Here is a 136,500-nt window from a genome sequence, read left to right on the forward strand (position 1 = left end):
TCACACACACACACACACACACACTCACACACACATACACACACACACACACACACATACATACATACACTCACACACTCACACACACACTCACACACACACACTCACACACACACACACACACACACACACACACACACACACACACACTAACACACACTAAAGGCCGAGCCAAGTCACACCAAATGAGGAGTAAATACGGGCGTCTCACCAGAATTGCTGAACAAATGTACAAATGTTTAGAATTTCCAGTAAGGGTTCATTTGAAGATGCTCAGTTCTAGAAAGTAATTAACAAACCGTGCTATAAGTTAACACAACACATTATTTATATTAAAGTAGGATGTGAAGAGATTCTATGGGCTGGATTTGACTGGTCAGTAAAGGCAACACACACATCAACACGTTCGACTGAAGACTTTGGAATGTTCTGAGATGTCAGCTCTCAGCCCTCCGTCTGTCCCTGTTGTTCCTCAAGTCTCTTTCCGGTTAGTCTGCTGTCGTGCTTTAGCCCAAAATGATCCGGAGTCATTGTGGTTTTACATGTGAATTATTGTCACTCTACAAGGTAGCCTCCTCGTTTAACAAAAGAAAAACCTTATCAGAACAATTGAAGTATGAAGTTGACAATTAAACAGCTGTTGTTTATGCCAACAGTAATTAAGTCATGTTTCTTAAAGCCCTTGACTCAAGAAGCGACCCCTGTGAAGCCCCTCTGCCCTTCCACAGTCTGACCCTGACCTTTAACCCTGTCTGTGTTCAGATCCTGCCCTACGAGCACATCAAGATGAAGGGACTTCCTGACGACATCTCAGCCAGCCTCAACAAGCTGGCCGTGGTGAAGCTGAACGGGGGTCTGGGGACCAGCATGGGCTGCACGGGCCCCAAGAGTCTGATCAGCGTCCGCAACGAGAACACCTTCCTGGACCTCACCGTGCAGCAGATAGAGGTGAGGACGCTCGAAACAAGCGCCTCCACACCTTTAAGCCAGTCGGAGTCAACTTTATTGACAACCTTTCAGTTTGTGTGTACGGACAGAGATCGAAATACCTGTAGCTCTCTTCACGACACAGACACGGGTCGGTTCTTTGCCACGGGCGTTTATACTCAGTTTTAATGTTCCGTTACGCCGTGAGAATGACACCAACGAACAACACATATACATAGCTCAACACATTAGCATAGTGCGCTACACATACAAATATATGAATGAAAATAGGACATGACGCCCACGTGAAAACATGAAACAAATACCTCGTTGGCCGCTTGTCGTGAAAGGAGATTATTTTAATCTTTAAAGTTCCCTTTCTGAATAACTTTATGTCACGGACTGCAGCAGCGCTTCAATAAGGACATCAAGCCACGTTGAGTTGCCCAGTGCATCACCAACACACGCAGTCCCAGTACAACCATTAGCTCCAAGGCATAAGGAACAACGAACACTTATGGTCATAACACACAGTTATCTGTCTGCATATCGGTGTAACATATAAAACAAACTGTATTAAATCATGCCATATTTTAACAGTTATAATATGACGTGAAATAAAGTCTTTATTTATTGAATTGAACCATGAAATTAATTATGTTATTCTTTTTAAATAAGTCATTTACAATCCTGAATACAAAATCCAAATATATATACAAATATGTATATCCTATATGTACACAATCAACAGACACATTTATACATATGCACACATTAAGACCTAAATAAAAGCACAACAATCAATAAATACAAAATACCAGTCACTTCAGTATCTTTGGGAATGTACATCAGAGCCAGAGTGTCCGTGGCAGCGTGAAGAAGAACCTGGATGAAACCTTCAGACCTCAGAGGCTCAGGATTAAACTGAACTCTCCGTTTTTGTTTTCAGCATCTGAACAAAACGTTTAACGCCGACGTTCCTCTGGTCCTCATGAACTCCTTTAACACGGACGAGGACACGAAGAAGATCCTGCAGAAATACAAACACCACCGCGTCAACATACACACCTTCAACCAGAGCAGGTACCGCACACACACAAAGTGTAACCACAACTGTGTCTGCCATGCAGCTTTTGTCACATATAAATACAATGTGAACAGTCTGTCTTTTGAAAGCTTTTTACACTATCCATGTTTCCCCCCGCAGGTATCCGAGGATCAACAAGGAGTCTCTGCTGCCCATCGCTAAGAACATGTCGACGGGGGGGCAGAACGGGGAGGCGTGGTACCCTCCGGGTCACGGGGACGTCTACGCCAGCTTCAGTAACAGCGGGCTGCTGGACAAGCTGCTCTCCGAGGGGAAGGAGTACATCTTCGTGTCCAACATCGACAACCTGGGCGCCACCGTGGACCTCTTCATCCTCCAGCACCTGATGAGCCAGCCGGCCGACAGGCGCTGCGAGTTCATCATGGAGGTCACCGACAAGACCCGGGCCGACGTCAAGGTGAGGGGAGGGCGGGAGTCTGCTTCCAGCTGAGCTTAAGCAACATATTCTGATGATGTTCAGGTGTATATCAGTTAGTGTCTCTACTTTAAAGAGTCCTCTCCTGATGGTGTTCAGGTGTATATCAGTATGTAGTGTCTCTACTTTAAAGAGTCCTCTCCTGCTGGTGTTCAGGTGTATATCAGTTAGTGTCTCTACTTTAAAGAGTCCTCTCCTGCTGGTGTTCAGGTGTATATCAGTTAGTGTCTCTACTTTAAAGAGTCCTCTCCTGATGGTGTTCAGGTGTATATCAGTATGTAGTGTCTCTACTTTAAAGAGTCCTCTCCTGCTGATGTTCAGGTGTATATCAGTATGTAGTGTCTCTACTTTAAAGAGTCCTCTCCTGCTGATGTTCAGGTGTATATCAGTATGTAGTGTCTCTACTTTAAAGAGTCCTCTCCTGCTGATGTTCAGGTGTATATCAGTATGTAGTGTCTCTACTTTAAAGAGTCCTCTCCTGCTGATGTTCAGGTGTATATCAGTTAGTGTCTCTACTTTAAAGAGTCCTCTCCTGATGGTGTTCAGGTGTATATCAGTATGTAGTGTCTCTACTTTAAAGAGTCCTCTCCTGCTGATGTTCAGGTGTATATCAGTATGTAGTGTCTCTACTTTAAAGAGTCCTCTCCTGCTGATGTTCAGGTGTATATCAGTATGTAGTGTCTCTACTTTAAAGAGTCCTCTCCTGCTGATGTTCAGGTGTATATCAGTATGTAGTGTCTCTACTTTAAAGAGTCCTCTCCTGCTGATGTTCAGGTGTATATCAGTATCTAGTGTCTCTACTTTAAAGAGTCCTCTCCTGCTGATGTTCAGGTGCATATCAGTATGTAGTGTCTCTACTTTAAAGAGTCCTCTCCTGCTGATGTTCAGGTGTATATCAGTATGTAGTGTCTCTACTTTAAAGAGTCCTCTCCTGCTGATGTTCAGGTGTATATCAGTATGTAGTGTCTCTACTTTAAAGAGTCCTCTCCTGCTGATGTTCAGGTGTATATCAGTATGTAGTGTCTCTACTTTAAAGAGTCCTCTCCTGCTGATGTTCAGGTGTATATCAGTATCTAGTGTCTCTACTTTAAAGAGTCCTCTCCTGCTGATGTTCAGGTGCATATCAGTATGTAGTGTCTCTACTTTAAAGAGTCCTCTCCTGCTGATGTTCAGGTGTATATCAGTATGTAGTGTCTCTACTTTAAAGAGTCCTCTCCTGCTGATGTTCAGGTGTATATCAGTATGTAGTGTCTCTACTTTAAAGAGTCCTCTCCTGCTGATGTTCAGGTGTATATCAGTATGTAGTGTCTCTACTTTAAAGAGTCCTCTCCTGCTGATGTTTAGGTTCATATCTGTATGTAGTGTCTCTACTTTAAAGAGTCCTCTCCTGCTGATGTTCAGGTGTATATCAGTATGTAGTGTCTCTACTTTAAAGAGTCCTCTCCTGCTGATGTTCAGGTGTATATCAGTATGTAGTGTCTCTACTTTAAAGAGTCCTCTCCTGCTGATGTTCAGGTGTATATCAGTATGTAGTGTCTCTACTTTAAAGAGTCCTCTCCTGTTGATGTTCAGGTGTATATCAGTATGTAGTGTCTCTACTTTAAAGAGTCCTCTCCTGCTGATGTTCAGGTGTATATCAGTATGTAGTGTCTCTACTTTAAAGAGTCCTCTCCTGCTGATGTCCAGGTGTATATCAGTATGTAGCGTCTCTACTTTAAAGAGTCATCTCCTGCTGATGTTCAGGTGTATATCAGTATGTAGTGTCTCTACTTTAAAGAGTCCTCTCCTGCTGATGTTCAGGTGTATATCAGTATGTAGTGTCTCTACTTTAAAGAGTCCTCTCCTGCTGATGTTCAGGTGTATATCAGTTAGTGTCTCTACTTTAAAGAGTCCTCTCCTGATGGTGTTCAGGTGTATATCAGTATGTAGTGTCTCTACTTTAAAGAGTCCTCTCCTGCTGGTGTTCAGGTGTATATCAGTTAGTGTCTCTACTTTAAAGAGTCCTCTCCTGCTGGTGTTCAGGTGTATATCAGTTAGTGTCTCTACTTTAAAGAGTCCTCTCCTGATGGTGTTCAGGTGTATATCAGTATGTAGTGTCTATACTTTAAAGAGTCCTCTCCTGCTGATGTTCAGGTGTATATCAGTATGTAGTGTCTCTACTTTAAAGAGTCCTCTCCTGCTGATGTTCAGGTGTATATCAGTATGTAGTGTCTCTACTTTAAAGAGTCCTCTCCTGCTGATGTTCAGGTGTATATCAGTATGTAGTGTCTCTACTTTAAAGAGTCCTCTCCTGCTGATGTTCAGGTGTATATCAGTTAGTGTCTCTACTTTAAAGAGTCCTCTCCTGATGGTGTTCAGGTGTATATCAGTATGTAGTGTCTCTACTTTAAAGAGTCCTCTCCTGCTGATGTTCAGGTGTATATCAGTATGTAGTGTCTCTACTTTAAAGAGTCCTCTCCTGCTGATGTTCAGGTGTATATCAGTATGTAGTGTCTCTACTTTAAAGAGTCCTCTCCTGCTGATGTTCAGGTGTATATCAGTATGTAGTGTCTCTACTTTAAAGAGTCCTCTCCTGCTGATGTTCAGGTGTATATCAGTATGTAGTGTCTCTACTTTAAAGAGTCCTCTCCTGCTGATGTTCAGGTGTATATCAGTATGTAGTGTCTCTACTTTAAAGAGTCCTCTCCTGATGGTGTTCAGGTGTATATCAGTATGTAGTGTCTCTACTTTAAAGAGTCCTCTCCTGCTGATGTTCAGGTGTATATCAGTATGTAGTGTCTCTACTTTAAAGAGTCCTCTCCTGCTGATGTTCAGGTGTATATCAGTATGTAGTGTCTCTACTTTAAAGAGTCCTCTCCTGCTGATGTTCAGGTGTATATCAGTATGTAGTGTCTCTACTTTAAAGAGTCCTTCTCCTGCTGATGTTCAGGTGTATATCAGTATCTAGTGTCTCTACTTTAAAGAGTCCTCTCCTGCTGATGTTCAGGTGCATATCAGTATGTAGTGTCTCTACTTTAAAGAGTCCTCTCCTGCTGATGTTCAGGTGTATATCAGTAGTGTCTCTACTTTAAAGAGTCCTCTCCTGCTGATGTTCAGGTGTATATCAGTATGTAGTGTCTCTACTTTAAAGAGTCCTCTCCTGCTGATGTTCAGGTGTATATCAGTAGTGTCTCTACTTTAAAGAGTCCTCTCCTGCTGATGTTCAGGTGTATATCAGTATGTAGTGTCTCTACTTTAAAGAGTCCTCTCCTGCTGATGTTCAGGTGTATATCAGTATGTAGTTTCTCTACTTTAAAGAGTCCTCTCCTGCTGATGTTCAGGTGTATATCAGTATGTAGTGTCTCTACTTTAAAGAGTCCTCTCCTGCTGATGTTCAGGTGTATATCAGTATGTAGTGTCTCTACTTTAAAGAGTCCTCTCCTGCTGATGTTCAGGTGTATATCAGTATGTAGTGTCTCTACTTTAAAGAGTCCTCTCCTGCTGGTGTTCAGGTGTATATCAGTATGTAGAGTCCTCTCCTGCTGGTGTTCAGGTGTATATCAGTATGTAGAGTCTCTACTTTAAAGAGTCCTCTCCTGCTGATGTTCAGGTGTATATCAGTATGTAGTGTCTCTACTTTAAAGAGTCCTCTCCTGCTGGTGTTCAGGTGTATATCAGTATGTAGTGTCTCTACTTTAAAGAGTCCTCTCCTGCTGATGTTCAGGTGTATATCAGTATGTAGTGTCTCTACTTTAAAGAGTCCTCTCCTGCTGATGTTCAGGTGTATATCAGTATGTAGTGTCTCTCCATGCTTTAAAGTTCAAAAAGCTCTTTATTTCTCTCACACTGCCTGTGCTGCAGCACCTCTTTTCACCTTCTGTCTGAAACCAGAGCCCAGTCTGCTCTGATTGGTTAGCTGGACGGCTCTTTTGGGATTGGTCAACCGCTTAGAGATGTCCCGCCCCTTAGCTTACAACGTGTTGGAGCGCTAGCCAACCGGGTCACTGTTGAAAGCAGATATCATCTCTTCTCTTGTCTCAAAGCTGTGCTACTTCCTGTGTGCAGGGCGGGACTCTGATCCAGTACGAGGACCACCTGAGGCTGCTGGAGATCGCTCAGGTCCCCAAGAACCACGTGGACGAGTTCAAGTCCGTCACCAAGTTCAAGATCTTCAACACCAACAACCTGTGGATCTCTCTGCCGGCCATCAAGAGGCTGCAGGACACGAACAAGTTGGACCTGGAGATCATCGTCAACCCCAAGGTGAGGTTCTCACTTTGACATTTTAGGATATTATCTTAAAAGACCTCCTAATTACATTTCATTTAGCTGACAATAAATGCAATCTACCAGGAACACACATAGTGGAAATCCTGCATGTATATTAGCTAATATCTAATTCTCTCGTTATTTCAGGTAGTATCTCCACGATAATGGTTTCGTTTTATTGTAGTTTTATCAACACAACATACAGATGTCAGATAGCAGGGTATATCTTCAGAAGACATCTTTTTATTTCTTCACACCCTCCCTCCCTCCCTCTCCTCTCCTCTCAGACTCTGGACGGCGGTCTGAATGTGATCCAGCTGGAGACGGCGGTGGGCGCGGCCATCAAGAGTTTCAACAACGCTCTGGGAGTGAACGTGCCGCGGAGCCGCTTCCTGCCGGTGAAGACGTCCTCCGACCTGCTGCTGGTGATGTCCAACCTGTACAGCCTGGACGCCGGGTCGCTCACCATGAGCAGGAAGAGGGAGTTCCCCAGCACCCCCCACGTGAAGCTGGGCAGCTCCTTCACCAAGGTGAGACCCAGAGAGAGAGTTATTACTGAAGAGACAGTTAGATACTGCTCTGAGGTCAGTTTGAACTATCCCATCACTTTCTAAACTACATACTGCTCTGAGGTCAGCTTGAACCATCTCATCACTTTCTAAACTACATACTGCTCTGAGGTCAGTTTGAACTATCTCATCACTTTCTAAACTACATACTGCTCTGAGGTCAGCTTGAACCATCTCATCACTTTCTAAACTACATACTGCTCTGGGGTCAGCTTGAACCATCTCATCACTTTCTAAACTACATACTGCTCTGAGGTCAGCTTGAACCATCTCATCACTTTCTAAACTACATACTGCTCTGAGGTCAGTTTGAACTATCTCATCACTTTCTAAACTACATACTGCTCTGAGGTCAGTTTGAACTATCTCATCACTTTCTAAACTACATAGTGCTCTGAGGTCAGTTTGAACTATCCCATCACTTTCTAAACTACATACTGCTCTGAGGTCAGCTTGAACCATCTCATCACTTTCTAAACTACATACTGCTCTGAGGTCAGTTTGAACTATCTAAATTACATACTGCTCTGAGGTCAGCTTGAACTATCTAAACTACATACTGCTCTGAGGTCAGCTTGAACTATCTAATAACTTTCTAAACTACATACTGCTCTGAGGTCAGCTGGAACTATCTCATCACTTTCTAAACTACATACTGCTCTGAGGTCAGCTTGAACTATCTAAACACTTATTTAAAAACTGTAACTTTCTAAACTACATACTGCTCTGAGGTCAGTTTGAACTATCTAGTCACTTATTTAAAAACTGTAACTTTCTAAACTACATACTGCTCTGGGGTCAGCTTTAACTATCTCATCACTTTCTAAACTACATACTGCTCTGAGGTCAGTTTGAACTATCGAATAACTTTCTAAACTACATACTGCTCTGGGGTCAGCTTGAACTATCTCATCACTTTCTAAACTACATACTGCTCTGAGGTCAGTTTGAACTATCTCATCACTTTCTAAACTACATACTGCTCTGAGGTCAGCTTGAACCATCTCATCACTTTCTAAACTACATACTGCTCTGAGGTCAGTTTGAACTATCTCATCACTTTCTAAACTACATACTGCTCTGAGGTCAGCTTGAACCATCTCATCACTTTCTAAACTACATACTGCTCTGGGGTCAGCTTGAACCATCTCATCACTTTCTAAACTACATACTGCTCTGAGGTCAGCTTGAACCATCTCATCACTTTCTAAACTACATACTGCTCTGAGGTCAGTTTGAACTATCTCATCACTTTCTAAACTACATACTGCTCTGAGGTCAGTTTGAACTATCTCATCACTTTCTAAACTACATAGTGCTCTGAGGTCAGTTTGAACTATCCCATCACTTTCTAAACTACATACTGCTCTGAGGTCAGCTTGAACCATCTCATCACTTTCTAAACTACATACTGCTCTGAGGTCAGTTTGAACTATCTAAATTACATACTGCTCTGAGGTCAGCTTGAACTATCTAAACTACATACTGCTCTGAGGTCAGCTTGAACTATCTAATAACTTTCTAAACTACATACTGCTCTGAGGTCAGCTGGAACTATCTCATCACTTTCTAAACTACATACTGCTCTGGGGTCAGCTTGAACTATCTCATCACTTTCTAAACTACATACTGCTCTGAGGTCAGCTTGAACTATCTAAACACTTATTTAAAAACTGTAACTTTCTAAACTACATACTGCTCTGAGGTCAGTTTGAACTATCTAGTCACTTATTTAAAAACTGTAACTTTCTAAACTACATACTGCTCTGGGGTCAGCTTTAACTATCTCATCACTTTCTAAACTACATACTGCTCTGAGGTCAGTTTGAACTATCGAATAACTTTCTAAACTACATACTGCTCTGGGGTCAGCTTGAACTATCTCATCACTTTCTAAACTACATACTGCTCTGAGGTCAGTTTGAACTATCTCATCACTTTCTAAACTACATACTGCTCTGAGGTCAGCTTTAACCATCTCATCACTTTCTAAACTACATACTGCTCTGGGGTCAGTTTGAACTATCTCATCACTTTCTAAACTACATACTGCTCTGAGGTCAGTTTGAACTATCTCATCACTTTCTAAACTACATACTGCTCTGAGGTCAGCTTTAACTATCTCATCACTTTCTAAACTACATACTGCTCTGAGGTCAGCTTTAACTATCTCATCACTTTCTAAACTACATACTGCTCTGAGGTCAGCTTGAACTATCTCATCACTTTCTAAACTACATACTGCTCTGAGGTCAGCTTGAACTATCTCATCACTTTCTAAACTACATACTGCTCTGAGGTCAGCTTGAACTATCTCATCACTTTCTAAACTACATACTGCTCTGGGGTCAGCTTTAACTATCTCATCACTTTCTAAACTACATACTGCTCTGGGGTCAGCTTTAACTATCTCATCACTTTCTAAACTACATACTGCTCTGAGGTCAGCTGGAACTATCTCATCACTTTCTAAACTACATACTGCTCTGGGGTCAGCTTTAACTATCGAATAACTTTCTAAACTACATACTGCTCTGAGGTCAGCTTGAACTATCTAAACACTTATTTAAAAACTGTAACTTTCTAAACTACATACTGCTCTGAGGTCAGTTTGAACTATCTAGTCACTTATTTAAAAACTGTAACTTTCTAAACTACATACTGCTCTGAGGTCAGTTTGAACTATCTAGTCACTTATTTAAAAACTGTAACTTTCTAAACTACATACTGCTCTGAGGTCAGTTTGAACTATCGAATAACTTTCTAAACTACATACTGCTCTGGGGTCAGCTTTAACTATCTCATCACTTTCTAAACTACATACTGCTCTGAGGTCAGTTTGAACTATCGAATAACTTTCTAAACTACATACTGCTCTGGGGTCAGCTTTAACTATCTCATCACTTTCTAAACTACATACTGCTCTGAGGTCAGTTTGAACTATCTCATCACTTTCTAAACTACATACTGCTCTGAGGTCAGCTGGAACTATCTCATCACTTTCTAAACTACATACTGCTCTGGGGTCAGCTTTAACTATCTCATCACTTTCTAAACTACATACTGCTCTGAGGTCAGCTTTAACTATCTCATCACTTTCTAAACTACATACTGCTCTGAGGTCAGCTTGAACCATCTCATCACTTTCTAAACTACATACTGCTCTGAGGTCAGCTTTAACTATCTCATCACTTTCTAAACTACATACTGCTCTGGGGTCAGCTTGAACTATCTCATCACTTTCTAAACTACATACTGCTCTGAGGTCAGTTTGAACTATCGAATAACTTTCTAAACTACATACTGCTCTGGGGTCAGCTTTAACTATCTCATCACTTTCTAAACTACATACTGCTCTGAGGTCAGTTTGAACTATCGAATAACTTTCTAAACTACATACTGCTCTGAGGTCAGCTGGAACTATCTCATCACTTTCTAAACTACATACTGCTCTGGGGTCAGCTTGAACTATCTCATCACTTTCTAAACTACATACTGCTCTGAGGTCAGCTTGAACTATCTAAACACTTATTTAAAAACTGTAACTTTCTAAACTACATACTGCTCTGAGGTCAGTTTGAACTATCTAGTCACTTATTTAAAAACTGTAACTTTCTAAACTACATACTGCTCTGGGGTCAGCTTTAATTATCTCATCACTTTCTAAACTACATACTGCTCTGAGGTCAGTTTGAACTATCGAATAACTTTCTAAACTACATACTGCTCTGGGGTCAGCTTGAACTATCTCATCACTTTCTAAACTACATACTGCTCTGAGGTCAGTTTGAACTATCTCATCACTTTCTAAACTACATACTGCTCTGAGGTCAGCTTTAACCATCTCATCACTTTCTAAACTACATACTGCTCTGGGGTCAGTTTGAACTATCTCATCACTTTCTAAACTACATACTGCTCTGAGGTCAGTTTGAACTATCTCATCACTTTCTAAACTACATACTGCTCTGAGGTCAGCTTTAACTATCTCATCACTTTCTAAACTACATACTGCTCTGAGGTCAGCTTGAACTATCTCATCACTTTCTAAACTACATACTGCTCTGAGGTCAGCTTGAACTATCTCATCACTTTCTAAACTACATACTGCTCTGAGGTCAGCTTGAACTATCTCATCACTTTCTAAACTACATACTGCTCTGAGGTCAGCTTGAACTATCTCATCACTTTCTAAACTACATACTGCTCTGGGGTCAGCTTTAACTATCTCATCACTTTCTAAACTACATACTGCTCTGGGGTCAGCTTTAACTATCTCATCACTTTCTAAACTACATACTGCTCTGAGGTCAGCTGGAACTATCTCATCACTTTCTAAACTACATACTGCTCTGGGGTCAGCTTTAACTATCGAATAACTTTCTAAACTACATACTGCTCTGAGGTCAGCTTGAACTACCTAAACACTTATTTAAAAACTGTAACTTTCTAAACTACATACTGCTCTGAGGTCAGTTTGAACTATCTAGTCACTTATTTAAAAACTGTAACTTTCTAAACTACATACTGCTCTGAGGTCAGTTTGAACTATCTAGTCACTTATTTAAAAACTGTAACTTTCTAAACTACATACTGCTCTGAGGTCAGTTTGAACTATCTAGTCACTTATTTAAAAACTGTAACTTTCTAAACTACATACTGCTCTGAGGTCAGTTTGAACTATCGAATAACTTTCTAAACTACATACTGCTCTGGGGTCAGCTTTAACTATCTCATCACTTTCTAAACTACATACTGCTCTGAGGTCAGTTTGAACTATCTCATCACTTTCTAAACTACATACTGCTCTGAGGTCAGCTGGAACTATCTCATCACTTTCTAAACTACATACTGCTCTGGGGTCAGCTTTAACTATCTCATCACTTTCTAAACTACATACTGCTCTGAGGTCAGCTTGAACCATCTCATCACTTTCTAAACTACATACTGCTCTGAGGTCAGTTTGAACTATCGAATAACTTTCTAAACTACATACTGCTCTGGGGTCAGCTTTAACTATCTCATCACTTTCTAAACTACATACTGCTCTGAGGTCAGCTTTAACTATCTCATCACTTTCTAAACTACATACTGCTCTGAGGTCAGCTTGAACTATCGAATAACTTTCTAAACTACATACTGCTCTGAGGTCAGCTGGAACTATCTCATCACTTTCTAAACTACATACTGCTCTGGGGTCAGCTTGAACTATCTCATCACTTTCTAAACTACATACTGCTCTGAGGTCAGCTTGAACCATCTCATCACTTTCTAAACTACATACTGCTCTGAGGTCAGCTTTAACTATCTCATCACTTTCTAAACTACATACTGCTCTGAGGTCAGCTTGAACCATCTCATCACTTTCTAAACTACATACTGCTCTGAGGTCAGCTTGAACTATCTCATCACTTTCTAAACTACATACTGCTCTGGGGTCAGCTTGAACTATCTCATCACTTTCTAAACTACATACTGCTCTGAGGTCAGCTGGAACTATCTCATCACTTTCTAAACTACATACTGCTCTGAGGTCAGCTTTAACTATCGAATAACTTTCTAAACTACATACTGCTCTGAGGTCAGCTTGAACTATCTAAACACTTATTTAAAAACTGTAACTTTCTAAACTACATACTGCTCTGAGGTCAGTTTGAACTATCTAGTCACTTATTTAAAAACTGTAACTTTCTAAACTACATACTGCTCTGAGGTCAGTTTGAACTATCGAATAACTTTCTAAACTACATACTGCTCTGGGGTCAGCTTTAACTATCTCATCACTTTCTAAACTACATACTGCTCTGAGGTCAGCTTTAACTATCTCATCACTTTCTAAACTACATACTGCTCTGAGGTCAGCTTTAACTATCTCATCACTTTCTAAACTACATACTGCTCTGGGGTCAGCTTTAACTATCTCATCACTTTCTAAACTACATACTGCTCTGAGGTCAGTTTGAACTATCGAATAACTTTCTAAACTACATACTGCTCTGAGGTCAGCTGGAACTATCTCATCACTTTCTAAACTACATACTGCTCTGAGGTCAGCTTGAACTATCTCATCACTTTCTAAACTACATACTGCTCTGAGGTCAGCTTGAACCATCTCATCACTTTCTAAACTACATACTGCTCTGAGGTCAGCTTGAACTATCTCATCACTTTCTAAACTACATACTGCTCTGGGGTCAGCTTGAACTATCTAATAACTTTCTAAACTACATACTGCTCTGAGGTCAGCTGGAACTATCTCATCACTTTCTAAACTACATACTGCTCTGAGGTCAGCTTTAACTATCGAATAACTTTCTAAACTACATACTGCTCTGAGGTCAGCTTGAACTATCTAAACACTTATTTAAAAACTGTAACTTTCTAAACTACATACTGCTCTGAGGTCAGTTTGAACTATCTAGTCACTTATTTAAAAACTGTAACTTTCTAAACTACATACGGCTCTGAGGTCAGTTTGAACTATCGAATAACTTTCTAAACTACATACTGCTCTGGGGTCAGCTTTAACTATCTCATCACTTTCTAAACTACATACTGCTCTGAGGTCAGCTTTAACTATCTCATCACTTTCTAAACTACATACTGCTCTGAGGTCAGTTTGAACTATCTCATCACTTTCTAAACTACATACTGCTCTGAGGTCAGTTTGAACTATCTCATCACTTTCTAAACTACATACTGCTCTGAGGTCAGCTTGAACTATCTCATCACTTTCTAAACTACATACTGCTCTGAGGTCAGCTTGAACTATCGAATAACTTTCTAAACTACATACTGCTCTGAGGTCAGTTTGAACTATCTCATAACTTTCTAAACTACATACTGCTCTGGGGTCAGCTTTAACTATCTCATCACTTTCTAAACTACATACTGCTCTGAGGTCAGCTTGAACTATCTCATCACTTTCTAAACTACATACTGCTCTGAGGTCAGTTTGAACTATCGAATAACTTTCTAAACTACATACTGCTCTGGGGTCAGCTTGAACCATCTCATCACTTTCTAAACTACATACGGCTCTGAGGTCAGTTTGAACTATCTCATCACTTTCTAAACTACATACTGCTCTGAGGTCAGCTTTAACTATCTCATCACTTTCTAAACTACATACTGCTCTGAGGTCAGTTTGAACTATCTCATCACTTTCTAAACTACATACTGCTCTGAGGTCAGCTTTAACTATCTTATCACTTTCTAAACTACATACTGCTCTGAGGTCAGCTTTAACTATCTCATCACTTTCTAAACTACATACTGCTCTGAGGTCAGCTTGAACTATCTCATCACTTTCTAAACTACATACTGCTCTGGGGTCAGTTTGAACTATCTCATCACTTTCTAAACTACATACTGCTCTGGGGTCAGTTTGAACTATCTCATCACTTTCTAAACTACATACTGCTCTGGGGTCAGTTTGAACTATCTAATGACCATGTTCATTACCAGAGAAACCAACACAGCCATGGTCAACCCCATCTTCACGGCTACTGTATATTTTCTACTTTTCAATGCTGCTTTAATTCAATTTTGAGACGTATAAATTCTAGTATTGTTTATTTCTACTCTTCAATTTCTACTTATGTGCAATGCCTTGTTTTGTTGTCTTTTATGCTGCTGCAACACAAACATTTCCCAAATTGGGACCAATAGAGTACCTCTTATCTTATCTTATCTTATCTTATCTTAACTTAACTCAATAAGTCTAGGATTTCATTACTTTATCTAAAGACAATTATTGTTTTGTTATTTTCTGAAGAAGAAAATATGTTTCTTTGGTGACCAGGTGAAACTAAAACATTATGAAACTATTTGATTATTGGTTGAATTCTTCCCGATTGTACCCTGTGTAACATCTATGATGTGTTGTGTTGTGTTCAGGTGCAGCAGTTCCTCTGCAGGTTTGAGAGCATCCCCGACATGTTGGAGCTGGACCATCTCACCGTGTCCGGAGACGTGACCTTCGGGAAGAACGTCTCTCTCAAGGTCAGACACTCAACTCTCACGACAACAGTTTGCCAAAAAGAAAAAAATCATAAAAAGTCATAATTAAAAATAATAATGCAGTATTCCAAAAGAAAAGTGAACTAAAAAGTCATAGAAGTTTGCGATAAGAAGTCATATGTTAAAAAAAAACGTCATGCTTTAACAATAGCATGCAACTGTGATGTACAGTAAGTCCAAAAAGAATTCTTCGAATAACTTTCTAGGATTATTATATAGTTTTACATCCTATGACCTTTTCGTAATCTTACTTGCTTCTTTCTACACCAGTACTTTGGTGTAGTAAGAACAACACCAAAGCACTCTGTTTTCCCAAGGATACAGTCTCTGACTTGGCTGAGAAGATCCTGCATGTTGGGGCTGAACATCCGACTGTGAAGAATGTGGTTCTGCACATTGGAACAGATGATGTTGTGAAACAAGAGTCAGAAGTGCTGAAAGAAGACTTTAAATGTCTGTTGGAAACTGCCAGCTCTCTAAATGCAGAGGTGTTCATCAGTGGCCCTCTACCGCCAGTCAGAGGAGGAGTGGAGAGATTCAGCAGATTGTCTGCACTGAACACCTGGCTTTCAACTGTCTGTACTGACCATTCTGTCCATTTTATTGACAACTTTAACTTTTTCTGGGACCGCAGACATCTTTTCAAGCCGAATGGAGTTTGTCTGAACAAGTCAGGAGTGAAATTGTTTATCTCTAACGCAGGGGTGTCAAACTCAAGGCCCGGGGGCCAAATCCGGCCCGTGACTTCATTTTCTGTGGCCCCACAAGAGCTTGCAAAGAATATAATATGTTTATTATACGGTTACATGTCGCTTTACAGAAGCACGTTGCTCATAAATTACATGTCCCACAATGCATCTCAAATATGTATTTTTTTCAAAATGTCACTTTTTTTTCTCCAGATTTTGGCTTTTCTTTTAAAATCATTTTGTTACATTCTCACTGAAGAGACTTGCAATTATTTTCCCTAGACTTCTGCTTTCAGACGTAGTGAATTATGAAGTTATTACCCTATCCCATAATAATCCAATGCAGAGGCAATCAATATATAATACATTATTTTATATATATTAAACATTTATACATGTATTTTTATATAGTCTTAAAGTTACAACCGGCCCTTTGAGTGCAACAATAATGCTGATGTGGCCCGCGATGAAATTGAGTTTGACACCCCTGCTCTAACGTATTCAACTGCCTACGTCATCAATCTGTTCCCTCTGCCAAGGACAAGCGGCATCAAAACAAGAGAAAGGCACAACACATCGCTCAGAAAACCACTGCACCCGCCTGAGGAATGTCTTGATTATGGGAGACAAATGGAGGAGTCTCCATCGCCCTTCACCCCCCCATCACCTCTGAGGATACTCTTCCTTCACCCCACAGCTCTCTCTACTCTCCGTTCACCCTTTCACCCTCGCCCACCCTCCTGGAGAACACATGAAGGAGATACAGAGGGTTGGCACCGATTCCTTCCTGGAGTTCAAAGACCAAACTAAGGCGATACGCAGGGCTGGCAGCATGTCCTTTACCCCCGCTCCTCAACGACGCCCACCAAAATCACTGCAGAGACGCGCACCATCTCCCCCGTCTCCATCGCTGTGCTTACATCAACCACCTCCCCTCCCTTCAAGAAAGCATCTGCAGTCTCCGAAGCCTGATAAGGATGTGTGTGTACAAAACGAAACAAACTCTGTGCTGGGTCCAGGCTCAAGGGCGTATGGCACTCCCAACTCTTTCCAGGACATGCCGGGCCCTGCCTGCCAGTAGCTTTGCCGATATCTGTGTTGATAGGTAATAGATTAAGAGCGGCGAATCATTTTAGAAACAGGAAGCACTCAAACGTTTGTGTGAGTTTATCTAATTTAGCAGTGATTCCATGTCAGCCACAGCTTGTTACAAAAAACCTGACTGATAGTGTGTTTAACGAACTTAAACTAGCTTTATTAAATGGCAGGTCTTTGGCAGGAAAAACATTTTTAATCAATGATTTTATCACTGAGCACAATCTTGATTTTATGTTTTTAACAGAAACTTGGATTGAACAAAATAACAGTGCAGCTGTTCTTATCGAATCAACCCCTCCCAACTTAGTTTTATGAGTCAGGAAAGAATGCATAAGAAAGGGGGTGGAGTTGCTATTCTGTTCAATGATTCCCTTCAATGCAGGAAGACATCGTATGGAAACTTTGATTCTTTTGAATATGTGGCCCTTCAGCTGAAATGCTCCTCTCGAGCTCTGTTCCTAAATATCTATAGGCCACCCAAATACTGTGCAAGCTTTTTTGATGACCTTACTGAACTGCTGTCTATAGTGTGTATTGACTTTGACCGTCTCGTCATTGTTGGTGATTTTAACAGCCATGTTGACAACCCCCAGGACAGAGGGGCTAAAGAACTGTTTTGTGTTCTTGATAGCTATGGACTGACTCAGCATGTGACGGAGCCCACGCACAATAAGGGGCACATTCTGGACTTAATTATCTCAAAGGGTCTGAATATCTCTAAGGTTGTGGTGACTGATGTTGCACTCTCTGACCATTCCTGTGTTTTCTTTGAGAGCTCTATTTCTGTTCACACAAGTGTTCAAAAAGAGGTAACCACAAAGCGATGTTTAACTGAAAATACTAGGGAAATGTTTACTCCGAATGTTTCTTCCACACTTGCCCCTGCTAACACCTCAGTAGATGAGCTAGTAGATCATTTTAATTCAAAAATTAAAAATGTTATAGATGCCATTGCTCCAATTAAGGTAAAGGAAGTGACTGGGAAGAAAATATCTCCATGGAGAAAGGCCATGACCGTTAAAACAGAAAAAAAGAGAATGTCGAAAAGCTGAACGCAGGTGGCGAAAAACAAATCTCCAGGTTCACTTTGAAATCTATAAAGAGAGACTTGGCCTTTATAATTTGGAATTGAAAAACGCACGACAGACTTTCTTCTCTGACATCATTACCAAAAACAACGCACGTGCCTTGTTTGCTACCGTCGACAGACTAACTAACCCCCCAGTGTCAGTAGCCTCTGAATTTCTATCCACCAGGGCGTGCAATGATTTTGCCTTTTTCACTGACAAAATTCAGGAAATCAGACAAGCAGTCAGTGCCTCTGCATCAGGAACAGCAAATGTGCTGTCTCTGTGTCCACTTAACATCAATTCAGACATCATGACACAATTCCATCAGATTAATGATAAAAACCTAGAGGATATTATTCAACTTCTGAAATCCTCCTCCTGCTGCCTTGATATTATTCCAACAGGATTTTTCAAAGATGTTTTGCCTTGCATGGCCTCAGATCTACTTCATTACTTCATATAGTAAACAAATCTCTTCACTCAGGTATTTTTCCACAGGCCCTGAAAACTGCAGTCATTAAACCGCTCTTAAAAAAGAATAATCTAGATGCTTCAGTAATGAACAATTACAGGCCCATATCAAACCTGCCATTTCTAGGTAAAATCATTGAAAAAGTTGTTTTTCAACGGTTGAGTAATGTCTTGCATTTAAATAACTGTTTCGATGTGTTCCAGTGAGGCTTTCGTCCAAACCACAGCACTGAGACTGCTCTTGTAAAGGTCTTCATTAGGCGCGTTCACACTGCGGTACTTTTCCCACTGCGGTACTTTTCCCACAAAAGGTTCATGCGAACTTAGTTCATGATCGCGTTCACACCAAAAAGAGCCGGTACTAAAATTAGTTCATGCGAACCTTTTTACCGCCTCGAAAGTCCCTGCTAGAGAGCAGGGACTTTCGAGGGGCTCTTTTGTGAGAAAAGAGCTATATTCCTGATTGGCTGGGCGGATTGCAAACCACGCCCCGTAAAACTCCCAAAAAGTTTTGTGAAGCCGCCATTTTATTATCCTCGCATCAGCATTATTAGCATTAGCCCAGCGCAGAGAGACTAACTTATGGCAACACAAAATAAAACATGGGAGCGGTGGAGATGAGGAGGTGTCGGCATTCTGGTGATTTACTGCTGGGACTCCCAGCAGCTTCTACTGAAGCCTTCCTCAACTCCGGGGACTTCCGGCCGGGGACTTTGGGCGGCAGTATACGACGTGAAGTGGTTTGCGGCCTGCCAGTAAACCCAAAGCAGAAGAAGAAGTGACGTCAGCGGCTTCATTTACCTAATCCACCCCTAGGGACTTATTCCGGTGTGAACGCGATCTGTACTTAGTTCATGAGAACTAAAGAGTTCTCATGAACTAAGTTCTCATGAACCTTTGTGGGAAAAGTACCGCAGTGTGAATGCGCCTATTGACATCCACTTAAACACAGACAGTGGCAGAACTTCAGTGTTAGTGTTATTAGATCTCAGTGCTGCGTTTGACACTGTTGACCACAGCATATTACTAGACCGACTGGAAAACTGGGTGGGACTTTCGGAAACAGTTCTCAATTGGTTTGAATCCTACTTAAAGGACGCTATGCGGATGACCCACAAATGTACGTAACAATTTCACCAGGAGACTATGCTCCAATTCAAACACTGAGTAAGTGCATTGAACAAATCAATGACTGGATGTGTCAGAACTTTCTCCAATTAAACAAAGATAAAACTGAGGTAATGGTTTTTGGAGCCAAGGCAGAACGTATAAAAGTTAGCGCTGAGCTTCAGTGTGCAATGTTCAAACCAACAGATAAAGCCAGAAATCTAGGTGTAGTCATGGACTCTGACCTGAGTTTCAACAGTCACATTAAAACAGTTACTAAATCAGCCTACTATCACCTAAAGAATATATCTAGGATTAAAAGACTAATGTCACAGCAGGATTTGGTAAAACTTGTCCATGCCTTTATCTTCAGTAGACTCAACTACTGTAATGGTGTCTTCACAGGTCTCACTAAAAAATCTATTAGAAAGCTGCAGCTGATTCAGAACGCCGCTGCTCGAGTCCTCACTAACACTAAGAAAGTGGATCACATCACTCCTGTTCTGAAGTCTTTACACTGGCTTCCTGTGTGTCAAAGAATAGATTTCAAAATACTGCTGCTGGTTTATAAAGCTCTGAATGGTTTAGGCCCAAAATACATTTCTGACCTCCTGCTAAATTATGAACCATCCAGATCTCTCAGGTCTTCAGGGACTGGTCAGCTTTCTGTCCCCAGAGTCAGAACTAAACATGGAGAAGCAGCGTTCAGTTATTATGCTCCAAATATCTGGAACAAACTCCCAGAAACCTGCCGGTCCGCTGCAACTCTGACTACTTTTAAATCCAGACTAAAGACTTTTCTTTTTGCCGCTGCTTTTAATTGAAATATTCACATCTTACACTGCACTGTAACTTTTATCCATGTATTTTTTCTTTTAATGTTTAATTGAACTATTCACATCTTAAACTGCACTGTAACTTTTATCCATGTATTTTTTCTTTTAATGTTTATTTTATTATCTTTTCTTTTTAATGACTGATTTTAAATGCCATTTTTTTTAATGTCTTTCGTTTTTTGTAAAGCACTTTGAATTGCCTTGTGTTAAAAGGTGCTATATAAATAAACTTGCCTTGCCTTGTCTCATAAATGTTGTTCATACACGGTACCGATCAGGCTTTGATAACCTCTTATAATTAAAAAAATAGAAACAAAATGAAATGGAGACAAGAAGATTTCTGACATCATAGAACAGAGTCGAAGCTTGCCTTTACATCAACGCATGAGTAATACAAATCTAATGACATAATATATATTAGTAAACCGTCAAACGGGACATTTTTCTATTTTAATGCTTTAAATACATGTTCCTTATTTTCCTTATTTTCAAAACAGGACAGAGTATTATTTTTATAGTGAATCAGAATCAGGTTTATCACCAGGTAGGTTGACACGTACGTGGAATTTGACTTGGTGTTGTGGTGAATACATTAAAGTAAAACAAAATGTAAACAAGAACACAGATAGCGAACTATATTAAGAACACTGTAATACAAATATAGTAAAGATAGCAATAAAGTAAAGCAGTAATTTACATCGAAATAGAATGCAATAAGTGCTGTATTAGTTCCAACATACCGACTATACCTCTGCCAACAATAAACCAGTCAAATAACTTCCAACCTCTTTACCTCCTTCAGGGAACCGTCATCATCATAGCCAATCACGGAGACCGGATCGATATCCCCGCCGGCGCGATGCTGGAGAACAAAATCGTTTCTGGAAACCTGCGGATCCTCGATCACTGAGGCATTCTGGGAGAAAGAAAGCGATTTCAAACAAGCCATTTACACCCTGAAGAGACTCAAGATGATGTATTCTGCTCTCATGAACTATCACAAGTTGGTTTCTTTGAATGTAAAGACAACCTGAAGGGTCAAAGGTCAACGTCTTCCTGTCTGCAGACACGAGGGAACTTCCTGTTTCTGTCTGACCCCTGTAGTGGTTCTGCTGTCAAATAAAAAAGTGCAGTACCTTCAACAGAGAGTCATGTGGTGTTTGTATCTGGAGTTTAATACCAGATTTTAGAGTCTTTTTAAGTCATCTCAGTTTGACTTCACCTTCTGGATTGACGAAAATGTACAATATCAAAATAAAAACACGCTCAGATTCAGAGGGACAGACCTTTGAGTTTCTTCTACTGTATGTGTGTATGTATACAGATATGAATATACATAAACAAACTATCCGTATAGTATTATTATAAACCATTACTTATGCATTGATGTTTGATAGACTACAATTTAAGTTTTTTCTTAAATATGAATTACTCTTCCTAATCTCGATTTATCGTTGGTTTAAATGAAATAAAAATATTAAATACCATTACAATTTGCAATACAACATTCTCAGTTTTGTGTCAGTGAAGAGGCATACAAGCCAGAAACTAAATTAAAGAAACTTAAAACAGAATTTAATAAGAAACGTATTTCATTAATTGATTTATGAATGACTATTAAAAACGTTTTGGTAGTTTGAAGATTTTGCATTTGCACATTTTTTGCATGAGAATTTTACATTTTAATTTAACTAAACTACTTGATATTGCTTTTGCTAATATTGGATAATCCATCTTCAACGGTCTTTGTAATAAAGGCCGTTCATAAGCCAGTCGTTTTAAACCCATTAAAATAAAAATTATGCAACGGCAGGAAAACAAACAAAAAACTAAATATTTAAGTATGAATGGAAAACAAACTTTTTAACCATCGTAACTTTAATTTGCCTTAATAGAAAGATAACAATTTATATTTTTTATTTAAAGTATATTTATCTTAGATCAATTGTCTTCACTGTACAATATTATTTTATATTTAATAAAATGTCATTTGGATTTTTAAGGAAAAGTAAAGAATGTGTTGTTGTCAATTATCAGCAAAAAACTGGAAATTGTAATTTGCTAAGAAAACTCCAGTTGGTACATCTCTAATTTGAAGACAATGTTTTTGGACATTAATGACGGATAATATCCTGACACTTTATCAACAGAGCGATTAATTAACCACGCCTTAAATGTTAAAATGTGCAACAGATAGAGAGAATGAAGAAGAACAAGGCGCTCCATCATCCTGTTTTATTCACATCAGGTTTGAAGAATTCAAGACATTTTGGATTCTCAGACATGCAGCCAGACTCATCCACACACACTCACTCACACTCACACACACACACTCACTCTCTCACACACACACACACACACACACTCTCTCACACACACTCTCACACACACACAGTGGTATGGTAGGCACACTGTAGTGGAGCTCCGATGTGTCGTCTGACAGTCAAAAGTAGGCACTTCTGAAGCAGTGAGGAGAATCCCTGTCCGTAGGGAGCTGCAGTCACATCACACTCTTTTGATCTTAAATCTCTGCCAGAACATTTAGGCAGTTAGTTTCTGAGAACAGCTGTTGTAGTTTCATAAATCTCAGGATAACAGGATGTCCCTGTATTAAAGTACTTCAGCAGTTAATGCAGTGACAATAAAGTTCTGTTCTCTCGTCATCTTCAATTATTTTAGAGCTAGACGGTAGTGTTTATATATTAGGAGCCGGATGGTGATGTGAGTGCAGCTGACAGAGGAGTTTCTTTCGCGCAGAACGACTGAATTAGCAGCAGGAAATCAGATCATTGGAGAAAATCGGATTTTTTGTTAATGTTTAAGCGAAGATCTGAAAAGAAAAATCCTAAATTTTGATGAAAATCTGAAAGGACAAAAAAAAAAAATGGAGAAAATCTGAAAAGTCGGAAAATCTTTTACATTTTTTTTGAGTTTTGGAGAATTTCTGAAAAAATCGGTTTGGATTAAATCTGACATTTTGAGAAAACCTGAAGAAAATAATCAAATGTTTGAAGAAAACCTGAAAAAAACTTCTCAAAAATCAGACGAAGACTGACCAAAAGATCCGGATCAGGGATTGGTGAAATGGGGATTCAATTTCATTATTTCTTTTGAAATGTAATACAGAAATGTTCCCTTGTATTGTTAATCCTGTTAAATGTGAAGATCTGATTTACTTAGTTGCTAAAGTACAAGTTATTTTGCAGATATTAAATAACAATTCAGTAAATTCTGGTTTTTTATGTTATATTTAATTAGACACGGTTAGGAAGGCAATGGGTTTGGGTTGCACTAAATCCTGACCCGGGCTCGTTTCAAATAAACATTTAAGTACATTTTGATGTTCCACTTATTGTCGAGTTGATGTTCTGCTGTCTATATTATCTCAACGTTTATATTATGGCCTATATAAAAGGCATAAGCACAGATTTGTTTGATTGTGGGATGAAATTGACCGCCTTATTCTGCTGCAGTAAAACGTTAAAACGTAATTCTTGATGTCCAGTTTTAAAGTTCCAGTGTAGATATTCAAATCGGATTTTCTGCTCCGTTTCGAGTCGTTTGCGCTCCGGAGGAAACAAAGGGCTCCCGCTCTGATCATGCTAAGTAAATAAACCGCAGCACGAGGAGAACAGTGCTTTGAGTCAGCAGCTGATTTTCATGCTTCATGTTCTGCAGTCTCATCGTTCAACAACACGTAGAAAAATCACCCTCGATCATCACAACCGCTGAATATCACTCGGCTGAAGAAAATGCATAATTTAGTAGAAGTGTAATTAAAGGGTTAAATCCCCAGATGAAGTGCTTTACTTTGGTAGGGACAGGATGTCGCTGAGAGTTGTGACGCGTTCACAGTCCTGATGTTTTTCGGGGAGTTAACTCTTCAATTACACATTTTTCAGATTCCTCCAGGTCTCACATCGTCTGGATTTCCAGGTCTTGAAGTCTGCAAAATATTTCTTGAGTATAAAAGTTTAAGAATCCATTTCCACCCGTCACCACAGCCCACAATCATCACATGAATGAGGTGTCGGGATAAAGAAACCTGTCGAGTCCTTCGGAGAACGAGCAGAAGGTGAACCCTGGATCCTCGGCTGTGAAGTCTGCGAAACCAGCGGCAGAAAGAAATCGTTGTGCGTTGGTGATAAAAATCTCTTCAGCCCTCCGGCGTGTGGGGGAAAAGTCCGCCGGAAGGTAGAATGCTTCCAAGACGACAGAAAAATAAATTACCCGTCTTTTCTCAAACGTTATCTACACCGTTCACTCCCACTAAAACCGTCTCTAATAATTTACTATAGCTCCTCCGTTGGATCGCACACAGTGATCAGCAGCTTTTAAGGAGGCTGTGTTACTCGATAACAGTTTCTAAGGTGGAGCTCAGGAAGCCCCCGGCTTTGTGTGTTTTGGTCCCTCCGGGCTTCCTTCCCCCCTGAGGTCGTCTCCACTCTGTGTCCGGGTCGATGCTGGACGTGCCGTCTCCGTCCTCCATCACCTCTTCTGCTCCCAGATCTCCACCATGTTCAGATCCAGCCGGTCCAGGCTCTTTAGCACCTGCACGTTCTCCGTGTAGAACGCAACGTCCACCACCACCAGCCTGCAGACAGCCGGTCACATTTAAAACTGTTAGACTCGAGTTAAAGCCATTTATTGTTATAAAGAATAATTATTATCCTCTTCATGAAATCATTTTAAAAACACTCAAAACGCTCAAACATCTCCTGCTTCCAGATTCTCACTGTGGAAGTCCTCTAGTGCAGCGCTTCTCAAACTGTGGTCTGCGGGGGTACTGCAGGTGGTCCGTGGAAAAAAGCTAAATAACATCCACTTTTTATTATCAAGGCTTTTCGGGGACCACCTCATGTTGAGATGTATACGCTGCTGGAAAGAGGAGATTCCTAGCTTTCTAAGGATATCAGGTAGCGGTCGTTGGATGCGGGGGATCGCCATTTATTTGGAGCCCCCACTTTTTTGAAGCATTATTTGTTTTGAATAGTCTAATAAATATAAAATCTTTGCCAGTGTTATCAGTTGCAAGTGTGTATTTGTTGCAATAATGACGAAAACAGCCTGTGTGTGTGAGGGGCAGCGCTGTGTGTGTGTGTGTGTGGGAGAGAAGCAGCCCTGTCTGCTTATTTGAAACTTGATTTTTAGCCTAATACCGAATACTGCCGACGCGGCGTGCATACAAGATCCGTTTATTCGCCATGCATGTCAGAATCATTTCAAGTCCAGATTCAATGTGGTTTGCATAAGTGGGCTATATTTTTTGTTTCGTTTATTAATTTCAGGACAACTTTGGGAATTTTGTTATGAGTTTTGAATAGATTTTGAAAGTGGAGAGAGAGAGAGAGAGAGAGAGAGAGAGAGAGAGAGAGAGAGAGAGAGAGAGAGAGCGAGAGAGAGAGAGAGCGAGAGAGAGAAGAGAGAGAGCGAGAGAGAGAGAAGAGAGAGAGAGCGAGAGAGAGCGAGAGAGAGCGAGAGAGCGAGAGAGAGCGAGAGAAAGAGCGAGAGAGAAAGAGCGAGAGAGAGAGAGCGAGCGAGAGAGCGAGAGAGAGAGCGAGAGAGAGAGAGCGAGAGAGAGAGAGCGAGAGAGAAAGAGAGAGCGAGAAAGAGAGAGCGAGAGAGCGCGAGAAAGAGAGCGAGAGAGAGAAAGGAGAGAGAGAGAAAGAGAGAGGAGAGAGAGAGAAAGAGAGAGCGAGAGAGAGAAAGAGAGAGCGAGAGAGAGAAAGAGAGAGCGCGAGAAAGAGAGCGAGAGAGAGAAAGCGCGAGAGAGAGAGAGAGAGAGAAAGAGAGAGCGAGAGAGAAAGAGAGAGCGCGAGAAAGAGAGAGCGCGAGAAAGAGAGCGAGAGAGAGAAAGAGAGAGAGAAAGAGAGAGAGCGAGAGAGAGAAAGAGAGCGAGAGCGAGAGAGAGAAAGAGAGAGAGCGAGAGAGAGAGAGAAAGAGAGAGCGAGAGAGAGAAAGAGAGAGAGAAAGAGAGAGCGCGAGAAAGAGAGGGACACCGCTCACTGAAGTATCAGAAAGGCTTCAATTTACTTTCGATTGTCTTTAATTAACTATAAAAAAAGATCGGCGTTTTAACACTACGTTTATATATGTACCTCTTTTCACCCTCTGTCTGAAACCAGAGTCTGCTCTGATTGGTACGCTGGCCGGCTTAGAGATGTCCCGCCCCTTAGCCTATCACGTACAATGTGTTGGAGCGCCATGGTGATGTCACCGTGTGATCTATGTGATGGTTCTTGGAGCTCAACACGCCAAATATATAAAACCAATATATATATAAATACATATATATGTATATAAACCAAATACATGTGTTTTATCTTCAGGCAGGAAATGAGTTGATAGTCATTGAGTGCGTGTTACCCGTTCTGAGGTCCTCCGTCGTTAACGACCCCGAGTCGAGAGAGCTGCCTCTTCAGGTGTAGCTTAAAACTGGCATTAATCCTCAGAAACAACATCTGCACAGAAACACAGAAGCACACATCTGTCTGAGACGCAAACCAACTCACAGAAACGCAGCACATGGTGACACATTGCGTCGTCATGTGAACGGAGACGGCGTCTCACCTGCGTCTGCTCCTCAGGAAGGAGCTCAGAAATGGCTTCGTGCATCTTCGCCATCTGTTTGCAGACGGTTCTGAAAACAGCCGAGGGCATCGGAGCCTTCACTTCATACTGAGGACACACACACACACACACACACACACACACACACACACACACACACACACACACACACACACACACACACACACACACACACACACACACACACACACAGAGATGACTACACACACATATGTAATGCTCACGTCAGAGGATAAGCGTTCAAACCCGCGCTCACCTTCGACAGAACCTTCTCCGACAGGCTGTCCATGATGGCCACCAGCTTGGCAGAGACCTCCGCTATGTGGTCGTTGTAGTCCTGCAGAGCAGAAAGACATTTGAACAAAACGACTTTTAGATCTTAGAATAAAAACACATGGATGGATTGTAGGTCAGTACAAATATGATTTACTTTGAATTGAGTACTTCCTTTTCTACTCTTCTACATTCCCTCCTTCCTGTCCCGTGAACCAATCATATCTCTCTGTGAGCGTTACCTTGGTGATGTGGTCGAAGTGTCTGAGCACGCTGTACTGTTTGGGCTGCAGTTTGGTCTCAAAGTGAGCTCTGATGACGGGAATGTACTGAACCACCAGCTGCAGGCAGCGGGAGGCTAACGCTACACACACACACACACACACACAACAAACACAGCATAAATTAGACAGCAGAATCAACACTTCGCAATAATTAGCACCTCTATTTCCAGTATTGAAAGCTCCTCTACAGGCGGTGATCTGAGTGTGTGTGTGTGTGTGTGTGTGTGTGTGTGTGTGTGTGTGTGTGTGTGTGTGTGTGTGTGTGTGTGTGTGTGTGTGTGTGTGTGTGTGTGTGTGTGTGTGTGTGTGTGTGTGTGTGTGTGTGTGTGTGTGTGTGTGTACCAAGGTTTTTGGTGGTGATGGTCTTCAGGCCGACGACCTGCAGAGCTCCGGCTCCCAGAACCAGCTGGCAGCTCCGAGAGTTGAAGTGCTGCAGAAACCACAGAAGAAGAACTACTTTTAAAACACGATGCTAAGCTAACGGTGTGCAGCTGCTACGGGGCAGGACACATCACTTTTAGAAATAAAAATACAACTTAAGATAAGATAAGACGGATACAATGAATATATCAATTCATTAAAATGATATAAAGCAGTTTAACTTCTAAATAAGGAATGAATGAAATCTTGAGGAGGCTCTGACCTTGAGGAGGTCGGACAGACGGGTCAGCATGTCGGTGGCGATGGATGGGATGTCGTTGACACACTGACAGTATTCCAGAAAGATCCGGATCAGCAGCAGCACCGTCCTGTTGCAACAGTTCACACCGTATGTCAATATCTCAGACTTTAATTCCAGGTCGTCGTTTAAGACGAGGATTGAACGATTAGTTTTAAGTTATGAAACATGAACGCTGCGGTGATCACGAACCCGACGACGGCGTATTTCTGCCCGTTGACGAACAGAAACTCTGTGGGCTTCCTGTCCTCCGCACCTGCACACAGAACACAACGATACCGACATTTATACAATACTGGTAGATCTGAGAAGTGACATCTCTTAGCTGATCAGGTTATTGATAACCTCGTGTTTCCCGTCTGATGGCAAAGTCAGAGGTTAATTGTTCTACACTGAAGACATTTTATTAAATATGTATCCAAGACTTCTTCTGGGTCTTTTCATTCCGAGTCTGTTTGAGAGCAAGCACCCAATCAAGAGTCTACTATTCACTGGTCACATGTGGCACCAGTTTCCTTCTTGGACAGCAATAAGCGGAACCAGAGGGGGTGCAGGGCGCTGAAGTGTGGGGGTTTCGTGGACCTGGGATTTTGCGCTCCGGTAGAGTTATCCTTCCGTCAGCGATGGAGTTCACCAGATCCTGGAACTCAGCGGGAACCTCCGCCTGCTTCCAGCGCTCGTTATCCAGGAGGAGGCTGCAAAACAACAACAGACAACAGACGTCAGACACCAGGCCGTCGTAGCCCCTCGGTCTGGCCGTTTTGCCCCACAAATAATTGTCCGTCCTCCGGCCACCGTGGCCTTTGGGCCCTCGCGCCGTTAACAGGTGCTTTGAAAGCGTCAGAACGGGTTTCTGAACTGCGTTATGCTGCGTTCACAACGGACGCGATGCGAATACTCGTATTGCTCCAACCGCTGGAGTTTCACCGCGGCTGTCAGCTGTGTTTACTCCTCTCCTTCAAACAGGACGAGCTGGAGAGGGGGCGGGGCTTATCTCCATGTAAATACTGTGGTGGAAACCAACTACGACCAAATTAACATATTGTAATACACGTTTCAAAATGATGCCGAAGTAACTACATACTGATACCGGTTAGTAAAAACCATGCTTTAATGCTTTGACAAGTGTGCAGACAGACGGCAGGCGAAACCTTTTAAAATGCGTGTTTTGTGAATGGAGATTTGATCGATCGGGCTAAACTAACGTTGTAGCTGCTCCGTCCAAACTCACAACAACGTCCTAAAGACAGAATTAAAGCAGCGACTGTATTCGTCATGACAGTCTGTGGTTTGTACTTGTTTAACTTTTGTCCAGTTTCTGAACAGATATGAGGAGCTGTGAGGAGTTGATTAAAGAGACACACATGCATCAAAGTATTGCTTGTTCCTACAGTTGGATGTTGGAGCTTCACAGTGCACTGCTGAATGATGTGTGCAGAGTTTGACCCTTGAAGGCGGTTTCTTCTGAAATGGAATATATTTGTTACATATTAATAGAATTTTAGATTTCATTTCAGATTTGTGAATGGGAGAAGTAGTAGATGGAAAACATACCAAACACTAATTATTCAAAGTAAAGTATTTCCTTTTAGATGATAAGGAGGCACACGCCTATATGATGATACGATTATTGATATTAAAAAAGTGATTTGTTTTTTGTCGTTAGAAAGTGAAGTTATTTATTTGTAAGCTCCAAATCCTAATTGTTCCCTCAAAGGCCTTTCCGCCCTGAAAACATGTGTGACACCAAAGGCCAAATGGCCTCGCCCTTAACATGACGAAAATCCAAGCCTGACCAGGGCCCTTTCTTATTTCACTCCTCGGTCCTCCGGTAGTGACCCGGAAATGGATTTCAGCGCGCCATGTTGAAGGACATCTCATTTCTCTAAATGCACACCGAGCATCGAACACCGAGGAGGCTCTCTGGAGGAGCTCTAACCGAATAACTGATGGATCCTCCGTGGATGTATTTCCGGCAACAGTGATGTTTGAAGAGGCGTGACGCACGCCGGACTGATCTCAGCCAATGAGAGCTCGGCATGCATCCCCTGGATATTATTAGTTACGCTATTATGAGAGTGCTCTCATACTTGTTTGAATCTGAAATTGTATATTATTTATATAAATATATATATGTGTGACGAAGGTAACTTATAATGTGTATTATTTCACGTAAATGTCTTATTTAAAAAATGTAAAGCCCCTTTCAAAGAGCTTTACATTAAGAAACATGCAGCATCTCATCGTACCATAGTCACTTTGTGAGTTCTGACACACCGGGGACACATTTATGCATACAAGACATCACAAAGTGCATTTTGGATAATAGGTGACCTTTATAAAAACGTGATAACCGTTTTCTTGCTCAGTAGTTTAAGAAAGCGGAGGTTGTAAATCATATTCTCTCCCGTGTGCTGTAATCTTCCCGTCTGTGTTTCTGCTAACCTGAGTTTGGTCTTGCGCTCCTCGTGGAAGCGGTGCACGAAGCGGTTGGCCTGGCTCTGCAGCGCCCCCCGCAGCGAGGCGATCCTCCGCCCGCTCAGATCCTCCGTGTCCCGCACGAACCCCTCCACCGTCTGAGAGAGCAGCACGAAGTCCGCCGAGCTGAGGCGCTCCAGAGAGCCGTCCTGTGGAGACAGAGGGAAGCTTCACGGACAGTGTTTCCAGAGAGGGCAAAAGTACACATCCTTTCCTCAAGTAGAAGTACAGATACTCGTGTTTAAAAATACTCTGGTGAAAGTAGAAGTACTGACTAAACTTCTTTACTCAAGTCAAAGTAAAGAGGCTTTGAAGTGTACTTCAGTAAAAAGTACCCATAGCTAGCAGCTGCTTTAAAGAGTACCTGACCTCCCTTTATATTAACAGAACAATAATGTCATTGTTAGCTAATGAATGTTTCCATGCCGACCAACGGCAACATGACAACGTTTCCATTGGTCCCTCTTCTTTAGAGAAGACCAGGAAGTGATGGATACACGGATCGTGTTCAACGTACAGGTATTTGAGTTCAACATGTAAGAAGTAGAAAGTACAGGTATTTGTGTTCAACATGTAAGAAGTAGAAAGTACAGGTATTTGAGTTCAACATGTGAGAAGTAGAAAGTACAGGTATTTGAGTTCAACATGTAAGAAGTAGAAAGTACAGGTATTTGAGTTCAACATGTAAGAAGTAGAAAGTACAGGTATTTGTGTTCAACATGTAAGAAGTAGAAAGTACAGGTATTTGAGTTCAACATGTGAGAAGTAGAAAGTACAGGTATTTGTGTTCAACATGTAAGAAGTAGAAAGTACAGGTATTTGAGTTCAACATGTAAGAAGTCGAAAGTACAGGTATTTGTGTTCAAAATGTAAGAAGTCAAAGTAAAAAGTAGTGGAGTAAAGTACTGATACCATAAAAATGCACTTAAGTACAGTAACGAAGTATTTGTACTCCACTACTTCCCACCTCTGGCATTTCCTTATTGCATTATTAACTCCTCCTCAGGTTGTGTACCTTGGCCCTGGCGGTGAGCACTTTGACGCAGCGGTCGTGGCTCACGTCGGAGGCCGTGTGCAGAAGCTCCTGCAGCGTGTTCGTCACTCTGTTCAGCTCCAGGTCGGACGGCATCATGTTCTCACCGGACCTGAACACACACACACACTTACAGTCTGAGACTTTCACACACACCTGAACATCCCCCTGTCATTATAATCGCCACCATCAAACCTTAAATAAGGGCAGACAGCTTAACAGATTTGCACTTGTTGTTCGAGGACACAAAATATGTCAGTAAATACGACTGAGACTACTCAACGCCATCACACCCAACATTAGCCGCCTTCAGCTTAACGACATGAAGTCATGCGACCGCGCTGTCGTTCCTATAGCTTAGCGTTAACTTTTGGACATTTAATTTATGCTTCGTAAATCATAAAAGTGGAGATAATCCTGTGCCTTTGCCAACTTTTTTCTACAATATTTCAAAATAAAATGGAAAAATCTCTTATTTCTTTGTTTCGGAAACCTGGGAAATGCTAACTTGCGGGCCAGCCGACAAACAAACATCATAGCTGCACCACGGTATAAGCACTTAGCATCTCTTAATCAAACTGGACGCCTAGAAGGCTCTTAAATGTCAAAACAGAAATGGAGAACTCTTGAGTATCTTACATGTAGCTCTGCTCGCGGCTGACGGAGGTCTCTGTGTATCCAGAGGCGGAGTCCCTCTGCTGGAGCCTCGCCCCCCCCACCGAGCTCTGGTCCTGGAGCCTCGCCCCCCCCCACCGAGCTCTGGTCCTGGAGCCTCGCCCCCCCCACAGAGCTCTGGTCCTGGAGCCCCTGCTGGGCCTCGTTCAGAGCGTCGCTGATGAACAGCCCCTCGTGGGTGAGGTAGGCCAGCTCCGCCCCCCCCCCCTGAAGAAGCTCCGGGCCGGGGGGGCCCTCCTGAACTAAAGCGGCTTCCTCCAGGAGGCGGAGCTTCTGCGTCGATGCCAGAACCTCCAGAACCACGTTTTTAATCACGGTCTGAGTGGCCTGAAACGCACAGCAAGGGAATAAAAGACACAGACGGGTTTTAAAGGTCTCCTATTATACTAGTTTTAGGCTTATAAAATGGGTCTCGGATATATAAAAAAACATCTCTATGAAGTGTTTTACTCAAGATACCCAACAGATCACCCACACTAGCCCTGCCTCATCCCCCTCTATTTCAGCCCTGTTAGAGAAGTGCTGATTCTGGGTCCGTAGCTTTAAAAAAAAAATGCATGCAGGAGAATTCTACCCAGATACTCAGCTTTTTGACACATACTCTCTCCAGTACAGGTTAGCTCTGAGTGTTAGCGATGCTCGCTAATGTAAACAAAGACCATATTACGTCCAAACCACGTTGTGCATTGTTTCTGATAGCGAATCTATCGTTTCTAATATGGTCTTTTTGAGATATTACGTCGGACGCAAATCTGGATCAGCTGCGTTGTTCCCACGTTTTTAGAGATGTGGGTACGGAGGAAAAGAGAGGGTTTTATTTTCTGACGCTGCGTGAGTTCCCTGACACACCGGGGACACATGTCTATGTATAGAAGACATACAGATAAGTCTGCATGCAAATGTTGCCTGATGGGAGAGCTTTAAAGTCTTTTTCTGAATCGCAGCACATTGTGACTCAGCAGCTGAGATCAGACTCACCTTGATCCGCTGCAGGAAGAGGAGGAAACTCTCAAAGACGCTTTTCAGCAGCTCGAACCACTGAGGGAACGTCATCAGACGGGTCTGGTCCGCAACCCTTCAGACACACACATTTCACATAAAGTTAATAAAGATAATACACCTGTATGTATACTAAGCACATGAACACTCTTTATATACAGCCCTTTACTTGAGAATTCCCCTTATCCAACGTTATACTGAGAGCTTTAGACACCTTTCAGATGCCACTGTGCATCCTCTTCCTGTCCAGCGTAAACCATGCATCTCCAGATGTGTTGATTTTAAAAGTTTGTGATGAACTGCAAGATGAAGTTTGCCTTTATGTGTTGAGAAAAATCTAAAAAAAAAGATCCAATTTCGCTAACTAAATAAACAATCTAAAGTAAAAACTAGTTAAAGGTGGGGTAGGTAAGAATGGAGAAACCTGCTCGAGTGCGCTAGAATTTGAAAGTACACAGCCGGAAAAAATCTGCCCCTTCCTTCAGACTTCCTCACAGAGCCCCTCCTCCAACACACGAACGCGCACATGACCAATGAGGGCACGAGATAAGTGTGTGCCCAGATGGAAGGCTGACAGGCAGGTAGGCCATCCAATCCGTTTAGCCGGGCCGGCTCAGATGATTGGTCGTGCTTTTTACAGCGCCACGGCTTCCACAGATGAGGTTTTTTTTAATGGATTTATTGTCAAAGCACTTCAGATATTCATTGCTATCGGGATGTTAAGAGCATTCCATGGAATATAACAAGTGTTTCTGAAGTGAATTACCTACCCCACCTTTAAGTGTAAAATGTTTAATGTCACAAATGTGAAAGTTGTCTAAAGATTACCCAATAATCAAACTTAAACTCAGATTCAGTGTTTCTCAGTATTCAGGTGTGAAACATGTCGTTTCATCGTGTTCTGCTCATAAAACAGCTCCGTCTTTTACGGTCAAACCAATTCTTCTGCAAGCTATTTAAAGTATCCAAAAGTCGATGCAAAATCTTGTCACAAAGATATATATATAAACTTCTATGCCGTAAAAAACCTCTCTGCTGTTACTCACTTAGTGACCACTTCAGTGTCGATGTCTTCAATTTGCAAAACATTTTCTGCCACACACTGAAAAACACACAGATTACGAGTTTTGAAATCACATAATGACTAAATGTGTGATCAGTGATTTGTAGTTTACAAAATGAAGATGTTAAGTGCCAGCAGGTGGTACCAGAGAGACGATGGCCTTCACCGCCATGATCATCTCCTCGCTGTAAATATCCAGGAAGTCGAGCTTCCTCTGCCGCAGCAGGCCGAACACCAGGGACTCCAGACGCTCCTGACACACACACACAAAGATAACACGCGCACACACAAAGATAACACACACACACACAAAAGTAACACATTTAATATTCAACAATACCAGTGCAGTTCACAAATGACTCGTGTTAATGTGGACAGGCAGCAGCGTTTCAGACGATAGGAAGTGATTTGAGATAAATTAGGATTCCTTCATCAAGCTGAAATCAAACAAATTAAACATCACAGGCAACAAATCAATAATAAGCCCCAAATTAATATAATCTTCAGTTGTGCATGAGCCAGCTGGAGACCACATTTAGACATGTGTATCGACTGATGTATAAATAATAACAGACCCCCTCCCCTTGGGGTCTCTGTGTAATTGCGTTCGGTTTATTTGTGTTTCAGGTATACATGCATCAGCGGTTAATCCACATAAAAGGTCAATTATTATTAATTTAATCCTGTTGAGGCTTTGATTATTTGAAAATATATATCTTTTTGTATTAAACACAATTTTTTTAATCACATTTACACCAAAACAAACGGAATCGCAAAATATATTGAAATTAAAAACGTTTTTTTTAAATCCAAAAATGTATAATCCGTTACGAATGTCCCGGTCTTGATGGTGATTATTTCTGAATACATTTGTTTAACTTCATAAATAAGAGAAGACGTTTTTCTTTAATCATGCTTTTAACAATATGATTTGACTGAGATAAATATTATAAATAATACATTTTAAAACATACCGCCCGGCCCAAACTCAAAGATTAGTTCCCAGCCGTCGTCAAAGCAAAAATGATTTAAATAGTTTTCATGAGTTTCTCATCCTGCTTGGAGACCACGTGGATTAAGTTGTTCCAGTTATCTTTCTGGGGCTCGTCAACGTAGGCGACGCCATAAATCATCAAACAAAATGTAATAACTCCACCCATCTGGCACTGCATGCACGTTAAAACAAGCGCTCACATGATTATCCCCACGCAAGATTTGTTATCGATCCACAAAAGAGCTTAATTCAAGCAGCAGATTTTGATTTGATTTCTTTGCATGTCTGAGTGTGTGTGTGTGTGTGTGTGTGTGTGTGTGTGTGTGTGTGTGTGTGTGTGTGTGTGTGTGTGTCACCTTCTGTGAGGCATCGTTTGGTTCATAGACCTGTGATGGGCACAGCATCCGTTAAATACAAACTACTCACATTAGTGTCTCCACAGTAAGGGCAAACGTCTGCAGCTGCACAAAAATAATGTTTTTGGTTTTCTTAGAGACTTGCGGTTTGCCGCTATGGATCAAGCAGCTGTGGAGACTACAGAGACAGGAAGTGGGATGTCATGCGGCTAAAGGCCACACGTTCTATTTAAATAGGCTTTTTATTGCCTGTGAAAATGAAAAACTAACGAATACAAACAAACACCCGTTTCTTTTCAAATGTCATTTACGAAACACAGTATAACTAAAGGCTTTAAAAGACCCTACTTAATATTTCAATATTTTCTAAATTAATCTTAAACTCCCCTCAACACATTCTGTATTTAAATCAAAACCATACGATTTATTTTGAATTGCAAATGTAATTCCTTATCAAATAGATTCTCATGAGGCCTATTCGTTTGCAACCTCTAAACATTCAATGCTATTCTCTCTCTCTTACAGTCATTTCATGTCCTTCTGTGTTTGAGGCGATAGTCAGCATCTCCGAGAACAGGGTTTTGACACAACAATGAATAAGTGTCTTTGATAGGCATGCTCGTTGATCCGACGCTCGCTCTTCTGCCGATTGGCCGAAGGCATCGCCTCTGCGGACGATCGCTCGCTGCCGATCGGCCGACGCCGCTTCTTATGACGATCGGCCGACGCTCGCTCTCTGGCCGACGGCCGAGCTCGGCTCTCGGCGATCGGCCGACGCTCGCTATTGCCGATCGGCGACGCTCGCTCTCTGCCGATCGGCCGCCGCTCGCTCTCTGACCGATCGGCCGTAACGCTCGCTCTCTGCAGATAGGCCCGACTGCTAGTCTCTGCCGATCGGCCGACGCTCGCTCTCTGGAGATCGGACGCGCTAGCTCTAGCCGATCGGACCGACGCTCGCTCTCTGCCGCTCGGCCGACGCTCGCTCATCTGCCGATCGGCCGACGCTCGCTCTCTGCCGATCGGCCGACGCTCGCTCTTCGCGATCGGCCGACCTGCTCGCTCTCTGAAGATCGGCCGACGCTCGCTCTCTGCCGATCGGCCGACGCTCGCTCTCTGCCGATCGGCCGACGCTCGCTCTCTGCCGATCGACATCGGCCGATACTCGCTCCCTGCCGACCGACAGACGCTCGCTCTCTGCCGATCGACATCGGCCGATACTCGCTCCCTGCCGACCGACAGACGCTCGCTCTCTGCCGATCGACATCGGCCGATACTCGCTCCCTGCCGACCGACAGACGCTCGCTCTCTGCCGATCGACATCGGCCGATACTCGCTCCCTGCCGACCGACATCGGCCGATAGACACTCTCTGCCGACCGATGCTCACTCTCTGCCGATTGATATCGGCCGATAGTGAGTATCGGCCGATCGATATCGGCCGATACTCACTCTCTGCCGATCGATATCGGCCGATACTCACTCACTCACTCTCTCGGTGCTCTCTAAAAATGCCGATCACGAGAGCATGACGTAAAATGATGACGTAAAAGAGAGAGAGAGAGAGAGAGGAAAAGAGAGAGAGAGGAAAAGAGAGGAAAAGAGAGAGGAAAAAGAGAGGAAAAGAGAGAGAGGAAAAAGAGAGGCTTCCGCTCGTTTCTCCCGCGTTATTCTCCAAAGTGAATGTAAACTTGAATAATGAACTTCACTTGAATGTAATAATTATGTTGGTTGTTTTTGGAAGCTCCAGTGAATGAGCATTAACTGAGTTTCAAACATCACTTAAAATGGAAGATCCCCATAGGCCCCGCCCACTCCATCGGATCGGCGATCGGCCGATACTGATTCCGGCGATCGGCCCCAAAACTGGCGATCGGAGCATCCCTAGTGTTTGAGTTTATTTAGGAGTGTTTTGACGGTACCTTGTCCAGGACGTGCGGCTCGTCCCTCAGGCAGCGGTTCAGGTCGCTGCGGGCGTACATGCTGAAGTCCTCCACCATCATCTTATCAATCAGCTTCTCCAGCTCACACAGCTGAGAGCCCAGATGTCTGAGGGACACAGAGAAGACAGACATTTAGCTTCAGTTTGTGAGGTTTCTGACTTTAAGTACACAACTTCCTGTACTTAGGCTTTAAAGGTCACATGACATGGTTTGAGTCATAATGTGACCATGTCAACAGACTAGACCAGTGTTTCTCAAACGTTTTCATACCAAGGACCACTTAACTCCACAAATATCCAAAATCACATTGTACCATTTTCAGGCGATTTGTAATCTGTTCTAGAAAAACAAACGGGTGGCAACATGTGTGATGAAGGTGTTGCGCTGGGCTATATCATGCAATCGAAAGTGAAACTTAAGCTCGCTCCATTGCGGAGATATTCCTGCGAGAGTGCGGAAAACTCAAATGTATTTATTTATTTCAAATGTGAAATGTTACCAATATACTGACGGACCACTAGGGGGCGCTCACGTACCACTAGGGGGCGCGGACCACACTTTGAGAAGCACTGGTCTAGACAGTTTAATCTAGATGTTATTGTTGATAAAAAAAAGTGTTGACATTTTTTTTTTTTTAAATAATTCAGTCACTGCACTTCATTCAATTTGAATCTCATCATGTTCGGGTGCGATGATTCAGCAGTATGTTGTTCTCATTGTGCTCACCTGTCTTTGACTGAAATGTTGGCCAAGAAAGATTAATAACAGACTCAGGAACAGCTTGAGGTATCTTTGCTTCAATTCAAAGGTCATGTCTGAATCTTAATTTCTACATTAGGCTGAAAGGAAATGCTATTGACACGAAACCTGAGTGACATTCACACACATGGGGCTTTTTGTAGGAAACTGCACTTTCAATTTGAATCTCATCATCAACTGCTGTGATGATTCAGCATTATTTCTTTTCATCTGAGCTCACCTGCCTTCAACTAAGAATAGACAAAGAAAGGTGGCCAAAAAGAGACTTTCTGTCAGCAAAAAATGTACTTAAAATAAAGGGGGAACATTTTCGTTCTAAAGCTGTTTTTTTCTTTTTCGCCTGCATACTTTGATGTACCTTTTCATTAATCAATCAATCAGGAAAACTAATAATTTCTCCCCAAAGTAAAGCAGCTTGAGTGGAAGTACGTTTGCCTCAATCAAAGGTAATGTCTGACTGAACCTGAAGGCACTAAAGCCATGCTTCTGAGGTAACGTTAAGCTCTTTTCTGCTGTAACAAAGCCCACCCCCCCCCTCACCTGAAGCTGTGGACCCCCTGCAGCTCCTGCTGGAGGACCTCCTTGGTGGTGGAGATGAGCTCCAGCGCCCCCATGAACTCAGCGGTGGAGAGCAGCAGCTGCACGGTGGGCTGCGTCTGGTGCACCGCCGCCATCAGCTTCAGTTTGTTGTGCAGCTTCACGCAGTTGTTTCGGGTCAGGTTGGTGCGCAGGGCCCTCAGAGGCCCCTGGACCGTGACCCGGTCGATGGCTGCGATGCGGCCCCGCAGCACGGCCACGGCCCGCTGAGTGTCCTGTAGACGGTCCTGGAGGTCGTGCTGAGAGGACATGGCGTGGAAAAACGCATCGGAGCGAAGAGAGATCTGCCGGGCGATGCTCACCTCCACCACGTCCAGGTAGTGGCTCAGCTGACGGGGGACACAGATGGAATCGGAGGATGAACCCCTCAGAGCACACAGCGCATGTTGCTCTCTGCTTTTTACCCATCCTAGTACTAGACAGTTCTAGGCAGCTAAAAATGTACCGTACTTTTCGGACTATAAGCCGCGACTTTTTTCCCCATTTCTTGTGTACAGCTAACGGCCACTAGGGAACCTCCTAGATCTATGGGTTTTACAGGTAGAATTAACCACCTTAAACGCTATGGGCTCTAGGACCGCTCCGCGCCCGCCACCTTTAAGCGGCGGGCTCCAGCAGGAAAAGCTGGAGGCCGGAAAAGAGTGAGACAGGTAGCGCGCCAAAGTAAAAGTGGAACCGAGAGACAGAACGAGAGCAAGACAGACGGACAATGTAGCTGCTGCGGCTCATATGCAGGTGCGCTTTATAGTCCCAAAAGTACGGTACTTAAAATAAAGGAAAATACATTTGTTCTAAAGCCGTTCTTTTTTCTTTTTCGTCTACATACTTTCAATTGTCATGCATCAAACAGCTCAGGAACATGTGTGTAACTTCTCCCACAAAGTAAAGCAGCTTAAGTGGAAGTTTCTTTGCCTCAATTAAAGGTCACGTCTGACACACAAAGCACATTGGGCTTTATGTGGAGACAAACCTCAAATTGGACAAACAATGGACTTGCTCAAGGGCAGCAGGGCAGGGCCCAGGAGGGACCTCTCCAAGTAGCAGTCCTCACTCCATATTTAGGTCTGTTCGGGGACTTGAACCGGCGCCAGCCCGAGCCCCTACTGACTGAGCCTCTGCCGACCACAGATCATTCCCTACTAAAGCCCGTGAGCTGCCGAGAGACAGAGGGAGATCACCTTCTCCTGCAGGAGCTTGGAGGACGCCACGTCTCGGCTGCTCTTCCCCCCGGCGCTGTTGAAGTGCGACCAGGGCAGCACGCTGTTGAAGGTGGAAGGATCCTCCAGAGCGAACTCGGGCTTCATGAAGATCTGCACGTGAAAAACACAACGAGGTCAAATAAAGATTCTGAGCAAAAGTGTCTATGAAAAAATTGAAAAACATTTCTATAGTAGCAATGACTTCCTAGGCAGCGCACACACAGAAGACAATGACTGCTAAGCGGTTTTAACTAAGCACAAATGAAAGGCTAAACTAATTCTGTTCAGGTTATTTTATCAGGAAACATTTTGGTGCTTTACTGACATTGGTAACCTGGGACGCACGCACATAAAATACCCATTTTCACATCTGAATACTGAGACACGGAAATGTCTAGAATAGGAAATATAACGTTTAGATAACTGAAGTCTGTGATCCAATGAAAACAGAGGAAAGCGTTACCTTCGGGACTTGTTCCAGCTCAGCTTTGGATTTGTCTAAAAACAAGGAAAGACTCTTTAGTGAAAGTGGATTAACGATGTCTCCGTCAGCCTGCTGCATGCATCAACAAGTAGACCAATCAGAGGAGTTCAACCGTCTGTTAAAAGTTACAATTCTTAAGATTGTTGTAGGTTTTTTTCAACGTTATCTGTAAAGTGCAGGTCTTGTATCGTCTTGTGACTGCTGAGAAATAAAACATTGAATACGTTTTTGTGTCCAGCTGCAGATAATCACTGTGTTGGTGTGTGTGTGTGTGTGTGTGTGTGTGTGTGTGTGTGTGTGTGTGTGTGTGTGTGTGTGTGTGTGTGTGTGTGTGTGTGTGTGTGTGTGTGTGTGTGTGTGTGTGTGTGTGTGTCATTTAGTGATGTGTGTTTCCACCGGTCATGTGAATGGAGCGGAGGCGTGTGTCGTGCAGCAGCAGCAGATTAATAATTCATACCGTGGTTGGAGTTGTTACTGGAGACCGCTTCCACATCGTCTTTGTTGGGACAGATCGTCTTGCAGCGTTCGTGGATTCTTTCTCTCTAAGAATACAACAAATATTTAGGAGTCTTGTGATGAAGCTCAACATCTAGAGGCATATTAAATCCCTGAGTAATGTGTGGGTGTACATTCTAGCACAGTTTATTGCTCTCACGGTACGTCCACACAGCAGCTTTTCAAAAATCTTGAAAATCTTGGAGCTGGGCGTGTCTGACAGCTTGGGGATTTTTTGCGAGCAACGCGACCAACAACCAATCACATGAATCTCCCACCCCCGACATACAAAGCAAAAAACCCCGGGGGTTTTATGCGAGCAATATGTATATGTATATGTATATATATATATATATATATATATATATATAAACTCCCCAAACAGACGAAAACCAGTTTCCCCCACTGTCTCTGCCACCTCCCTCCATGCCTGGTTCCTCCGGTTTGTATCCCGGTAATAGTTCTGGTCGTAAAGAACCGGGTGATTTGCTACCGTAATTCCTCGTTTGGAATATGAGGAAATGAACTGCGGTCTGGTTCTCCCTGCTTACACGCGGTTTGATTGGCTAGCGCTTCCAGCTCAGCTTCAAAAGTTGAACATTGCTCAACTTTTGAATCCTGGACATCCTGGACATCCTGGAAATCTTCGCTTCGCTCCCCCACAATGCAGTTCGGGGAAAAGCGAGGCAAAGTGACGTCATCCCCATTCAAAGTCAACGGGCAGAGAAGCGATGGAAGTTGCTTCTGAAGCTGCTGTGTGGACGTACCGTAATACCTTGATATTTGCCAACTACGATGCTCAACAGCTCGCTTAACGGAACTTTGACGCTGGTATCAGTTTCCCACCAATCACGGGAGTATTGTGTGTAGAAAGTATTGAGTTATATTTCTCACGCTACCTAACATCCATGAAGGCAACATGACAGAGGGAGGCCTGTCACTCAGGAAGCCAAACTACTCTTTGCTAAGCCCCGCCCCCCCCCCAAGCAACATCAGGGCCAAAAGTCTGAAAGCGAAAAAAAATGATCTGAAGGTGAAAAACGATCTGAAGGTGAAAAACGATCTGAAGGTGAAAAGCGATGTGAAACCTGAAAATACAAGATTTGAAACTGAAAAAATTATTGTTTTGAATCTGAAAAATCTGCAACTGAAAAAAATATGGATTCAAATATCAAAATATGTATAAAAGTGAAATCTGAAAATAAATATTTTATTCAAAAAAAAAATGGCTGAACTGAATCAAAATAATATTCAACCTGAAAAATTATTTCATTAAATACTTATTTTTATTTTGAATACATCATTGTATTTTTCAAAGTTCAGGATAAAAACTTGAACTTTCAAATAAATTGTATTTTTTTGAATGATCAAAACTTATGACCCTGAAATAGCTCCACATGGTTGGGCCTGAGGGTGGCGCTCTACACTTCCTGTTCCAAAGGAGAACACACTTTGAAGGACTAAGGAGGGAACGTCCTGTCCTGTTGTTCCATTGTCTGACAGACGTCATACTGAAACCTGAAGGAGGACATGAACGCACTGAGATAAGTGAGTGGGGACGTCAGGGACATTTCCACAACCTTAAGAGCTCTTACAGAAACCCAAAGGCGTCACGTGGCAACGTCTAAAGTCTGAGGATTTTAATAACCCATTTCTAACTTGTATTTCCGTATACAGCCATGAGGAAGTGAATATAAACAGGTCAGTAATACAGAAAGTACAGAAATAAGGAATCAAAAGCTGCTGCAGTTTTCTGAAAGGGGACATTTCCCCCTTTCAGAAAACTTTTCAGATGCTGAATGCACATGATCAAAGACAGAAACGTGTTCCCCACGAGAAAGCTGTTTCCCCTCAGGTTGACATTCATAAAGATTTATAAAGAAATAAAAGCAGGAATCATATCCAGCCGAGCAGAAGGAACACAGATGCCTCCATGTTTGAGGCTCCTCCTCTCTCTGTGTGTGTGTGTGTGTGTGTGTGTGTGTGTGTGTGTGTGTGTGTGTGTGTGTGGTGTGTGTGTGTGTGTGTGTGTGTGTGTGTGTGTGTGTGTGTGTGTGTGTGGTGTGTGTGTGTGTGTGTGTGTGTGTGTGTGTGTGTGTGTGTGTGTGTGTGTGTGTGTGTGTGTGTGTGTGTGTGTGTGTGTGTGTGTGTGTGTGTGTGTGTGTGTGTGTGTGTGTGTGTGTGTGTGTGTGTGTGTGTGTGTGTGTGTGTGTGTGTGTGTGTGTGTGTGTGTGTGTGTGTGTGTGTGTGTGTGTGTGTGTGTGTGTGTGTGTGTGTGTGACGCCACAGAAGCATCATCAATAATAAAAAGACCAAACTGGGAAACTGCTCCGACAGTTGTTTCAGACATTCGTCACGTATTAAGAAAATGTTAAATCCTTTGTGACTAATTACTGTGAACAAAAAAAAATACATACAAAAATAATAAAGATTAATAAAATATATAAATAAATAATAAAAATATGTTCAAAGATTAATCTGAAAGAAATGAAGTTGGTCCACTTTGTAAGGGGACGTTGGACAAATCAAGTGTATATCTTACAAAGAGGTATTGTTTTTAGTCGCTCTCTTCTTCCCAGGACATTGTTTCCTCGCCTGATGCATGCTGGGGGTTTTAAAACAAAGTTTGTTATCGTCGTTTATTTTGAGGATTCAGGGAGATGTTATATGCTTCTTGTAATCCCATGGCACTTAGATCTGATCAGACATTTTAATTTCCAAAGATATCACAAATAAAAAACGGCCCATTCTGTGTTTTATATATTAACCCTTATATTTAACTTTTGTTGTTGTACATTGTCAATGTTTATTAATACATATTTAACGGGGTTTTTATCCCCAACGACGACTCCTTTCAGTTGTTGTGCATATTAGAATAAATAAATGATTGCAACTTGTCAACAAGAGGGACATGCTACACCCAATCAGGAACGAGTTGCACCACAATTACCGCGGGTCTCCCGGGCAACACATTTGTTGCAATAGGAATTAATGCACAACTACATTACGACAACATTTGAAACATCAGTTCTTCCTAATTTTCCTCAATTGTTCATATTTGGTTTATTAAAATAATTATATTGTGGTCATTGTTAAAAAATGTCTGCTATTATCAGTATCATGAGTATATTATTATTTGTATAATGCGCGTTCTGCCTTCCTGTCATTAGGAGTTGGCATGTCATGGCTATGCAACAGATTAGAACCGTCCTCATCCTAAACTGCTGGGACGTTTACCTTTATATGTTCTGCTCGTCAGCTGGTCGGCATTGACGTACAGAGCCGACAGAAGACCTTGTTTATGTTGGCCTCATATTGAAGCCAACTCCATCGATCAAGCTGAAACTTTCTCTCCCTCTTCTTCTCACGCCCCCCGTCCCTCTCCTTTAACTCCTCCGGTGACTTTCTTTTATTTGAAGATTGTTTTTTGCTCGGCGCTTGGCCGGTTACCCCAGGTATTAAAAAAAAATTGGCGAATGGTTAGGTGGCGCGAAAGCCTGTAGTGAAGGGGAGCCTGCTCCGCACCAAAAACAGCTGTTTGCTTTTCACCCAACAACGAGAACCGCCTCACGAAACGCTATGTTGGAGCGTTAATAAACGAAACAATTTAACTAAATTGCTTGTCAAAATACCTACACCACAGAACCATCTTTTTTTTTAAGCAATATTTTGAGTGGAAAGTACGTTATGCCGGCCCGGGGCGTCTAAATAGTGCTTCCGGGCCAGCGGGCCATTTATAACGTGAACCCTGAAGGACATGGTTTGCTTTTGAATAAAACCTCTGAAGCAAAACAGCTTTCATTTCTGCAATCACACAGCCCAGAATAAAAAGAGGGAAGCTGGAATCAGGAAACGTGTTTCTATAACATCGGTTTCTATATTGAATTTGAAGATCAAAACGTGAACAAAACTTACCAAAAAATACCTCAAACGGTTTCCGTATTGAGCGCATGAAAGCAAACAATAGATTTAAAAAGCGCTTCAGCAGGATTCCTGACACGCCTCCAGGCTGAGGCGAGGCTGAACCAACACCAAGCACAAACATCAGGGAGTCTCCAATGTCTGTCGTCTGTTGTTTTGGCGCTTTTCCACTGCAGGGCCTCGCTCGGCTTAGTACGGTATGGCTAGGTCTCGTTAGGCCTCGTTAGGCCAGGCTCACTTTATGCTGCGTTTCCATTACAGTTTAGGAACTGGGGCAGTAACTATAGTAACGCAGTAACTATAGTAACGCAGTATCTATAGTAACGCAGTATCTATAGTAACGCAGTGTAGGCGGAGCCGTGACGCCATCTTCAATGCGAAACACAAAACCAGCCGTTAGCTCTTAGCACTCAGAGATCACAGCTCCTCATATCTGTTCAGAAACTAGACAGAAGTGAAACAAGTTCAAACCACAGACTGCCTGTGTCATGGAGAATACAGTCGCTGGGTTATTTATGTCTGTAGGCCGTTGTTGTGAGTGTGGACGGTCGGAGCATATACAACGTTAGCTTAGCCGATCTCCATTCAGAAAACACGCATTCTAAAAGGTGTTTCTCTGCCGTCTGTCTGCAGACTAGTCAAAGCGTTAATTCATGGTTGTTACTAACCGGTATCAGTTTGTTGTTACTTCGGCATCATTTTGAAACGATTTAATCACGGTCAGATATGTTCATTGTGTTGTCGTTGCCAGCGATTCTCTCTCTAGTTTAGCATACTCAGCCCGGTTGTTGGCCCGGAAAGAACCTGGATTTTGGAGAGCCAGAAAAACTGTGAAAAAGTACCCGCTAGCCGGAACTACGCCGAGTGGAAACGCAACCAACAACGGGCACGGCTAAACCGCGCTGCAGTGGAAATGCGCCATTAGTCACCCAATACAAACGGGATGAAGTAGACTTTATTGCTTCTGTGGCTCGATAGATGTGGTTTACAGTGCTTTTACTGCTTGGCAATACGTGCTCCTTTTGTTTACCACTAGCGAGACAGCAAACAGTTTTTTGAGTGTAGGGAAAATACTGCTTTTAAAATGCTTAACACCAACAAACACGAATAGAAGCAGAAGACTTTGTTAGAAAAGAAGGTATATACCTAAAATTAAATATAATACAACAACTCAAAGACCATTTAGTCGGTATTGGTTGCATGGCTCGACAAAGCAGATAAATAAAAGAACATTTTGTGATAAACACATTTGAAGTCTGCTTCAAAGTACAGAGTAAATTCAATTTAAAGTATTTCCTATCCGATATCCTCTTTTACTCGTGTGAGTGCGCGTCTGTCTGTCTGTCTGTCTGTCTGTCTGTCTGTCTGTCTGTGTCTGTGTCTGTGTGTGTGTGTGTGTGTGTGTGTGTGTGTGTGTGTGTGTGTGTGTGTGTGTGTGTGTGTGTGTGTGTGTGTGTGTTACCTGGGCCATCTCCTGCAGGTAGGGGGCAAAGTGTTCCTTGGTGATGTTGGGCAGGTAGAAGGAGGGCATCACCTCGGTCTCGGCGAAGTCCAGCCCCCACGTCTTGGTGAAGAAGTCCGACTCCCTCTTGGCGAGCCGCGGGTCGTTCAGCGCCGCCGGGAGGTTCACCTTCGAGCTCAACACGGTCCACCTGTCGAGATCCGCCACCACCGAGGGGCCGTCACACAGGCCCCGCCCCTCACCTGCACAGGGGACGAAGCACAGTCAGACTGAAGACTCTTCTTGCACTATTTCTAGTATGTCCTCTATACATATATATATATACATATATATACATATCATGTTGCAGTGTTTCATTGGCATATCTACGCTGTAGCTAATGTGCACATGTCAATAAAGCCTTGAGTCTTGAATTGACAGATGAATCAGTTAACAGGAGCCTTAAATGATCCCACCTGTGGGCTCCTTGGGGCAGACGTCGGGCAGCGAGCGGAGGCTCCGGCAGCGAGGGGGGGGGGCGCCCCGCTCCTTGAGATACATCCCATCTCGGCCTGGACGAGGCGCGGGGGAGGAGCCGTGGCTGGAGGCCATGGCATCGGGAGGAGCCTCCCAGGAGGCTAGCTGAGAGAGAGGACACAGGACATCTATATAAAGGACACAGCTGGTGAGATGCTGCTCCTTTTTTCAACAGATCCCCAAAAAGAGAAACACGTATGCATCAGAGCAGGATTCATCTTCTTCCTCTGCGCCGTCGAGCTCCATTGTTCAGAACAACTATTAAAAACTCTTCAGTGAGCCTCACTTTCGCACTGGTGACATGTTCCTTCATCACCATGCACACACACACACACACTTATTTTGACTCAATCCCACACACACTCGCCTGCTGCCACACACACTCACTCGAGCAGCAAATGTGGTTTAATGCGGCGATGAAAATAGTCCCAAACAAAGGCAGTTATTCCTCCTGTTCGGTGAAGCAGAAATGACAGAATGTAGTCTCGATATCTTCATAGAATTTGATGACAATAATGAAAATATAGGTTATAGTCAGACCCGTTAAGCTGCCTTGCAATATATATGTTTACATCTCTTAATCTAAATCTTAATAAAAAAACTGTTAATATTAAAAACTAACTACAACTCAGTAAATCATGCGAGCACCTCTCTGAAAGCGTTCCGTGTTCTCACTTGAAGTCCTCTGAAGTGCAGGAAGTCACACTGTTCAGTGCGAGTGCGCTTCATGCAGCTGCAGAAGCTCGAAGCAGGACCGAAAGTGTGTCGTTATCGCTCAGTGCTGCAGGTTCAGGGTGGCGACACCGAGTGACTCAATGACCGTCAGTTACGCCACCTGAACACGACAGTTCAACAAGTACACACTTCTGAAAACTGTGCTGAGCTGTTTTTATGGATAGTAAAACAAAATAAAGAGATTTGAGCACTTAACTTAATTATTTATTAAATGTATTACACTTAATGACTGTGACACTTAAAGGTGGGGTAGGTAAGTTTGAGAAACCGGCTCGAGATACACTTTTTGTTATATTCCATTGAATGCTCTTAACATCCCGATAGCAATGAATATCTGAAGTGCTTTGACAACAAACCCATAAAATAATTTAATCTCTGGAAGCCGTAATACTGTAAAAAGCACGACCAATCATCTGAGCCGGCCCGGCTAAAGTAACTGGATGGCCTACCTGCCTGTCAGCCTTCCATCGGGGCACACACTTATCTCGTGCCCTCATTGGTCATGTGCGCGTTCGTGTGTGTTGGGGGAGGGGCTCTGTGAGGAAGTGGCAGATTTTCTCCGGTTGTGTATTTTCAAATTCTAGCGATCTCAAGCCGGTTTCTCAAACTTACCTTCCCCACCTTTAATAACCCTATCTACAGTATGTGAGGAAATGGCAGCTTATTATTTACAGTAAATAGTCTTTGGAGATATTTTTAGTCTGAGGATCTTGAAAGGGGTCAATAATACATGTTTTAGGGGTTTCATGAAACTGTTGGTATTTAAAAGATGTCACATTCAGATTAAGGAATTTAGTATTTTTTAAATCCATGGTATTTTCTGAGAATCTTATTGACTGAAATTCACAAAGCAAACAACACGGAGGTGAATTACCAACAGCCCCTTAAACTCAGCACTGAGCTGTTGGAGGCCGTCCTGCGACATCCATCTGCTGCGTCCTCCAAAAACATTGATGACAGAGAAGAATAATAATACATTATATGTACATAGAGCTTTCTTGAACTCAAAGGCGCTTTACAGTGCAAGGGAGGGTGGACAAACAAAGACAGTCAACAGGAAAGGGGGGGGGGGCTCATGGATGGTGGTGAAGAGATGAGTTACATTTGATTTGATTATAAAGACCGAGTAGCGGCAGAGGATTTGAAGCGGAGTCTTTTCGTTTCCGCTTTAAAATCTGACTGCTCAGACTGTGGACGAGTCAAATCCGCTTCTTTTAATCCCATCACCCTGATGACAGATCAGAGGAAGGGTCTGCAGCCTCTCTGTTCCCACCACCACTGTTTGATCTCATTCTGTCTATACATCAAAAACTGTCTCGTCGTCACATCCTGAGTAGGGCTGCACGATTTTGGGGGAAAAAATCTAATTGCGATTTTTCTGATAAATATTGCGATTTGCGTTTTTATATCACAATTTTATTTGCAACCCAACGGAAGTTTATTGTAAAAAGCGGCCATAACTCCGGATAGGAAGGTCGTATCAACGTGCTCCCGTCTCAAGCACCCCCGCAGCCCGAGCTACGAGTGAAATGACTAAACTTACATGAAACTTCCGTTGGGTTGCTTTAAAGCCAAGCTTCAGTTTAAGATTCACCCTGTGATAGAAACACGTGATGGAGCATTGCTAACCTGACTCAGATGGTTGATTTCACCAAACCATCTAAAGCTCCACTGGAAGCCATTTGGAAAGGGCAGGCACTTTCAGGTTGGCAGGTGATTGGATCAATCTGTCCATCACCTTCTATCATGGGCCACTTCTGATTAATTAACAATGGCTGGTACATGTGGAGCACAGCACTTCTGATTGGTGTGGATGACTGACACACAAGAAAACAAAATTTTAAAATGTAAAAAAAAAAAAAAAAATTGTAAAATAATAATAATAATAGTAATAATAGTCGCATCATTTCAAATCGCGATTTCGATTTAAAATCTATTAATCGTTCAGCCCTAATCCTGAGGCGACAGAATAAAGAATTTGAAGTGTAAATATTCAGACGCTGTTCACCACCTAACAAGACGTCTGTGAGGTCAAAATAGAAATGATTGGGCAATTTATTTTGTGAAAGCAGACGTGATGCTTAAGAGGGTTGCATAATCAAATAAAACCAGTCTGTCACAGATTCAACTCATTATTTGCTGCTGTACAAACTCTTAAATGTAATTCAAACATATGTTCTTTCCGACAGAAAGACAGAGAAAGAGAATGTGTTGGTTGTTTCTCAGTAATGATGTATGTTGTTCAAACACTCAACATTACACAAGATGTTGTGGACCGTCCATCTGTATGTCGCCATGTGTTTACATACATGCTGATATCTGTATGTTTGTGTGCTTGATCAATATTTGGACGCTTCTGTGTTCTGGCGGTTTAAGTAAATACCTCTGGGACAGGAAATGCAAATATAAAATGTAAGTCATTATAAGAAAGTCACCTTTGACTGTCGACAATCTTATAATGTGTTTACAATTCAACTGGTATGTTAACAGTAATATATGTCAGTGTTGTAATAAAGCTCTAACTCAAACCCTTAATAACGTATTAATATAATAATAACTAAGGGGTTTAAATAGGTACTCCAGCAATGTTGTGTTGCCTGTCCATATCGTTTTGGATGCTCATAAATGATAGAAGAGGGGAAATCGCAGCAGCAAATAATAAACAGAAAATAAAGAAGTGGAGTAAAAAGTACAATATTTAGCTCTGAGAAGTGAAGTGTAGTTACATAAAAGGCAGTGTTGTACTTACTAACTACATTTGCACTACTTTTGGTACTATAAGTATATTTTGAATGTTAACACTTTTACTTGAGTAACATTTTGAATGCAGGACATTTACTTGTGTAGTATTACTACACTCTGTTACTTGTACTTTTCCTTAAGTACATGATCTGATAAAAGTAAATACTTAAGTACAGTACAAACACCTCCAATTTTCCAAAATATAAGTAGAACATGTTTAGTAAATGTACTTACATTCCACCACTGGTGTCTTCAGCAGAACAGGCAGCAGTGACAGAAGCTAGCCTGTTAGCTTTAGCTTAGCTTCCATGCATTGACTGCTGTAGCCTTTAGCGATAAATCCAGTGATCTGATAGTGAGGTCAACACTTAACGGTAACCAAAGACACACAACCCCGCATTAAACAATCGATGACAGGGCTGAGGAGGCTGTGAATATCCGAGGCCTGTGCCAGAAGCTAATGCTAAAGCTAATGTTGTGTGGTTACACCGGGTTACACGTAGACTAATGCTAGCAGCTAACGGCTAACGCTCTGACAGGCGGCGGGATATGAGAGACAAAACCGGGAGAGGTCACACACTGCGGGGATTCGTCCGTACCTGTCGTTAAAAGCACAGCAGCCGGTGTGTGTCCTCTTCACCATCACAGAAACACCGGAGGAACCGGGAGGAAAACATACACATCAGCAGCAGCAGCAGAGACCATCATGCACCACAGGAGGAGGGGCCGCTTCTTCTTCTCTCTTCATAAAACTAGCTGCTGCCCGCTGCTGACCGGGGCCTTTCTCATTTCTCTAATTTCCCTCCTCGACTCCTATCCTCATGTCCCGCCCACAGGAGATGCGAACGGAGGAATCGAGGAGGGGAATCAAGGAGAGAGGAGGGGAAGCAGCAGGCGGTTAGAGAAATTAGAACTCCTCTCCTCTGAGCAGTCATTTTAAAGAGAGGTCCATTAATGATGACAGGAGGCACAGCAGCACTCTGTCTTCTGTCCCTCAGTTTTATTTACAAGTATTAAAAGTAAGCGTAGGACACCAAACCAAACCGGTCTGTCCGCCGCATCTACGCGCGCACACACACTAGCCTACCACACACACCTACACACTGTACCACAGACACCTACAGCTCCTAAAGCATAATCAGGCTACAGCCGTTGTGTATTTTATTATGTGAAGCACTAAATGGTCTTGAAAAATATCGACTCTTTGTTTGTAGATATCTACTAAACTAAAGCAAATACAGAGAGTAATGTAGGTCTGTTATACTGAGTGATATATATTATACACACTGCTCTTCTTTCTGCACGGACCTCACAGCTGTTCTCTCTGTTAACATCGCGTCACGATTCAAGCAGTAAATAAAAATAATATCCAGGGGATGCATGCAGAGCTTTCATTGGCTGAGATAAGTCCGGCCGTGCAGCACGACTCTTTACGTATTAATTAGCATCAAAATATAGTGAAAGTAGCGACAGTAAAAGTAGTCATTGTGCAGATTGGTCCATTTCAGAATAATATATATGATATGTTTTATAATAATAGATCATTAAAGTGTTCTCAAAGCTGGTAAAGGAGCAGCTAGTCTGAAAGACTTTGTATACTGCAGGGTAGCTTGTAAATTTACTCACGTTGGCCTCACGATGGCGCCATTTATGTTTTTATTTCTTGTCTGTATTGCACTTTTATTTGGTTTAAAAACTCAGTCTGAATTTGTGTTTCAAGTCACAAGACCGCAGATTAAAACGTTCCCCAAGAAATATATGTGTGTTATGAAACAAAGCTGGAATTAGGATCATGAGACTCAGCATTTCTGTGCTCAGACAGACAACCACATTGCAGAGGAAGCTCACTCGATTTCCCACACAATAATTAAATACAGAAATATTAGTTTATTCCCCAACATGTTTACATTTCCCTTTTTCCCCATAGAAAAGCCTTAAAAAAACAAATAGACCAAAGACAATAAAACCAAACTGTGATCGTGTCTTAGTGTCCATTTCCGTTTAAGGCCGTTAGATATTGCATTGATTTACAAACACATTACTGAAGAGGTCAAGGAATAAATAAAGAGCGAGGCAAATCATCACAGTGTTGTCCAGGGAAGAACACCACTTAAGAGGAGGACAACAAAGCCTTACACACGTTCCAAAGAGGGCAGGCATCAAACCAATACAAGTTTGTATAATGCTCAAAATTAAGTTAAATTAAGTTATCAAAAGGACTCGGTTATGTTTTTCAGACAAGGCAGGATGATTTTTGCAAAGTGCGACAATTACAGGGAATACATTAACTGCCATTTCCTCAACTTTCGTGGACTTTAAGGCGAGGACAGAGTGTGAGGCAATCAGCACCGTTTAGTCCAGGGGAGAACATTCACCACGTGAACAGGACAACAAAGCCTGAATCAAAAACCCAATATATGTATTTATATTGCTCAACATTAAGTGATCAAACAGACTCATGGCTGTGCCTTCTGTTGTTTCGGTAAGGCGGGATGATTTTGCAAAGTGTGACAATTACAGGGAATACATTAACTGCCATTCACAGTTCAGACCAGGGAGGAACATTCACCGCTTCAGAGGAGGACAACAAAGAAAGCCTGAATCATACCCAATACGTGTATTTCTATTGCTCGGAAATTAAGTTAAATTAAGTTATACAAAATTAAGTTATAGAAAGAACTCGTTTTTCTGTTGTTTAGACAAGCAGTCTGAGGCGTCTCCTTTATTTTACTGTACTGAAAGAAAGCTTGTGGCGGTGTACTGCCTCTTAAGCATCCTCTTGAAGGCAATGGTTGTTATTTAGTTTACTGTTAAACAATAACTCTCTTAAAGTGTGAAGAGACGGATATTCTTTCACTGCTCGTTTACACAACAGTCAAACTACTGTAACTGTATTTATGGGCGACGGTGGCTGTGAGGGCGAGCGGGCGTCTTTCCACCAGAAGGTCGTGGGTTCGATCCCAGCCAGAGCAGTCAACATGTCGATGTATCCTTGGGCAAGATACTGAACCCTGAGTTGTGAGTGTGTACGAATGTTAGTTCCTAGAGTAAGGTACACTGCTCTGTATGAATGGGTGGATGTCGATGAACTTGTAAAGCGCTTCGAGGGGTCGTAAAGACGGGATGAAGCGCTGTATAAGTACAGTCCATTTCTCATTGGTGGTCGAGGACACTCTTTTCTCCAGCCAAGCAGTCTGAGGGGTCTCTAGTCCAGCGGGCTCTGGAAGATGAGTCTGATGCAGCCGGCCTCCCCGCTGAGCGCCTCGATGCAGAAGGGGCACGCAGAGTGGAAGGTGTGTGTGCCGTGCGGCAGCGGGATCTGACTCCAGTACGCCGCCGTCTTCGCCGAGCACACGTGTCCACAGGGGATGAATGTGTGTGTGGGCGGCTCTGCGTCCAGGTAGAAAGCCGCCTCGCAGCCCAGCCACAGGGGCTTGTAGGGGCCCCTCGTGCGGCACATGGGGCACTCTCTCTCCTGGCACTCCGCCTCCACCTCGGGGTTGCGGCGGCCCCCCCAGCCGTGGTATCCGTGCACGTGTCCGCAGCGCAGGTAGGCCCACGGCTGCTTCTCGTCCAGGACGTCTTTGCGCCGCATGCTGGGGAAGGCGAGCGTGTTGAGGCCCACGGGGCACTGCGGCCGCCCCGCGTTCAGCTCCTGCCTCAGGGCCTCCAGGTGTTTGACGGTGGGGGTGTGGGCGAGGCCCTCCGCCGTGCGCCACAGCAGGGTCGCTCCACACAGGTCCACCAGGGAGCCGTCCACCAGCTCGTTACACTCCGGCTCCATCTGGAGAGAGAGGAGCAGATATACAGTATGACGATGAATCCTGTCTTTTATAAGATAAGGACGGAATAAGAGGAGATATGACGCGATACAACGATAGGACATGACAAGACAATACGAAGCAATATGACACAATAAACAACTCGATATGACAAGACACAACAAGATGAGATATGCTACGATACGATAATAATAATAATATATTTAATTTATATAGCGCTTCTCATCTGCCAAGACAAATCTCAAAGTGCTAAAAACAAGATACGATACGACACAACAAGATATACTATAATCTGATGCAACGATAAGATGCAATATAATAATAATAATGCATTTTATTTATATAGCGCTTTTCACAACTCAAAGACGCTTAATATATGACACGACAAGATTAATACACGACAAGATACGATACGATACGCTACGTTACGCTACGCTACGCTACGATACGATACGATACGATACGATACGATAAAAAACGATTTAGAAAATATGCCTAATTGTCCACAAGGATCTTTTTTGGGGGCAACACTGCTGCATCCAACTTAAAGATAAATGACAAACGAAGACAATGGAAAAAAATAAATACATAGGTATTATAAACATGAGGGAAGAAATTCTGAAAAACTATTTGATGAAAGTATATATCTATCTAGACGAAACAGTTGCTGGAATTGCTTTTTTTTTTATTGTCACGAAAGAAAGCTTGAGCGGTTTTCTGCCTCTTAAACATCTTCTTGAACTTAATGGTTATTATTTAGTTTACATAAACAGCAGTTCTCTTAAAGTGTGAAGTGGAACATATGATGCCCTTCTTAAAGCTTCCATTGTTCATTTACACGAGTCACACTCAACTTTGCTCTGGTGCATTTCTGATGATCCACAGATGGTGGCAGTAAGACAGATATCGATGCACTGACAAAGGCCCAGGATGAATAACTACATGTTTGTTATAACTATCTGCAGCTCCCACGCAGAGGAAGGCTCACCCACCATCTTGCCCCTCTGCTGAGAGGACCTGGTCTCCCTCAGCGTGAACACGTTTCCGCAGACGGAGATCTCCCTCCACAGGCCGGGTTTGGAGCCCTGGGTGAAGCCCTGTCGGGGGTGCATCACCAGAACCCCGTTGGTGGTCAGTCCGTCCATGTGACCGTCCTGCATCCTCCATTTAGCGGCTTTCTCCTGAGACAAAAGTTTAAAAATATGACCCGTTATTACACAGAACACATAACACGATCTAGAGAGGTGAAGCCCCTCCCTTTCCAGTTGAGCTTCATGGGACCTTATTTCAGAAAAGGTATGTATTGAAGTCAATGGTGAGAGAAAGATTATCTTCCGATCCCGTTTGAATTGTGCCACGAATTACAGATATGATGTTTGTCAATTTAAAAGATCATTTTGCAAAATAAAAATGTGTGGTAAAACTTTGTGTGAAACCGCTCAATGAACTACATCTCCCATCTCGCACCACACACCCAGACGGCCGACACGTTGGAATATTTCTTTCTTTCAGAACGAGGCGGAAAGTATTAAAAGAGGTGAAAATCACTACAAGTCTGGGCACGTTGAGAGCTGCACACACACAAGGGGAGTGAGTCGGTTCGTGAGAGCCAGCATGCGGGACCGGGACTCTGGGATTTGTAGTCTTTCTAGTTGCGTATTTTTCATAGTCTTATATTTCAACAGTTTTACGACAAACTGTGACTTTTTTTTTACATGGAAATTATTATTTAAGATTGACGAACATCATGTGTGTAATTCGTGGCACAATTCAAACGGGATCGAACGATACGTTTTCTCTCTCCATTGACTTCAATACATCACTTTTCAGAAATAAGGTCCCATGGAGGAAAGGGAGGGACTTGGCCTCTCGATGGCATCTTCTACTTTCTACATGCTACACTTATTTAAAAAAAAAAACTGTTGCTGGTACTTGTTGTTGTCCACCTGGATGTGTACTTCTCTTTACTTGTAATTTGTGTAATTTCTATATTCATAATTGTATGCGTGCCTCTTATTTAAATAGTACATTTTTTCCTCTGTACTTTTGCTGGAACAACTAATAATAATAATAGATTACATTTGTATAGCGCCTTCCAAGGGACCCAAGGCCGCTTTACAAGCTGAACAAACAAAGAAACAAAGAAACAAAAAGGGGCAAATAATAAAGTAAAAATTAAATACATAGCAGTAGGAGTGGAAGTAGGGGGACTGTGATGGGTCAAAGTACTGGGTAACGGTACAGAATGTGTCAACAAGTAGTGCCCTGTTCCTCTAAAAATGTCTGTTAAATTAAATGTAGCCTAACAACGTGGGTCGTATCGACACAGAGCAGTATCCCCCTCGAGCAGCCCCAGCTGCTGCAGCCTACCCCGAGGAAGATGTTCTTGGAGGAGTCGAAGCCGGCGGCGTAGATGCGTGCGGTGAACGGAGCGTCTCTCTGGCAGATGATGCGGCAGGCGAAGCGGGAGATGGTGCTCTGAACCGTCTGGCCGTCCACCTGGATCTGACCCCCGGGCAGCGTGTCCGTCACCACGTAGTCAATGGGAATCTCTGTGGAGCGGCCGATCTGTGAGGAAGCACAGGCAGGGTTTATAATAATAATAATAATAATAATACATGGGATTTATATTGCGCTTTTCCTGATGCTCAAAGACGCCTTATATAAAATAATTGATGGTACCTAAGAGTGTGTGAAACTGCTGCAGATACTTCTGTATAGTGTCATGTACATTGTGACAGTGAGTCGATGAAGTGGCCTCTCCTTCCCAACTGTCTCATGTTAACGGTCGATAAAGTGCACTACCCCCAAAAAAAAGTATAGTCCCTCCGAGCTCCCTTTCAGTAAAGATGTCGTCAAAGAAAACTAAAACTGTTTTTCATTCTTCACATATTGAGCCATAAGATATATTGGGTATGGAATCAATCTGCAGTTCCTCGGATAAAACATTCGACCAAACTTTTTTACGGATGTCAGTTATTGAGCAACGACAAATGTCAACGTGGCTTTTTCTGAACATTAATTTCTGGAATTGTTATCAAAGCCGTTTCTTTGAAGCCGTGTTGATTCCCATTTCAGTTTCCAATTCCTCAAATGTGGTTTCTCACGAGTTTCATTTGGTCTTCCACGGGTTAAGGACATTCTGCCACGAGCCAAAAAGTGTGCAACATTTCAAAAGCACGGTGATCGAAAAGAAACATGCATAAGAACATTAATTGTAGCTTTTCTTTCTCACGAACAGAAAAGGCATACAGCTTGACTTGTAGGTAGTTGTGTAATCCTTTTTTAGCTTTCCAGAAACACAAAGATAGATCACGAAAGGCTACATTTAGTGGTTTGTGATCTGTGAATCTGCCGGAGCGTCGGGTAGAGTCAGTCGATGCTACGGACCTGGAACATGTCCGTGCTGCCGTCCTGCGTGTACTCCACCACCACCGTCTGAGCCCGGGACAGAGTGTAGGAGATACTGTGCTGCTCCTTGTTGCTCACCGCCTGCACAAACACAAGAGAGGCACTTTTAAGAATGCGCTTAAGATATGACAAACACACCTGCTATTCTTCAATGATAGTATATTTCATTAATGATGCAGTGAGGCTTTAACAGAGCAACAGAAGTGCGAAGAAAATCTAATGTAACAGAAACAGAACAGATAGAAAGCGTTTACATGTTTGTAACCATCTGTTATACTGCAGTTGATGCTTAATGACTGCTGCTATCGGAGAGATGCAAACAGAACATTAGAAAAGTCTTGATTCGGTCCGTCTGACAGAACCCATCGAACTCATTTGGCAGGAAACTACAACACTGTGATCCAAATGTAAATAAAATAAAGTGTTTCCATGTCTTATTAGTTAACTGCAGGTACCCCACACGACCACAGTAAATCAGTGATATCCAAGAGCGTGAATCCCCTCGGTCTTCTTCTATGAACTTTGAGAGGTCCTGTCCTCTGCGCTCCCCGTCATAGTACCCGATGTTCTCTACCCGAGTTCAAAGCGCTCACCTTGGCAGCCTGAGGCGTGCACGAGGAGTGCACGGTGCTCGGTTTCACGCCGTTGGCCTTGTTCCTGCGACACAGAGCGAAGCGGCTTTTCCTCCTCCCCTTGTCACCGTTTGGCAGAGAGCCATTACACCTGAACACAACATGGGAAACATCTGATTACAATCTGCACAGAGTGCACCTGGAAGTGAACAAGTTAAACGTGTAAAAGCACATATTAAGGTCATTTAAATCTACTAACAGAAGCTCAACCGTGGTTTATACACTTCAGTGAAACGGCGTGACAGTGCAGGGTTTCAGTTCCTCACACAGACGCTAACAAAAGGCCTGAAACCACAGGCGCTCAGTCAGGAAGTCTGCAGCCTTCTTCCCTCCGGGGGGGGGGGGGGGGGGGTTCTCTACATTAAAGTGGATATAAGGTGGGATAAAATCATCGTTTAGCAAGTCACAGAGTAACTATCAAAATCTTGTCAATAAAACCCTCAAGCCAAGAACAACAAGACGTTGTGTTCCACGTCCGAAACACCCACCCGATTGGTCATTTAACCAACCTGAGGCGAGGTATCATCCGTTGTCTTTTTGCCATTAGATATACATTCTATTCTTTAACCAATTTATACTTGGGTCAAATAAAAAAGCTACACGTTTTAGAAAAGTAGAATCCATTTTGGTATCTGTTTTTAATCTATTGGAAGTGTGTGTCAAAGCTCTTCTACCCCTTCTGCTTGTCTGATCAGCGAAACAGTCGTGGCCCTTTCTACCCAACAGGCAGATTCCCCAAACATCATTTCGCAGCTTCCACTGGAGACAGGAAGCCTGGTGGGTCAACTACATTTTGAGCCTGGTGGGTCAACTACATTTTGCACATTATTGTCAAAAGGAAAACTATGAAAGCTATGAATCTGTTGGAGGTTTAATTAGGAGTGTTTGTCTGGAGGTTATCTGCAGAGCCAGGCTCAGGTCAGATACACATTTGAGCGAAGCCATTCTTCCATGCCAACTTCCTGCGTTTCAGATAAAGTGCACCCGCCTCCTTTTCTTAGACACACCCACTGTGGCTCCACTGCCTCTGTTCTCAAACTATACGTCTCTTTAAAATGACACCCTGCGAGCGGTGTAATTGTCAGTTACATGGTCTCCCAGACTGTTGGGTTTCACATGCGATACGAAAGCAAACAAAAGGTCTGAAACCACAGCAGCCACGACTCTCCTGCCGTGTCTCTGAGTCCGCAGTGAAAGGCCTTCAGGCAGGAAGCGAGCTGCATTCTTCTCTGCGGTGGAGCGTCTACACGTCGAGCTGGACCAGGCGCGGCTTCTGAACTATCTCGTACTGTACTAAAGTCCCGCTGAGATCAAACGAAAGTTATCTATTCAGTCTTTTTTATCTGGAGAAATGTCACATTCTTATCTGCACTAAAAGGGTTTTCCCATTTGAAGCAACTTGTGCAAAGTGTGGGCATTCTCCTACAGATGAAATACAGACCCATACGTTTAGGTCAAAGGCTTCAAGTGCTGAGACCTCACACAGCAGGGTGTCACACCTTAATACATGTGCAGGACCGGATGTGTTCATAGTAGTGTCGAGTATCATATAAGCTGCCATTTAAAAAGTGGTCAAATTTGAATCTTTAATCCTATAACTACTGATTAACAAAACCGTTTAAGCCAATTGTATACAAGCTCACAAGCTCATACACTCAGCAGCCATACACATTGTTGTCTGGCTGCTTATGTACGCTTGTTGTGTCTTTGTTTGTATTTTATCTGGACGTTTAATTAATGATGCACTTTCTACACAAGATGGAGTATTTACGTGTGTGTGTGTGTGTGTGTGTGTGTGTGTGTGTGTGTGTGTGTGTGTGTGTGTGTGTGTGTGTGTGTGTGTGTGTGTGTGTGTGTGTAGATGTTTTGGGACGGAAGCAAACAGTTTTCGAGCGTGTCGGCCGAAGTCGTGTCAATAGGAGCTGTGTGTGTTACACCTGTTTGCATTCAGCGTGGCTGCCGTGCATATATTGGTATCTGAGTGGTAACAGAAAGGCTATATGGACAACAAAATAAAAGGATCGATGGATTGAAAGATATACACTCGTATGGACATTGCTTTGTCATCTGGAACACGCGTCCGAACTTAGTTCTCCCGTTCCCGTCCCTCAGTGGCTTGAGTATTGTAGTGGACATTTTTATTATATCCTTATATGCTTAAACCAAATGCTTCTCATTTCCTGAGATGTACTGTTTTCTTCCATCTATCTCTACTTGGGGTTTATTCCCAGGCGCTTCAAGGCCACAGAGCTGCTTTGGCTACTGGGAGTCTCACACACAGTCACACAAGAACTTCCCTACTCTGAGAACCGTTATGCTATCTACCGCTCAAGGACAGAAGATGTCTAACAACAATGTGCCCGTGTGAAGACAGATTTCTAACGTTCCCACTCCTTTCCTATATAAGCTTTGCTGCCACATTGTATGGCGCACACTCACGCAGACTATTCTATGCTCTGTGAGACCGGTGTCTATTTTTTCATTGTATCTTATGTTATTTGAAGCTTCAAATAAATAACTAGAAAGACGGTTCTGTCTGATTCACCATTTATTTGTTTTGATCACTTTGACTTGTACTCCACAGTGTTGGGTCCTAGATTTCCATAACAGTGTGGATGAAGTTAAAAAGCCACTACAATGCTTGTGAAAAACGACATTTGAATTGTAAAATATTGGGCTTCTTGTGTTGAATGATAAACATTTTTGAAGAACATTTCTAGAAACTACCAAAAAATGTGTTATCATTTCCTTGAAAGTATAAAAGTAGTCAGCCCTATGACATGGTAGTGTTTGTGAGTCTGTCGTGAATAAAGCGCGGTCCCTCTGGATGTTCACAGGTTACTCACACATTCAGGTACAGCAGATTACTCCCATCTGTAGCCGGGATGATTACAAATACAAATCTGCATCCTGGTGGAGGAGAAAGATTTACTCTCATCTATTCTATCCCATTGGTGGGTCTCGTAAAGCCCCGAGAGCATCTCAAAGATGAGTTTCGATCACTCGATGAAAAGTTTCCTGATACACGAGTAAAGCTAACGCTGCGTTCACACCGGACGCGATGCGACGTTTGGGGGCGGCGCGATTACATGTAAAGTCAATGCAGAGACGCGGACAGACGTGAATTCACTCCGACGGCGAGCATGAAGCCGTGGACGCGAATTCCGCGGCACGATTGAGGCGGTTGAAGGGGGTTGAACGCTCGAGTTACACGCGATCTTGCGGTAGCCAATCAGCGGTGAGGATCTCAGCCTGCCGTCACTGACGTAGAACCAGAAAACATCAGCTGTTAGCCGTTAGCCCTCAGAGCTCACAGCTCCTCATATCTGTTCAGAAACTAGGGCTGCAACAAACGACTAATTTGATAATCGATTAATCTATCGATTAATGAAACGATTAATCGACTATTCGGACTATTACTGTATGCCTTGCACAATTTCTCAAACGCTCTTATTTAGCCATCAACTTTTAGATTTAGCTTGAGGTTGTTTTAGGCATGTGGAAACTAACAATGAAGACAATAAAGATGAATACTTGATTCCAAAATAAATATATTATTGAAATAACTTAAATTGTGAACAAAACTAACATTGCTTTTTATTCAAATTAAATAAATAATATTTCACATCAAAAGAAACAACAGTGTTTTAACAAATCGTATTAAATAATCTGATGACACAACTGTAAATATAAGAATAGCTGAAACTTTAACAAACTAAATAATAATAATATATAATATTTTTATAGCGCCTTTCAGGAAACCCAAGGTCGCTTTACAAGTCGGGTAGGAGGGGGGAGTAGGGGAAAAAAGGCAGACAGGTTAAGGGGGTGGGGGGGGGGGAAGTAGCGGACAAATAAACCTATTAAACTAACTATACAGTGGGGAAAGCCTTGGTGAAAAGGTGCGTTTTGAGGGCTTTTTTGAAAATGTCCAGGGTTGGGGCGCTGCGGATTTCGGGGGGAGAGAGTTCCAGAGGGTGGGGGGTGCCACACTGAAGGCTCTGTCACCAAAAGTCCGCAAATAACTCTGTTACCTCTAATCATTATGTTTGTATAATGTAGTTAGCTCCGTGTGTTGCTGCTAGCATACATAACACCTGACGTGGAAACGTTCCTCGTGGACGGGGCTACAGAGCTACTAGAAAGACAGTGGAACCCGGTGCATTCCTCCGTCTGGATGTGGAGCACTTTTGCTAAATGTTTAGACAAATAGCTCGTGTTACCGCCCTTACATGCTAAACTCTTATTCCACTTTTGGTAACGAGCATTCTCCACATCGAGACGGGTAAAGTTTAACCACCTCGGAGCGCGTTCTCTCCGCCATCTCCCACGTGTGTGTGTGTGTGTGTGTGTGTGTGTGTGTGTGTTGCTGCATGTTGCAGCTGCCCGTGTGTAAACTGCCCCGCCCCCTCGCAAGCAGGCGGGGGAGAGAAAGATCGAAAATACATCATAGACGCATTTGTTTGTCTTTTTGCATATTAGAAACGAGTTGGCGACACTAAGACTGCGATATAATGTCTTTGTAGCAATACAATGACATATATTTTTTAAATGTCTCCAGTACCGATAAAAAGACCAATAAAGTTAGAGCTTAACGGGGTGTAAAACACACGTGATGACGTCACCAACGAATCGACGACTGAATTAGTTGGCAACTAATTTGGTAATCGATTTTAATCGATTAAGTCGATTAGTTGTTGCACCCCTATCAGAAACTAGACAAAAGTTAAACAAGTACAAACCACAGACTGTCTGTGTCATGGCGAATACAGTCGCTGGTTTATTTATGTCTGTAGGCCGTTGCTGTGAGTGTGGACGGTCGGAGCATATACTGCGTTAGCTTAGCCGATCTCCATTCAGAAAACACGCATTTTAAAAAGGTTTTCCGCCTGCCGTCTGTCTGTAGACTAGTCAAAGCATTAGTTCATGGTTTTTACTAACCGGTATCAGTATGTTGTCACTTCGGCATCATTTTGAAACGTGTATTACATTTAAATCACGGTCAAATATGTTCATCTTGTTGTAGCTCCCGAGCCAGGGCGTCTTGTTTGAATGATGCGAGTAAACCCAGCTGACATCCGCGGTTTAGAGTGAAGCGCATTGCGTCCGGTGTGAACGCAGCACAAGTGTTAACTGTCGTATACAGTATAACTATCTTAAACGGAGCCGAGCAATATGGATTATATCACAATCTTTTTTAAGTAATGTGGATATAATGACTTAGTGGATAAAGACAACACTTTATAACGCAGCCTTTAAAACAAGGAAATGACAACACTTAGTATTCAAATCAAATTGTACATGACACTTTACTTTGTGAACTGTGGAGTCGGAGCCAGATGTAAAAACAGAAGCTGTTCTCCACTCAATGAAATGGTCAGCAGTAAAGTGCACATTGTTGAGGGCTCAAACCAGCAGAACCGGAACAGCTCGGCGTCGATGATTCAGACGCTTTAAACCGCAGCAGAGAAAGCTTCTTACCCCAGAACAATGAGCTCTCCATATTTCACTGGTCCTTTGGTGGAGGCCGGGGAGGAGGGGATGTTTTCCTGACCGAGAGAAAACATGTGTGCAGCTTTCAGCGGGAGGAAGGGTGAGGAAGAGTGAGGAAGGAGGAGGAAGGGTGAGGACTTTCCCAGTGTCACCCTCAGAGCGTCTCCATCAGCACCGCTACACTCATCACCTGCAGACAGAAGAAGAAGAAGTACTTTTGACTATACAGTTCTACTTTTATTTGGTCCTACAATACAACCAAGTCTTTACACTGGGGATCTGGACCCCGGCACAATGTGTTCATAGTGCCTGAATCAAATATCTGGTCAGATTTACACATGTATCACGTAATTGCTCATTTGAATAGCAATGTAGGAACATTGCATGCAGGCAAAGTTCTTCTTTTTGCCGGTATGTTAAAATAACATCTAAAATGTAAGATCTTTGACTTCTTTGTTGGACCTAAAATGAGTTTGGAGAAATTCTCAAAGTGCTTTTTGACACCGGGGATATTTCATTTAAAATGTAAAAACAATGTTCAGACATTCATACAAACACACACACACAGAGGCTGCAACACAACACTATTATGTCCTGCTACAATACAACCATACTGTCCTCAGATAAATGAGTTCTTTGTGCCTGATATTAAAACCACCAAATATCTGGTCAGACTTAAGCCCATAATTCCACATTTAAAAAGCCATTTAAGGCGGTTTTATACGGAGAAAGTACCTTTTTCAGCTGTGATGTTCGAGTCACATGTAAAGCGTACGATCTTTGGCTTTTTGTGTTGAATGAAAAAGGGTTTTGTAGAAAAACATGTTTATAATTCTTGAAGTACTTATTAAGATAAAGTTGAACTTTACAGAGAAAGCTTCACTTTGTGTCTTACATTTAAAATGGAAATAACTTTTTAGACTTTCATACAAACACAGAGGCTTCAACACACCATCATTCATTGGTTCCTACAATACACCCACACACTCTTTGTATTGCGTCTGTGCTGCAGACAATGTCTGAATTCACTGCCGGACACTGAGCAGCGTTGTGAAGAGAGTGTTCGTGACGGGGTGACTCACAGCGTCACACTGGGACTGATGTTATAATGCTTTGTGCCGTGAATAAAAACAAGCCGAGTGTCACTCAGACGCACAACTCAGATGTCCAGAGGCCGAAGAGGACCCAACGTCACTAAAACCCACGAGGGACTCACGCTGTGATGACGAATCAACCTGTTGGAAACCAAAGAGGGTTTAGGGTTCAGATAAATTGACTTTCATATATTCTGGTGTTGGCGAGTGTTTCTCGTTAGAGGGTCATAATACTCAACTGGTAGAAATCCCTTCTTTTCTTTTTTTTTTTTTTTTAAAATAGGAGACCCTCCATTAAGGCACCTTTTCTTAATGGAGGGTCAAATAGCAAGTTTCAAAGGAATAAACCCAGAAAACTCCCTTTTAAAAATTGTAATAACATACCCAATGTTACCTTCAATTCTTGAAGAAACCTTTGCTTTTAGCTCATGTGTTTAAGGTGAACGAGGAATCTAATGGCGCATTTCCACTGCAGGGCCTCGCAAGGCTTAGTACGGTATCGTTAGGCCCGGCTCACTTTATACTGCGTTTCCATTACAGTTTAGTAGCTGGGGCAGTAACTATAGTAACGCAGTATCTATAGTAACGCAGTATCTATAGTAACGCAGTATCTATAGCAGGGGTGTCAAACTCAAGGCCCGGGGGCCAAATCCGGCCCGCGACTTCATTTCATGTGGCCCCACAAGAGCTTGCAAAGAATATCATATGTTTCATATACAGTTACAGGCCGCTTTACAGAAGCACATTGCCCATAAACTACATGTCCCACAATGCATCTCAAATTAGACTTTTTTTTTTTTTTTTTTTAAATGTCACTTGTTTTTTTCAGAATTTGGCTTTTCTTTTTAAATCATTTTGGGACATGCACACTGAAAGAGACTTGCAATTGTTTGCCCTAGACTTCTGCTTTCAGACGTAGTTAATTATGAAGTTATTACCCTATCCGATAATAATCCAATGCAGAGGCAATAATGTAATATAATACATTATTTTATATATATTAAATATTTATATATGTATATTTATATCGTCTTAAAGTTACAACCGGCCCTTTGAGTGCAACCATGATGCCGATGTGGCCCGTGATGAAATTGAGTTTGACCCCCCTGATCTATAGTAACGCAGTGTAGGCGTAGCCGTGACGTCATCTTCAATGAGAAACACAAAACCAACATCAGCCGTTAGCCGTTAGCACTCAGAGCTCACAGCTCCTCATATCTGTTCAGAAACTAGACAGAAGTGAAACAAGTACAAACCACAGACTGCCTGTGTCATGGCGAATACAGTCGCTGGTTTATTTATGTCTGTAGGCCGTTGTTGTGAGTGTGGACGGTCGGAGCATATACTGCGTTAGCTTAGCCGATCTCCATTCAGAAAACACGCATTTTAAACCGGGCCGGGTTTGGCACGGCACGCTTAAACCGCGCTGCAGTGGAAATGCGCCATAATTGTAGTAAATCGGTCTATGAACTCTCACACAACTTATGCAGTACAAAGCAAGTCGAGTTCATCTTGTTATGAACTCACTACATCCCAAACAGATGCATTTTCACTAAAACGATGTTATTCAAATCACTTCCACTTCAACTCAGATTAACACAGGCTAAGTGTTTGGCTTCTATTCATCGAAAGGCTTAATTCGTTTGAGGCATTTTAGTCAAGAAAAACCTTTAAAAAGTCTAATGAAAAAGACCAGAATGTCTTTCCAAGCAATGTGCATCTCTGACTTTAAATTATATACACGACCACACCACATCTTCTTTTGGGGAATATTTGAAAAAACACCATTTTAGACATTAGCTGCAACTTCCCAGACAGTCGTTCTGCTTTTCTGTAACATTTCAAAAGGAACATTTACACCGGCTTGTCTTTTTCAGAAAGAAGCATTTCACTGAACTTGTTTTCGTGTAAAGACGTTGTATTTTGACCTCAAAACACCAACGCACGGTTAAATGGACTAGATGTCTCCAGATGTGTGCTGGTTTCTACAGAAGTGTGGGCAGCGTCTTTATCATTGAGTCCACTGATGAATTTAAAAAGAAGAACGGTAAACAGGATGTTTCATATGTAACAATATTTGAATAGCAAATGTAATTTTATCAGAAGAAAATCTCACACACAAAATAAAAGATGACTGATTCTCAAAATGACGCAGCTTAAAGACAACATCCTTCTCAAATGAAAAAGATTGGCTGGATAAGCTTGAATATGTAATCAAACTGAATGCCGAGAATGAAGTGGGTTAGTTAAAGGTTGTGGTTCAAATTGGGATATTACAGATGTTGAATCGTGTTGAGAGTCAGAGGGAAAGCATCTGCAACTCGAGTTGACCTTTTGATTATCATCTCTGCAGACCTTCATGGACACCAAGTTCCTGACATTTCATTAGCCTACTTCCAAGCAGCTTCTTCTACAACACCCCCACTCAAACCGTCCCCTCAGCAGCAACAAGTCTCCACTCTGAAGCCGCCAACAGACATCTGAGATAACATCTAAAAGTCTAACGACAGGAAACACAAGCCGTGCCAAGAATTAGTGTCGGGTGTGGTTTGACGAAGAGAGGGTGAAGATGATAATCATGATTCTGTGTTACCATTGCGCTGAAACAACTTGGCCTCAATTAACCTCAAGGACACATCTACCCAGAAACCTTTCATCATCACGTTTTCTAAGTAATCAGTCAAATGATGCGAAAAATTGTTTGTTTGTTACTGAACGTCAACAGGAACTAAGTTTACAGATGATTGGTTATATCATCACCAAGTAGCTAGACTGATCACAAGATTAGATGCGTCAGGGTTTGTCCACCGTAAATGAACGTACTTGGCGGTACAACAACAAGTCAACAACAAAAAGACTGATTCTTAGTTTTAGGGGACTACTTTAAATCAATAAATCCCATGAAATCCCAGCCAATGGACCTTCAAGTAAAGCCCCGAACACTTCTTCTACCACAGGTTAGCTTAGAAAAATATAATGCTCAGCTATCTTTGTATTGAACCTCTGTATATCTGTGTTATATTACATGTCACTTGTTAGACGCTTTTTATCCAAGCGACTTACATACTCACTTATTGAACCTTTGACCCCCTGATCCGAACACCAACGCACAAACCCACTGCCACACAACGCCTTCCATATTACATTACCGTAATTTTCGGACTATAAGCCGCGCCCTTTTCCCCATTTTTCGACCCTGCGGCTTAACGGTGCGGTTAATCTATGGATTTGTACAGCTAACGGCCACTAGGGGACCTCCTAAATCTATGGATTTTACAGGTTACAGTCCACCACCTTTAACTCTATGGGCTCTATGACCGGTCCGCGCCCGCCACCTTTAAGCGGCGGGCTCCAGCAGGAAAAGCTGGAGGCCGGAAAAGAGTGAGACAGGTAGCGCGCAAAAGTAAAAGTGGAACCGAGAGACAGAACGAGAGCAAGACAGTTTGTGCAAAGGAAGTTTTCATGCACAAACCCTTCGTTCAGTGGGAGGCGTGGATGACTAGCGGCGATAAATCATTCATCAAAACTGGTCGCATGCGAAAAGCAACTTTCGCTCAAGTTTGCGAGTGGATCCTGACGGCGTGGAGGAGTGTCAAAACATCCACGATCACCCACGGGTTCCGAAAGGCTGGACTGCTTACATATGGTAATTAAACATTAAAACACCTGCGGCTTATAGTCCAGTGCGGTTTATATATGTACACATCATTCAATTTAGCTGCGGCTTATATTCAGGTGCGCCTTATAGTCCGAAAATTACGGTACATTCAAATTAAATTCAAAGGTTTTATTGTCATATGCACAAAGCTACAGTGTAGAAATGGCAATGAAATGTGTCTGACCTGAGCTCCTCATTACATGTCATGTGGCTGACACCTTTGATCCAAAGCGACTCAAATTCACTTCTAAAACATTGCTATAGAGCAATTTGGAGGAGGATACTTGTTGACATGTTGACCGCTGGTGGAGATCGATGCTATGAAATGTGTGATTGGTCGACTCAACAGCCACACGTATCACTGGTTGTATACAGTGGAGGACATAAGTATTTGATCCCTTGCAGATTGTGTAAGTTTGCCCACTTACAAATACATTAACAGTCTATATGTTCATTTGAACAGTGAGTGTACTGTTCTCTTTGTGTTGTACTGTCTCAGTGTGAACATGAGGCGTGTGGCGCAGTGGGTTGTGCGTATGTGTTGGGACCAGGGGGTCACAGGTTCAAACCCCACTGCAGTCAGCATGTCGTTGTGTCCCTGGGCAAGACACCTTACCCCAAATTGAGTATGTAAGTCGCTTTGGATAAAAGCGTCTAACAAGTGACATGTAATGTAATGTAACAGATTAAACAGCCAGCCAAACTCTTACGGTACGTCCACACAGCAGCTTCAGAAGAATCTTCCACCGCTTCCAACGCTTCTCTGCCCATTGACTTTGAATAGGGATGACGTCACTTTGCCTCGCTTTCGCCGAACTGCATTGTGGGGGAGCGAAGCGAAGAATTTCCAGGATGTCCAGGATTCCAAAGTTGAGCAATGTTCAACTTTTGAAGCTGAGCTGAAGCGTCAGCCAATCAAACACGTTTATGCAAATCTGACAGTAGAAGCGGCTAGCCAATCAAACCGCGTGTAAGCAGGGAGAGCCAGACCGCAGTTCATTTCCTCCTCATATTCCAAACGAGAAATTACGGTAGCAAAAATCACCCGGTTCTTTACGACCAGAACTATTAACGGGATACAAACCGGAGGAGCCAGGCATGGAGGGAGGTGGCAGAGACAGTGGGGGGGAACTGGTAGGTTTTCGCCTGTTTGGGGAGTTTATATATATATATATTGCTCGCATAAAATCCCCGGGGGTTTTTGCTTTGTATGTCGGGGGCGGGAGATTCATGTGATTGGTTGTTGGTCGCGTTGCTCGCAAAAAAATCCCCAAGCTGTCCAAGATTTTCAAGATTTTTGAAAAGCTGCTGTGTGGACGTACCGTTACACTTATGACTTAAGGTGGGCAGAACAGTGAGAGTAAGAATATCAAAAAGAAAACAGTGGGAAATAAGTATAACTTACCAAATCTGCAAGGGTTCAAATACGTATTTCCTCCAACTGTATCTATGTAGTTTATGGGTTAAAACAAAGATTCCTCAGAGGGTGATTTGACTCTTTGTCTGCGGCACAACATGTGGCTAACCTCTGCCCAGACTGTAGTTCAGTGCTGTGATAGGCCGATGCTTCCCTCCTCCTGGGAGGGAAACCCCGCGGCATGTTGGGAGTCAGCGGGGTGAAAGAGGTGTATCATGAGAAGAGCCTCAGCCCTCCATCATGACCGGAGCTTATGAATACAGCCAGTGAACAGCCGAGGGACAGAGAGCCATTCAGCGCCTGAAACTGGAGCCCAGATAGAGAGGACCACTTCTAAAGTGACTTCACTCCTCAGCAACAACCGCTCTTTGTGGCCCCTTTTCCTCTCGTGATGAAGACCCAACGCCTTCCCCCCCAAGTCCGACATGGAGGTGAATCACCCGACAATGTTCAAAGCTGATTTTATCCCTCGCTTGTGACTCAGATCTCATGTTCTGTGAGGAGCAACACAGAGCTGCGTGGACACGAGGAGCTCCACACAGCGTATGAACATCACCATGGCTACATGTAAATCTGGTTTTTATTTATTATCATAGACAACAATTACAGGGAAGTTGATCTTAGATCTAAGGCGCCATCGAAAAAAACGAACCAATGATCAAATATAACTAACGTTTAATAAATACAATAATATATATTTGTGGTAGAAAATAATATCTGCAGATGTAACCGTACGTAATATCTGTTTGTGTATTTGACGATGATTTGATTTACCATTAAATATTTATTTTCATGTTATTCATTTAAAAAAAGAATCTAAGACATAAAATCATCCGAAAGTAAAAATATGTGGACAAAATATATAAGAAAAATGGAATAAATACAATATTTTTTGTGGTAGAAATAATATTTGCACATGTCAATAACAACTGCGTCTGTTTGTGTTTTTATTGTTGACTTCAATACAAGCAATTTTTTTATTTGCTTTTGTTTAATGTCATTATATAAAATAATACAAGGTGTATAAAAAAGACATTATGCGTACACATTTTATTTGATTAGCTTATGACCGTGTGTATGTTCCCATGGTTTTTAATTTACTATATTAATATACATTTTATTTTCATAAATGTTCATATTCTTAATATGTTCTCAATAATCAGATTATTCTTATGTTGTTTATGTAATTATTGGTTTACTTTCTCTTTCCATTATTATTATATTATTATGGACACGTGTGGCGCAGTGGGTTGTGCGTAGGTGTTGGGATCAGGGGGGCACAGGTTCAAACCCCACTGCAGTCAGCATGTCGTTGTGTCCCTGGGCAAGACACCTCACCCCAAATTGAGCATGTAAGTCGCTTTGGATAAAAGCGTCTAACAAGTGACATGTAATGTAATATTAATAATCTGAAAACCTGAGCGAGCCAGAGAGGCTTATTTCTGTCCGTAGCAATAGTTAGGGCTTATACATTTGAAAGATAAGTTACAGAGAAACAGCTTATATAATATCAATAATAGCAAGACAACAAACTGTCATTGCAACAGAGAAAATAACAGAAATCTGCAAAAGTGACTTTATATCCCTGAATAAAAGCCTTAATATGTTAAAGGTCCCTTTGACAGGTAACCACACGGAGGCAGAATGGGGGTACGCTCCGAGAAGTATTTATTTAGAGAGGCAAGGTAAACAGGTAAACAACAAGTCTCTCTCTCATCCTCTGAGGCCTGCACCACGAGGGGGTGGGTCAAGCAGCCATCTTTGTTTGGTCTTATCTCAACTTTTCCGGTATCACAGAGCTGGCTCACTTACAGGCGGTGTAAATCACCATGGTAACCTAGCCGGTTAACTTCAGAGGAGAAGATAACGACCTGAAACCTTTCCACCTGCAATGCGATCACTCTAAACACACAGCTATCCATCCTACAGGTTCCTGATCATATTCTGACTTCATGACTAACCATAAACAACCGATGCCTCTGCAGATAGCTGCTACACATTTTACATTTGTGAGCTCTGGTTTTAAAACTAGTCTTCTAACAAACAAAGGGATAGTTTACACTAAATAACTCATGTCGATTGAAGCTGCTATTGGATTGCAATGCTTCTCCCCTTCCCAACACCTCCAGATTACTGAGAGGCTTTTACACGGTTACTCCATCGCTGTAGCTCGACACAACATGAGGCAACTGTGTGATAATAACCTCAATTCAGAATTAAAGGGGCCCGATTAAGCTCTTTGGGGTGTTCCCTTTTCCTGTAGGTTTTGGTGCGTGCAAACGGTCTGCACACCTCACTGAAACGCCTTAATTGGACAGTAGGGCTGTGCGATTATGGCAAAAATCATAATCACGATTATTTTGGTCAATAATTGATATCACGATTATTAAACACGATTATTCATTGACTTTGAAAACATCCATTTATTGAACTTTAAAACAAATTAAAATAATAATTTGAACAGTATCTGTTTAACTGTTGATCACCCTGAATGTAGAATTCAACTGAAAAACGAATAAATAAAATAAATGATATATTTAAATAAATAATATCAAAATAATAAATACCAATAAACAAGATCAACAAATATTTTTGGAGCGTACTTCAACAAGCTACTAAACATATATAAATATGATAAATAAAAGCAAATATGTTGCAGTGCACTGTCACAACCTAGCAAAGCTAAATAATCGGTTTTTTTCGATTATGTTGTTTTCGTAATTGTGGCAGGCCAAAATCGTAATTGCGATTAAAATACGATTAATTGCACAGCCCTATTGGACAGTGACATCACTATGTAACACTCGCGCTTCTATTGGCTAGCGCATCAACACATTGTACTGATAGACTAAGGGGCGGGACATCTCTAAGCAGGTTGACCCATCACAACAGAGCCGGCCAGCTGACCAATCAGAGCAGACTGGGCTCTGGTTTCAGACAGAGGGTGAAAAGAGGTGCTGCAGCACAGGCAGTATGAGAACACGTGGAGGGTGTGTGTGTGTGTGTGTGTGTGTGTGTGTGTGTGTGTGTGTGTGTGTGTGTGTGTGTGTGTGTGTGTGTGTGTGTGTGTGTGTGTGTGTGTGTGTGTGTGGTGTGTGTGTGTGTGTGTGGGTGTGTGTGTGTGTGTGTGTGTTGGAGGGACAATACACTCAGTGTGCACTAATAATTCAATTAAGAGCAGATTAAGGCAATAGTCTGGTCCCATTACTGCTCGGCGTAAACAGTTTAAACACATTATTTCACATGAGTAACGATCTAAATTGGGACACGTCTATCCAGATTAACAAAGCTGGGTTACTCATCAATCTTTGAATTAAAGATTAGAGACATAATGCAGCACTTTAAAGAAAGATCAATATCATATTAAAATCATCATAATCACATTAAAATATAAGGTCCAGGTTTTGAAACTAACTTCTTTGTCCAACTGCCACGAATCTCCCATCCAAATGCATTACCATGGGGCCGGTGAAGGAAGGTATTCTAGCAGCCACCTGATATGTTATCATCCAATTACTATAAGTCGCTATTTGTATCCCTTATTTGGTCCTACACTATGTTCTAAAATAGCCAAACATGGTATACTGAACATTGTTACCCCTGAATAACTCCCTAAATAATCAGAAAAGGTCTTAATTAGGATAGAGGCAAATGTCACTATCATATTAGATTGTGATACGAGTTATTTAAGTGATATTTTGACACATTTTAGCTGTTAAAATGTATGATCTTGCATAATGGTAAAACAGGCTTTTAAAATATGTAAAAAATTTCAAATTCTGTTAACTTTCTACACGGGTTCCTTCAATAGATGTTGTATTAGCGGTTGTAAGCCACACAAATGATAATCATCTCATATTGTGATAATTGTCTCTTAGTAGATAATGTCCTTAACAAAAGGGGATATCATATATTAAGGTTTAAAATGGATAAACAGTTCCTTTGTTACCCAGAAATGTAATATTATATTTAATAACATTTAGCTGATGTGGGGTTTTAAACAGGCAAGGCAACCCGCTATAAAAACAGCATTAAACTATATATTCATATCGTCATATTGATTTCACCCATATCACTCAGCTCTGATTGACAGCTTGAACTGGGACCCTCCCCCCTCCCTGTCAGCTTTAATCCACTCAGACCGAACTTTCTCCAGGTTTTAGGTCAACGTGTGCGCGTGGAGAAGGGGTGTCTATAAGCTTTTAAAATGAGTGGACAGTTGCACACACTTTCAAGTTTCAAATGGGGAACAATAGCAGCGTCTGTGGGGACAGATGCTCCGAAAGGACGGTGCATGCTAATCAGTTTGTGAGGCTGCAACAAAAGAGGCCAGCTGGACGGCCTGACAACCACAACCACTGCTGGAGAAGTGTTTGAACGGACCACAGACTGCAGATATACACAAAGTAAAAAGTATAAATACACTTGGCTATATGTGGAAACACCCCTGAAAAAAAACGAAGGCTACATTCAGAATTAATTACTGAACAAACATTACGGACTGTTTGAGACTATTTTACAGTGGTGGAAGAAGTATGCAGATGATATACTTAAGTGAAAATACTCCTCTACAAGTAATAGTGTTGCATTCAAAACCGTACTTAATAATAATAATAATAATAATAATAATTTCAATTTATATAGCGCCTTTCACGAAACCCAATGACGCTTAAGTCGAAGTCTTGGTTGTTATTATAACCTAAATGTACTTTAAGTATTAGAAAGTAGTCAAAGTGCAAATGTTCCCAGTCAGTTGTACCATTTATATTGTATAGCTGATCCAAAAAAGGGGTTTAAAATGTTTATTTAGCTTAAAAGGAAAATACTTCACCCCTCAGTATTCTTAGAACATTGGATATTCATCAATCTGAAATATAACTTTAGCTATCAGACAAATAAAGTTGAGTAAAAAGTACAACAATTCCCCTTTAAAATGTAGTTTAAAGTCGCATTAAAGATAAAGTAAAGAGTAAATGTACTTAGTTACCAGTGATGGAAAGTAACTAAGTACATTCACTCAAGTAGACTTGTCCTTTAATTGAGTATTTCAATTGTTCTACTGCAACATTTTGAATGCAGGACTTTTACTGTAACAGAGTATTCCTACACTCTGGTACTACTAACCTTCCTAAGCTTAAACATTAAAGTAGTGAAGTAAAAACTACAATATTTCCCTTTAAATTGTCCTGGAGTATTAGTACAAGGTGGCACTTCAAGGAAGTACTTCATATGTGTACTTAAGAACAGTACTTCAGTGAATGTTACTTCCACACTGCAGTTGGTAACGTTGTTAAAAATGTAGTCAAACAACTTTTTAGACACCAAACTCACCAAAGTTACGGTCGTCCTAATGCCGTTTCATCACCGGGGAGTTTCCGTTCCGGTTACCGACGGTGTTAGCTGTTTCTGGTGCTAAATGTTCCGGTAGTTTGATAGTTTTAATCGGCAGAGGAGTCTTAACACAAACAGAGAGAGGTCTGACTCTCAACGAACACCAAATGATCTGCGTGGAACCGTCAGAGGGAACTCTACCTACTTCCGGTACGCATTTCAAAATAAAGCTCGTAAATCCAGTGAAAGCATTTCATTGAAGGTAATATTAAGAGAAAGGTGATGAAGGCACACACAGTACTGATATTAAACAGCTTAAAACATTAAGAAGTGTATGGTTACACAGCTTTAAATCAGTGAAATCATTGTCGAAGAAGATATTAAATATGAATGTATTACATATTAAATTGTGTAACTTTTTTTATTATAATTTTCTTAATCTGAAATGTTATGCATGCTGTTTAGGTAACATTAAGCTGTCTTTGGCTCTTTTCTGCTGTAACAATGTAAATGTCCCCTCTGTGGGACTATAACGGTACGTCCACACGGCAGCGTTGCGTGCTTCAACGGAGACGCTTCCCATTCACTTTGCATTTTGGTGAGGTCACGCTTTGCCGAACTGCATTGTGGTTCCGTCGCTTCGCTTTGCCTTCGTTGCTCGCCTCGAAAGTTGCGAAAAGTTCAACTTTGGCCGCAGCATAGCGTTGAAGCTTGCCGGTGGGCGTGTCTGGCGTGCGTCCAACAACCAATCACATTAATCTCCCGCCCCGGACACACAAGCACGAGGTTTGATTGGCTAGAGCTTGTACTGGCATATTAATTGATAGGCTGGCGCTTCCGTCGACGCTTGAAAAGTTGAACATTTCTCAACTTTCGAAGCGAGCAACGGAGGCAAAGCGACGCGACGGAACCACAATGCAGTTCGGCAAAGCGTGACGTCACCCCATTCAAAGTGAATGGGAAGCGTCTCCGTTGAAGCACGCTGCCGTGTGGACGGGCCGTAAAGGTCTTCTAATTCTGATTACAGCAGATATATTATGTGTTGTATATATTATATTATATTGTCAGTGGTGTAAAGTCACCAAGTAGATTTACTCAAGTTCTTTACTTAAATACAACTTTCAGGTACTTGTACTTTACTTGAGTATTTCAATTGTTTGGCTACTTTGTACTTCTACTCCACTACAATTGAGAGATACATCGTGTACTTTAACGCCACTAGATTTATTTAATATCTTTAGATACTTTGCAGATTTTGTTTACTCAAATAAGTCATTTGACTTATGAACAAGATCTAAGTTCTGCCACTTCTGTTTATTATTCAATAGTGAAGAAATTGTCTTTCACAATAAAAGTTCTCCAATGCCTCTATTTACTTCGGTAGACATTAATGTTACAATATATATATATATATATATATATAATGCTTCTCCTTGTTTTCTCCCTTTTTAACCAACAAGTCAGCAGTAATATTTGTTTTGTTAGTCATTTGTTCTTCAACCTCAAATGTGTATCAAAAAGGTATGACTGGTTTTAATGCTGCTCTGATATTTTTTCATGGCCAAAGGGGAATCTCCGGCAGTGGCTCAGTCAGTTGGGGCTCGGACTGTGAGCCACAGGGTCGCTGGTTCAAGTCCTCGACCAGACCTACAATATGGAGTGTGGACTGCTACTTGGGCCGTTTCTCAATGTCGAGTACACATGCTGCAGAGCCACTATTTCAAGTAGTCATGGGCCCCGTCTCAGGTCAGTTAAATGAAATCCTTGCTTCCATCACTTGCGTCGTTTCCCTGCGTCTAGTCCCTCCCCCCAGGGAAGCATGGAGGGACGCAAGGAAACGAGTTTTAAGACTTTTTTCGACTGTCTTCCTAGTAGCTCTATAGCCCCGTTGTTACGTGCCGCAGTTGGTGCTTGTGTGTGTGGGTGTCTCTCTCTCCCTCTGATTGTCTCCAGGTGCAGCCTTTCCCCAGGTGCTCCCAATCCCCAATCAGCGCCCCATAAAGGACCTGAGGAAGGCTGCAGTCGTTCTCCCCTTCTCCCGCATGTGGGCAGCCTGTGTTGCTGTAGTGGCCTAGTTGAACCTGTGTTCTGGTAATTGTTAGGAGATGTGCTCCAGTGTGTCTTTGTGTATTGTTTTATGTTAGTCCCTTTCTTTTGAAAGAAAGTTGTCCTTAGTTAAGTTTGTTTTGCAATTTGGCTTTTGTATTAATTAAAACCTCACTTTGTGGCTTCAGCATTCAGTTTCCTCTTCTCTTTCTCTCGGCTGGATATTTTGTGTGTTGTTACTTCCTTTTGTACCCCTAGATTCAGAAGGGAGCCTAACATGGGGGCTCGTCCAGTCTTTCAGAAAAAGAGTGAGTATTTGTTTGTGGTTTATTGTGTTTGGTAGCATTGACTTCCTCAGATAGGGGAGTGTCTAGCTGGGCTGACTCAGTCTTTCCTTCAGGCACTCATTTTTTATTTTGCCTTTTTTATTTTTGGGGTAATCCTGGGTGGGGATGTATTCCCTGTTGGGGGCAGGCGTTTCAGGGTTTCTGCCGCTGATGTTTGCCTTTTTTTAAAGTCGCCTCGAGCCCGGCACGCTCCAGAAGAGAGGTAGGTAAGTTGTGGTAGGCAGGATCTGGGGAAGCTTGCTATTTGAAAGAGTCTGTTTGTGTAGCCTCAGATATTTTTGCCTGTTGTTGAGTGAGGTGATTTAAAGGTGGGGTAGGTAAGTTTGAGAAACCGGCTCGAGATCGCTAGAATTTGAAAATACACAACTGGAGAAAATCTGCCACTTCCTTATAGAGCCCCTCCTCCAACACACACGAACGCGCACATGACCAATGAGGGCACGAGATAAGTTTGTGATACCTGACAGGCAGGTAGGCCATATGGTTGTACTTTTTACAGTATTACGGCTTCTACAGATGACTTTTTTGTATGGATTTTTTGTCAAAGCACTTCAGATATTCATTGCTATCGCGATGTTAAGAGCATTCCATGGAATATAACAAAGTGTATCTCGAGCCGGTTTCTCAAACTTACCTACCCCTCCTTTAAGTGAGTGTTGAAAATGAGTTTGTGGGTTTTAGTATGGCCTCCCTTGTGTTGAGGGATTCCTCTCATACTGGTTCTAAATTAGATGTTAGGTTGAAAGTGAGGTTAGCTCGTCTGGGAGAAGGAGGAGCGAGAGTTTCAGCTCCGGAGGGAGCTGGAGATCAGGAAGTTAGATGCAGACACAGCTTTCAGGATGCGTCAGCTAGAGCTGCAGACAGGTTCAGTTGGTACCTCTTCGGGTACACAGCCATTGTCAGGTTCTGCTGCTGCTTTTGATGTTGGTAGCAACATTCAGCTGGTCCCTGTATTTCGGAAGTGGAGATTTTCTTTGGTGCATTTGAGCGCATTGCCGCTGCTCTGCGCTGGCCAGAAGACGTGTGGGCCATACTTGTACAGTGCAAGCTAGTCGGCAAGGCTCAGGAGGCTTGCTCTTCTCTTTCTGTCGAGGATTGTATGGTGTATGCAGTGGCGACTGGTCATTAGGGGCAGGTGCCACCTAGTGTCAGCAGAAAGTATTAAAAATAATGATTACAATACAATTAATTAAAAAATATTTTAAGATCATGTTTAATCATCTGATTCGTCTGTACATTGCTGTTGTAGTCTGTGTTCTTCTAATTAGTGTCTACAGTGTGTGCCTATTGAGCTTTTTAGAGCCATGTGGGACAAAACCCGATCCTGCCCCTCCCTCTCCCTGTTTAAGTCAATGGTGACTGTAAAAACTACACTGCGCATGCTCAGAGTATTGTCCTATTTAATGTGTGTGGCAAAAAAATAATGGGCATAGTGCTGCCATCCCCACCATACGTCATCTCACATAATTCAGAGCTGATTGGCTGTAAGTACGTGTGCCGCGAAAAGTGTGGTGTGTGAAGAGGAGACGAGAGAGCTGCAGTGACGCGTCCTAAAACCCGGAAGTAAGCTGCGCATGGCTTCCCTCGACAAAAAAGCAATGAGATTTCTCCATAGGATTTTAGAAAATAGCTCAAAATAAGATCTGTGGGAAACAAACCTGTTAGATAAATGCACGTTTTGTTCAGCCGGTTAATATCCACATGTCTACCCTACTTTTATAATTTTCCAATCAAAAATCTATTGATTAGATTACATTTATGATAGACTTTTGAAACTACAAGAAGATAAGGAGGACTTTTACAAAAAAGTAAGAGATTTTTGTCCAGAAGGATAGGCAAATGGACTTCATCTTCAAGTCAACGTAAGACTGCAATTTTATTGAAAATGGGATCTTACTAAGAGAGAACAATTCAATATTTAAATGATACAATTACATGTTTTGGGTATCTTTCTGTTGAACTGTCGGTTTAAAATTAATTGAAGCATCAGACTAAAGAGGCTTTTGAAAATAATATATTTTGATTTAGGTCAAAATATAATATTTGTAAACCTGAAGAGTCAGTGCCAGTGCCTCACCAGCCATGAACCTCACTGCAGAAGCTTATATATAGACATCTACGTTGTTTGTGCCCCACCACCTTTGTAGAAACGCCACTGGGTGTATGACAAAGTGAAAGGTGCTGTTCTCAGGGCATACTGTATGAGCTTGTGCCTGAGGCCTACAGGCAGCGTTTCCGTGGCCTGAAGAAAACGTCTGGCCAGACTATATGTGGACTTTGCGAGGGAGAAGAAAATCCTCTTTGACAGGTGGTGTAGAGCTTGTAAAGCTGATGACATTACCTCAATGTGTGAACTAATGATGCTGGAGGAATTTAAAAACGGTTTTCCAGAGCGTACTGTAGTTCATTTAAATGAGCAAAAAGTATCTACCCTTCAGCAGGCTGCCACTCTAGCAGATGAGTTTGCACTTACACATTAAAGTGTATTTTCCCAGCGTGATCCCCCTCATCAAGAGTGTGATTCCCCTCAGCGACATTTTTACCATCGAGCTCGTGCCACATACGTTCCCCGTGCCAGTTTTCCAGTTTCAGGTCCCAAGCCAGAAAAGCGTTGTTTCTTTTGTCATAACCCGGTCATTTGATATCAGACTGTGCAGCTTGGAGGCGAAAGCAGGCCACCACGATGGCGGATGAGGAAGGGCTTGTGCTATCACACAGTGGTGTTTTGGCTCAGAGCGATTCTCCTCATCGTGTTGGTTTCCGGAAAGCTCGTAACAGGCGTGCCACACATGCTCATTCTGCTTCTCTTCCAGGACCCAAGAAAAAGAGATTGTGTTTCTTTTGTCTTGATCCTGGTCATCTAGAGGCAGAGTGTGTAGCTCGGAAGGAGCAGGTGGCAGCTGCTCTGGACAAGCCAAAAGACCGGCACCCGGTTGCGATGCGACAGAGTGGTGAGGTGCAGTTAAGTTCTGCATCCGTCTGTGACAGCACTGTGGGTGTTTCCGTCTCCGAAGCGGTGGGTGCATAGGCGGAGTTTGACATTTGCGCTTGGGGGGGCAAACCTTTTTTTACTGACGTCAGTACACAGTCCCAACTATCGCGTGGGGTGCTACGGATACAGTAGCAATAAAACCAGCGTTCACCGCACTGAGTATGACTTTTCCACATACGAACACAACTCGTCTCGTCATGCACGCCTCATGCCCGCCGTACACACACACACTTCAGATTTGTATTGTAACAATCATTATATCACATATATTGATATACGAAATATTTGTATTGGAACAGTTTTAGAAGTAGTAATGCTGTAACATATTTCAGCCACTAGGGGGGGCAATGCCCCCTGACCCCCGCAAAATCCTCCTATGGGTGGGTGTGGACCTAGCTCAGAGCGATGTGGATCTGTGTTCCATGTGATGTGTGTAGTGTGTTCCATGTGATGTGTGTTCCATGTGATGTGTGTATTGTATTCCATGTGATGTGTGTTCCATGTGATGTGTGTAGTGTGTTCCGTGTGTAGTGTGTTCCATGTGATGTGTGTGTTCCATGTGTTGCTCCGGTGTTGGCTGCTGGTGAGCAGTATAAGGTGTGTTTTATGGGGGGGGTGTTACGTGCCGCAGTTGGTGTGTGTGTGCTTGTGTGTGGGTGTCTCTCTCTCTCCCTCTGATTGTCTCCAGGTGCAGCCTTTCCCCAGGTGCTCCCAATCCCCAATCAGCGCCCCCATAAAGGACCTGAGGAAGGCTGCAGTCGTTCTCCCCTTCTCCTCTGGCTGCATGTGGGCAGCCTGTGTTGCTGTAGTGGCTCCTCTGTGTGAGGCCTAGTTGAACCTGTGTTCTGCTAATTGGTAGATGTGCTCCAGTGTGTCTTTGTGTATTGTTTTATGTTAGTCCCTTTCTTTTGAAAGAAAGTTGTCCTTAGTTAAGTTTGTTTTGCAATTTGGCTGGTGAGCCTCTTTACTTTTTTATTAATTAAAACCTCACTTTGTGGCTTCAGCATTCAGTTTCCTCTCCTTTTTCTCTCGGCTGGATATTTTGTGTTACTTCCCTTTGTACCCCTAGATTCAGAAGGGAGCGTGACACCCGTCCACGGGTAACGTTTCCACGTCAGGTGTTCTGTATGCTCGCAGCAACACACGAGTTAACTACATTATACAAACACGGGTTAATGATTAGAGGTAGCTGAGTTATTTATTTAGTTAAAGTTTCAGCTATTCTGTTTACAGTTCTGTCATCACATTATTTAATACCATTTGTTAAAACATTGTTGTTTCTTTTGATGTGAAATATTATGCATTTAATTTAAACACAAATTAATTTAGTTTTGTTCACAATATGTTTAGTTAGTTTACCTTATTTTTTCTCTCCAAAATAACCGATAAGAGTATACCGTTAAAAGACCGGACCGATAAGCGGTATCGATAAAAGTAGTATACCGTTAAAACCTTAACGATACCCATCCCTACTCCGGGTACTACTCTGCATGTGCGACCATTAAAGAGGGTCTCATCCCTCCCAATTCAATCTTTAGTACAAATAAATGTGTTCTTGATTATTTCCAAAATTAGTAAAAGCAAATTGAAATGGCTTTGTAAATGTCGCTTGGCTATAGTTTCATTTTACAACGGCAGATAATGTTCTGATCTCGTAAATCCAAGTCTGCTCAAGATGCTTGTTGTCAAAATGAAATAAATCAATGATCAAGAATACTGCTGCATCCATTAACTTTCCATAAGCTTTGCTGCTGTCATAATAATTAGGGTCTATTCCGAAATAATCTGAGCTATGATGTTACATTATCATTCGGGGACCCTATCGAAGTGTTCTTACTGCTTTTAAATCCAGGCTGAAGAGATTGATATATTACAATTGTGCACATGGTTTAGGTGTCCGGGACCCTGAGAAGTGTTAACAAAATACATAGGAGTCGGGGACCCTATCGAAGTGTTAAAAATAGGAGTCTGGGACCCTATTGGAAAGGAGAAAAAAGAAGAATAGGGCAAGAAATGAGTGTTAAGAGCAAAGGATCTTAAACTGCACTGTAACTTTTATTCATGTATTTTTTCTTTTAATATTTATTTTATTATCTTTGTTTTTAAATGCCATTTTCTGAATGTCTTTCATTTTTGTAGAGCACTTTGAATTGCCTTGTGTTGAAAGGTGCTATATAAATAAACTTGCCTTGTGTACTTTGTCATATAGCTTACACGCATAGCTACAGTTTGCTAACATGCAAAGCAGGACAGCCAGCGGGGCAGTTCAACTTTGTGACACTTTCTTAGAGTACTTGAAGGATAGTTTAAAAATACTGCAATACTAACTTTCCACTAAAAAGTAACAAATAAATAAAGGGTACATTGTATTGTTTTTATTCCTCATCATCTTCTTCACACTAACAGCTCTTGATGGGTAGATCTGGTGATAATGTGATGTCCTCCCTCAGATGTCCTGGATGTATAGAGGTTTCATGAAGCTTGCAGTGTGACAGGCCATCGAGTGTTAGTCGTGAAATCACTGTAAAGTTGGCTACATGTGGTTTTTTAGTGAGCTAAGGCCTTAAAACAACTTACTTATTTGATTAAATGATTTAAACGATGTCTAAAAAGTAGTTTATAGTGAATATTTTGTCGAAAAACCCCACTGTATTCAATTATTTTAATCCCTCGAGTGAGATTAATTAATTTGGGCATTGAGGTTAATTAAATATACGGTTTGAACAAGTCTCACAGGGAACTTAAACATCTAAATATATATCATTTAATATAATTAAAAAAATAGTAATTATAATAATAAAATAGTAATAAAATAATGATTATAATACACACATATAATACTATTCATAATAATAATAATATTCAGGTTAATAACTTTAATAAAACCAATTATCCTGTAATAATAATAATAATGACATAAGTAGCTCTAAACATGGGTGTGTAATATGATTAATAATAATGTAAACAAATTGTACATTGTTCTCACATTTGTACATGTCCTTAAACAACCCAAAAACCTACATGTATGTACTGTTGCTCCATTAACCACCATAGGAGGACCCGTGTTGGCAGCACACATGGGCAGCACACATGGATCATGACACGGATGTATAATAAGAACACTCCCCCAAAAAAGCACGCAAGCAGTAGTGATGGAAATTCCGGATCATTTGGCTCGGCTCACCAAGAAGAGCCGGCTGGTTCGCGACCGACACATCACGAGCAAGCAGTATTACCGGAAGCCAAGCGCCTCCAGAAGCTCACAGCACCACCGGGAGACCCAAAGAGAGACACGAGGACCCGGTCCAGACCCTCAGGTGAGCCCCGTTCTTATTACCTGTTGTTACCTAAACGTGGTGTTTTTCTGAATGGAGCTTCTGAATGGGGACCAGTCTAAAGACACGTGGTAGTGGGTACTTTCACTCTGTGAAGGCGCCAGAAAGAGAGGAAGGCGCCGGCGGGTAAATTCAATTTCCCCCTATGAATTTAAAGTTATTCTTAGTTTGAATCTAATATATAAACATGTTAGGCTTCTATAACCGGATTTACTATATGTAATATGCACACTAACCGATATGTTGAGATAAACGTGACTTTTCTGTCTGCTTTTATTTTTTAGATTTGACTTATTCTGTTCAGAAACACTGCTGCTGTTCAAAAGATTAATAATAACAACGATTGTAAACAAGCCAGATTTAATTTATTATAAAAAAGCGTGTGGGTTATGTTTCGTTTACTGTAGGCTATACATAGTAGGAGTCGATGTTGACATAAACAGACATCATAATCTAAAAAGTTGATTTTGTATTTTATGTGTGTAGAAAAAAATCGATACTGTCGCAATAGCTCTTGTTTATCTGTATTTGTTTTAAAACACATGGTTATAACAATAATGACCAAATTATAAGTCGTAATATAATGTTTATATTAGATACAATTAAGTCATTATCTCAACCTTTTATGTATACGTCTCGAGCTATCAAACACAAATCACTCACGTGTATATTAGTTTGCAGCTTTGACAGACATATAACGTGTTTTAATGATGTCACAAATCATTAATACTAATATAGCCGAACTGTCAGTTGGAGCCCAAATCGCACGAAAAGTATTCCGCATGTTATAACCATAGACTGTATGTCATAACAAGCCATCCAGATTACATTTAGCCGCCAAATAGAAGAGACAGTTGGCGGAATTAAAGCCGGTTCCTCCATGTGGAGTTTACGGGAAGTGACGTAGTGCCGCGTCACTACCCAAACGGACTATTTTAAGCAAATGAAATAGTTAATAGTAAGATGTACAGGACTATAAACTAATATTATCGTTTTTTATTTATATTGATTTATTTTCTAGTTTTCTTTCTTGTAATTTGTATTATTCTTATTGTTAAAGCATGTTGTTACTGTTTTATTTAATATAGGTTTCAATTTTGTATTGTATAATTCATTTTGTCTTATGCCTTCCTTTATTTTACCGAGAGGGATCAATATTTGTTGTTGTTATTATTATTGTTTTCCTATAACACCTTTTACCTCCTTGTGTCGCTTGAACGGTTATATATTTGTTGTCAGTCCATTAAAAATCTGCATTATTATTATTTTACTTAACTCAAAGTATAAGATCTTAGTGAAAAGAAGAGTAAAACAAATATAATTTCAGTTTTACAATATGATGCAATGCAATCTGTCTAACAATGTGTTTTTAAAATAAATGCAGCAGATTAAAACAGTCATTATGTATCAGTAATACTAATAGAAATATCTTACTATATGCTCAATGCGTCTCTCACTTCAACAATCCGTACTGTACTTAAAAATAATAATGCAGCTTGTAAAATGGAGTAGTTTTAGATATTGTTACCGCACACCCACGGCAAAGGTTAGCATTGGTATTTCGTGTAGGTCTAATAATCATTGGACGAACCACCATGGAGGCCAAAGACTAGTGAATGAGTCAGTTGATGAAAGCATGTCCTGTAATCACATCCTGCTGGCTGTTTATTTAAAGGCTTCTCTTGACTTTAGAGCAGGCACGTGACAGAAGCAACAGGATGACGATGAGTCCCCCCGCAGATCGGTGAGTTTGAGGCTTTGTTTTTACTTCTGGATATATAAACTAAACGTGTAAAGATCGGGGTTGTAAAAGTATTTTTGTTTCCGCAGCGGCCAGGCTGTAGGCCTCATCATCTTCGTGCTCGGTTTGGGAACTCTGCTGCCGTGGAACTTCTTCCTGACGGCCTCAGAGGTTTCTACAACTCTGATAACTGATATCAACTGATAAAACATTGAGGGATTATTTAGCAAAAACACACAAAAACAACAACTTGAATTTTACATTGCACTCACGGGAATATCAATCACTGGGGTTGGTCAATTCATTGTAAGAAGGGCTTGTTTTTTTGCACATCAACACAAATTGAGCTTCATGTGTGCTAGAAATCTGAATTAACTTGGTGTTAAAAATGTCCTTTCCATTTTCCCCACAAACCAAGGTCTTTAAATGTTTTGTTTTATCAGTTCAAAACCCATAATGATGCAGTTTAATTTGAAATGAAATATTTAAAAAGCAGGAATTCTCCATATTTCAGAGGCTGACATCAGACTTATTTGTAATGTTTGCATGGAAACTAAATTAAAAATGATTAAATAATCGAGTTACTCCACACAGGTTCCCCCTCTGTCATTATGTTTTAAAATAAAACATGTTAAATCATTCTTCTTTTCCTCTTTGTTAAAGTACTTCAACCAGCGCCTCGAATCAAACGTCACCTCCAATGGCTCCTCAGCTGCTAAAGACTACAACTACGACAGCTGGATGGCCTTGCTCTCCCAGCTGCCCCTGCTGCTGTTCACGCTGCTCAACTCCTTCCTGCATCACTGGTGAGCTCCTGCAGCAGATTCGCATGAGGCTGGAGCCTGGACGCGTATACACATGTACATGTCGGCCAGGAGGGTTGAGCTATAGGTCGTCCTTGATCAGTGTTGGAAGAAGTACTCGGATCATGTACTCAAGTGGTTGGAAAAAGTCCTGCATTTCAAATATTACTTTGTACAAAAGTATTAGCATCCAAATATACTTAAAAGACCAAATACTCGTTATGTTTAAAGGCCCATTTCAGAATCATATATATTCAGGGGGTCTTAAAAAGTATTCAAAGTTGATAAATCAATTTAGTGAAAATTAAGGCTATTAAACGGCATTTTCCACTGCTTGATAGCGCGCGAAGGTCCGTTTGCGCCGGTTGCTAAGCAACATCGTTATGGGGAAATGCAAGTCAATCATCACTCCTCTCTGGTCACTTGGTGCTGTGAGAGGACATCACTGTATTCGCCTGCGAGTTACATCCGCAGGGAGGTTCGGTTCAGTTCCATCACATAGTGTAACCCCCCATTTCAATCACAGTAACTATAACGGCGTTACTGAATGGAAATAGGTAACTAGTAACGCTATTAGTTACCGCAAAAAGTAGTCCCAACACTGTTCATATCACACTGATATCACATCATCAATCAGATCATCGATCATATAATATCACAATATGTCCTTATCTGAGTCAGCTGAGCCGTATCTGGCCGTGCAACACTCAGTCACAGTGTCACATACTGTATGCAGACGTATTATTTTAAGCAACACATTAAGTTGACGAAACACTCAACTCAAATGTAATTAAAGTCAGATCCGCTCGTGTCTTAGATGGGGCAGTATCATAAAACTGTTTTCAAACACTCGGTAGTTTATTTTTTAACCAGTTGTTCTGTATTCTCCTTGCAGGTGCAGCTCTGTGGCTTGTATCCTGGATTATATGTTTAAGTCATGGATGTTCAAAGTTCATATTTATCTAATATTAGTTTACTTTTCATTAATGAAGTATGAAGCTGCGCTGTCAGTACACTTGTCCCTGTTTGTGATTGGTCAAATGTAGCTAACCCCGCCCCTTTCACGTGAACGCGCTCTCAGCTGGAGAGAGCAGCCCTGGCTTGATTTACCGGGTTGATAACCAGCGTCGTAGGACCGCTTAGCGAGATCTCGTTTGTTTGGGTTAGTTTAGATCACTCAAACGTATCCAGGGTCTGTTGAACTGGCTTCGTAGTGCACAGGGCACAGGTGGCTAGCAGCGCTAATGTCAAAGACACACACATTATACTTAACACGGTTCGTACGGTCATTGAAAACCTGGAAAAGTCATGGAAATTCAAAATGCAAATTCCAGGCCCTGGAAAAGTTCTGGAAAACAATATTTTTCCCAAAGTTTTGGAAAAGTCATGGAAATGTAACTAAAGTTGCGTCAAATATAATTTACATTTTATCTCATCGCCGAAATAATCTGCGGTCGCCAGCTGTTATGTGCCATCATGACACGCATGGTGTTATTTTTTTATATATGAAGCGCGAGCTGTGTGCTCGAGTCTTCCTGCCTGTCGGCTGAACTCTGCTGCTCCGGTATGAGGGTCAGCTACATTATCTACGGTGCGTTCGTTAACTGTGCGGAGTCACTGTGGCACAGACTGGGCCGCTGGTGAACAGCTGTTAGAACGGCCGGTCAGGTGTTCAGAGCAGAGCGGCAGAGCGTGATGTGAACTGAAAAGTTTTTCTGTCACATATCATTAAGGAATCGTTGAGCTAGCTAGCATACATTGTCACTATCTGCTAACGTTAGCTTTAGCCTTCGTTTTCTAATAGTTTTTTTCATAGGCTATAAACAGAGGTGGTATAAGTATAGATATTGTGCTAGAGTAAAAGTAGAAGTACTCAGATCTTGTACTTTAGTAGAAGTACTCGGATGTTGTTCTTAAAAGTAGAAGTACTCAGATCTTGTACTTAAGTAAAAGTACTCAGATCTTGTACTCGAGTAGAAGTACTCAGATCTTGTACTTTAGTAGAAATACTCAGATATTGTACTTTAGTAGAAGTACTCGGATGTTGTTCTTAAAAGTAGAAGTACTCAGATCTTGTACTTGAGTAAAAGTAGAACTACTCAGGTCTTGTACTTGAGTTAAAGTAGAAGTACTCAGAAAAGTAAAAGTACTCAGATCTTGTACTCGAGTAGAAGTACTCAGATCTTGTACTTTAGTAGAAATACTCAGATATTGTACTTTAGTAGAAGTACTCAGATCTTGTACTTTAGTAGAAGTGGAAGTACTCAGATGTTGTACTTGAGTAAATGTAGAAGTACTCAGATCTTGTACTTGAGTAAATGTAGAAGTACTCAGGTCTTGTACTTGAGTAAAAGTAGAAGTACTCAGATCTCGTACTTGAGTAAAAGTAGAAGTACCAGAGTGTAGGAATACTCTGTTACAGTATAAGTCCTGCATTCAAAATGTTACTCAAGTAAAAGTACAAAAGTATTATCATCAAAATATAGTTAAAGTAGCGACAGTAAAATTGGATTGGTCCATTTCAGAATAAAATATGTGATATGTTTTATAATGATTGATCATGAAAGTGTTCTCAGAGCTGGTGAAGGTGCAGCTAGTTTGAATGGCTTTGTAGACTGCAGGGTAGCTGGTGGATTCACTCCAGGTGGAACTAAAGTCTGATTCAACACTTGGTTAGATTTCACATCATTCATCCACATCTGTGAAGTAACTAAAGGTATTAATACATGCAGTGGAGGAAAAGTACACCATGTTCCTCTGAACTGTAGTGGAGTAGAAGTACACCATGTTCCTCTGAACTGTAGTGGAGTAGAAGTACACCATGTTCCTCTGAACTGTAGAGGAGTAGAAGTACACCATGTACCTCTGAACTGTAGAGGAGTAGAAGTACACCATGTACCTCTGAACTGTAGAGGAGTAGAAGTACACCATGTACCTCTGAACTGTAGAAGTACAAAGTAGCAAAACATTGAAATACTTAAATAAAGTACAAGTATCTCAAAATTGTACCCACGTATAGTACTTGTTGAGTTTATGAACATAGTTACTTTACACCAGTGGCTATACAGATAAAAAGACTAAGCCTTGCACAGAGGCATGAAAATACATTTTCAAAATGCTCAACAGTGCTGTCAAAATTATAAACTGACTGCTACACAATTCAAATAAATGCTTTTATATATTTCTATTAGATGTGACTCTGTTATTATTAACACTGCTGCTTTAGTTGTTCTGATTGCTAAAATCATCTGTTATTCCTCATTTTAAAGCCGATATTCCGTGGGGTCGGGGGGCTCGGGTCCTTGTCACCTTTTTCATACCTGATGAGTTTGCATCCCTGACTACAGTTGCTTTAGCGTGTAGAAGCTAGTAAGCCTACTATTGGATTTGTTTTAGATAGGCACTACATGTTTCATATGCAGACCTTATTTTCCCGTTCCATGTTCAAATAAACCATTTTCAGTGGTAATTTTTGTTTGGTCATGGAAAATGAGGTAAAGGTCATTGCGAAGTCATGGAAAAGTCATTAAAAATCATTGATGAAAAAGTGTATGAACCCTGACTTAAGCAATAGCTCCGCGTCGGGCCGAACCACGCCCCTTAGCTGTGATATAATGAGCATATATCACGGCCTGAAGTGAGCTATTGCTTTTATAAAACGGTTACCAAGTGTGGCAATATGAGAAAAAAAAGACACACTCTAATTTAAATAGTTTTTATTAGTAAATAATGATGTTCAAAATAAAACAGTCCCTCCGTTGCCTTCTGCGCGAAACATAGTGCGAGGTGGTTGCTATGCAACAACACTAACAGCTAGCGAACATATTAGACAGAGCGTTGATCCATTATTTGGCTATTTATTTACATTCATGTGTTTGTTGCCGTTTGTTGTGCACCCACTGAAAACCTGTCCAGCATCAGCAGCATGGCTTACGAGGTTACTTGTTGAGGTTGAGGTTGTTCTAGCTGTTGCTTGGCGTGGTGAGAATATTGCTCCACTTTCTCCGGTCCCTGAGATTGGGCTTCCAGTAGCTCTGGAGAGAGCTTTCGCACCTGTGGCCACTAACGGTCATCATGTCTCTGCTTTGTTTCAAGACCCGCATCAGAAAGCTTTTGAATGGTGGTACTTCTCCAGTTGGTCTGCCTGCTCTTCACGTAGCTCTGCATGTCGTCGTTTAGGTGCTTTTTTTTTCTGGAGATAGGCACTGCTCAATCCACTCCTCCATAGTAAGACCCCCCGGAGGTCGAAGTTAATCTTAAATGTTTCCATCTTATGCTTTGTAAGTTTGTTCCGTAACAGAAGAAATGTACACTGAATATGTTTTGCCGTTTGATGTGTATGTCTGGACCGCTGCGTAAAAAGGAGGGTTTCTGCCCCGTTACTTCTCCGCTGCTTCCTTGTTCCAGTATGAAAAGCAAACTGCAGGCAGTTTGCTTTTCAGCCCAGCGGTATAATGTTTTTCTCAGACGCGGAGGGATACTGACTTGTTGTGAAAAGTAACTTACAATTCTACCCGTGGTATACGCTCAGTATATCACGGCTAAGAACCAATCAGATTTCTTGATTTGACTTGTCCGTTTTATAAATTATATTTTTATTTTACCAGGATGCAGTTACACAAATATTTGGGAAGGCTTAGCCTTCCCTTGCCGACAGCACCCGCTGTGGAGCTTATGAGGGAATGAGTAGCAGGGGAAGGGAATGAGCCGATTGCAGGATCTGGGAGGACCGGAGAGTTTATTGATATGCAAAACCTATGAATGTGTTGAACTTGTGACAGAAGTATAATGTAGGACAAACTGAGAACGTTGGTACAATTACCTCAAAACAGACTTATGTACTTTATCCTACTTCCCACCATTGTCATCTTTATATCTCACACTGCAGTAATATGTAGTAAGACTCTCACCTTCGGAGTCCACATGTGATGTCCCCCTCAGGGACAGTAGCATTTATGTCGTCCTATGAACTAACGGCTGAGGTCTCCTCTCTCGTCTCTGCAGGGTGAGGCCTCGTCTCCGTGTCGCCTTCAGTTTCGTCCTCATCTTCCTCCTCTTCTCCCTCAACGCCGCTCTGGTTCGAGTCCCGATGCAGCCGGACACCTTCTTCTCCGTCACCATGGCCACCATCTGGTTCATCAACAGTAGGTCATATTATTATTTAGTAAAATAATGGATTCTTGTTCGTATAAATGGATAAATAATGGTCGATATGTTTCAACTCTCTCAGATCTTTCATGTATTATAATGAAAAAACAAGTCAAATGATCAATTAGTTTGAAAATGTAACGGTCTCTATAATGATTTTAATGATGTGTGTGTGTGTGTGTGTGTGTGTGTGTGTGTGTGTGTGTGTGTGTGTGTGTGTGTGTGTGTGTGTGTGTGTGTGTGTGTGTGTGTGTGTGTGTGTGTGTGTGTGTGTGTGTGTGTGTGTCTCTGTGTGTGTCTCTGTGTGTGTCTCTGTGTGTGTGTGTCTCTGTGTGTGTGTGTGTGTCTCTGTGTGTGTGTGTTTCTGTGTGTGTGTGTGTTTGTGTGTGTCTCTGTGTGTGTGTGTGTGTGCAGTGGCCAGTGCGGTGCTGCAGAGCTCCCTGTTCGGGGTGGTGGGTCGGTTCCCCCCGCGGTACAGCACTCTGTTTATGAGCGGTCAGGGTCTGGCCGGACTCTTCGCTGCCCTCGCCATGCTCTTCTCCATCTTACGTGAGTAACAACCGAACACACGCTGCATATTTATATTTCGGGAAACTACATGTGACAAGTTGCCATTTTCCCATGACTCTAACATCCAATCAATGCTTTTTATAATATATAGATTTGTAACATAACACTTCAGACGTTTTCACTCAATCCTAACATTTTTTTTAAATAATGGAAACGGCTGTTGACTTTTTGATAGGTGCACAAAGAAATATATATATTTTTTAATTTTTAAATCTCAAAACACGAGTGAATGTAAGGAACAGGCTGGTGCAATAATTTCATTCATTATATTTATCTCATTACATTTTATATAATTTCATTTTCATTACTTTCCTTATTGCTTAATGTCGTCCATACATTAGCATGATGCAAACTAATCGGCTCATAAAGTATGAATGAAACGAGATGAAGAATATGCTACGAAATAGCATCATATATTAATGCCTTTATTTTACATCAGGCGAAAGATCTTCAGGGGGTCCGCGGGGTCTTAAAAAGTATTAAAAGTTGATAAATCAATTTAGCGAAAATTAAGGCTATTAAAAAGAATTAAAAAGTATTAAACGGCATTGTCCAAGGTATTAAGAAGGTCCACAGCAACGACAACATGAAACACCCTTTAATTTACTGAAACAACATGTCGGGAAACCCCCTCAAGGCGGCCCTATGCATAGCGTGCCATAAAATGCTGCTTCTTATTTTAAGTTTCGTTGCCTTGCTCCGCTCTGTGGGGGGGGTTATCGGCTGGTGGACTACCTGAGAGATATACAGCAGGAGAACACGCCATCCACCGCGGATAATAAACAGAATGGCGACCATGACAACCATGCTCTGGGGTCTTCTTCGCTGCTGTTGGTGTATTTTGTGGCGGCAGCAGCGCCACTTACAGGCCTGGCATATGTACTACAGCGTTTCCAGCATTTCCAGCGGTCTAGTGTGAACGGACACGTTAATGAATCGAATGCGTGTGAATGTGTTTTACTGTATGCGTCCTCGTGGGGCCGGGGTCTAAGCCAAACTATATCCGGTCACAGAGATCTGCTATTTTAAAGTAAGGGCAACACATATCGACCCTAAATATAGTCTATATTAAGAACGAGACAAGTCTTAACATATATATCGTTTTTTGTAAACATATGACCAATGTGTGAGGGTGATGACGTCAGAGCATCGTCCTATGTGCCGGGCTTAGCCCCGGACAGCCCCAGCCCAATTTAACCCCTGGGTATTTGTGAGGGAGCTCCTGTATGGCATTACCCCGCTGAAGCTCATGAAGTTTAATATATTTCATAGTTCAAAGTTTTGTCAATTGTTTTGTTTATTGGTCAAATACTGGTTTGTACTGGTTTCTGATGGTTTCACTGGAATGAAAGAGCACAGAAGCAGCAAAGCAGCATGCTGCATTAACCCTGACCTTCACAGAGAGGTTGAAGTTCATGTGGAGAGGAGGCTTCAGTCGTCTGTCTGCACTCTGTTTAGTTGTGCTATCTTACAATCAATATAGTCAATGTGAGGTAAAGTGTGTCGCCAAGGTAACCGGTTAGAACTCGAAGTGGCGATGAGGTCTTAAAATGTATGGAAAGGGTCTTAAAAAAGGTCTTAAAAGGTTTTAAATTTGACTTCAGGATTCCTGCATATACCCTGAACTTACAAAAAGTAATAAGTAACTTTGTTTTTGCGATTTACCTTTGATGAATGTGCCGGTCATTTGAACAGGTAATCATGTGATCTCGTGGTCTATAAAGAGTCAGATAATATTGAAAATGCCCTCAGAAATGCCCCAAAACAATGACTCTTCACTTTCGAGAAGCATCGCCTCGTCATGTGTTGTTCTGCATGTCAACAGATACGAGCTCTGAGGCTGACGCAGACAGGAGCTCGGCAGCGTTGGGTTATTTCATCACTCCCTGTGTGGCGACTCTGGGGACTCTGCTGTGTTTCCTGCTGCTGCCACACCTGGTGAGGGCACACACACACACACACACACACACACACACACACACACACACACATGAGAACACCTAAATACCCTGCTGCTTCTGTCAATTCTACAAATGAAAATTATGAATCTCTCCCTGAAGTCCTTTGAAGGGCGCATCCTGTGATGTCCAGGTTCATATCAGTATTTTGTCTCATACTGCCTGTGCTGCAGCTCCTCTTTTCACCCTCTGTCTGAAACCAGAGCCCAGTCTGCTCTGATTGGTTAGCTGGCCGGCTCTGTTGTGATTGATCAACCGCATAGGGATGTCCCGCCCCTTAGCCTATCACGTATAATGTGTTGGAGCGCTAGCCAATAGAAGCGTGAGTGTTACATGGTGATGTCACTTTCACAGAAGTAACATTTGACAAAATCAGCCGAATCATTACTACTATTGATGAGTACTTTTCTTTTCATTTAAAGGCTTTAGACGAAACCCTACACACTCCGAATTTCTGAAAGATTATATTTTAATAAAACATTATAATCTCGTGACGATGTCGACTCTCCTCTGCAGGAATTTGCTCGTTTTTTCCTGAACAAACATCAGTCGCAGAGCGTGGAGACGACACTGGAGCTGTGCGGCCCCACAGGTCGGTCCCTACACTCTCACTCTGCAACATAATCATGTCAGGGGTTTAAATTATTATTTTCAAGATGTTTAAGTCAATGTACACAACTTGAATATCTTCATATATCCATTTCTACTTTTAATATTTTTTCAATTGGGCTTGACTATAAAATACCATCCATCTTCTGCCGCTTGATTAATTAAATGTTGCATTTAGAAATGACTTAAGTTAAATGTAGCTTGGAAGATAGGAAACATCTGTCCAATAAATAGCAAACAAGTATATCAACAGTAAGTCACTGATTTATTTATATTGCACATTGTACTCATGAAAGGGCATCAACATAGTTTAGCATTCAGCACAAAAACTTAAAAACAACAGAAATCAAGACGACGTCTGATAAGATTTACATTTTAATGTTGACGCCCACTTACTCGGCGAAGCTCGAATTTACAAACAGCTATTAACGCTGGCTGAGTCACTGACACATTTACATTTATTTCCTTTCAAAAGACAAGCAAGTGTTAGAAAACGGCTCCAAACACCAGGAGGCCAACGGGAAGCTCTCCAACGAGCCGGAGGGCGATCAGGAGCGTTCGTCCGTCCTGCAAGTCTTCAAAAAGGTGAGTTTTGTATTTATTTAACACGTTGTTGTCCAGGTGCTAAAAGACAGCTGGTTAAGTCTAATGATGTGGCATCTTCACTGTTCAAGGAGATGGGCTGTTTTACTTTGCATCCATTGTTTTGGATCCATTTTGGATATTTTATTCTACTTTAATATCTTTAAAATGCCTTTTATACGATAAAAAAAAAAAATGTATTTAGTTTGCAACAATATAAAACAGGAAATTCAAAGCTTTTTTGTAATGCATAATTTAGCATAGTACAGGACTGCATTTTGTATTTTATTCAATCTCATGTCCTTCTGACTTTAAAGCCTCTTGTCATTTATATATATACCGTACTTTTCGGACTATAAAGCGCACCATCATATAAGCCGCAGCAGCAGCTAAATTGTCCGTCTGTCTTGCTCTCGTTCTGTCTCTCGGTTCCACTTTTACTTTGGCGCGCTACCTGTCTCTTTTCCGGCCTCCAGCTTTTCCTGCTGGAGCCGCCCCTTAAAGGTGGCGGGCGCGGACCGGTCCTAGAGCCCGTAGAGTTAAAGGTGGTTAATTTTACCTGTAAAATCCATAGATTTAGGAGGTTCCCTAGTGGCCGTTAGCTGTACAAACAAAATGGGGGGAAAAGTCGCGGCTTATCGTCCGAAAAGTACGGTATATATTATATATGTTTAAAAATGTATCCATCTTTGAAATGCTGTTCGTCCATTTGTTTTCCTAATCCTTACTATTAGTATAATTAGTATTCTTGCATATTAGCATTTCACTGCCCTCTTTACAAATATGAGTATCTTACAAATAAATGTGTGTGTGTGTGTGTCCTGCAGATCTGGCTGATGGCTATGTGTGTGACGTGTGTGTTTGCCGTCACACTCTCAGTGTTTCCTGTCATCACACTCCGAGTCAGGACCGTCTACCAAGACAACCCGGTCTGGGGTGAGACACAACTTCTTTATCTCTGTTCACGTCAGGGATGGATCGATATGATTATTGAATGTCAGCTTACAATTGTAATTTTACCTCTCTTAAAACCCTAAGAGATTCATTATACTTTAAAGAGTCCTCTCCTGCTGATGTTCAGGTGCATATCAGTATGTAGTGTCTCTACTTTAAAGAGTCCTCCTGCTGATGTTCAGGTGTATATCAGTATATAGTGTCTCTACTTTAAAGAGTCCTCTCCTGCTGATGTTCAGGTGTATATCAGTATGTAGTGTCTCTACTTTAAAGAGTCCTCTCCTACTGATGTTCAGGTGTATATCAGTATGTAGTGTCTCTACTTTAAAGAGTCCTCTCCTACTGATGTTCAGGTGTATATCAGTATATAGTGTCTCTACTTTAAAGAGTCCTCTCCTGCTGATGTTCAGGTGTATATCAGTATATAGTGTCTCTACTTTAAAGAGTCCTCTCCTACTGATGTTCAGGTGTATATCAGTATGTAGTGTCTCTACTTTAAAGAGTCCTCTCCTGCTGATGTTCAGGTGTATATCAGTATGTAGTGTCTCTACTTTAAAGAGTCCTCTCCTACTGATGTTCAGGTGCATATCAGTATGTAGTGTCTCTACTTTAAAGAGTCCTGCTGATGTTCAGGTGTATATCAGTATATAGTGTCTCTACTTTAAAGAGTCCTCTCCTGCTGATGTTCAGGTGTATATCAGTATATAGTGTCTCTACTTTAAAGAGTCCTCTCCTACTGATGTTCAGGTGTATATCAGTATGTAGTGTCTCTACTTTAAAGAGTCCTCTCCTGCTGATGTTCAGGTGTATATCAGTATGTAGTGTCTCTACTTTAAAGAGTCCTCTCCTACTGATGTTCAGGTGCATATCAGTATGTAGTGTCTCTACTTTAAAGAGTCCTGCTGATGTTCAGGTGTATATCAGTATATAGTGTCTCTACTTTAAAGAGTCCTCTCCTGCTGATGTTCAGGTGTATATCAGTATGTAGTGTCTATACTTTAAAGAGTCCCCTCCTGCTGATGTTCAGGTGTATATCAGTATGTAGTGTCTATACTTTAAAGAGTCCTCTCCTGCTGATGTTCAGGTGTATATCAGTAGTGTCTCTACTTTAAAGAGTCCTCTCCTGCTGATGTTCAGGTGTATATCAGTATGTAGTGTCTCTACTTTAAAGAGTCCTCTCCTGCTGATGTTCAGGTGTATATCAGTATGTAGTGTCAATACTTTAAAGAGTCCTCTCCTGCTGATGTTCAGGTGTATATCAGTATGTAGTGTCTCTACTTTAAAGAGTCCTCTCCTGCTGATGTTCAGGTGTATATCAGTATGTAGTGTCTACTTTAAAGAGTCCTCTCCTGCTGATGTTCAGGTGTATATCAGTATGTAGTGTCTCTACTTTAAAGAGTCCTCTCCTGCTGATGTTCAGGTGTATATCAGTATGTAGTGTCTCTACTTTAAAGAGTCCTCTCCTGCTGATGTTCAGGTGTATATCAGTATGTAGCGTCTCTACTTTAAAGAGTCCTCTCCTGCTGATGTTCAGGTGTATATCAGTATGTAGTGTCTCTACTTTAAAGAGTCCTCTCCTGCTGATGTTCAGGTGTATATCAGTATGTAGCGTCTCTACTTTAAAGAGTCCTCTCCTGCTGATGTTCAGGTGTATATCAGTATGTAGCGTCTCTACTTTAAAGAGTCCTCTCCTGCTGATGTTCAGGTGTATATCAGTATGTAGTGTCTCTACATGTCTCCATGCTTTAAGGTTCAAAAAGCTCTTTATTGTTCTCATACTGCCTGTGCTGCAGCACCTCTTTTCACCCTCTGTCTGAAACCAGAGCCCAGTCTGCTCTGATTGGTTAGCTGGCCAGCTGTTGTGATTGTTCAACCCCTTAAACCTAATCGCGTACAATGTGTTGGAGCGCTAGCCAAAAGAAGCAGGAGTGTTACACAGTGATGTCACTAAGTCCCTCTGGAGGGAACTTTAGCCTTTGATGACTATTTACATGCACAAAAAAGCAAAATAAGGACTCTTGAAAAGTGACTTGATATAACTTAACACTCCTTTATTTACAGACAAGGTGTTCACCTGCGTCTGCTGCTTCATCGTGTTCAACGCCTTTGACCTGGCCGGCCGCGGCGCCCCGTCTCTCGTCCAATGGGTGAGTCTGCTGCTCAGCTGGGGGAAAACATGCTCTTTGGACCAAACAAAGGAACACATTCAAAATGATTACTTCAGTATTGTACACAAATATTCATAAGTTCCAGACTCCACTAATATTGCAACATACAGTATACTTAGCACATACCAAGAAATAAAGAGAGTTGGAGAGCAGTTTGAGACACGGTCGCCATCTTGGCCACATCAGTACTTTTTAAATGTTCTTTCCACCTCTTCCTCTGCTATTTTTGCATTTTTAAATGTCTAATTATTCCTGTGATGGACTCCTGAATGTTTCTGTATGTGCAGCCCTCGAAGGAGAGTCCTCTGTTTCCCGTCTCCGTGTTTTCCCGCCTGGTGTTCATCCCGCTGCTCATGATGTGTAACGTGGAGAACTCGAACCTCACCATCTTCTTCAGTCACGACTGCGCCTTCGTCACCATCATGGCGCTCTTCTCCTTCACCAACGGATACCTGGCCAGCCTCTGCATGTCCTACGCCCCACAGTGAGTCAACGTTTTTTGATTTATTTGTCAAATTCACAAGCTGCAAGCCGGCAGTAAATATATTCCTAACCAGCTGCAAGAACTATCTATCTACCTATCTATCCATCCATCTATCTATCCGTCTATCCATCCATCTATCCATCCATCTATCTATCTATATCTATCTTTCCATCCATCCATCCATCTATCCATCCATCTATTTATCTATCTATCCGTCTATCTGTCTATATCTATCCATCCATCTATCCATCTATCCATCCATCTATCTATCCATCCATCCATCTATCCATCCATCTATCCATCCATCTATCCATCCATCTATCCATCTGTCTATCCATCTATCCATCTATCCATCCATCTATCCATCCATCTATCTATCCATCTATCTATCCATCCATCTGTCTATCCATCCATCTATCCATCTATCCATCCATCTATCTATCCATCCATCTATCTATCCATCTATCTATCCATCTATCTATCCATCTATCTATCCATCCATCTATCCATCTATCTATCCATCTGTCTATAATCTATCTACAGGAAAGGGAGAACCCCAAAGAGCAGAATGGGGCCTCTTAAACTTTTGAGTTTCCCTTCATGTAGTTCATGTATTAACAGTGTGTGTGTTCTTCAGGTTGGTGCGCTCTAAAGACTGCGAGACGGCCGGCACTCTGATGTCCTTCTTCCTGGTTCTGGGTCTGGCTCTGGGAGCGTCTCTCTCCTTCCTGCTGGTGAAACTGGTTTAACCACCTGAGAGATCAACAAGCAGAAAAGTCAATAGCAGTCTTCCGTACGTACGTGAGATTAATTTAAAATGTTAATTTAATAAATATCATTTAGGCATAGCTCCTAAAATAAAACTGTTTATAATTTATAAATTAATAAGTTGAGATAAGTTCAAGTAAAAAATTGAAATGATATAATAATATGTTATATACATTTAGTTCATGTAAATGAATAATCTCTATTCATTCAATGAAAACACTTGAATGTAAGTTTGATAAACCACAATATGAATTAAATAATCACATTTGCACTTATTAACTGTCGTATCAAATGCATAACGTGTGTTCGGTGTGAACAGGAAGGCGGTTTCAATGTTGAAGGACAGATGAAAATAAAGGTCATAGATTTGTGGTTAAAATGTTGCTGCGACACAGCAAAGAAATATGAAGACAAATGTATTTATTTTTATTTTACTATATTAAAACATTCGAGTGAATGCCATTAAATCAACTTCTGCCTTTTGCTTGTAGTTTTTTTGTCTGTAGTAATTTATCTTTTAAAGTATGGAAAAGTGTTTTTTCAACTCTGTCTAATGTATTTCATGACACTGCAGGTTTTGTCATTTTCTATAGATGGAGATGTTGTTTGCTTATTTATGTTTTTTCTACTCTGTTATTTTTATACAAGCCAATAAAGGGGATTATGCGTGTGCTTTCATAATAAAATATACAAAATGGTCACTGTTGTTGTTTCCTTGGCCTTTCTTTTGGTTCACAGGCTTTCTCACACGAGCCAAAGAGCTGACCTTAAAGGGCCCATGTCATGCGTGTAAACGGTCTGCAGAGTCACTAACCCTCAAAGTACTCCCTGTCTGTGCTGCCCCAGAACGCCTTGTTGGAGAATTCTCTTTTTCCATTTCTTCCGCGGTTCCCGGAACCAAAATGGACCAATCCGGAGCTCCTCACACACCAGGACCTTTAGCGTACATTTTCAACTAACAGGGAGTCCCATTGACTCCATCCAACAAACCGTGTAGGACAGAGTGAATACACAGACTATACAGAGATGCTGTATGAGAAACCAATGTGAGTTTGGAAAATGTAACAATATAAATCTATTCTAGTAGACCTCAACAATGGAATTATGATCAGTAGAAATGGCCATGACATGGGACCTTTAAGATCAATTAGACATTTGTTTATGAGCTGTTGTAACTTGAGCAGTGGCGGCCGGTAAATACAGTCAGAGAAATTATTACATTTTGGCTAAATATTTTAAATTAGCGATTCATATTTTTCTTTGGAAGCATGTGGCCTCTGTTGTTTCCTCTTCCTCCGGCTCGGCCCTTTCCTCTGACCTCGTGCTTCCTCCCATTCTCTTACTCTCTCCACGGGAAATGAAAAGGAAACTTGCTACCAGACAAGTTTTTGTAAATGAAATTAGAAAAACAGGGAAAATCTGTACTTAAAATAGAGAAGTTGAAGAGAAAGCTCCGTACCTCTGCTGCAGACTGGTAAGGTGAGTCTTTTTGGACACTATACTTCTCTGGATTTCTGAGCATTCTTAAATGAAGTTATAGTCAACCTCTAACGTGAGACCTACAATTGGTAAAATTAAAGAAGCTTACCTAACGTTATTTAAAACAAGAAAATACTTAAGGAAGTACAACCAACTTAAAATGATTCCTCTTGAAAGTCCTTCGTTTACAATCTGAAGTAAAAGTATGTATCGGCTAAATGTAGTTTACTCAACAGCAATGCATCATATTCTGTAAGGTCCTCATATGTAAGCTTCTCAGTTTTGTGACGATGCATTTTCCAACAGATCCAAGAGGCTTTTTAAATAGTTTATTTAGCTAAACGAGTGGGAGAATGTTCTGAACAAATGAAGAAACACATAAGTGTGCAAACACATCTGCACACTTATTTGCGCTGTCAGAAAATGTGGTTGTATTTGCTTCTGAAATGTAGTCAAATATACGGTTGCATAAAATGGATACTCAAGTAGTGTATAAGTACCTTCAATGTGTAGTAAAGTACAATACCAAATGTAACATATCTAGTTACAACCTTCCACTGCTTCAAAGTACTGGTGATAGTCTGTATGTAATATTATTGCAAACAAACAAAGCACATGAAAACACCCAAACCAACTGTGAAGTTTTACCAAAGTTATCCATACCAGTAAACAGCTGTGTGAACTCTGCTCTCTATTATCAGACATATAGGTGAATAAATACACTGTCTGTTTGCTTTTATACAAACCAAATACTTGTTTGTCATTTTTAGAATACATCATGAGCATGTGAAACCTAGGATGTTGAAGGTGTGTCAGTGACAAAAAAATCCCCACCACTGGTACAGTCAGTGGCGACTGGTCATTAGGGCCATTAGGGTCCATCTGTGCACAAACTTATCTCATGCCCTCATTGGTCATGTGCGCGTTTGTGTGTGTTGGAGGAGGGGCTCTGTGAGGAAGTGGCAGATTTTTTCCGGTTCTGTATTTTCAAATTCTAGTGCACTCGAGCCGGTTTCTCCAAAATTACATACCTTTAAATCAAAATCACAAATACTTTAATGAACACAGGGGAAATAGTTTTTTTGTGACAGTTGTTCCATTATAAAATGAATTAAATTAAAATATAAATAATATGTATAACAAAGAAGTCAGAATGTACAGTTAAAGATCAAATAAACATAATAATTAAAGTCAAAATACAGTGGCCCTGAAGTGCAAGACACCACAGCATTTCACAAAACACAACAGCATTTCACAAAACACAACAGCATTTCACAAAACGCCACAGCATTTCACAAAACGCCACAGCATTTCACAAAACGCCACAGCATTTCACAAAACGCCACAGCATTTCACAAAACGCCGTGACATGACATAGACAGTCTGTGGTTTGTTCATGTTTAACTTTTGTCCAGTTTCTGAACAGATATGAGGAGCTGTGAGATCTGAGTGTGTGCTAACGGCTGATGTGTTGGGACCATACATTGGGACCATGGTAGGGACATATTTCGCTGTCGGGTGTTGACCAATCACGAAGCGTCATTTCTTGACTGGCAGCAAAAACAACCAATCACAGCAGTGCTTCTCTGGCTCTGTCCAATCACAAACAAGAAGTGTTCTCCCTAAAGGAATACCCTTTCCGGACGGAAAGGGTATTCCTTTAGGGAGAACACTTCTTGTTTGTGATTGGACAGAGCTGTGGTGTCTTGCACTTCAGGGCCACCGTATAATGTTCAATAAAAGATCAAATAAGACGTGTAAACATAAGAATTAAATTAAAAAGTCAAATAAAAGTCGAGTACCAGCATATAGTGTGAGTTAAATTTGAAGTTATTTAAAGATCAAAGGTGTTAAAACACTTTTGCTCTAGGCCTACTGAGAACAAACGCTTTCATATTTTTTGGTTTTGCCTGCAGTCACGGTCTCACAATGAGCTCTCTTGTTATTGACCTAGAGAAAGGCATGCAGAGGGCAGCTGATTAACAGAGCTGTGTGTGTGTGTGTGTGTGTGTGCGCGTGCGTGCGTGCGTGTGTGTGTGTGTGTGCGTGTGTGATGAGGCAGGTTGGAGCTTTTTTCCGTCGGAGTGGACGGAGGAATGCAGTCTAACTGGATCTGCAGCTCCTTTTTTCCCCTCTGCTGTTTGTTTTCCTCAGATAAACAAAGATGGCGGACACACGGAGAGTGACAGAGCCGGGCAGAAAGGTGAGTTTAATTCAAACACACCTGAGAAACAGGAAGCAGCTGAGAGATTATGTAACGTAACAAAGATGAGAGGAACCAGGGGGAGAGTGTTTTATATGTCAGATTCACTGTTGGGATTACAGTTGTATTTCTGAGGTGATTATTAAACTAGTTTACTAACTTTTAAAAATAATCTGTTGTCATTGAAACTGCGTCATGCATGCCAGAAGAGAAACTGCAACGTCCGGTCATTGTTAACAAAATAAAAGCTCTGTTGGCATACTTATCTGTCAGCTTTTTTAAATATATCTATGAAGTAATGATACAAGAATCAAATAAATTAAACTGTGGTCAATTGGTTCGAAATAAAGTATGTTTTCTTGGTGCTAGTTTATTTATTATTTTTGACACCTCGAGTTACAGTGAAAAGTTTGTTTTGAAGGAACCCTCTGAACTTTTGGGGATTTGCCGCAGCACGTGATGGTCACTCACAGGACATGTGAATGTGATGGCACGCAGTTAATTGAGTTTGAGTTGCTAATCATTTCATTACGTTTTTTCCTTCTTGTGAAAAATAGTTTACACATTAGGAATAATATTTGCACAAATAAGCATACACGTAATGTATTTATAAAAAAATGTAAATCGTTTGTAAATGTTTCATACATTCACCAGTTTGTTTTATTTGATATTGGGGTTACGGATTATGTGTGGTAAACATAACATAAACAGATTAAAATGTACCACAAGGTTAATTCAACTGTTTTGAGAATATATTAAAGGGGACCTATCATGCAAAATGCACTTTTTTATGTTTTCTATACATAAATATGTGTCCCGGTGTGTCAGGGAACTCACGCAGCGTCAGAAAATAAAACCCCCTCTCTTTTCCTCCGTACCCACATCTTTTAAAAACAAGGGTACAACGGAGCTGATCCAGATTTGCTGCCGATATGTCAAATTGGGGGCGGACCCACAGAGAGTTGCTATCAGAAACAATGCCGTGTTTTGGACGTAATCTCGTCTTTGTTTACATTAGCAAGCCTCGCTAACACTCGGAGCTAACCTGTACTGGAGAGTGTGTTTTAAAAAGCAGGACATAAAAAAAGGAACTCACCTTGTGATAAACCTGCAAGAGAAAAAGCATTTGAGCAGGGCTGCAAAAGAGAGGTATGAGCAGTATGAGGCATGGCTCCAATGGGTGATCTGTTTGGTATTTTAAACATGTTTTGTATAGGTAAAATTGGCCCTACAATATATTTTTCCAATATAGCATAATTGGTCCACTTTAAGACTATTAAAGGTCCCATGTCATGGCCATTTCTACTGATCATAATTCTATTGTTGAGGTCTACTAAAATAAATGTATATTGTGCAATTTTCCAAACTCACATTGGTTTCTCATACAGCATCTCTGTATAGTATGTGTATTCACTATATCCTACACGGCTTGTTGGAGCTCCTGCCCCCACGCCCCTCCATATGAGCCCAGTGGCCGTCTGCGAGACAGCGAAACACAGCGAAACTCGCAGAAGCGAGCCTCGCAACGTCCCGCCGAGTGTGTGTGTGTGAGGAAGTCCGCGGATTGGTCCAAACAACGGCTCCGCGGATGTAACGTTACGTCACAATACCCGAAATACGTCACTATACCCAAGAAGTAAACAATGGAGAAAGAGAAATGTCCAACGAGGCGTTCTGGGGCAGCACAGACAGGTCTTTTCTGTGTTAGACTTTTACTCGCTACAGGGTGTACTTTGAGGGTTTGTGACTCTGCAGACCGTTTACATGCAGACAAACCTTCATAACACACAAAGGGATGGGTAATAACCGGAAAAGCATGACATGGGACCTTTAACCTTTTAAATACTAAAATAAAGAAAATACAGAAAACTGTCAAATACAGAAAACTGTCAAAATATGTATTCAGATTATTTTTCTATATTTGTATTTTATTTAATTGTTAAGTTGCACATGTTTTCAAACAATCCAAATATTTCCATTTATATCTGGAAATGCAAAACAGATAGCTATTATTAATCTTTTTTTCACTTTTCAGCAATGGGTCGTTCCACAGAGAAGTCCACCTGATGAAAATAAACCGAGTGTTCGTCCTCCTGAAAAAGAAGCCGAGAGAAGTCTGGTAACTGTTTCTCCAAATTATAACTTTAATTTAATAATGTTAAGATTCAAATTTTAACTTTATTTTAAAGATTTGGCAGATTTGGCAAGTTTGCCCACTTACAAATAAATTAAAAGTCTATAATTTGAATGGTAGGTTTATTTTAACAGTGAGAGTAAGAAAATCAAAAAGACAATCCAGAAATTGACATTATATAAAATATAAACATTGATTTGCATTAAACTGTAGCCTGTAAAACTGTATCTCATATATCCTCAAATAAAGGATGTTAAATAAAAATAAAATGTTTCGGTAAATACATGTATTTGAATTCAGTGCATCAATTTTATATGTCATGTTCCCATTTTCTTTGTAACACTTACATTTTTGTCTTTATATAATACAAAGTCACCTTGATAGTATTTTCCTTTGTTTGATGTCAATGTTTTGTGTGCAGGCAGTTCCTTTCAGAGGTCACATCACAGGAGGGATGTCTCCGGGGAAGAAGGTTGTCATGGTCGGGGTCGTAGACTCTCGTCCTGACAGGTACAAAGTATTTCATCTAATCTTGCATTTATTACTCCATCTCCTTCCTTCAGTATCAATGCTAACAGTGTGGATATGCAGAGAATGGATCTGAATGATTTTGAAGAACTCCTGAGGTGCATCTCACTTCGGTTAAATGGATTCCTTGCGTCCCTCACTTGCGTCGTTTCCCTGCGACTAGTCCCTCCCACCAGGGAAGCGTGGAGAGACGCAAGGAAACCACGAGAAGCAGGCAAATTAGTTTTAAGAGCAATGGGCAGGGGCGCCGTAAGGGGGTGAAAAGTTAGGACGATTCTAAGGGCCCGTGACTGACAGGGGCCCAAACTATTTTAGAACATTAAGAAAACAATGTTTAAGTAACCAATGTGATATATTTTCATGGGGCCCAAAATCCCTGGGGGGGTAGTTTCCTCCGGAGCATCACGTGAAGCGACGTCCGTTTGTGAAGACGCCGCACAGCTGATCGCCTGACAGCAGCCAGATCAGTGCATGCGCTGCATCGTCCAATCAGTGAGCGATACACAGTAAGGGGGCGTGGCAAGTATCTGAGGATTTCACCGGAGGATGGTCTGGTGGTTCCTCGATTATCGCTCCTCCGTTATCACTCCTCGATCCCCGGTCATCCGGCAAAAAGAAGGCCACTGGGACGGTACTCAAGATGGCGCAGACAAATCAACTTCCGGTGAGACCGAGCCCGAGGAGCGAGGAAATGAAAAATAACCGAAGTGAGACGCACCCCTGGACTTACTTCTAGTTCCACCGTCAGGCTGAAATGCACACTACAAACCCATGAGAAACATTTACATTTAACTTCCTGAAGAAATCCTTATTTCCGCTGTTTATTAAGAAACATATCTGTAATTCTTCTCATAAATCATCGGGGGAAAGAAGGGCGGCATGATTTTGCTCAGAATCATCACATTTTTAGGTTTTCTACAAGCAATCCAGTGGGTTCACTGAAACAGGAAAAACCAAAAGATGAATCAGCAAACTTTTAATGATGCTTATTTGTCCAAATCAAACTAAACACCAGAGCCTACATGTCGCTGACGTTTTCTAAAGGACATATCATTAACTTTGTACGGGTCTTGCTCTCCTTATTCTGTTGCTCTCAAATACAATATTGTGCTGCTTGTACCCAAAGTAGATGGCAGATATTTCTAGTGAAAAAGATAAAAATAACAAAATACAAATAAATAATATAGTGACAATAGCTGTTTTATATTTTTTTTTAATGTTTTCGTTTAAGCTATCTTAGATCCTCCCTTCTGATTTTGTTTAGGCCTTCCTAGAATCAATTATGAAGTCAGATCCGTGTCAGATTTATGGCTGGTATTTGTCCCTCCGTTAGGTTTTACTTCGCCCTGACGTGTGGTCGGGGAACGGGGGGCGAGCCTCCTGTGGACGTGGCTCTGGAGCTCTGTGTGAGGTTCAAGGACCGACAGATCCTGCGGCAAGCCTGTGAGTCCGGATCCTGGGGAGAAACCGAGAGAGCCGTGCCTTTCTTCCCCTTCATCAGAGGACTGCCCTTCAAGGTACCACACACTACTCTCATAGTCTTCTTCATGTGGCAGCTGCTAACTTTTTTAATACAAGGAAAATGACAGATGTCAATTGCAGGAACAGATTCAAAGTCAGACTGAAGCATCCTTTGTGTCAATCCAGCTTTTCTCTCACTGATTGTGCTGTTATGTTACATGTGTGTTGCCTATGTCAGTGCCTTAAGACATTGGATACCGATTACCATTGTGCATTACGTGCTGGTTCCCTCTTACATTTGCACATATATGTGTTAGAGAGAAAGTATATATGGCCTGCTCTCCCAAGATTGTATTCAGATGCTGGTTCCTAAAGTAAGAACTGGGTAAACAGCTTTTAAATATGCTGCCCCCTCTGCTTGGGACGACTCTCAGATTGTATCACCTTGGGGGGGGTCAAGTCCATCTTAAAGGACAGAGAACACGAAACCATTGGTCGATGCGACTGCTCGTATATCCCTTAACTGAAGTCGTTTTGCATTTTGCCAGTTTTTAATGATTTTTTAATAGTTTATTTTATTTCGCATATTGACTGGCATTTCATTTGTGTTTTCCAGCTGTGTTCCTCTGCCTGTATTGTCTGTGTATTATCTGTTGTAACTTTGTTCATGCTGCCCTCTTGGCCAGGTCGCTCTTGGAAAATAGATTTGAATCTCAATGACTAATCTGGTTAAATAAAGGATATATATTGTTGTTGTTTCTCATGTGTTGTGTCTTGATATTTGTCCGTGTTGATGTTACACAAGTCCCATTTCAGACTTGATCTGACCAATAAAGTGTTATCGCATCGTAGATTCATTTAGAACGGCCAGAAACAATAGACCCTTTCACCAACATTAACCAGACTTCCACTTTCTGTCTCCTCCCAGATTGAGATTCACTGTGAACACAGTCGCTTTCGTGCGCTTGTGGACGGACAGAAGCTGTTTGACTTTCAGCACAGGTTGACGTCACTCAGAGACATTGACACGTTGTGGATCAAAGGTAGCGTCGCTATCACGAAACTGGCCTGAAGGAAAACACTGCTGAACATTGGAGAAGATTTCAAACAGACTCTGAGCTCAAACTGCCATGTTCTGTATTCACTGTTGGACCTTTTTGTACAAAATGTTGAATATGGGGAGAAGAAAGTGTTTTATGACCTCACAATCACAGACTGGCCGACAGGAAGTGTGAGATCAGCAACTTCCATGTTTTGAGACGTACGATTACAGTTTTCTCCTCCTCTGAACACACTCTGCATTCACTCCTGACTTTTTTTGTACAGAATATTTAATATACAGAAAACAGTAGCCTCAATTTTGGTGACAAATATGTTTTTGATCTACTGAAAGAGTTTGAAAACGGGCATGTGTGACTGTGTGAAAGCAAACACCCAGACTAAAAAATGTGTTTCCAGAGTTTAGACAATCCTATTTTGGTTTTTTCATTGTGTCAGTTCGTTGTTTTACGGGTAAGTGCATATTCTTTTTTTTTTTACTTTTTTTTTATTGAGTCAGGCACAATGAGTTTACATTTATACAGTCAATATTTTTATTTATTTTTCCCCTTTCCCTCCCTCCCGGTCCTAGCTAGTAAAATAAATAACTAACTAAATAAATAAGATAGATGCCTGTATAGGTTAAACTAATATAGAAGATAATATTAAAAGAAAATGTATAGATAAGGGAATAAAGAATAGTAACAGTAATACTTGTACCCATATACTCATATGTATACCCACATGTACACATGCACATACATACACGTACCTACATACATACATGTATACAAAGACAGAACAAATAAGTGCATATTCAACACACACAATAACACACATTTAATAACGGATTGAGGAAGCGGTAGACCGGCCACTTCCATTTTCCGCAAAGTAAAACTACTGTGTTTCTGAAAATAGTGTAGTGGCTTTAAAGAGAGTAGATATCGGCTTCAGTTCCCCCTGAAATATTCTTAATACAGTTTGTTTATTTTAGAGGGATAAAATAAAATGTTTTGCTGCTGCTCCTGTCCACAGCAGTGCAATGTTGGAAATTAAGCTCCTTCTATAACAGATACTACTACAACCGTAAATATCATAAAATACATATGTGTAGCATGAAAATAAACAGAAAATAATGGGGTTAACTAAAGGCCATTGAGGCTTTGGGTAGGACTGTTTTTATATTTTTCTGAGTAAACAAACCATGAAGATGTGAGGCCTCTGTGATCTGATGTCTACCTCAAACCACACCGTGGGATGTCCTGCTGCCATCCATATTTAATTTATGAATATCTGTATGAGATATACTGTGTGTGTTTCACATCCATGAAAAACCAGTTTGTTTTTTGTAAGAATATCAATACAAAGTGGAGTCCAACATTTCATCAAATACAAAGAAATGACAACTTTAAATATTGATTCTGAATCATTAAAAAACAGGATAAATGTATGCAAACGTTAGGATTTTATTGTATATTAAACCATTTGTTTCAGATGCTTTAATAATGTTTTGGACAATGTCTTATTGATATTTTAATTGCAATTAAGCAGATATTTTTGTATTTTTGGGAATATTTTCAGATATTTTACTAAAATATTCTGAATATAAAAAAATAAAATTGGTTTTAAAACATCTGCTCAACTTTAACCAATCAACAAGACTTTGACATCGTGTTGGTGCCTTGTGCAGACTGTGACTTAAACATATATATATTTCATGGAGCTTAAATGTTAACGACCTGTGATCCAGTGCAATATTAGTCCACGTTGTTTGACCAAAGTGTTTTTCTGTGAAATCTGTGATTTTCTGTCTGAACTGAAGTACCTGTTAAACATGGAAAGTTTTGGAGGAGCCAGCTGAAAGAACCTGTCACCGCGGTGCATGCTGGGTGATATTGAGGCAGGGTAGCAGCAGCAGCGGCACCGGCTGACTCAACCTTCAGTTTCTGCTTCACTTTCAGCCGTCCTGCACTCCTCAGGTGGCCCAAATCTGACACCTTATGGACGGCACCGGCTTACCTGAGTCATGGACATCAGCGGAGGACATCTCACGGTGAGCTCACCTGTTTCTCTCTAAAGACACCTGCTGTCAAACCCAGCCGGATGAGGAGGCTGAAGCTAAAGCTAAAGCTCAGGGAAGATGCTTGTTGTTGTCGCTCGCTGCGTAGTTATCCGAGGTGTTGGACTTCTCATCTACTCATATGTCATGGTGTTGCTTTTATATAGTCTTTATATGTGTGTGATCACCCTGTTTATCCATATAAACGTCACGGCAAAGGGGCGACAAACTAATGACACGTTAACATCGCTATCGTTCATTAGCATGCTAAGCTAAGCTAGCAACCGTTACACCCCATCTCTGCCGTTAACTGGCAACATCGCTCATACATTAGCATGCTAAGCTAGGTTAGCACCCGTTACACCCCATCTCTGCGAACTGTCTCGGCCTTGTAGTTTAATTAGATGCCTCCTAGTTAAAGCTAACATAGCTGTTAGCTTCATGTTAGGTTGATCCTACGTTAGTCGTTTTTAAATCTACATAACTCCTCGGAGCTGTCAGGTTTATACTGAGCAAACGTTAGCATTATCATTTTAGCCTGCTAAGCTAGATGCCAACCGATTTAGCTTAGAGCCGTCTTCATCTAGTTTCAATTATAACCTAAGACAAGTCGGGGAAAATGTGTCAAACTCGAGAACTTGCCTAAAGTGGTTGATTTTGAGTTTGTGGATTCTGAAATAAACAATTGTCAAAAGATGCAAACCTTGTAATGACGGCGACAGATCGTCTCAATAGATAACATATTGAGTTTGCTAAATATTAACTTTAGTTTAAAGGGCTGGTCTAAAACAGCTGCTTTAACCAAACAGCAGTGGTGGAACAAGTGCTCCGACATTTCACTCAAGTACAAGTAGCAATAACACTGTGTAGAAATACTTTGTTCCTGCATTTAAAATGAACATTTTTAACATGAAAATACACTCAAAACCCAGCATGCAATTGGCCTATTAGAGTATTGTGTTTTTTACTCTATTATAATCATGTGAATTCATTTATGGAGTGCTATGTCAACCTGTATTCACCTTTTTTAATACGACATCTCAATGTATTAGTTGATTAAGATGTTTAATCTGAATCTGAAAAGTTACTTGTAAGAGTGCATTCAATTGTAGATTTGTTTCTCAGATGTCGTCGAGGTGAAGTATACGGTTTCAGAAAACGAGTTACGCCAGTAAAAGTACTTTTTAAAGTTGTATTTAACTTACTATACTTAGTTTCTTTCCACCACTGCTAACATTATCACTTACATTGTGGCTTATTTTGGACCCAGTGACTCAACCCAGTCTTCTGAGAGTACAGCACAGCAGAAGGACAAATTACATGCTTAAATTGGGATGGAGGCACATCAGTTTCCTTGGTAACAAAGGAGCTGCGGGCAACATATTTATGTGTTTTCTTTCCCCGAAAGCCTTTGTAGCTAACTTGTGTTTCTGGACCTGCATATCTGTACTCCTAGTCAGCGCTGCCGGGGCTGGGTGTAGACGTACCTGCTGCCAGGTATTCAAAGAGATAAGGCCAACAAAGCCAGCGCACATTTCAGACGCCGCCCACTTCTCGGCTCTGTATGGGAATGCCAACAGTTTCCTCCTTCATTCAGAAGTCAGTAGGAAGAAACTCCCGTGAAATCAGATACTTTTGGGTCACACAGGATTGTAATTTCCTATCTTTATGAAATAAATGTGTACTTTGAAAAAAGTACCGGTACCTTTTGACTATTTCAAATGACTCTTTTTAACATTTCCCTTTACAAATGGTTAGAAAATGGTTGTTGGTTGCTATTCCTAGAGACCAAAGCAACCTTTTAACATTTTCTAAAACCTCAAAATATTAAATTGACATTTAGAAAAGCAGCAACAATTCATATTTTATAAAATGGGATGTTTGTGTTTGACAGAAGATTTTAAATTATCAAAAAGATATTTACGGATTCATTTTCTGGCATGGATTTAATTGATCCACTGGAAAACATGCGCTCTTCATGTATACATAATTAAATGTCCAAAACACTACCATGTTTCTGAAGACATGTCATTATTTCTGAACTATTCTTATTTTGCATTTACACCAAATAGTTCCTGCGGGTAAACGATCTTCAGCTTGTTTTTATTAGACACATTTCAAAAGACAACATTATTTTTTATTGTAAACAGTGGATTGTTTTTATTCTAATCGAATGCACACAATGGACTAACATCAAACGCACACAAAGGTAACACTTTTGGAGCACATCCTGGAACTTTACAGACCCACAAAGTTTCCAAGGACATTGATATTTTGTTGGCAGTCGAAAACAGACTAGAGAGGGTTGATGAAAGATATAAAACCAGTCAAGTTTATTAGAGTAGACCTCAAATGAATAGAGAACGTGTGTGAATACTTTATAGTCTCTAACTCACCGTTTGTTTACACATCGCAGCTCTCTCATTACCGCTTCATTACTGTCGGCGTGACGCCATTCGTCCCTTTAAGTGGTTCGTAATTCAATTTCTGCTTCGTCTCAAACCACACATCCCGATAATCGCCCCCGGAGCTCCAGACGAGTTCACTCCCCGTGTGGACGGGGTTTCGTCTCCTCGGTGACACGCTTTGATTCTGATGAGGCCTGTTCTGTGATGCATGTTGTGATCATGGACCCCTCGTCTCGGTCATGTGACATGTATGTAGTAAAGATATCTCTTTTATCCTCTCGCCTGTATCTACTTGTCTTTCGTCCTTTCTTTATAACTAATGCTGGAGTTGTGATTTTAAAAAGCTGTCTGTCATCATCTGGACAACAGCTGGAAATGAGCAGTGTTGGCTAAAGCTGCCCACGAGCCTAAACTGAAGTTCTCTCTTGCAGGTGTAGCCAGGAGGATTCGTCGACTGCCAGAGAATCATGGAGCCCGATGTGATCCGCTTGTACAGCTCCTCCCCGCCCCCGATGGAGGACGGCGCCGAGGACGAGGACGAGTTTGGAGACTTCGACACCTTCTCCAACGTCCCTCACAGCATCAGCTTCACAGAATTCGAAACCCCGGCGACTTTTAACCAGAATGAAGCTTTTAGCACCACGTCCCCCCCCGAGCTGCTGAACAGCAGGGGGCTGACGGCGTTCAGCCACAGCTCCTCTAACGGCACCCACAGCGAGCTGTCCAAGGCTAATGGCGTTGTGCCGGGGAGCCACCTGGGCCCCTCAGAAAGGACTGAGATTAAAAAGGTCCTCTCGGGCCCCGTGGATTTCTCCGTGAGCGACAGCGCGCCGGCTGGTTGTAACGGCGGCGGCTCTGAAGTGCTAACAAACGGGTTTGCAGCCTTCGATGTGCAGGGAAGCCCCTCCTCGCAGGATTCTGCCCACTCTTGTAAAAAAGCAACGTCAACCGAGGACACGGGCAGCGTCCCAGCCGAGGATGATTTTGCAGACTTTGCTGCTTTTTCCAATGCTGAAGGACACGGCAGCCAGACGGCTAGCGAGGACTCGGACGGTCCCCCGGGAGGCAGCTCGCTGGCGGAGGCTGCCTGCCACGAGGAGCACTGTGATGTAGAGCAGGACAACACATCGGAGGACAGGGACACAGACAGAACTGGACCCGACACGTGTGGCTCTGACTCTGGTCCCGCTGAGGCCCCGGACGGCTGGTGCAACACGGACCGGGGCCCCCACTCTGACTCTGGTCCCGCTGAGGCCCCGGACGGCTCGTGCAACACGGACCGGGGCCCCCACTCTGACTCTGGTCCCGCTGAGGCCCCGGACGGCTCGTGCAACACAGACCGGGGCCCCCACTCTGACTCTGAACAAAGAGACGTAGCTTTTGCACAGGAGGCCTCAGAGGCAGTTTGCACTAACAGACCCCTCACCCTGAACGGGGTGGATGTAGCCGACGGGGACGACTCCAGAGACGGAGGCAGTGAAGACGACCTCTCTCCGGACGCTGAGGAGGGACAGTCTGACGGGAAGGGCTCCGGGAACGAGACGGAGACGTCGTTGGGTCGGCCGCTCTCCACAGAAGCTCTGGAGGAGTTTGGGGACATCAGCACCACGGGCTCGCTGCCCTCTCCGCCGCTCCAGGGGGAGACCGCCGCCACGCCCGCCGACTACAGCCAGCTGGCGGAGGAGGACGACGACGACGAGGACTACGGGGATTTTGGAGACGCCGGCTCGTTCAGCGGTCAGGGCTTTGCAGACTTTGAACAGCTGGACGTGCAGCCGGAGCCGAGCCGGACGGAGAGTCCTGCTCAGGAAGCTGCGGAGGTGGAGGTGGAGGTGGAGGAGGTGGTGGAGGAGGAGGAGGAGGAGGACGACTTTGGAGACTTTAACTCCCCCAAATTTCACGCCAGTGGAACCGTGGGGGAGGAGGATGGAGGCAAGTTTGCAGACTTCCCCGTCAGCGACAGTTTTGGTAACTTCAGCTCGGCTGCAGACGGGGAGGCGGACGCAGGGTGGAGCGCCTTCGGGGATCAGCAGCAGGAGGAGGAGGAGTCCTGGGCGGCGTTCAGCGAGGAGCCGAGCATCGCCCCTCCTGCAGAGAGCAGAATGGAGGAGGAGGAGTGGCATGAAAGTGAAGTCCCTGCAGTCAGCGAGGAAACCAGCAGCACAGACAGACAGGCGGTAAGCAGGAAGTGAACATGCTGCAGTTATTCATGCATTAGCCCTCATCAGGATTTAATTTGTGTCGAGCTGCAAAGCAAGAGAACAATGGCCGATTAGGAGAATTGGCATTAATAAGTTGCAAAAGTAGCCGGCCAGACTTCAGCAGTTTGACTTTGGTTTGTTTCCTGTTTCTAATAACGCTATACATCTGCACTGAAAGCCACAAAGTCCTTCTAGAAACAGCGTCCCCAGACATTACTTGATCACAATGAGGTACCGACAACAATGAAAACGGAGGTAGACATATTTGAGACGGATATCTAAACAATTACACATCAAACCAGACATACATGCATTTTGAGTACTACAAGAAATAACTCTTTAATACGAAAGTTCAAAAATAAGCAATACAAATGATTTTGGTTATTATTTAATCGAGCTAGTTTTTCTCAACACACCGTAATAACGTCCCCGGTTCTGAGATGAGGAGCTCCATCCAGCGGAAAGGAGAACACATGGATATGAAAAAGAAACACGTTTTTTAAATTCCAAACATACTTTGAAATCCATAATTGACACAAATATCTAACTGAAGTCTCTGCTGTACACAAACTAAAAAGAGGAAGTCGTCCGGAAGGATCACATTTCAATCAGTGTATCGTTTGTCAATATCCAGCTGAGTCAGCAGCACCCTTACAGCAGCACCCACGGTTTGTATTCACACACACACACACACACACACACACACACACACACACACACACACACACACACACACACACACACACACACACACACACACACCACACACACACACACACACACACACACACACACACACACACACACCACACACACACACACACCACACACACACACACACACACACACACACACACACACACACACACACACCACACACACACACACACACACACACACACACACACACACACACACACACACACACACACTGTTAATACAGAGTGTGGAAATGGGAGCTGCTCAGGTTTGAGGTGAACTGCATTATCACACACACTGGTAGTGAACCTGAAGTCTGCAGCTTGCCTCAGTGACGCTGGATCCCTTCTTCATCGTGCAGCGTGAGCAGCCAGAATAACCAGCGTTAGCAGCGTGCAGGAAACACGAGTGCTAACGTGTCTGCTCTGGATTCAGTGTGAGGGGGGGGGGAATGGGCCATATGCAGAGGCTTTGATCATGAATATTGTTTATTGGGTTTTTCCAACAGCATACAGTTATTCTATCGGAGCATGCATCAACAGTAGGTAAACAAATCTTCACTTTAAAGAACAATAGGCAGAGTAACAATGTAAATACTGCTTAACACCAGGGCAAACTAAATCCCACACAGACGGAAGACAAACACAAAGTAAACAAATAGAAAACCAGTCGGCTAACACAACAATGTCAATAATAAACAATAAATGTCCGTACGGCAGCACCTCCTCCCATCCAGTGTTGGGACCCCTCCGAAATGCAAAAGTTTAATCAGGAATGTTTTGGAACTTTATCCGCTTAACAAATTAGAAAAATGTATTTGAGGCGCCACTCACTATTTCTTTTTAGCGCACTTTGCGACACACTTGCCTCATCGGTTTACTTTCAGCTCTGTCAATCTACTCCATTGAAATGGAGGTGGCTGCCTCAAATAGGGAAGATATCTGGAACACACCCCCTTCTGGTGAAGACTTGAACTGCTTTTTGGATATGCACGGCTGCATGTTAATAGGATATTAGGTTATTTTGACCAGACGTGCAAACGGCTTGGATGGAGTATTGATTCTAATAAAGCAGTAATATGTTGTGCATGTGAACTGTCACTTTCTTCAGTGACAGCCATCTTCTCAGCTGGGTGTGGTGAGGAGCACTCCCAGCTGCAAACAGGGAGAACCAGATTATTGGACAGGGCGCAGCAGCCTACAATTCATATGTTGCTGTAGGGCTGCTCAATTATCGTATTTTAATCGCAATTACGATTATGGCTTGCAACGATTACGAAAACAATGTAATCGAAAAAAACGATTATTTTTTTTAAATTAATTATTTTTTTGGTTTTTCAGTTGAATTCTATTTAAAGTTCAGGGTAATCGACTGTTAAAAACATGCTGTTCACATTTCTTTCTCCAATAAATGGATGTTTTCAAAGTAAATGGATAATCGTTTTTAAAAATCGTGATATCAACTATTCACCCAAATAATCCAGGTTATGATGTTTGCCATACTCGAGCAGCGCTATGTTGCTGTGGGGATGGGAAAACTATTTGTTGTAAACACCTTCAAAGTCCTAAAGCACTAAGCATTTGAAAGGTGTCCGTCTTCATTAACTTGGTGAAAGATTATTAAGATAATTCATCAAAGGTTTGAGTTCAGTAACTTTTAAAAACTGGTGTGACATAGGGATGCATACCGGTATTACCGAAATACCGGTTACTGGTGTCTCCGGTATACCGTACCGAAATCTGATCCGGTTTCGATACTTTAAAAAAAAAAAAAGTATATATTTTTTTTATTATTTTTTAATTAATTTTAAAAGGGAGTCCGTGGCCCGTGATGGCGGGTGTATAAATTGTTATAAATTAGATTGCATAATCGTTTTTCTTCATATTTTATGTATTTTTGTTTGTTCAATACTAGAAAGGTAAAAGTCCCACAAATGAACTGATGGGATTTGTTTTCTCTCACCAGTGAAGAATGTTGATTTTAAAGATGAGATTTGTTTGTTTGTGCAATGCCGACATCTCATGACCTTTATTCTATTATGTATTTGTTCTCTAGTCGAATCTCAGGTTTAACATTAATTATAACGGTCTGTTTGCACTGACAAGGTGTGCTATTCACGCGGCACACCTGATGGCGGGTGTTATAAAAGATATTCCATAATCGGTTTTCTTATTTTTAATGTATTTTTCATTGTTTGTTCAGTACTAAACAGTCCAAGAAGTCCCACAATTGAATTTAATAATCATTTGACATGTTAACTATCGTAAAGCGCTTCATGGGAGTAATTGTGCGATGATACATTTTCAAAGTATCACGATATGTATCGGTTGAGTATCGGTATCGTTCAGTGGTATCGTAAAGCTGTAGTGTGGACGGCCCGTGACATGATGGTAGAAATCCACCAACACTCCTGTCCTGGTGTACTGTACGAGTGGAGACACATTTAGTGAGAGAGAACAGATTTGATCATTCCTGTTTTTATTTAAGTGTGGCAAACTTGTCAAAGACTCTCTGGTCCATTTATTAACGTTTAAAAACTATCTTTGAAATGGCTGTGAGCGAGAGCCTTCATGGAAATCAGTGCACCATCACGCGCCACGCCGTCTGTACCGTGAAGCGCTTCCACTTGTTTTCTCTCAGCGCTGCCTCCCACGAACACAAGCTGAGAAGTGCTGGAGGTACACAGATGGGATCAATTAGAAGTCAACGCATCCACACATATATTTGTACCACTAACACAGTCTATCTTTAAAACGGCTTGTAGTCTTTTGCACATCTGTGTCAGGTGGCCAGATGTTGCAGGTAAGCGTTTGCGACAAAACATCGAACGTATTTGCTTTTAGTTTCTCTTGCTAGGATCCATTAAGCAGTTTTAAATGATCAGCTCTCCTTCAAGAAATGCTTCTGATATTAGCAGAACAGATCACGCTATCCTTTGCATGCTTGCCCCATGATTTGATGCACGATGGAAGGAAGAACTCCTGGCATCACTTCTGAGCTGCAGCTTCTGAGTCCAGGAGGAACTTTACAGAAGCTTTTTGTTCAACTCTTACTGGTTTCCTGAAGTCCTCAGATAGCAGATACAAGCGCTCCGTAGGATGTCTGTAACCGGCTGCTGTCTCTCTGCAGCTGTGCATCCGGCTGGAGAAGCTGTTTCAGGGCAGCTTCCCTCAGGCGGCCGCCCCCCCGGTGGAGGACCAGGTGACGTCTCTGAAGAACCTTCTGGAGCCGGAGGAGAACCATCAGCCAGGAGGCGAGGAGAAGGAGAAGAGGTCGCCCTGCAGCCGGTGAGCCTCCTCAGAGGGACCTCAAACATACACTGGAACAGGAAGTGCTCTAAAGCTTGGAGAATAGTCACTTTGTAAAAAGCGGTTTTTTTGCACGTCTATTCGTTTCGTTAATCGAATTAACTGTAATTTCTATAATCCACATGTTTTTTTCTTACAAAATTATTTTCTTTAATCAATTTTTTTTTAAACAAAATGTCCTCTGCTCTCCTGCTTGCCCTTTACAAAGTGAGACACACACATGTGGCAGTCCAGCAACAGTCTGACATCACCTGAATATACATTTATGTTGACACAATACCAGAAAACCTTGTTTCATCAATCTCCCTCCCTCCTGCTTGTGTTCTCTGCTGAATGAATAATAAGTATCTTAGTCTTTTAAAGCCCGTCCCTCCCTGCTGTGTGACTCTCTGTCTCTCTCTTAGGGCTGTACCCGAATATCCGAATATTCGTTTGTTGGAGTACTATTCGGGTTTCGATATTCAGATATTCGTTTTTTATTGAAATCTCCAATATCAACGTAAGAGCTTGTTCGGGGGGTGCTAACACTTAACCATAAACGTTATCGTTTACTTTCTCCATCTTTATATGTAGATATTACTTTTCTCCGTAAATCTCCGTCACGTTGTTTCCATAGCAACAACAACTTCCTGTCAACTGCGCTAACTCTCCTTCAAAATAAAAGCATGTCCATAAATAGGAAGCCAAGCCAAATTACACTTAAGACGTATACAACTGCAACGAAAGTAACGAACACAATGCGATATCCTTTTCAATTTCAAAGAACACAAATTGGGTTACATTAACAACTAACTATAAAACAACAATACTGTAGAAGAACAAAATGAATGCCGTGAATAAACCGAAATACACGTGTTGAAGCGGTTCGCTGCCGATTACTACATGGTATTCGGGCCAGCCCTACTCTCTCTCTGTGTGTGTGTGTGTGTGTGTGTCTCTCTCTGTGTGTGTGTGTGTGTGTGTGTGTGACTCTCTGTCTCTCTGTGTGTGTGACTCTCTGTGTGTGTTTCAGGTCAGTTCAAGGCGACGTGTGGTCGCAGCTTCAGGACATCCACGAGTCGTTCGGCCTCAGATACCAGTGGGGGGGCTCCTACTGCAACAAAGCACTACTCTGCTGCCTGGGCATCGACACCCGCAATATTGTAAGTCTCTGCTGGACCCTCAGTGGCCCCTCAGTGGCCCCTCAGTGGCCCCTCAGTGGCCCCTCGGTGGCCTAACACCTCATTAGTTCAGCTGGAAAGAAATGTAAAATCACTGCGGCATGCAGGAAATGTCATCAATGTGGCATGTAGGATGCAATAAGAGCCATGTTGTCCCCTTTTGCTTAAAGCTCATTTTTAGAAGACATTTGATGACCCTTAAAGTGACCTGTAGCCTGTAGTGAGCTCTTCGTGCAGCCATTGGGCTCTGCAGCAGGAAACTAAACCTCCCCTCAGAGACTTTGTGTTTACATGAACTCCTCAGCAGGAGTGTGTGTGAGTTGTTTCTGACCTGCTGCTTCACTGTGCAGCTGTTCACGGGACAGAAGAAGCAGCCGGTCATCGTGCCCATGTACGCCGCCAGCCTGGTGAGTCCTGCGCCTTCTCTCTCTCTCTCTCTCTCTCTCGCGCACACACACACACACACACACACACACACACACACACACACACACACACACACACACACACACACACACACACACACACACACACACACACACACACACACACACACACACACACACACACACACACACACACACACACACACACACACACACACACACACACACACACACACACACACACACACACACACCCAAAAAAAAAAAAAAAATCAATCTGATGTTTCCTTGAGGCTTTTTCTCAAGTAAAGGGAGGGACGTTTAGAGACGAGTTGTATTCCTTACAGACGGACATCAAACTCCTGCTGGGTGTGTTTCCAATAGTATTTATATGAGTCAGAAGGACAGTCGCCTCTCAGCACGGTGTTGCTGCACCTCTGATTTCAGACTGTTTCACGCATGTCTCACTTTCTAAAACATTCACAGGAGACATGAACAAGCCTTCGAAAGCTGACCTGTAGTAATGATAGTGTGTGTGTGTGTGTGTAGGGGATGCTGGAACCCACCAAAGAGCCCGTGAAGCCCGTCTCTGCAGCGGAGATGATCACCTCGATAGCCCAGACCCCTCCTCTGGCTCCAGAGACAAAAACCTCGTGTCCCGCAGACTCAGCCCCGGTGAGACGGAGACACACTCATAGCATATTGGATTTACTGACACCTGAGGGTCTGCAGGCCGATGTATAAAATGCTGCATTAGACTTGTTTTGTTCACGCAGAGACCCAACATCTGTGTATGTATTGATGTGTGTTAAGTGTGCATCAAATGGCAGCCGAGTTAATGTTAACTTTTTTCTGCATGTGAGTTTTTGTTTCATGTCCATTTCAGGCGTTGATGCCCACGGAGCACTTGATGTATAACCTGCTCTCTCCTCTCCAGCAGGAGGCGCTCCCCCCCGTCCAGTTTGACTGGAGCAGCAGTGGCCTTACCAACCCTCTGGATGGTAGGTGACCCGGACCCTCACACTGACCCCCCCCCCCCCCCCCCACTCCTCGCTTCTGGCTCTCGTCTGTCTTTCTCAAACCTTTCTAACTGACGGTCTTCTCTCACACCCTGACTCAGCATAAAACGTTCTTCATTAGGAAACGATCCACACACATTCCACCACTGCTGGGGAACCAAGTGGTGAACCTGAGAAGACCGGCAGGAGATCTGACGTCCTTTGGGCCTTTTCACTGGTTTTGAAGCCTTTAAAGTTTAGTTGAACAAATGATCAGTCATTAAAATCATGCCAGGTACCCGAGGGACACACGCGCGCACCGAGAGCTGCTGAGGAAGGGTTTCCTAATAGACTTTCTAATGTTGAAGAACAACTAAATACGGCATCACATTTAAACTTGAATCTTTTACAGACTGGTTTTAAAGTAAGGCTGGGTATCACTTAAAATGTTTTGATTCAAGATGATACCCCACTTTTAATACTTTATGTTTAACTCTTGCTTTAAACGTTTTGGTTTTCGAGCTTCAGACGTAATTAAGTATTTATCCGCAGTGAGTGACGGTGGATCTTTCCCTTTAACCCTCTTGATAAAACAACATGGCCGCTCCGCATGAAGACATGTCTAACATAGAGCTGACTCTACTCTTCTGACACTGCTGCACGTTTCTGGTTTCTTCTCTGTGTGTGTGTGTGTGTGTGTGTGTGTGTGTGTGTCCGATTAACCCTGTGCAGCCAGCGGAGGCTCTTCTCTGTTAAATCTGGATTTCTTTGGTCCTGTGGAGGATTCAGGCTCCAGCAGCTCTCCCTCCATCCCAGGTCAGCAGCTGATCCCCTCCTCCTCCTCCTCCTCCTCCTCCTCCTCCTCCTCCTCCTCCTCCTCCTCCTCCTCCTCCTCCTCCTCTTGATATTAACCACACATCTCTGCTTTCTGCTGCTCGCCTCTGGTAGATTTAGCGTAAATCGGAAGGTTTCATGACTCTCATAATAAGTGTTTATCATGTGGAGTCAGATCAAGAGTAAAAAGTACTTTTTCACATCCACAAATGATACTTGGTGTTTGGGTTAGGGGTTATCTCCATAACGATAAACATAGAAAGAGGAGATGACAAAAATAAGTACGAAAAATAGGAACAATAAAAAACCACAGTATTTGAAATATGTGTATACCAAAAAAACATTTAAAAAAAGTATAGAAAACAAACATGTTAATGTTTTTGACGTACAGTTTTATTCAAAGTGGGAAGGAGTGTCACTTTGCGCCACCTGCCGCTTCTTTAAAAAGAGACGCAATACTTCACACATGGAATAAATAAAATAGTGACACAATAATGCAAGAAAAGAAAAGTCAATTGTCCTTTTTAACTGAACGTTACAGTAAGAGTTTTGCTCACTTCCTGTGAAGCTTCATAAACACTACGAATGAAAACAACCTTGAATGAGAAGAAAAACCTTTGCTTTGACTCTTCCTCCTCCCAGTAGGCGTGGACCCGGAGCTGTACGAGCTGACGACGGCGAAGCTGGACTCGAGCGGCTCGGGGAGTCGAGTCGCCGACGCCTTCGCCCGCCTGATGTCCACCATGGAGAAGACCAGCACCTCCACCAGGTCAGAGAGGGGAGGAGGAGGGGTCATGTGATGCTTCCTGCATTTAGCTGACTCAACGCGTTTATGGTTAGAGGCCGGAAAGAGGTTCTCTGGTCAATACACGTGGGAGAGATTTTCCCGTTTTATTCTACTACAAAGTACTCGGTAAATTCCCCACTGTGAATAAAAACAAACGTTAGCTGCTAACATTTATCTAAATGAGACGACTTAACGTCATCACGCCCAACATTAGCTGCCGTTAGCTTAGCGGTGGTGACGTGAAGTCATGTGACCGTGCTGTAGTTCCTTTATAGCCCAACATTAGCTGCCGTTAGCTTAGCGGTGGTGGTGTGAAGTCATGTGACCGTGCTGTAGTTCCTTTATAGCCAAACATTAGCTGCCGTTAGCTTAGCGGTGGTGACGTGAAGTCATGTGACCGTGCTGTAGTTCCTTTATAGCTCAGCATTAGCCACCTTTAGCTTAGCGGTGGTGACATGAAGTCATATGACCGTGCTGTAGTTCCTTTATAGCCCAACATTAGCTGCCGTTAGCTTAGCGGTGGTGACGTGAAGTCATGTGACCGTGCTGTAGTTCCTTTATAGCTCAGCATTAGCCACCTTTAGCTTAGCGGTGGTGACATGAAGTCATATGACCGTGCTGTAGTTCCTTTATAGCCCAACATTAGCTGCCGTTAGCTTAGCGGTGGTGGTGTGAAGTCATATGACCGTGCTGTAGTTCCTTTATAGCCCAACATTAGCTGCCGTTAGCTTAGCGGTGGTGACGTGAAGTCATGTGACCGTGCTGTAGTTCCTTTATAGCCCAACATTAGCTGCCGTTAGCTTAGCGGTGGTGGTGTGAAGTCATGTGACCGTGCTGTAGTTCCTTTATAGCCCAACATTAGCTGCCGTTAGCTTAGCGGTGGTGGTGTGAAGTCATGTGACCGTGCTGTAGTTCCTTTATAGCCCAACATTAGCTTTTCAGCTAAATCTAACAGTTTTTATTGTTATATATGTTGTATCCTTCATCACTCTTTCTGTTCAGGTGTGTATTCAAGTGTGTGTGTGTGTGTGTGACAGGAAGCCGAGGAAGGAGGAGAATCTGAGCGACGAGGCGTCCAAAGTGATCTCCCTTCTGCCCGACCTCTCCTTCATGCAGGCCAAAGTTTTGATGTTTCCCGCCACGCTGACGCCGCTCGGCTGCCAGGCAACCACAGACTAAAGCCCCGCCTCCTCAACTGACATCATCAACTGACACCTAAGCCCCGCCCCCTGACTCGGCCCATTTTAACCAGTTCTCGTTGTCTTCTTCTTTTGCCGCGGCTCAGTTCCTCCCTTTCATACTTTTTTATTTTATTAAGTTGCGCTTTTCTTTTATGATCACAGGAAACGGGGGGGGGAGCGCTCAGACGACGACCTGCACAGAATAGGAGATTAATTAATTTATAGAGGAAGGTGTAGAAGTGTTCTAGAAGAATCGTCATGTATATAATCAGGGATTCGATGTTTAATTTCCTTTCTTTTTTATTCTGAATGATTTCTGGATGATTTTGAGTGTCTGTGAAGGAGACACTGGCCGAATCAAAGTGAAGTGGTATATATGTTTAAATTAATACATTTATAAACATATATATAAAATCTATATATATATATATATTTATCGACTTGAAACCACACTGCCTGCAGAATCCAGCTGATCGTCTTGTGTTTAAAGGCCTTAGTTTTTACCCGTAGATTTTAACGTTTCTTTAACCCGCTCTGTGTCTTTCTTTCTGTTTGTAATTGAACAGCTTTTTAACGTAAATTATTTCACACCCCATTTACTTTTTCCAGTCTTTCCCCGTTTCTAGAACTGAAGGACGACTGTTTATCTTTGCTTTGGGGGCCGACTAAACGCTGGTGTGTCTTTTCATTTTTATTCCACGTTTAATTTTTCTACACATTCCAGCTTTTGGATATAAAACAAGTTTCCTTCCTTGTTTGGGTCCGCACTCACTGTTCCTCATTTGTTGTTGTTTTGGGGGTGGGGGGGTTAAAACAAGACGTTTTTTTTTGGGGTTAAAACCACTTTAACTTAAGGTTTCTCGCCAGTGAAGGTCGACTCGAATCAGAAGGGAATTAAGGGACCAATGTCTGCTTCCTCGTGTCGGGTTTTGTTCTCTGTTCCTAATATGAAGTGCTTTTTGTTGTTGCCGCTCATGTTTTGTTGTTGTTTTGCTCATACTACTGTCAGCCCCGTCTCCCAGGAGGATTTTGCACATTGTAAAGATGAAATGGATGTAATCATAGTTCACTGTGGCTTTAGACTGTGTACAGTTAAACTATGGACTGTCAGATGTTACGGGAAAATTCCTATGGAAAAAGACTGAATCACTTGAAGAGCCTGTCAAACGGTTTTCGTGCATGCCCGGGTTCCTTTGAGACTATAAGTGTGTAAATTTTACTTTTAGTGTACACAAGAAATTAAAATAGTTATCTTCTCCGCTCGCTTCTGTTTCTTTCGGACGCACATGAACACTTTCATCAACCAAGGCTTGCTTTATTTAAGGAGTTCTCAGACATGCAGGAAAATATGTATCAATTCTGGCCAAAATGTTAAAGGTGGGGGGGGGGGGTAGGGTGTTCACTTCAGAAACACTTTGTGATATTCCATGGAATGCTCTTAACGTCCCGATAGCAATGAATATCTTAAATGCTTTGACAATAAATACATACAAACATTTCATCTGTGGAAGCCTTAGTACTGTAAAAAGCACGACCAATCATCTGAGCCGGCTAAAGTAGCTGGATGGCCTCCCTGCCTGTCAGCCTTCCATCTGTGCACAAACTTACCTCATGCCCTCATTGGTCATGTGTGCGTTCGTGTGAGTTGGAGGAGGGGCTCTGTAAGGAAGTCTGAAGGAAGGGGCAGACTACTGCGTACTTTCAAATTCTAGCGCACTCGAGCTGGGGGGTATACTACGAAGCAGGATTTTCGCTTAGCCGGCTAACTTCAGGGAAAGCTCGGGGTTTCCGGTCCTACGAAGCTGGTTCTCTTTTAGCAGGCTAGATCTCCATGGTAACTTATGCTGTACGGCTAACCTGGGGGGTATACTACGAATCTAGTTCAACATATCCTGGATATGTTTGAGTTATCCGGTTGACTTAATCCAAAACATACGCGCTCTCGCTAAACTGTACTACGACGCTGGTTATCAACTCGTTCGCTCAAGCCAGCCGTGTCCTATCTAGTCAGGTGCGCGTTCACATGAAAGGGGTGGTATCTGGAGCATTCGACCAATCACAAACATGGAGAAGCGCACTGACAGCGCAGCGTCATACTTCCTGAATGAAAAGTGAACTATAATATTAGTCAAATATGAAGAAGTTAAACTTTAAACATCCATGACTTAAACACTTTATCAGGATCAAAGCCACAGAGCTGCACCTGCAAGGTGAACACAGCTGGCAACAGAACAAGTGTTTGAATGCGTACATTAACAGGTTTATGATATCACTGCCTCCTCTAAGACACGATCTGACTTCAATTACATTTGTCTCGAGTGTTTCGTCAACTTATGTGTTGCTTAAAATAATACTTCTGCATACAGTATGTGACACTGTGAGTGTTGCACGGCCAGATACGGCTCAGCTGACTCAGATAAGGAGAGATATGATATGGCCTACATTATGATGTGATATGAATGATAATGGGACACAACCGTGGTAAATTTGGTTTTATATTGGACGTTGGATATTCGACACATTCGAAAAATCTATTTAACACTGGCTTCGATGGACGATTTTTTTGTCAAACCAACTTCGATGTGTTAATACAAGGCCCGCCTATATAACACAAAGCTTTTTTTTTCAAAAAACCCACCTTTTGATTTTATACTATTTTTTTTGTGTTAAACAATCCTATAAATCTATTATGCGGCTTGGCCTTTTCACCTACCCATGTAGGAGAAAGAAGAAGAAGAACTCCGCACAGTTCTCTTATCCTGGAAGTTCAACTGTGCGGAGTTCTTCTTTTTCTTTGCTGTGCTCCAGGCTGGAACATATCCTGCTTCGGAGCACAGACTAGGTTCCAGGATAAGTCACCATGGAGATCTAGCCCGCTAAAAAGTAAACCAGCTTCTTAGTACCGGAAATCCCAGAAGTTATCTTGCTAAACGAAAATCCTGCTTCGTAGTATACCCCCCAGGTTAGGTTGCAGGCTAAGAGATCAACTCAGTGAAAGCACCGCCTGCTGACCAATCAGAGCTCAGTGTGCGGAGTTTAAAGCGATCAAGTCATATTACAGGAGAAAGGAAATACAGAAAAACTGCCGTCGCAGGAAAGACGGCCGGCAAAAATCACCGACTGTGTGAACGTGAACATTAATAGAATATCACCTCCATCTTCAGAGCAATCTGACTATTATAACATTAGCGTTAAGAAAGCTTACTTAAATATCGGCCACAACATAAGTAACCGGATCAGAGTACATTAAGTACAGTCCGCGGCACATCACTTCATAATGTATCATACATCTCCTTATCTGAGTCAGCTGAGCCGTATCTGGCCGTGCAGCACTCACAGTGTCACAGACTGTATGCAGAAGTATTATTTTAAGCAACACATTAAGTTGACGAAACACTCGAGACAAATGTAATTGAAGTCAGATCGTGTTTTAGACGGGGCAGTGATATCATAAACCTGTTAATGTACGCATTCAAACACTTGTTGTGTTGCCAGCTGTATTCACCTTGCAGGTGCAGCTCTGTGGCTTTGATCCTGATCAAGTGTTTAAGTCATGGATGTTTAAAGTTCACTTTTCATTCAGGAAGTAATTAACTAGCGTAGCCAATTTATTTATTATTTGTACAAGTTATTTAACATTTAGAGACTGAATAATTTAGAATGCTACTATACCATTACTACAATTAGGTAATATCAATAAAATGTTTATTTTATTTGTTTCCAATACATCATTTAAATTTGTTTTTATTAAATCAAATTAAAATGCCTAAGTTATTTATTTAAATCAAACAGTTCCTCTCTCCTCTCCTCTCACATATCCTCTGAAATTAAAAAAATGTAATCAATCGAGATAAAATGTGTTAAAAATAAAAGACAGGAAGACAAAGATGAGATCATTTTCATTTAATGTATAAAATAAAATTACTAAAGTGCCCCCCCCCCCCCCCCCCAGAGCTGAATCCTCATCACATTCAAATAATAATAATAATAATAATAATCGCCGTCAGAAGGAAACATGATGTATTGCATAGGAGAAGGCACCGATGTACAGAATCACTTCATCCCTCCCTTTAATGTCCAGTACAAACCTGCAGAGCCACAGAGCTGCTACAAACAACAACAACAACAACAACATAATACAACATAATACAAACATTTGGTTTGATGAGAACAACCAATCTTTCATTCTCTGGATGGAAACAGACAGAAGAGTCAGGATAAACAACATGGAGCCAGTTTAAAATGATTAAATCTAAATAAAATATGGGTTTGGGAAGTCACATTCTTCAGACTTTTGTTCATTTTTATAGTAAAAATGTTCAAATTTAGAACCAAAGAACAAGAGTTTAAAAAACACACAGCACCATTTAACTTATTCTTCATAAAAAACAGTGTGTAATGTACATATTTTATTAATTGATATCCCTAATTTAGATCCCTGTCTCTTAAGTTTTAAATACTGATCAACAACAGGTGGATGCTTACACTGGAAATGTGTTAAAAGTGATTTGAAGCTGTACAAATAAATAACTACAGTGAATAGTGGAGGAACAACTCCAGGAAGATCTTAGCAATACAAAAGAAAAGGTATTGAATCTTAAAAAACATATTGGATGTTGAATTAAATGTTGTTTTTTCACATAAGGACACATGCAGTACTACTCACTGGTGTAACTCCCTGCTGTTACCGCATCTGTCCAGCAGGGGGCGACACAGTTCAGCTTTAACGCTGCGTTTAACTGCCTTTCAATTCAATCACATTTTAATGTTATTTTCCACTTTTACTGAGTTAGATCTCTTTACCAGCTTCAGCTCAGATAGATTCCTAACAGAAATACCAGATATTTATAAAGGTTATTTAAATGCAAGTTTGTTTACATAATGCCATTTTTGGTGTAAAACACACAACATGCGAGGGGGATTTGTTTCATATATCAATGGTTAGCAACATTGATTTTAAAGCATTGCAATAACGTAACATTTAAAATGTATTGGGCCACAGATATTTAGATCTAGGCACACATCAGCAAGTTAATCCCGGTTGAAATATAAAAAAAACACTAATATTTTAAGTTTCTATTCAGATTTACACATTTGAAACTGGCCCACTGTTTATACAACTCACACACACACACACACACACACACACACACACACACACACACACACACACACACACACACACACACACACACACACACACACACACACACACAGACACAGTGGCATAGGTTGAATTGAGCGCGTATGCATTGCTGAAATCATATATTACATAGTATTAAAGAAAAAAACTCCGATCATTTATTAAATGACGGAATATTTCATAGACTTCCACCCAAAAGGACCTCTGAGTTAAGCCTGCACTGAGAGGGCAGCCTTGGTGGAGAAATCCTTTACAAAGAATACATATTTATGTTTCTGTACAAACCAAATATTAGTGTCCAGAGATACAATAAATACACACGGAGCCGCGGGGTAATAAATAATTCATAGAGTTATTTCTGGTAAAGGGAACGTCTGCGTGTGAAACTTCACCACTTTGCTACAAACCATCAACAACATACTTTCTATTTTTTCCAAATGTGAGTTTTATTAACTCCAGGTTGAAATGTGGCTCTTTTATTTTTAGAAAGATACAATTTCATTGGTTGAGTTTAAAGTGAGCGCTGACACACACATATAATTGATTTGAGTGTTGTTGGTGTGGGTTAGCTTAAAAACATCCAATGTCTGTCAAGTGTAATGAAAAAATACATTATACACGTATTAGGAGGGAAAGTGTCTCCATGGTTATTCATCCTTTTCTTCCTGCTAATTCTCTTAGATTAAAGCTGGGGTGTCAAACTCAAGGCCCGGGGGCCAAATCCGGCCCGCGACTTCATTTGCTGTGGCCCCGCAAGAGCTTGCAAAGAATATATTACGTTTATTATACGCCACTTTAAAGAAGCAGGTTGCCCATAAACTACATGTCCCACAATGCATCTCGTTTTGTGACATGCACTGAAGAGACTTGCAATTATTTGCCTTGGACTTCTGCTTTCAGACGTAGTTAATTACTAAGTTATTATCCTCTCCGATAATAATCCAATTCAGAGGCAATCATGTAATACATTATTTTATATATATATTATATATTTATATAGTTACAACCGGCCCTTTGAGTGCAACCTTTATGCGAATGTGGCCCGCGATGAAATTGAGTTTGACACCTCTCGATTAAAGTCAAGAATTTAAGTGAAAAAACCTTTTTGTCAAGTAAGATGAAATGATTACCTTTCTTTTTAAATAATATTTATAATGGAGTTACTTGATTTTCAGCTAACTTACACTTCCTAGTTTAGCTCAGGTTTGAACTCAACCAATAAGATGCTTTACTCTTTGTGTTTCCAAAAGTAAAGGGTGTTTTTAAACCAGAAACTGTGACAGACTAACAACAACAACAACAACAACAACAGCAGTGATAACTGTTCAGACACAAAGTCGTAGGCAGGAAGTAAGTTGGTCATTATGAGCAACACACCGGCTAAAGAAAATGAAAACTAGAAACTCCAGTCTGCTGCTGTTATATATGTTTCCTGTTTTCAAATCCAAAACACAAATAAATAAAATGTGTTTTTTTCCTTGGATTTGTGGGAAAATACATAAAAACATCAGACGTTATGTTTCCGTTTGAAAAACAGCAATAGAAATAGCTCAACATTCACACACGTCGAGATGCTCTCACACTCGTTCTGGACCGAAGTATCTCTGCAGGCGGGATCCTCTTCAAAAGGTATAACATGATGCATTGTGGGTAATTAAGAACAGGTATTGCTTCGTGACGAGCGACAGCAAGACGTGACGGCGTGATCGAGGTTTTAGAAAAAGGCACTGGATTGTTTTTTTTTTTATAAATGCTATTGAGATTTCTGTCTTCATCTCAGATCTGTGGAAACATGCAGCGGCGGTAGAAAAAAAGTCTCTTTTTGATCTTTACAATTTCTCGGACAGCGGTAGGAAACGGGACTTCAGGCCGGAGTTATCGGAGCTGGAAGACAAACTCCGAGCTCTTGTGTCTCTGAGAGGGAGTCGTCCACACGGCGGGTCCTCCGTGTGGAGCTCAGGGTTCTCAATGCTCAGGGTGTTTTTATACACATGGTTGGTCTCATCTGCGTCACGCACCAAAGGCCTGGTCAATCATTGCTTCACAATCTGCAGGACAATCAGTAAATCCACACCAAGTGAAACTCAATTTGGACATTATTGTTTGCACCATTGACAAATAGCAAGCTGTCTTGGCACGAAGGATGCTATCGTAGCTTATAAGCTATGTTCCTTTATCCAGTTCATTAAACGTCCTCTTTCAGGATATACAACGTTTAGGAGAGTAAACTCTTTCCGGTTCCTTCCACAAAAACCAATGCAATTTCGGATAATCTCCACATGTCTACCCTACTTTTATAATCTTCAAATCATAAATTAGATTTGTGATTCCAGAATTATAAAAGTAGGGTAGACATGTGGAGATTATCCGGCTGAACAAAAGGTGATCCGTCTCTTCAACGTGTCTCGACCACAGACCTTATTTCCAGCTCTCGTCCTAAATCCTACGGAGAGATTGCTTTTTGTCGAAGGAACCGGAAGTGGTCAAATGCTAACTCACTTCCGGGTTTTAGGACGCGTCACTGCGGCCCTCTATTTGCGAGGAGGAATAACTGTGAGGATGTTCTGCCTGATAGCAGCTTAGCTAACATGTTTGTTATGCAGTTAGCAAGCTAGCTCGTTCAAAGCCCTGAGAACCAGCAGCTCCGTGGCGTGTGTAGCTGCTAAGTGCTAGCATTTAGGCTAAAGTAAAACAAGGCTCTTGTGAAAGACAGCCTTGTTTTAATTAGAGGTCGTTGGTTTTGGTCGAAGCACCAAAAAGAGCTGGAAGACCTTTTTCTTTCTCCCCGTAGCTCTGCACAAACGAGCGTCACATCACTGAGCTTCAAAACCAAATGTTGACCAGGCCTTTATATCGTGCTTTACTGCTTTTGAACTTGTGTTTGAGTTTCGTTAATACAACCACCTGCCTGGAACCTGCAGTGGATTTCTCTCCGTGTGAAATCCAGCTCGAGTGATCCAGCAGCTGTGATCCTGCAGACGCCCAGAGTGAAGCCCGTTGTTACTTTGAAAACTGTACAAAATGAACAGAGCGTCACTAGGTTCTGCTCAGCTGCCCACCAGCACCTCCATGATGTGGTCCAGCTCGGCCAGGTCCATTTTGAACGGCTGGTTCTGACCGCCCGTCGCTCCGAAACCCGACATGGAACGCACCAGATCGTCCGCCGTCACCATGGGGGCCATCTTGGACGGAGGGGCTCCCGAGGGGCCGAGGTCGTACATCGACGTGTCAATGTCTGTGAAGAGGACGTCGTCCAGGGTGAAGTCAGTGAGGAAGGAGTGGGACTGGGAGGGAGGAGGAGGAAGAGGAAGAAGGGGAGGAAGAGGAGGAAGAGGAGGAAGAGCAGGAGGAAGAGGAGGAGGTTTACTCTCCACCTCTTCCTCCTTCATGATAACGTCAAATAAAACCTGAGCAGGAGGCGGTGATGGCGACTCGGAGGAGGAGGAGGAGGAGGAGGAGGAGGAGGAGGAGGAGGAGGAGGAGGAAGAAGGACAGAGTTCCTCGATTTCCTCCAGGGCCGAGGAGAAGCTGTCTTTGGGGGACGGAGAGGGCGATGGTGGCGTCCTGGGGGAGAGGAGCAGGTGCTGGGAGGAGGAAGAGGAGGAGGAGGAAGAGGAGGGAGGCAGAGTGAAGAACATGGGAAGATCCTCCTCCAGCAGCGAGGCGGGGGTGAGGCAGGAGTCCGTCAGCAGTCCGGACATCGAGGAGGAGAGGATGCTGAAGGAGGAAGAGGAGGAGGAGGAAGATGGAGGCTGATGGAAGCTCTCGTCCTCGCTCACAGTCGATGAAGAGGAGAAGAAGAGCGCCCCGACGCCCCCCCCCTCCTGCCTGAAGTCTCTGTGGATGCGCTGGATGACGTTGTTGATGAGCACGCGGCGCTGCAGGCGGAGGTCGGCGGGCCGCGGGCCGTACAGCTTCATCAGAGACATGTTGAGGAGAGTCTGCCGGGTGGAGGAGGTCTGGAACACAACGCCTCCGGAGGGGGGGCGCCGCTCTTCCTCCAGGACGTCCTCATCATCGTCAAGTTTACGCTTCACCCCGTTACCCAACATGGATCTGAGGAGAGAGACGGAGATCAGAGAGGCCACAAGAATAATAGTAATAATTCATTACAGCGATTAAACAGCGGCGGCCGAGGCTGGTTTCGAACTAGAGTTCCACAACGCCCCTTGATCTGGTGATCAACGCTCTAGCCCACTGCGCCAACATCATACATGAAAGGCAGCTGCAGAGTATCAAAGATTCACGGACGAAGAAACTGAAATGTGGCAACAACAGATATTGAAAATAAATATGATATACTCGGGAAGCACAATTGACCGTATTTTATGAAATCTCAATATTCAAGTGGCATGAAGCACAATATTTAGTAAAAGAAAATAATTATTAGAATGAACCCAACATGGATCTGAGGAGAGGAGACCGAAAGAGATCAGAGAGAGGAAATAAGAAAGCTGCACTGCAAAGAATTACAGTGAATAATAATAATAAAAACATTTTTTTAATTTTTTTTATCTTTAATTAAAAGTAAGTATGCTTCTGAGGTAACATTAAGCTGTCTTTGGCTCTTTGCTGCTGTAATACATTTCCCCTCTGTGGGACTAACACAGGTATTCTGATTCTGAGAGAGTAAAGACATATGATATACTCGGGATGCACAATTGACCATATTCGAGCAAAATCTTAATATGGAAAGTTGCAATATTCAAGTTGCAGGAAGCACAATATTTAGTAAAAGCTAAATATGCAAAACAATTCGAATGAAATATTGTGGTTCATCAGAGTGCTTCAAAGTGCTGGCTGCAAAAGTATTCCACAGACTATTTAAACAAATCCTTGTTCGGTCCAGAAACATTAATATCAAAATAATCACATTGTGTCCATTTCATTTTATTTTCAATGATAGTCATATTTCAAACCGATCATTACCTCCAGTATCGTGAAAGCCTTCTTTGTTCACAGCAAAGCATTGACTTTACGCAACATGAACACGTTTTAAAAAGGGTATTGAATACTTTGGAAAGCATAAATAGTAGTTTTGAGTGTTTTGAGGCAAACAGTTCATGTTAAGGGTTTTTCTTGGGCTTTGAAACTTTGGAGAAATCAAATCTGGATGATGAGAAAAGTGTGTGTGTGTGTGTGTGAGCAGTCAGCTGACCTGCTCCCATGTGACCCTCAGTCAGCTGACTGGGTGGGAGTCAGTCTGACACCTTCTGACTCCCTGAACAACAAAACACAGGAAACAGGCCACTTCCGTACTGAAACACACACACACACACACACACACACACACACACACACACACACACACACACACACACACACACACACACACACACACACACACTCTCAATTGAGTGACTCAAAATGTGGAGCTTATGTGAAATCAGCCTCTGAAATGTCATGACCTTCACATGAATGTTAAGGGTCGTAACAAAGTGTGAACAACGACACACCTTCCTCACTATGACACACCTCTGGATGTTATGCACTAAGAATATAACATAGTTGTATCACATTTAGAAACTGACTGTAGAGGGACTTAAAGGGGACGGTTTGAAGTGAGGGGAAACCCCCCCAAAGGTCTCACATACATTATATGCTAATAAAGGAACATCGGATGTGTACTTGAGTACTTGGTAGTGTGTACTTATTCACTCTGTTTGAGTGCAGATGAAACAGCTGTGGGGGGGATTTGAACCGGTGACCTCGCTATTTCTCGGCCAACAGGGGTCTGAAAGTGCTGAGAGAGATTGAAAGAGGCAGCACACACACACACACACACACACACACACACACACACACACACACACACACACACACACACACACACACACACACACACACACACACACACCACACACACACACACACACACACACACACACACACACACACACACACACACACACACACACACACACACACACACACTTCTTATATATGATTATTCATGTGCTCGCCCGCCTCCTCTCTGCTTTAGACCCTTGTGGGGCCCCTCAGAGGCCATCTGCTCCGACACCCAGAGGACGAGGTGAGGGGGTGTTGGGCGAGACAGAGAGAGAGTGAGGCAGAGAGAGAGAGAGATGTTTTCCTCCCCCCTGTCTGTCTGTAATGTTCTTAATGAAACTGAACTGTGATCGAGCATCCTTTCAAATCAAGACTGACTCTTGTGACTGACAGAGGTTCAAAAATGTTACACCCCCCCCCTCTCTCTCTCTCCTCCCCCATTCTCCCCCTCTGGCAGCTGTCTGTCTGATGAAGGGAGAATCCCAAAATAGTTTCAGAAACTCTGCATTTGTGTCTTTGTCATGAAGATCTGACAAGTCAGGTGTG

The 136,500-nt window shown here is 42.1% G+C and overlaps 7 protein-coding genes across 20 annotated transcripts in view; 4 read left to right on the forward strand and 3 right to left on the reverse strand.

The window, feature by feature from the left end:
• Positions 1–740: 740 nt before the first annotated feature.
• LOC117443211 (UTP--glucose-1-phosphate uridylyltransferase-like) lies at positions 741–21,702 on the forward strand. The gene is made up of 7 exons (XM_034079167.2): positions 741–948; positions 1,877–2,010; positions 2,135–2,432; positions 6,495–6,692; positions 6,986–7,228; positions 15,167–15,271; positions 21,363–21,702. The coding sequence occupies exons 1-7, from the start codon at positions 787–789 to the stop codon at positions 21,468–21,470; spliced, it is 1,248 nt and encodes a 415-aa protein (XP_033935058.2). The 5' UTR covers positions 741–786; the 3' UTR covers positions 21,471–21,702.
• Positions 21,703–22,781: 1,079 nt separating this feature from the next.
• On the reverse strand, positions 22,782–51,619 carry vps54 (VPS54 subunit of GARP complex). The gene is made up of 24 exons (XM_034079155.2): positions 51,434–51,619; positions 47,297–47,462; positions 46,842–47,083; positions 41,421–41,505; positions 40,943–40,977; positions 40,459–40,590; positions 39,224–39,609; positions 37,904–38,030; positions 34,781–34,888; positions 34,619–34,674; positions 33,552–33,648; positions 32,684–32,900; positions 32,538–32,637; positions 31,881–32,010; positions 30,833–31,014; positions 28,970–29,082; positions 28,580–28,643; positions 28,352–28,457; positions 28,051–28,138; positions 27,667–27,788; positions 27,408–27,488; positions 27,131–27,238; positions 26,927–27,021; positions 22,782–25,154 (listed from the first exon to the last, which is right to left on the reverse strand). Exons 2-24 carry the CDS (start codon positions 47,430–47,432, stop codon positions 25,049–25,051), a joined length of 2,916 nt encoding a protein of 971 aa, XP_033935046.1. The 5' UTR covers positions 47,433–47,462; positions 51,434–51,619; the 3' UTR covers positions 22,782–25,048.
• A 1,082-nt stretch (positions 51,620–52,701) lies between these two features.
• LOC117443210 (E3 ubiquitin-protein ligase pellino homolog 1-like) lies at positions 52,702–75,827 on the reverse strand. The gene is made up of 7 exons (XM_034079166.1): positions 75,653–75,827; positions 64,141–64,342; positions 58,621–58,750; positions 58,007–58,108; positions 56,987–57,184; positions 55,609–55,797; positions 52,702–54,618 (listed from the first exon to the last, which is right to left on the reverse strand). The coding sequence occupies exons 2-7, from the start codon at positions 64,224–64,226 to the stop codon at positions 54,040–54,042; spliced, it is 1,284 nt and encodes a 427-aa protein (XP_033935057.1). The 5' UTR covers positions 64,227–64,342; positions 75,653–75,827; the 3' UTR covers positions 52,702–54,039.
• Positions 75,828–84,197: 8,370 nt separating this feature from the next.
• Positions 84,198–100,856, forward strand: LOC117443207 (equilibrative nucleoside transporter 2-like). 2 transcript variants are annotated; one of them, XM_034079163.2, is made up of 13 exons: positions 84,198–84,354; positions 86,065–86,116; positions 86,203–86,284; positions 86,777–86,919; positions 91,921–92,060; positions 92,479–92,613; positions 94,460–94,572; positions 95,109–95,184; positions 95,677–95,786; positions 96,611–96,719; positions 98,799–98,884; positions 99,193–99,389; positions 100,027–100,856. In XM_034079163.2, exons 2-13 carry the CDS (start codon positions 86,091–86,093, stop codon positions 100,136–100,138), a joined length of 1,329 nt encoding a protein of 442 aa, XP_033935054.1. In that variant the 5' UTR covers positions 84,198–84,354; positions 86,065–86,090; the 3' UTR covers positions 100,139–100,856. The 2 variants fall into 2 exon arrangements, with proteins under 2 accessions (XP_033935054.1, XP_033935055.1); XM_034079164.2 differs by having other exon boundaries at positions 86,070–86,116.
• Positions 100,857–101,501: 645 nt separating this feature from the next.
• Positions 101,502–109,711, forward strand: LOC117443213 (galectin-related protein-like). 6 transcript variants are annotated; one of them, XM_034079170.2, is made up of 6 exons: positions 101,502–101,636; positions 103,699–103,839; positions 105,875–105,958; positions 106,395–106,483; positions 107,835–108,018; positions 108,891–109,711. In XM_034079170.2, the coding sequence occupies exons 2-6, from the start codon at positions 103,801–103,803 to the stop codon at positions 109,032–109,034; spliced, it is 540 nt and encodes a 179-aa protein (XP_033935061.1). In that variant the 5' UTR covers positions 101,502–101,636; positions 103,699–103,800; the 3' UTR covers positions 109,035–109,711. The 6 variants fall into 6 exon arrangements, with proteins under 6 accessions (XP_033935061.1, XP_033935065.1, XP_033935062.1 ...); XM_034079174.2 differs by having other exon boundaries at positions 103,791–103,839; XM_034079171.2 differs by having other exon boundaries at positions 101,502–101,631.
• A 1,168-nt stretch (positions 109,712–110,879) lies between these two features.
• Positions 110,880–126,520, forward strand: aftpha (aftiphilin a). Of its 8 annotated transcripts, none has more exons than XM_034079156.2 (10): positions 110,880–111,053; positions 113,899–115,644; positions 119,497–119,654; positions 120,688–120,817; positions 121,186–121,242; positions 121,771–121,896; positions 122,159–122,222; positions 122,952–123,035; positions 123,696–123,822; positions 124,878–126,520. In XM_034079156.2, exons 2-10 carry the CDS (start codon positions 113,935–113,937, stop codon positions 125,017–125,019), a joined length of 2,598 nt encoding a protein of 865 aa, XP_033935047.1. In that variant the 5' UTR covers positions 110,880–111,053; positions 113,899–113,934; the 3' UTR covers positions 125,020–126,520. The 8 variants fall into 8 exon arrangements, with proteins under 8 accessions (XP_033935047.1, XP_033935048.1, XP_033935049.1 ...); XM_034079157.2 differs by having other exon boundaries at positions 123,699–123,822; XM_034079158.2 differs by having other exon boundaries at positions 122,162–122,222.
• A 2,453-nt stretch (positions 126,521–128,973) lies between these two features.
• Positions 128,974–136,500, reverse strand: part of LOC117443212 (SERTA domain-containing protein 2-like) — a 10,993-nt gene continuing 3,466 nt past the window's right edge. Inside the window, exon 2 of the mRNA XM_034079169.2 lies at positions 128,974–134,220. Within this exon, the coding sequence (XP_033935060.1) occupies positions 133,212–134,216 (1,005 nt within the window). The 5' untranslated portion in view covers positions 134,217–134,220 and the 3' untranslated portion in view covers positions 128,974–133,211. The remainder of the gene's footprint in view (positions 134,221–136,500) is intronic.

Source organism: Pseudochaenichthys georgianus, unplaced genomic scaffold, assembly GCF_902827115.2.
Source record: "Pseudochaenichthys georgianus unplaced genomic scaffold, fPseGeo1.2 scaffold_554_arrow_ctg1, whole genome shotgun sequence".
Classification (NCBI taxonomy): domain Eukaryota; kingdom Metazoa; phylum Chordata; class Actinopteri; order Perciformes; family Channichthyidae; genus Pseudochaenichthys; species Pseudochaenichthys georgianus.

Excerpts from the sequence above, each read along its gene's own strand:
- LOC117443207 (XM_034079163.2), top strand. The coding sequence starts at position 86,091 with ATGACGATGAGTCCCCCCGCAGATCG. Across the intron at positions 92,061-92,478 it reads CACCATCTGGTTCATCAACA|TGGCCAGTGCGGTGCTGCAG; the intron begins GTAGGTCATATT and ends GTGTGTGTGCAG. Across the intron at positions 98,885-99,192 it reads CCCCGTCTCTCGTCCAATGG|CCCTCGAAGGAGAGTCCTCT; the intron begins GTGAGTCTGCTG and ends CTGTATGTGCAG.
- vps54 (XM_034079155.2), bottom strand. The coding sequence starts at position 47,432 with ATGGCCTCCAGCCACGGCTCCTCCCCCGCGCCTCGTCCAGGCCGAGAT. Across the intron at positions 47,084-47,296 it reads CTGCCCCAAGGAGCCCACAG|GTGAGGGGCGGGGCCTGTGT; the intron begins GTGGGATCATTT and ends TCCCCTGTGCAG. Across the intron at positions 27,022-27,130 it reads TTCCTGAGGAGCAGACGCAG|ATGTTGTTTCTGAGGATTAA; the intron begins GTGAGACGCCGT and ends GTTTCTGTGCAG.
- LOC117443211 (XM_034079167.2), top strand. The coding sequence starts at position 787 with ATGAAGGGACTTCCTGACGACATCTCAGCCAGCCTCAACAAGCTGGCC. Across the intron at positions 949-1,876 it reads TCACCGTGCAGCAGATAGAG|CATCTGAACAAAACGTTTAA; the intron begins GTGAGGACGCTC and ends TTTTGTTTTCAG. Across the intron at positions 2,011-2,134 it reads CACACCTTCAACCAGAGCAG|GTATCCGAGGATCAACAAGG; the intron begins GTACCGCACACA and ends TTCCCCCCGCAG.
- aftpha (XM_034079156.2), top strand. The coding sequence starts at position 113,935 with ATGGAGCCCGATGTGATCCGCTTGTACAGCTCCTCCCCGCCCCCGATG. Across the intron at positions 115,645-119,496 it reads GCAGCACAGACAGACAGGCG|CTGTGCATCCGGCTGGAGAA; the intron begins GTAAGCAGGAAG and ends GTCTCTCTGCAG. Across the intron at positions 121,897-122,158 it reads GTCCCGCAGACTCAGCCCCG|CAGGAGGCGCTCCCCCCCGT; the intron begins GTGAGACGGAGA and ends TCTCCTCTCCAG.
- LOC117443210 (XM_034079166.1), bottom strand. The coding sequence starts at position 64,226 with ATGTTTTCTCTCGGTCAGGAAAACATCCCCTCCTCCCCGGCCTCCACC. Across the intron at positions 58,751-64,140 it reads GGAGAGCTCATTGTTCTGGG|GTGTAATGGCTCTCTGCCAA; the intron begins GTAAGAAGCTTT and ends TGTTGTGTTCAG. Across the intron at positions 58,109-58,620 it reads GCACGCCTCAGGCTGCCAAG|GCGGTGAGCAACAAGGAGCA; the intron begins GTGAGCGCTTTG and ends GTGTTTGTGCAG.
- LOC117443213 (XM_034079170.2), top strand. The coding sequence starts at position 103,801 with ATGGCGGACACACGGAGAGTGACAGAGCCGGGCAGAAAG. Across the intron at positions 103,840-105,874 it reads TGACAGAGCCGGGCAGAAAG|CAATGGGTCGTTCCACAGAG; the intron begins GTGAGTTTAATT and ends TTCACTTTTCAG. Across the intron at positions 108,019-108,890 it reads TCAGAGGACTGCCCTTCAAG|ATTGAGATTCACTGTGAACA; the intron begins GTACCACACACT and ends GTCTCCTCCCAG.